At 43.3% G+C, this 144,179-nt stretch overlaps 2 protein-coding genes across 2 annotated transcripts; both read left to right on the forward strand.

Annotated features, from left to right (window-relative positions):
• Window positions 1–21,887: 21,887 nt before the first annotated feature.
• LOC118583491 (desmoplakin) lies at window positions 21,888–67,555 on the forward strand. Its single transcript, XM_036186860.1, has 24 exons — window positions 21,888–22,129; window positions 35,217–35,319; window positions 37,910–38,058; window positions 39,051–39,225; window positions 43,203–43,331; window positions 43,531–43,581; window positions 44,831–44,992; window positions 46,153–46,257; window positions 46,466–46,561; window positions 47,710–47,835; window positions 48,305–48,457; window positions 50,384–50,538; window positions 51,242–51,368; window positions 52,152–52,353; window positions 52,986–53,212; window positions 54,234–54,400; window positions 54,747–54,885; window positions 55,813–56,006; window positions 56,885–57,047; window positions 57,611–57,694; window positions 58,760–58,867; window positions 59,422–59,520; window positions 60,365–62,659; window positions 63,736–67,555. The coding sequence occupies exons 1-24, from the start codon at window positions 21,930–21,932 to the stop codon at window positions 66,967–66,969; spliced, it is 8,643 nt and encodes a 2,880-aa protein (XP_036042753.1). The 5' UTR covers window positions 21,888–21,929; the 3' UTR covers window positions 66,970–67,555.
• Window positions 67,556–77,492: 9,937 nt separating this feature from the next.
• On the forward strand, window positions 77,493–101,669 carry Snrnp48 (small nuclear ribonucleoprotein U11/U12 subunit 48). The gene is made up of 9 exons (XM_036188173.1): window positions 77,493–77,666; window positions 82,948–83,061; window positions 83,526–83,586; window positions 84,887–84,961; window positions 90,088–90,276; window positions 90,864–90,985; window positions 96,547–96,635; window positions 97,139–97,297; window positions 101,488–101,669. The coding sequence occupies exons 1-9, from the start codon at window positions 77,511–77,513 to the stop codon at window positions 101,534–101,536; spliced, it is 1,014 nt and encodes a 337-aa protein (XP_036044066.1). The 5' UTR covers window positions 77,493–77,510; the 3' UTR covers window positions 101,537–101,669.
• The last annotated feature ends 42,510 nt before the right edge of the window (window positions 101,670–144,179 follow it).

Consider the following 144,179-nt stretch of genomic DNA (forward strand, 5'->3'; position numbering starts at 1 on the left):
AGAGATCTGCCTGTCTCTATCTCTTAGCACTGGGATTACAAGTTCTGCCACTATGCCCTTCTGTTTATTTGTTTTTTGTTTGTTTGTTTATTTTATAACTTGGGTTCTGAGGATGGAACTTGGGTCCTCATCCTTGCTCGGTAAACACTTTACTGATTGAGCCAGTTCCATAACTGTAGAAAGCCTTTCATATATGACATCTTGCAGAAATCCTGATGTTTCGTAGGATTGACTGGAAGTATCTGTGATGGTCAAAGCAGTAGGTAGTGTGCTTTGCGGAAATGCTGATAAACTTGCCTCAAATCCCTTGCCAGGCCATCATGTAACTCTGACATCTTTTTTAGCTTTGACTATGAAAGATAATAAAAGACCTTTTGAGGATTTTCTTTTCATAAGTAGAATCACTGATCCTGTTTCCTATTTCTTAAAGAAAGCTAGATGAAAGGGTAGATAATGACAGCATGTTCCCGGGAACCTGCAGCTCCATAGTCCTGACGTGTGTCAGTGGAGGAGGGGAATCCCTAGGTGAAATGGGAAGGAAGTCAAGTCTGAAATCTGACCAGAGAAGAATGTGGGGCCCCTCCACTGTCTCCATCCACCAGAGATGGACGGGAGGGTCATTTGCTCCTAGGTGAGAATATGGCTGTGACACAGGTACAGCAGATTTGATCACTCCCAATGACCCATCAAGAACTGTCAGTCAGCAGCATTCTGTTGCTGTAACAAAATCCCTGGGCTCAGTGGCCTGTCTGGAGGAAAGGCTGAATTCAGGGGTTTCATTCATGCTCTCTAGTCTTATTTGGAACATTTGGCAGCACAAGTCATGGTGGTGGAGGAGAGCTGATCATCTTAGGGCAGCCAGGAAGCAACGAGGAGGAGGAAGGGACGGGGGTTCCCTTCGAGGACACACCCCAGTGACCTAACTTCCTTCCACCAACTTCCCATAGTGTTGCAGGTGGGAGACCAAGCCCGGAACACGGGCATTTGTAAGACACACCCCAAACGGTAGCAAGTGCCACCTAAGTCCATCAGTGACTGCTGACTGAACAGTCCCTACCAGGTGACCCATGACCTTGGTTAATGACACTAATCTGGATTCATTGTTTACCAGCAGCTTAATAAGGCCTGTAATGACCTCAGTGAAGAAGACAATTTGGAAAGTACAGCTTAGATGACCCGGTGACCTGCCGAGAGGCTGGACTTTTATCTGGCTGATCGCTTTGGGATCTGAAGTAAGTGTCGCCAATATTTCTTTTAATTATATCAGGCTAGTGTCTCATCCCTGTGGGAATTCCAAATGCTTGACTCAGGAGGCTCTTCATGGTTAGTGTGCTATCCATCAGCTGCACTTTTTAAAGAACATAAGCATATGTTTTGAAATTGTTTGTGCTCATGTGGAGATTTCCATATGGGTATTTAAAGTAAGCTCTCATTGAAGTTTGACATACGTTGATTAGTAGGCACAAACAATAAGCACATCATTGGGCAATTTTTCATACTCATGATGTGCCATGTCCCTAAGTCAAGAAATAAAACTGCCACCATTCCAGAAGCCCCTCGTTGTCCCTCTCTGTCACCGTCTACCCAAAGTACCCCAGCTCAAATTCTAACACCATATGCTAATATTCTCTGCCTTTGTGGGTTTCTATTATAACAGCCAGCCACTTTAAGTATATTTCCATAGACAGAGAACACGCTTGCTAATATTTCACCTCAGCAACGATAATAAGCGACTCTTTCCTCTCCCTCTTCTTCAATGTCCCAACATGAACTGGACAAGTTTAATAGAGCATTATAGAGTTCAAAGACTAAGATAGTTCATTTGTTAGCTTTCAGTTACTGTAACAAGTACTCAAGACACTCAGCTTCTAAAGAGGAAAGGTCTATTGAGTGTTAGTCCCTGGTCAGGTGGTCTTGTTGTTTTGAGGCCTATGTTAGGTATACTGTCAAAGTGGGGAATTTGTGGTAGATGCAAGCCACCCACCTTATAGCTGGGGGTGGGATAGAGGTGGAGTGGGGTGGGGTGGGATGGGGTGAAGTGGGGGGGGGGGGGGGTGGGAGTGAAATCTTCAGGGGCATACCTCCAATGATCAGAAGACCTCTCACTCAGCCCCACCTCTTAAAGCATTCACCATCTCCCAACAGCACAGAGCTGAGCCTCTGGATCTGTGATCTAGATCCAAGCTACAGCAGATGGAGCCAACCTTGTTATTTAACCATTTGACCAAGAATCTGAACATGTCTTTAATGACTGATACATTTCAATGATACTTCTGCACCAAATTTAAGCCAAGTATATTTGCAAACGCTAGACACTTGTGGAATGTGCACACACATAGGACTTCCTTTTCTCCACCTTGGTTTTTCTTTTTTCTTTTTTTCCTTTCTATTTTCAGAAGACATTTTTACTTTGAGCTTCTTGTGAATACTTTCCTTAGTAAGCCTTGCTCTCCAGAGTTGATCATGCTCCTGCCTCCACCTCCACCCCCCATCTCCTCCCCAGACTGCCCAGAGTGACTAACTGTTTATTACTCAAAAAGCCATCAGGAGTTCCCTTGTATTACTATTGCCTCCTTCTCCTCTCCTAGACAAAGTCTCATTATGAACCCCAGGTTGACTTGGAACGTGGGGTTCTCTTGCCTCTCCTTCGCTTACTTCTATTAATGCAAAAAGCACAGGAATGTAAGTTGGAAAGAGATAGTGGACAGTAAAAGAGACTGTTAGGAACCAGGAGGGCAAGCTAGTGTATAGGCTAGGGAGCGAGACCCAGTCTTAAAAGACAAAACTACTCAAAAACAACAGAAGGATTGAATGCATGGATTTTCATTATTTGCATGAAGTTCTGTCTTAGGGTTTTTCTCCTCCTCCTCCTCTCTTTATCCCTCTGTCCTTCCCTCTCTCCTTTTTTGGTGGCTGGGATCATACCCAGGGCCCTGAACATGCTGAGCACATGCTTTACCACTGAGCTTCATCCCTAGCCCTCAGCCTGAGTTTTTATTGCATGGGGTGAGTATCTGGGTCTCTACATGTGTTTGTGAAGTAGCAGGCATCCTGTATGTTCAGCAAATCATCCCAAGACCACCATGTGCTAGTCATTGTGTTAGAGACTGAGTTCCCAATGAGGAGGTCTATTCAGACCTCGGGGGAACCTGGAAGCCCACACTGGAATATTTTACAGATGTATAAGTTGCATTTAATACCTTCTGTGTGTAGTCCTTGGGACCTGGAAGTGTTCTTCTAGCAAGCTATGCCCTCAGCCCCCTAACTCCTCAAATTAGGGACTGAGTGGAGAGATGACTCAGCAGTCAAGAGCACTTGATCTTGCAGAGGACCTGGGTTCTAGTCTCAGCACCCACATCTGTCTGTAACTCCAGTTCCAGGGGATCTGACACCCTCTTTTGGGCTCTACAGGCACTGCATTGGACATGGTGCATATACGTACAGGCATGCAGGTAAGGTATTTAAACACATAAAATAAAATAAATAAATCAAAAAACTTTTAATGGATGAGATAATAATAGTACTATGCATGTTCTTCTGGGACAAATGGACAAACTCTGAGATGTTTAGAGGGAATTCAGAGAATTACTTCCTATATTAAATCTAACCCTGCACACATGGCCCTGGGTTTGATTCTCATCACACACAGACACACAAACACATACACATACTCACTCATGCATGCACGCACACACCCACAAATAAATAAATATAATTTTAAAAATGAAAGAAAAACAGAAAACAAAAAAAAAATCAAACATATGAAGAAAATGGTAAGTGGGGTTGGGCATTTAGCTCAGTGGTAGAGCGCTTGCCTAGCAAGTGCAAGGCCCTGGGTTCAATCCTCAGCTCTGGAAAAAAGAAAGAAAGAAAGAAAGAAAGAAAGAAAGAAAGAAAGAAAGAAAGAAAATAGTAAGCACCTGGTTATACAGGTCAGTTGTGGATTCTTACAGTGACTCCTTCTAGACTCACTCAGAAGCATTCTTTAGTATTTCATTTTTAAAAATTGACATGTATGGGTGTGGTATTTTTACCTGTATGTGTGTCTGTGTACTACATGTGTGCTTATTGCTCATGGAGGCCAGAAGAGGGCATGGGATCGCCTGGGACTGGAGTAACATCTGGTTGTGAACTGCAATGTGGGTGCTAGGAATCAAACCCAGTTCCTCTAGAAAAGCAGCCAGTGCTCTTGACCACTAGGCCATCTCTCCAGCCCCTATCCACTGAGTCTTGATATATACATAGTTGATGTGTAAGAAGACAGCTTTTCTGTTTCATATTCTTTTTTTTCTCATTTATGTATTATTTATTTAGTGTGCATGTGTGTGTGTGTGTGTGTGTGTGTGTGTGTGTTTATGTTGTGTATGTGTTCTTGTGGGTTGCATGTGCATGCCTGTGAGCAAGAAGCCAGAGGAGGATATCTGGTGTCTTGCTCTATCACTTTATGCCTTATTGCTTTGACACAGAGTCTCCCACTGAACTCAGAGCTTGCTGTTTTTCAGCTAGGCTACCTGCTCAGCAAGCCCTGCTGATTTTCATGTCTTTGCCTCTACCTCCCCCCACCCCCGCCCCAGTACTGAAGTTACAGCTGCACCTGGCTATGCCTGGCTTGTTAAAAGTGGGTACTGGTGGGGAGGTTCCCAGATCAGATTTTCACACTTAATCAGCAAATGTTCCTATCCTCTGAACCAACTCCACACTCCTCTCCTTTGTGTTTTCTTATTGCAAATATTCAAGCATCAAAGTGTTGTCTTATATTGGAAGCCCTTCCCAAAAAAGAATCCTGGATGCATTAGTGAGGTGAGTCTGCTCTGCAAGGTACCATTACCCTATCTGCTTGGGGATGTGGATGAGCAAACTGCTAGATGTGTGGCTCTTCACCCACATGATGTGATTGCCTCAGGGTGGAGTTGTTTTGTATTGAGGCTTATGGGCACTGTCCATAGATAGACTGCATAAAGTTTTATACCCACAATTATCATTTTTAAAAGCATGGAGATGTTCAATTATGGTTAATAAAATATAGCATTTTGAAGGGGCCATACTTGAGATTGAATTCAGGGTACATAGTAAGCACATATAGTCTACTATTTAGCTACACCCTCAGTTCTTAAAATATGAATTTGTATAAAGATGTATTTAAACTCATGGAAAAATTTAAAGATATTATACTGTCAGTGAGTAGAGTCTCCCTCACCAAGTTCTGTCTTTCTAAAAGAAAGAATTCATCCAAGAGACAGAGGTCACCTCAGCAGAAATATATTTAGTATTGTAAAGCAAAGCACATAATCCGAACAGAGACTGAAGTGGCCTGGTCCACAGTGGGAGCTGGGTAGTAAACCACCTGTGCCTTGTGTGTCCCCTGCCCGTGTGTGTGTGTGTGTGTGTGTGTGTGTGTGTGTGTGTGTGTGTGTATGTGTGTAGCTCAGTCAGCAGAGCATGAGACTCTTAACCTCAGGGTTGTGGGTTCATGTCCCACATTGGGTGCCAGATGTAGGGGGAAGTTTCTCAGTCCTGCCTAGCCCACCCAAGCTCTCACAGCCACTTCTAAAATAATCACTAGAGGCTTATATTAATTACAAACTGTATGGCCTATGGCTCAGGCTTCTTGCTAGCTAGCTCTATCATCTTAACCCATTTCTATTAATTTATATGTTGCCATGTGGCCATGGTGTTACCAATCTGCTGGCATCTTGTTGCTCCTTGGGTGGTAGTCTGGTGTCTCTCCTCACTCCACCCTTCTTCCTCTCTGTCTTTAGTTTGAATGTACTGCCTAACCTTATTCTGCCTCGTCATTGGTCAAACAGCTTCATTTATCAACCAATGAGAGCAACATATATTCACAACATACAGAAAGACATCCCATAGCACTTCCCCTGTTTTGTCTAATTAAAAAGGAAGGTTTTAACTTTAACATAGTAAAAGTTGGGGCATCCATCTTCAGCCTACAGGCTTAGAGCCCTGGCAGACTTTTTTGTGAAGCAGGAAATTTCCCAACATGGTGGAGGTATGTTTACCACCAGCTCTGGAAGCCATGCTCACCAACTCAGGGAAGCAATGGCTCTATGCTTTCATCAAGCAGCACGTAGCCCATGAAACCCTTTTTTCTTTTTTTTTTTTTTGTCTGTACTAGTAAAAGCTAAATGTACCACGAGGCTTGGAGATGCCTCTGTGCACAGTGGCGGAAATCTGCTGTGCTGTGCTCAAGCTCAAATGCCGCAGCGTCTCTGTGCCATGGCCGCAGGAGAGATACAAACTAGGAAGCTGCTCTTGACTCTGTTTTAGAACCCCTTTTTAAAGCTTTCTCAGGTTTTAGGTGGGAATTCTTGCCCCACATTGGAATGCCATGGTTGTATAGGTGGAGGACAAAGGAGAATTTGAGGAGACTGTTTTCTCCTGCTACCTCCTGCTCTGTGGGTCTCAGGGATCGAACTCAGGTCATCAGGCTTGGTGACAATGTGCCCACTGAGCCATGTCATTGGCACACATTGTGAATTTTGAGGGAATTCTCATGAATATTTATTTGGCTGGAGGATGAAGGTGATCATTTTCCCCCTTCCAAAGCTTGAAGAACGGGATCTCCATTTCAGAACATCTTCGCCAGATGATCCTTTTTAAAAACACACAAGAGGGAAGTTGGAGTCACCAGAAGATGCACACCCTTTTGCTAGTGCCCATATGTGGCACCTGAGAAGGTCCCATGGCACCTTTCTGGTAAGCAGAAAGATCCCAACTGCAGCTTCCACGATTTTAACCACAAACGGGCATTCTGAGCACCAGGAAATACAGCTGCCAGGATGCAGCTTCCGTTTCCTTGGCTCTCCAGTACCTGCTTGCCTCCCCATTCTCAACACTAACACATAATTACTGTTTCCTTCATTGTTTGCTCTCAGAAGTATAATTTTGCTTGGGTGCAAGATACACAATTTTCAATAATAAAATGCTTCTGTATAATTTACAAGTTCAGGGGTTTATTGAGAGTGTTAGTGATCTGTTTAACTCACGTTGGAGCTCCTCTTAGCTCTGAAAATGAGGTGTTGACTTTACAAGGCTGTTAGAGTGTCTGGAGCCAATCTGTGATTCCCACTCTGTACATGCTGTGATAGTTCTTGATTGTCTCACGGTGTTTACAGATCTACTTGGGGAAACAGGAAGTGAGCACACAGAGAACTAAATGACAAGTTAAGAAAACACAACACTGTGAGGTCCACCAAAAGGCTGTGGCCACAGAAGAAAGGGGAAGGAGAAAAAGGATGAGAGAGAGAGAAACAGGAGAAGAAGGGAGGGAGAAAGAGAACCTGAGAATGCCGGCCTTGCTAATTAGTGCTCGGTGACCATGGAGTGATAACCTGGTCCATGAACTTATTTTATCTCAATAAAATCAAGATTACATAATGCCACTTGAGGTGTTATTCTGGAGATAATAGTGTTGCCCCTGGAATGTAGTGCACAGTGTTGGTTTCTTTCCTGTGGCTGAGGCAATACCCAAGAAAACAAAGAGGAGAGTTTTGTTTTGTTTTTGTTTTGTCCTGGTTTCAGAGATTTCACGCCATGGTGCTGGCTGTACTACTCTGGGGTTGAAGCAAATTGAGACGTCATGGTGATGGCAGTGTGTGCTGAAGATTGCTCTCACCGCTCAGGGAGCAGAGAGAGGGCAGCATGAGGAAAAGATCAACATGGTATACACCTTCAAAGGCATGAGCCTACGGGATAAATCCACTGAGTCTAGTTAGTGATCAAAGGAATTTATTTGGGGGTAAACTCACAACCATGGGAGAGTTATCGTACGGTCCAGGAAAGCTGAACTGTATCCCTCGCTGAACAACTTGATCCAAAATCTCAGCATCCAGAACCATGAAGTAGCCAAGGGGGGCCAGAGTAGGTGCATCCCAGGTTGTAAGGGTCCCTGATGGCCAGGCTCACAGAGGCCGGTACCTTAAGGTCATAGGCAGGTGCAGTGGCTACAGCTGCCTCACTAAGGGTGGTGCTTCAGGGCACGGCTCACACCGCTACCCACTACATGAGCCCACCTTCCCCATTCCTCAAATCAGGCCCCTCTTTCCACCACCTCTCCATAGTTCATTTAATTATGAAGTCATCAATGGTTTGATCTACTGAGTAGGTCTAAGTTGTCATGATCCAATCACCTCAATGATGGGATCCACTACCTAGAGACCAAGCCTTCATATATGAACTCTTGGGAGTGCATCAGGGGAAACACAGCTTATCTAAACTGTAACATATTTACAAACTAAGTGGTAACAATTGTAGACCAATTGCTAAACAGTCTTATTAAATAAAAACCATGGAGCCAGATATAGTGGTGAAAACCTGAGAGATGAGGGAAACAGGAAAAGCCACAAGCTGACCTCACCTCACTGACACCTGTCTCCAAAGAGAGAGACTTTCTTCCTGTCTACCCACACGCATATGCCTTTCTGTTCTGCTCCCTCATTGCTCTCTCAGCCTAGATACATCACTTCCTCTTCCTGCCCAGCTCTGTCACTTCCTGTCTGTTTGTACAGACCTCCAGACCTCTTTGGTTAGTGCTGGGATTAAAGGTGTGTGTCACCAAGCCTGGCTCTGTTCCCTAGTGTGGCCTTGAACTCACAGAGATCCAGACAGATCCCTGCCTCTTAAGTGATAAGATTAAAGGCGTATGCTACCATTGTCTGACAACTATATTTACTATAGTGGCTGGCTTTTCCCTCTAATCTTAGATAAATTTTATTGGGGGACACAGTATGTTGGGAGACACAGTACATCACCACAAACAACTTCCTGTTTTATTAGGCTGTGAATCCTCCAGGATGGGAAATATGACTTGCTTATTTTTGCTCTCCAGGAATCTAGCACAGTGTCTGGTTCATAATAGGGACTTCAAAAAAGTTGTTGAGTAAATGGATGGAAGGATGGTATGGTGAGTGTTTTGTTTTGAATGAATCATGGACTTGAGGAACCTGGGAGAGTCTTTGGATGTGAAGACTCAAAGTCTTGTGTGGAACAAGTCAGAAGCATTGTAACAGGAGAGAAGCAAGGACCAAAGAAAAGAGGCAGGGGAGGACCAGGTCTGTGCAGGGGAGGACCAGGTCTGTGCAGGGGAGGACCAGGTCTGTGCAGGGGAGGATCAGGTCTGTGCAGGGGAGGACCAGGTCTGTGCAGGGGAGGACCAGGTCTGTGCAGGGGAGGACCAGGTCTGTGCAGGGGAGGACCAGGTCTGTGCAGGGGAGGACCAGGTCTGTGCAGGGGAGGATCAGGTCTGTGCAGGGGAGGATCAGGTCTGTGCAGGGGAGGACCAGGTCTGTGCAGAGTAGGTTAGGATTTAGTTGTGGGATTTCCTGCCTTGGGCTTCACAGGCCAAGCTGGCAGGATGTATCTCATCTGCTGATAGAGAGGGCTGACAAAGAACTTTTAGGATGATATGAGAGAGAACTTGAAGGCTAGCCTGGTGGTGATGTACAGCATGGAGAGTGGCTAGGGAGGGTTAACCTGTTCTACTCAGAAGGTGGTCAAGTCTCTGACCAGGGTGGCAGCTGTCAGTGTGAAGAAGGACAAAAGGCTAAAGAGAGGACAGCCAACTCTTCTCTATGAATTCCCAGAGTGGCCATTGAAGCCATGGAACCACGCACACAGACTCCTGAAAGTGTGATGGTATGAAACTCTCTGGGTGAGTTCTGAGTTGGAGATGAGACATGTTTAAGTTGGAGGATGGACTGAGGAGTGTGGAGCACGTGACATGAGCTGATGAAGGCATTTCCTTATCCAAGTTCCTTCTTCTCAGATGATTCTAGCTTGTGTCAAGTTGACAAAAATGCTGACCAGCACAAAAGTCAACTTTCATGATTGTGGTGACTTACTACTAAAAGGTGATGTGTGTTGTTTGTGAGTTCCCTGGCAATCAGACCAGAACTCATCCCGAGTACATGAACTGGCTTTTTCAGAGTCCATTCCCTATGGTGCCATGCCTTACTCAGCCCTGATGCAGGGGGGCGGGGCTTGGGCCTGCCCCAACTTGGTGTGCCAACCTATGTTGAATACCCAAGGGAGGTCTTACCTCCTATGAGGAGTGGGTGGGGGTGGGATGAGGGTGGTGGAGGGGGAGTGGGAGAAGGAGAGAGGGGGGGAACAGTGGGCGATATATAAAATAAAATAAAACCCCTTTTAAATAAACAAGTAAACCTTAAAAAAAAAAGGTGATACGTGGTCTAGGGTAGAAAAGCACACACAGATGCTGTGGATTATACTCATTGTTAATAATAAAGCTCATTGGCCAATGGCTGGGCAGAAAGAGATTGAGCATGAGAGACAGACTAGGAGAATTCTGGGTAGAGGAAAGGCGGAGTCAGGGCAGAAGCTAGCCAGCTGCCAAGGAAGCAAGACATATAGAAAATGAGGTAACAAGCCACGAACCACGCAGCAAAGCATAGATAAGAAATACGGGTTAATTTAAATGTAACAAACAAAATATCATATAACACATAGATGTCAGAAGCAGTTCAAAGGCTGAGGATTTATTTCAGCTCATGGCTCAGGGTGGGAAAGGCATGGCCACATGGCCTATCCCTGTCCCTGGTGGTGGGAATATAAGGTGGTTGGTCACATTGTGTGGGAAGTCAGGAAGCAGGGAGCACATAGGAACCAGAGTTGGTTATCACCAACCTCCAGGGACCTAGCCCAGGTTCCACCTCCCAAAACAGTATCACCAACTAGAGACTAAGTGTTCAAACATACAAGCCTGGAGTGAGGGCGGGGATGGGGGGCATTTCACATTCATCCTATAGCCTGGACCAGCAGTGAGTATATGTCATGAGCAAAGAAGCCTATTTCATCCAACTCTGAATATATGGGTGGGGTGTGGCCCAACATGTTCTAGGGCTTGCAGGATGCTGCCAAGTTGTTAGGTTTTCAGATGGAAAAGTAGGCTAAGTAGACAGAAGAATGGAGAGCTATATCATTAGAATTTCTCATCCAGGGCCTGGCAAGGTGAACAATGTTAAGGACAAGTCTCCTGCTCCTGGGAGTTTTCAGCCTGTCCCAAACGAACCAAACAAGAACCAATACACTGAATCTGATTTATATGGCTGTGAAGTCCATTATTTCTATTTTATTTTTTCTTATTATAAAGTTATTATCACTCAAGTGTTTTCATTACATTTTTTTCAGTAATAAATAAAACAATTTGAAAAACAACAAAACAAAAAATGCATACAGAAGACCATCCACTTGCTAAGAGATAATCGTCCCGAGAGTTTGGAGCATTTGCCAACTAGGGTTTGGCGAGAGCCCTGGGGTGCCCACAAGTTGCATGCTCTCTGACCAAAACAATTCAGCAGTTCCGTTCAGAGCACAGCACTTTAGGATTAAGAGAACTGGATCTGAATCTCAGCCTTGGTTTGTTGGCAAGCCAATCACGTCCGTACCTCAGCTGCATCTCATAATACCTGGGTTGGTCTCAAGGATTAACTCAGACAAAAGGTGGAACAATTAGCAATAAATTATGTCTGGAGTCATTCAGAGTTTGCTTTTCTATTGATGTCAGATAAAATATTCTGACTCAAAGCAACTCGGGGAAGAGTTTCTGTGCTTTATACTTCCAGTGTCACGATCACTGAGGGAAATCAGGCCAGGATTGAGGCTAACACTCAAGCAGAGACCAGAGGAGAATGCCACTTCCTGGCTTGTTCTCCAAGGTTTGCTCAGTTTGCTGTCTTATACTACCCACTACCACCTGCCCAGGAGTGGCTCTGCCCACAGTGAGCAGGGCACTCCCACATCAATCATAAATCAAGGAAATGCCCCTCAGACTTGCCTACAGGGTGTTCTCTCAATGGAGGTTCCCACTTCTCAGATGATCTTAGCTCTTGTGTCAAATTAACAAAAAAACCTAAGCTGTGCAAGAACTAACCTTCCTTGTAATTGTGACTTATTCCTGAAAGGCGGTGTGTGATCTGGGGCAGAGAGGTGTGCACTTAGGTGACAGACCCGGAAGTTGGAAGGACACTCAAAGACCAACAGTGGGGACTCTACCAGTATGAGCACTGTAGAAAGTTCTATGGAGATCTTTGATGACAACCTGGAGGGGACTTCCAGTTGTGAGAACGGAGGTCTTGAGGACTTACTCAGGGACCCAGGGAAGTGAGAGCATGTCTGCCTTACAGCATACTAGGAGACGTATCCTTCTCTAGCAACAAAAAGATAGCTCTAGCATGAGACAAGGATAGAGGAGTGGTCTCAGTGATGAGGGCAGAGGAGGCATCAGGACATCCTGAGGCTTTATCTTGGCCAGTGACCCTCTGAGGACAGTAACAATATTTCTCCTGCACTGGGCATCCAGCCAGAAGAGCTTGTAGTTTAAGATCTAAAAATGATGGGGTCTGGGAGTGTGTCTCAGTATATAACACTTGCCTAGCATCATGAGTCCCTGGGTTCCATCTCCAGGACCACAAGGAAAATAAAACACAAAACAAAAAAGGGACATCCTGATGTCTGAAAGTTTTATAAAACACACAGAGAAACAGGGTAGGTTTGTGCCTCTCAATGACACTCTGAAAGCCATAAAGATAAGAGTAATTCTCTCGACCACATGAGAGAAAGCTGTTCCCAAGCTGGAATTCCATATCTGGCCAAATGATCAATTAAAGTGAATGCTGGAATGAGGACACTTTCAGACAAACAAGTCCTTGAAAAATGGACCTTGCATGTACTCATAGTCAGTCAAGTTTCTGGAAGATATGTCTCCAAAATGAGGGCGTAAGTGAAGTAAAGGAAAGCCACTGGCCCCAGAAGAGAGGATACAGCTCACACATGGCAGAGGTCAGATAAAGGGGGACCTCGCAGAAGCTAAGGGGCACACTTGAATACAAACCCGAAGATTTCAGCTGATTCCTTTAGGCAGTGAAATCAATAAAATAACTCATGTGAGAGTCTGTATTGAGAAGATAATTACTCATCAAGAGAAGAGTTTGGGGTTGTGTTGATGATAATAACAGCAACTAAGCAAAAAGGGAAAAGTTACAGCTCTGAGGGATGGGGAAGTTGTAATAGGAAAGGATTATGATAAATTTATTGCATAAAATCATCTACCAGTGTTGTTTACAATAGCCAATGAGTGGAAGCAATCCAGACGTCCGTCAACAGATGAGTGGACAAACAGAATGTGGTGTGCCCATACAATGGAATATTATTCAACCTTAAGAAGGAAGGAAATTCTGAAACATGCTGTAGCTTGGATAAACCTTGAAGGATTATGATCAGTGAAATATGCCAGAAATGAGGAATGACTGTGTAATTCTACTTATATCCCATCTCTAGGGCCATCAGATTCTTAGAATCAGAATAATGGTGTCATGGGTAGTAAGGTGGGAGGAATGAGGAGTTAGTATTTAATGGAGTTTCAGTTTGAAATGGTGTCAAAGTTCAGGAGGTGGATGATGATGATTGTTGTTCTTAGTATCACCAACAGCACTTGTAGAGCAAGTGTGAGGACCTAAATTGGAATTCCCAGACCTGAGCATAACACCAGACTCCCTGGAAGTTCTCAGGCCAGCATCTGTGAGCAGGAGACCTGCCTCTAACAAGGTGAGAAGTGACCTCTATATATGTGTGTGGCATATGAGCATCTGCATTCACACACATGAACATGCACACACATCATACAAGTGCATACACATTGATTTGAAAACTTTTCATTTTGTTTTCTTTCATGTCTGTACTTACCTAAATGTACTAATTTCTTAATATTTATTTGTAATAATAAATGAAAAAATGTTTTATATTAAATTTAAGTCCTTTAAAGCCACATTCATCATAATTAAAAAGAAAACTTTCAAATACCTGCTTTTATATATCACATTCTCTAGGGAAGTAAACACTAGCATTTTTTTTTTTTTTTTTAAAGAAGACAGGAGTCTCCTTTTAAAGCCATGAAATTATTTTTTCCCTATTTAGTAAAGCACAGTCCAAGATGTGGGGCTAATGACAAATGACATTTCTTCTGGGTGCCATGATGGGAAAGGACGCTTTGTTCCAGTCCACTTGAAGCCAAACTGCTAAGTAGTTAAAACTCAGGAGCGGTCAGTCTGGTTTAGCCAGAATGATGTGTCCCTCTCAACACCCACCTTTGTAAGACAAAACTGATTCACTGGTTTGTGGAGCCTGCATGGAACGTGCTTAGCGTTTGTTCCCTATAGTTGAAGTGTGTCGGTCTCCTGACAGTCTAGCTTAGATATTTCAGAGTGAAACCCTGCAAAAGCGTGTGGACAACACACAAAGTAGAATGCAGGGCCACAGAAACAACACCTTGAACTCCTCGAATGACGTGCATAACTTTTCCTTGCTGAAGGAAGGGATCAGTTCACTTAAGCTGTGGTGCGGCAGTTCAAGAAGCCGGAAGTAGCTCACTTGTCTCGTGAAGGTAATTCCATCTCTGGCATCTGCAGCCCTATGCTGATCGCTCAGGACTGTTGGAAACCCTACAAGGAAATGCCCGCATTCCTCAGGGTACGATTGTTTCCTTAAACACCGTCTGACGTGGTTGTAACTGTTCTACATTAAGTCATTGCTCACTGCCCTCCCTCTCCTTGGTTTCTATCAAGAGTGAATCCTACTTACCGTGGATATGAAAAATTCTAGAACAAAGGTGAATCATCACTTCCATGTGAGGCTCTGGGATGTGTGCTTGACCATTTCCAAAGAGCCTTAAATAACAAAATGAGACAAAACAAAAAACAAACAAACAAACAAAAACAAAAACAAAAACAAAAAACCCCAGCAACCACTAAAACACATGCATACCCTTTAAAAGCAATACTAACAATATGTTTTAAAAGAAGTGAAAAGTTGCTTATGATAGACAAGGTTCAAGTAAGAAGCTAAACTCAAAATTGTATATATAACATCAGTTAGGAAAAATGTCTATTGTGGGGGAGGAAACTTGGAAGAAAACGAAAGATATTTAGCATGATTGCTTTGGCATAGTTATAGATGAGTTTCTTAGCCTCCTCTCCATTTCCACTGCCTTTGTGAGTGTTTTACAGCTAACACACATGCTTGTATGGCGGTGGGGGTGTGGCAACGGTATATCACGGTGCATACTTCAGATAATGGTGTGGGAACTGGGAACTTGTCTTTTGGGTTACTTGTGAATCTCTAGGACTTTGAAAGAGTCACTTCAGAAACTAGATTATGGCTTCAAATCTGAATCTATGTTGTTCAGTATATGAACCTCTGATTTCACTTTTTCCGTACATTGAAAACTATGTTCAAAACCAAACCAAAGGCCAAAAAGCCAGATGGCTCAGTTAGAAAAAGCACTTGAAACCCATGCAAAAGCTGGATGAAGTCGTGTGTGTCTGTAATTACAGCATTTCTACAGTGAGATGGGAGCAGAGACAAGATGAGGCTCCTGGAAACTCACTGTCCAGGGCCCTAGAGTACACAGTCTAGTGGCAAATGGAAAGAATGACCCTTCTGTAGCCAATGTAGAAAGCAAGGACTGACACCTGAGGTTATCTTCTTCTTTTTCATTTGTTTGTTGTTTTTTCAAGACAGAGTTTCTCTGTGTAACATGTAGTTATCTTCTGACATCCATAAGCATGACATCTACCGCATGAGCACGCGCCCGCATGCACACACACACACACACACACACACACACACACACACACATACAGTCTTTATAATGATCAGGAATTAATGCAAGGGTTCTCCTCAGATAGCAAAAGGCATGAATGATCAAGTCCCTTGCATATTTTAAAATCTCTCTTTGTGTATAATTTCCAGTATAATGAAACTGTAGTTTTTACACTGTATAAAGAAATAATGTACATGTTCAGTGTAGAGGCTTGTTTTTCAATCTGTATTTACTGGCAGTGGGAGGAGAAGGATTTCACAGAACTCTGGCTGTCCATGCTTTGTGACTTGAGATCATCAATAAAAACAGGAGTAAGACCAAATATAACAATACCTATGCTTTTGTGACCCCAAGAAGCAGGCACATCACTTCATTATTTTCAAGTATCCGGACACCCCATTCACTTAGTTTAGGAAAATAACAATTAATAGAACACTTTCTTGGTTTCAGATAGATATAAAATCTTGCTCAGAAATGTGTTCTTTCATGCCTGACTGGACAAGAATTTTGGCAAAGTGACACAAGATTAGAAACAAACAGAATTCTGATATTTGCAATATCAAGTAACTCAAGGAAGGGTCGAATGTCCTGGGTCTCACTGTTTTCTCCTATTAACATGCGGTCTTGGATTACATGCCACTTACAATGTGGAAAAGCTTTTGGGTCAGAGCCTCAGAGGAGGTCCAGACATGATGGGTAAGACCAATTCTACCCAGGCTATAGCCCGACTGGCCCAGCTCTGATGTTTCTTCTGTTGACTGTCTTCACAGGGCTTCTTGTGCGGAGAGTCTCCAAGTTTTGGAACCACAGGGCCTGTGGATGCAATACAGTGACAGAGTTGTATGTGCAAGGCCCTGGGTTCTAACCCCAGTACCCAAAAGGAAACTACAAAGTCAAGCATCTAACAAAAAACGATCCTTAATCAGCTTTCATTTCTGAAGTTCTCCGAGGGTATGAGTTTGGAATTCTTTCAGTCAAGTCTGGGGAGCGTCTCATTCCGGGTTTCCATTCAGTCCTTGATATATGAACATGGTGTCCACTGACAACTGAGCTACATCTTAACTGAATATAGTGTGAATAATGAAGTTTGAGAAAATGTTCCCACTCTGGCATGCATTTTAGATTGATGGTTCCTTACTATCACAATGAACTTAGGAAACTACTTAGAGAGAATATTAAAGAGGGGGACTTGGGGTGTGTGTGTGTGATGAGTCTGTGCAGTGGATCCTTGCCTGGAGGAGAGAAGGCCAGAGATGCCTGATGCCTCCACCCAGAGTGGTCAGCAGGCAAAGCGGAGAGCAAGGCATTCCATCAGAGGCCCTCCCTTGCTATCCGAGCTCAAAAGGACTAGGTTCTCTTGCCCTGCTCTACAAAAGCACACAGGGTGGGGTGAGGCTGGGGAGATGCTCACTGGTTAAGAGTGATGGCTGCTCTTCCAGAGGATCTGGGTCCCATTCCCAGTACCTACATGACAGTTCACAATCATCCATAACAGCAGCAGCAGGGGATCCGATGCCTTCTTCTGCTTTCCATGGGTACCAACTATTGTAGGATAATCTTTTTGTACACTGTGAAGATGTGTCTCTACCAAGACACCTTCTGATTGGTTTAATAAAGAGATGAATGGCCAATAGCTAGGCAGGAGAGGATAGGTGGGACTTCTGGACAGAGGTAGGAACTCAGGAAGAATCAGTGAGGTGGAGATTTGCCAACAAAACATGGAGTTGGTTATATAGTATGGAGGAGAGGTAATGAGCCATGCGGCAGAACGTAGATTATTATAAGCAGTTTGACTGAAGTTATAAGAACTAGTTGGGAGCAAGCCAAAGCTAAGGCCAAGCTTCTATACTTAATAAGAAGTCTCCATGTCATTATTTAGGAGCTGGCAGTCCAAAGGCAGTCTGACCACAACCAAGTATGTATATGGCAGATAATACATGCAGGCAAAACACCTATACACATAAAATAAAACAAAATTTAAAAATTAAAAAAGACACACTGTGATGGGGTGGTGGTGGCGCACACCTTTAACCTCAGCACTTGGGAGGCAGAGGCAGGTGGATCTCTCTGAGTTGAAGGGCAGCCTGTTCTATAGAGTGAATTACAGGATGGCCAGGAATACACAGTGAAACCCTGTCTTGAAAAACAAAACAAAACAAAAAACCCACAAAGGTTCAGCTAAGCATGGTGGTACATGCCTGTTATCCCAGAACTCAGGAGGCAGTTAGGAAATACTGGAATTTTGGAATACCAAACCACGTAAACAAACTACATGAAAATCAGTACAATTTATTGGCTATTACCAGAGTGAAAACCAGGAGAGGGTGAGGAGTGTGTGGGAATTTCATCACTGCAGTGGAGAATGTATTTGAAATACTGGTCTCAGATCTTTAACTTTTACAAACTATGCCACCTTCCTTGGCAATAAACAAAAACAAAACAAAAACCAAAATCAACAGACAAAACTCATCGCAAACAGAAAAATTCTCCTGTTTATCAGAAAGTTAAATCAAGAAAAAGATAGTTTTGGCCTGAAAAACATACTTTAACATTTCCCTGTTTCTGAAGTAGACGTTATTTGCTTTATCAAAATTCTCTCCTCAATGAAATCTCTGAAAAGAAAGGTCATATATACTTAAGTGTTTTACACACACACACACACACACACACACACACACACACACACACACACATTTGCAGTGCTGTGGAACAAGCACAGGATCAAAACTGTCTGACAAACACTTTCCCTCAGAACCACACTTCTAGCCACTACACGTCCTGTAGCTAAAAAGTTATCTGTCATTTTAACAGACCTTTTCCTTTATCACACATACTTTAGTCCAAGTTATTGTGTGTTCTGGTTTATTAAAATACTCCTCATCCAGCAGGCAAAACAGCTATTTTGAACTCAGGGGCTGTCAATGGTTTTGGAACAAAGATGTATCACTTACTAAAACGAGATAATGAGGGATCCCATGGGATTCAGAGCCAGCAAACGGTATCTCTTAATCTCATTGAAATCAAGGTGTTCTGTTCAGTGTTTTAAATCTGCTCAGGATACGACTGAGGGCTCTTTCCTAACTGCAAGGTCATTTCTAGGGTCAGCCAGAGACAAGGTTGCCTGTCAGGAAACTGTCTTTGTCACCACAAGGAAAGCTATCTACAAGTGGCAGGGAAAAAATAGCTGACCTCAGTCAGTCAGCTCGTGAAGACTTCCAGACTTCCAGTCCTGCACTTTGAAAACCCAGTTGTAGGAAAGAGGCTTTACAACCCCTTTACTGTGTGCTCCCAGTTCCACGAACACAACAGCATATGCAATGCCCTGTTGTGATCACTTCCCTCAAGCAGATTTTGATATTCTATGGGACAAGGGCTGCATCTTCTTCGTGTGTCCAGCATCAAACCTGTGGGCTGGCCTGTGCTAGATACTCAAGATGGCTCACCATAGGAATGTATGCTAACCAGGAGATTTCCCATCAGAGATAAAGATGGAAACACTGAAGCCTCACACCTAGCAAAAAGGTTTTGGTTCAGTGGGTGGTGCCTTAAGCTTTATGTACAATTTCCATTTTTTCTTTTTATTCATCTATTTTACATCCTGGCCACAGCCTGCAATTTCCATTTTTTAAGAATGATTCCATGTGGTACCTCATCTCTGGTCCTTACTACAGGCAAGGCAGATGCTGCGTTTTCCATTTTCTGAGATGCATTCTTGTCTGAGTAAATTATAGCACAAAGCTCAGAGTGATGGCCTTCTGATGTTCAACTTTTATCACGACATGAGCCAGCATAGACAGCTAATGTTGTGTGTATGTCTGGAGTCCATCTTCCTACTGTGCCAACCTACTTATTTCATCCTTTTATCCTCCTGACTCGCCTTAGAGAAAGATAAACGAAATCACTGTCTTCACAGGCAGGCATGCTTGGTTAGTTTTAGAGTCACCAATATTCTTGGGAGGACCAGAAGAAGAGCAGGATGCAGTGAGGTAGGTCAGGAAGCAATGATGGCCACAAGTCCACATGTGGTGGGCTGCGGTTTTAATTTCTTCTCCTGCTTTGTAACTAGATTGACCAACTGTGAGTCTGGGTGGTGTGGGCAGCCTGGCTCCTGCGTAGCCAATGCGATCGCTCAGACCTTCTTTGGCTGAGAAGAGCTTTTCTTGCTGCAGGGTGTTTTGTAGATAAATGACTTGTGTTTAAGGTGAATTTACAGGTCCTTTTCAGTACTGGAGAAAGGGGCTCTCTGAATTGTTTAAATTGAAGTTCTCCTATAGCTTTTATGAGAACAGGGGTGATGTGCTCTTTATTGTCTTTTGTGCAGTCTGATATCGGCCCTTCCGTGTGGTATGTGATAGTTATTTGCTGGACAAACAAGCTGTGTCAGAGGGAAAACATCCCCAACCAAATTTTGTGCATTGGGTTACTGACACCTCAAATGCCTTTGGATAGTATGGGTTGTTTGTGTGGAGGCTGACATCCAGATACCGATGCTATTTCTGAAAAAGCAGTTTTGTCTACTCTCTTTTGGTCAGGTGAGTTTATTAGAAATAGGAAATAGAGAGGGTAGTAGAAATCAGTGGGAGTGCTAACACGGTAAACTGTGACCTCATTGTGTGTTTATCAGCTTGGATTTAAACTGGTCTGCTCAGGCCAATCCTGAAGCAAAAGCAAGCAAGATCTGTTGCCAAAAACTGTGTCCAAGTGTCAACAGAGAAGTAGTTATGACACACATTTTATGACGCCCCTCTCCCGTGCCGGTGTAGTGTGATCTTTCCTTTCTGTTTTGTTTTTGTTTTGGTTTTTTTGGAGACAGGGTTTCTCTCTGTAACAGCTCTGACTGTCCTGGAACTCACTGTGTAGACCAGGCTGGCCTCGAACTCACAGAGATCCACATGCTTCTGTTTCCCAACTGTTGGAATTAAAGGCATGTGCCACCACAGTCCGGCTGATATTTACTTTTTGAGTTGCTTTAACCAGCTCATAAACATTTGAGAATACATTGTACAACCAGGAAAGCTAACTGGCATTATTTAGGAAGATGAGAAATGTTTATTGCAAAGTTCTTTAAGTGTTGTTTACTAGAGAACATTTAATACTGTCTCAAGTTATCCGAACAGCTTTAAATGTCTAGTGTACTGAGTGTATCTACAGCCACTTCATGGAGACTATGGTGCAGTTAACACACGACTTCTAACCGGGAGTGGCCTTGGAACAAATCAGTGGAATGTTCTGACTGGGTGTTACTCATCTGGGATGGTATCTGTCCAGGGTTCTTGGGCGCAGAAAGGGTCCCAGGTTGGGGCTCAGGAGCTTATCACAAGCGGGCTCATGATTCTTTCATCGAAATGGAAAGCCGTGCGTGTCTTGTTTTTGTTTGAGGTAAAGTCCTTGTATGTAGCCCAGACTAGCCTTGAACTCAGTCCTGCTTTGGAGTGCCAGCATACAGGACTACATCAGGTTGAAAACTTAGGTCCCGAGTTTTAAATCTTCACAGCTACTTGTTGAAAAAACGAGAGTCAAAGGGAAAATAAGAAACTCACACTGTCCTGTCATCCGACGGAAAACAGCGGAAAGTGTTTTATCCTCATGACAACTTATATCTGGAGAAGCCCTTTTTGGGATTCTCTGTAAAAACAGTCTTTACACAACAGAAATCGAACTCTTGGGGCAATTTAAATAGTGGCTTCCATGTGATAAACAAAAAAATCAATGTTTCACTAGAGTCGTCCAATCGAGCGTCCCTTCCAGTCCGCTTTCTTTCCGCCCCTGGCACGTAGGGGGACCCCAAAAACCTGGGTCACTGTGGCCGAGCTGGGCACCTAGTGCCCGCGGAGCAAGTCCCACGGAGTCGCGGCGCCCAGAGGAGGTCGGGTCGCCAGGTCCCCGCCCCTCTCCGCTGCTCGCTCAGGCTTAGGTGGCGCAGGGCGGAGCCGCAGGTTAGGGAGGGCGGCCCCAGGCGTCGGTGACACGCGGGGGGCGGGGGAGGCGAGGCGGCCGCACCCGGCCCTGGGAAGAAGCCGGCCAGGTGTGGCCTGGGCGCCTGGTGCCAGCGGGGAGGAGACTCGCGCCGCCTCGACCAACACCAACACCCAGCCGCGACCCAGCTCCTCTGAGCCCGCGCCGCCCTGCGAGCCACAGCTCCGCTCCGGCTCCCGCGCCCAGCCACTCGCCGTCCCCCGTCTGCGCCAGCCTCCCGCGCCCCGCGCCCCGCGCTCCGCTCCCGGGAGCCCCTCGTGTGCTCCGAGGCTGAGCCTCGCGTATGCCGCGGTGCTGAGCCGCTCTCTGAGTGACCGGCGACATGAGCTGCAACGGCGGCTCCCACCCGCGGATCAACACCCTGGGCCGCATGACCCGCGCGGAGTCCGGCCCTGACCTGCGCTATGAGATGACCTGCGGCGGCATCGGTGGCGGCGGGGGCGGCGGCGGGGGCGGTGGCACCAGCAGGATGTACTACTCCCGGCGCTGCACGGTCAACGACCAGAACTCCGACGGCTACTGGTGGGTACCCGCCGGCCGCCGCCGAGCTCAGTCCAGGACCTTGGGCCTGGGAGGGGCCCGCCTCCTGGCCGACCAGGAAACCCAGGTCTAGGCCGAGGAAAGTGCTATGCACGAGGTCAAGGAAGCGCAGGGCCGGGTGTCCAGACGCCCAGCGCTCTCCGCTGAGACCAGGGGGCGTGGGTGTGCCGGAAACCCGGCAATCGCCTTACGGTGAGCCTGGGCCAGGTCCCACGGTCCTCACCTCGCTTCTGCCCTAGAGGGTGGCGCCACTTTTCCACCTCCACTATGAAGGCGAGCCATAGACGGCAGGGACACAGGTCGCTCGCTCCGTTGTGTCCATGGTCCGTCTGCCCTCTGCCTGGTGGACTTGGCTGCAATCGCCTTTGTTCCAGCCGCCAAGTGGGAGGTCAGGCAATGCGGGGCAGCGGCCTCAAAATCCAGCTTGCAAACTAATGAAAAGTAAAACTGTGAAGGGGTGGGGTACCCTATGCTATCCCGTGGCCTCGGAGGCGGCTCGGGGCTCACAACTGGCCACCCTAGGGCGACGGCAGCGGCGGAGCTTAGGTTACTCGGCTGCTTGAGGGTATTTGCATGAAGTTGCGTCCTCCGCCCGACCTGAGACTACCCTAACACGCAAATGGGGCTCCCCGTGCAAGCTTGGCCTGGACAGACCTGTTTCGCTCCCACTTCCCCACTCTGGCCACTCGGTAACCCCGATCGCACCCGAGGCTCCGCGCCTCTTTAAAAAAAAAAAAAATCGGATAAGTCTGGGTGATTTTGTAATAAGTATTAGTCATCTCTTTGATCTGTATAGAGTGGGCTCAAGTTCTGGATGAGAGGGTGACCCTGGAGAAAGCACTGTGGCCCCCTCGCCCAGGAGCCGCAGAGGAACCCACGGCGCAAAGCGCTGAGCCCTCCTCGCGGGACCGTCGGGTAAATAGAGCGAGGGAGTCACGGGTGGGTGGGAGGAGGTAATGAGCATCCTTTCACACAGTCCCCAGAGCTGCTCTCGGTAAGCCCACGTGAGCCGTGTGATTTTTGCGACCCGCCCCTTCCCAGCCCTGCCCTGGGAAAGAGGCGGCTCTCCCACTACCTGAACACTTCCGCTGCGCTGTGCCCGCCGGCGGGGGAGGAGAAACCTGGAGGCTCCCGCGGCGGCGGCGGCGGAGTTTTGGTTTGCAGCAGTTTTAGAGACCCGGCCGGCCATCTTTCCAGTAGCAACCTGATTTCTGTTTAAATTTGTTTCTCGAGCGTCAGGGTTCTTTCCTCTAGAGATCCTTGTTTTCTGAACAAAATGTGCTCGGGGATTTCCATGAACGATTGTGTCTGGGAACACCAGATTTGAAAACTTGGTTTTTAAAATTTATTTTAAACTTTGGCCAGCCAACTAAATCTCAAATTTCCTTTCTGTCTTAGCCTTTCTGGAATTAAGGCGCTTCCCCGGTCCCGCCCCCTTTTTTTCTTCAATGTGTGGATTACGCAATTTTAGTCTGGGACAGAATGTGTAGGAATTCTTTAGTAGTTCTTTTCAACACCTTATGAACCAAGTTTTTATTATTATTAGTCTTATTATTTAGTCTGCTTCTACTAGCCTAGGTTTCTTCTCTTGTTATTTTTGCTGTCTTGAGAATCAAACCCAAGGCCTCGAACACCGTAGGCAAGTGTTATACTCCTGATCTGTTACACCCCATCCCTCTTAAAATGACAACCAGTCATTACTTCCTTGGTTGGTTTCTTAAAGTTTTATAAAGAAGTAATATCTTTAATTTATTTATCGATATGTGAACTGTGATATATGTTTTATTGGGATTCTTTTCTAAAACATTTAATTTGGTGGAGGAAGGATGTTTTTTCGTTGGACAGCATTTTTGTGTCTTCGCCCCCGCCCCCGCCCCCGACACACACAAAGGAAAGCCTGTTTATAAACCTGTCAAACGATGTATCTTCTGGAAGGGAAAAGAGACCAAAGTGGAAAATGACCTCACTTTGAGAAAGGATTTTTTCCCCTTAAGGATTGCTGTTTGTCAGCGGCCACTCTGTGTCAGGGGATGGACCTTGAGTCAGAGGCTGTCACTCTCCTCTTGAGCCCCAGGAGATAGAGCCCCTCCCCCAAGCCTGCCGGACCTGTCCTAGTGCAGCTGAGTAGAAAATGGCCCGCCCGCAAATGCTGACTTCTGCATTTTCAATTAATGGAGACTGAGTGGGGAGTCAGACCATGCACCCAGACCTGTTTTTCTGGTAGCATTTTAGTTCTGTGTGGAGGGAGCTGTTTGTTCACAGCTTAGGCTCTGCAGAAACAGGAGACCCTGTCAGCCTGACAGAGCTGGGGGCTTCTGCTAAATGAATTTAATAAGTTTTTTTTTTTTTTTCTAAATAAAATCTATGTATTTTTTCCCTTCCTCTCTCTACAAAACTCAGTTTAGAAACTACAAGTTGAATTGAAACTTACTTGTCTCTGGGTTAAATTAGATTGGTGATTTTTGAAATAAGTGTACGTAGCTCTTCCGTATGTCAACCAGTCACTGTCTGTAGAGAACCCAGATCTCATTTTTGCCAACGAAATCACCTTACAGTGTCTCTCCTCTGTCTCTTTTTCATTACTAACTCTTAGATCACATTTACACCACAGGGCAGTTCCTGCTCCTTCCCCCAATACCCCCCTGTCCTGTGTTTATTTTAGGTTAGATGGAATCTGTATCTACTTCAACTTCTCCTGTTCCACTTAACGAATGGTTAGTAAGTTGTACACACTTGCTAATATAAAAGGCATGAATTTTGAAAATAAAAATTTTGGATTTTTTTTTTCTTGCGTAAGACATCATACTAATGCTCTTTTCAATTAAAGCAGAATTCCTGGAATCTTATTCTTGTAGCTAAAATACAATACTGATCACCAAAATATATATTTGTCACTGAAGTAACCAAATCTTACACTCAGCTCTTCAACCAATCCAAGTGTAGATTTTTGTGGATGGATTAAAGGCGGTAGGCATTAAGCTTCAGAAATATGTGGTTGTAATGCTAAGGTTTATTCTTATCCAGATCTCATTATTTCAAAGCCAAAATGGGGGCTGAGAATGTGGCTGAGGAGAAGAGTTCTTACCATACTACTTCCTCAGCACAGCAAAACATAGTAATAATAATAGCAATAAAATAAATCAAAACTAACAAGAAGCAAGCCTCTAAACTTCAGAGTGAAATGGACCATTAAGGATTACCTAGTCTCACCTTGGTCTTCCCACATCAACCTTTAGACTGAAAGGCTGTTGTTACATGTTAACATATGTAAAATTCATTTTCCCCCATTGACTTAGTAAGTATTTTCTGAGCATTTGCTGCATGCATGTGTGAAGTTTCTGGAGAGTTAAAGTGCACAAACAGAACACATGAGAGGAGTGTATACCCTGAGACTGTGCAACTGCAAGGATATGAAAGGGTAGAGCTGAGGGTATAGCCCGGCACCTTAGTGCTTGCCTAGGATTCTCAAGGCCTTGGCTTCCATCCTTTGCAACCCCCCCCCCCCCCCCACACACACATACACACAAGTTGGAGGTGTGTAAGAAGCTTTCACAAGTAGAGATAACAACTGTCATGGGGCATTGGTGAGACTTTATTTAAAAAGTGGTGTTTACTTAATGTAGTAATTCAGCAGGTATAGATGGGTAAAGCCTGGGCAAAGTTCAAGACATATGTAGAGTGGGCTCCTGGTTGAACATTCACTGAAAAGTGAAAACAGCTAGGGGAAAGGAGGAGGGGTTTTGGGAAAACCTGGCGGAGGGATTTGGCTGGAGGTGTGATCCATGCCAGGTTTTCATTGCTGCCAGACTTGCCTGCATTCTTGGGTAGAGGGAGATGTGGTGGTCACTGAGCCTGAGGAGGGCTGCCTCGCTGACAGCTCTGTGGAGGGTAGTGCCATGTGTACAACCTACCAGAAGTCTGGGTGAGATCGTGATTGCCCCACTGTAGAAGGATGAAAGGAAAGTCTGGGCGTGGGGGGTGGTTCGGTATGGGAAAGTTGACACTGCTCAGGTGCGGTCACAATGTCACCTGATGTGAGATGTTAAGAGAGTCTGAGGACACACAAAGCTCAGAGCCTAGGTAACTCAGAGGATGCATATTCTAATTTTTTTTAAGTGATGGTAAAGTAAGATTCAGGTAAATTCAATATACAACAGATAGCATTAGTAGTGTTATTAATCCTAGGTAAATTGTCTGTAAAACATTAGATCTATGGTTAGTAATAGTTCCCATCACCTGCTTAAACATCTGCGATAAGCCAGATATTATGCAAGCCTCATGTAATCGCAAACCTCACAACCAACATCTCAATTTACACATGGGAAACTGAGGTTGAAGTAGTTAAAACGCTTTGCCCAAGGTCTTACCACTAATAGTGGTTTAATTTATGATCCAGATTAGCACACCATCTGAGAAAAGATCAAACCTCTGTCGTTAGAATTCATCTTTTTCTACTTGCAAATGTTTTCTAGCCGACACAACGTTTGACTTCATTTTAATTCTGTTGCATCCTCATTCTGCATTTGGTAAGGTACTTATGCCCAATGCATTGCTTTATTTTTATTTATTTTTACTTTTATTTTTTTTGGTTTTTTGAGACAGGGTTTCTCTGTGTAGCTTTGTGCCTTTCTTGGAACTCACTCTGTAGCCCAGGCTGGCCTTGAACTCACAGAGATTCACCTGGCTCTGCCTCCTGAGTGCTGGGATTAAAGGCGTGCACCACCACCGCCAGGCTGCATTGCCTTATTTTTGTTAATACTCTTACGAGGCATTTCATACGCTTAGAAAAACCCCACCCAACGTGATTCTGTATTACACAAATTGTTGATTTGTATATGATGCTGTCTGATTGTTATTTAATGGGACAAAACAGCTTTGGACAGTAGTTTATTTTTTTTCTCTAAACATGGGCATGGTTTCATTGTAGTTCAGGAGACTGAAATGTCTTGGGAAGTGATCTGCTGATGGTTTGATGTCTCAGTGCTGACTTCTTAAGGTGGAGCAAAGAGAAGCTGGGTGTGATTCTGTGAGTCTACCTTGACTCGGGGAACCAGTCTTTCCAGATGAGGAACTTCTAGAAGATTTTAGAAGTGTTTCAGTCTGGATGAGTCGCTGGGAGTTCTGCTCTCTGCTCAGCTCTCCTTCTCCATCCTACTGGGTCTCAGTGGCCCTGACTCTTAACAACTGAAAATGGTCAGATGTGGTTCTGGGGGTGAAGCCACAGCCCCAAAGATCCCAAGACCAAGATATCAAGACAACGAGCCATCATTGGAAGCAACATCAGAGAAAATGCTATTCAGACCTACATTTACACCTCACCATAGACACCTTGGATTGGAGGGGTTCATTTACTTTACAACCATGGATGAGAACTCTACATTTCATCAAATAAGGATCCCTTAGTGAAAAGTAATAGCAAACAGTCGAAGGTTTTGCTTGGAAATAAGATTTTTGACATACAAACATCATACCTCTGGCTTTATCTGCCATCTGGGGAATGAAAAGGAGCAGACATCTTCAGGAATGACAGGACAATATACAATATATAATTTTTTTTTTTTAGGTTTAGTAGTTTAGTAAAAACAAATGTTGTTGCATAGGAAAGTATTTCAAAACAGAAATTTCTATTTTGGCATTGAATTTGTAAAAACCGAATATTTTGGTGTCATTTCCACTGAACAATTAAAAAAAATAAGGAAGACATCTTTCTCTGAATTTTCTTACTCCTTCAAGAATTCTTTTATACTACTAAAATACATCATTCTCACTTAACTGCCTGAAATAGTTGTTTTTGAGTCTTACAGGACTTCTGAATGCCACATACTTGATACCCAATTTGTTCATTCTTTTTCTTCTTTCCTCTTTTAAATATAAATTTATTTTAATGGCTACACTACAACATAAAAATTGTATGTATTCACAGAGTACGCTTCGGAATTTCAGTGTATGAATCACAGTCGTTTCTCCTGTAGGACCATGTCTACTTTTTCTGCACACTTCCTTAGAAGAATAGCTTGGGGCAAAGACAGAAACACAAAAAGGAAATTTCAGAACAACGTCTTAAAGGCAGGAGCAGCCACCACAGGCAGAGCCGCTGGAGTTCACTTCCATGTACTCTGTAGACCTAACTACACACCTAAGGCTCACCCACCCCTGGACTGTACATCTGGGAGTGGTGAAGCTGGGAGTGAGCTCCACCGGTGCCAACTTTGGGTCTCTGTGAAGGTTGTGGCAGGTGTGGCCAATCTGTCCCTTCATCTGGAGTGGCCACCTGACATACAGTAATGATGGAGAACCACCCCAAAAGAAGTGGGACATTTTATTGGAACGCTGTCCCCTTGGGTTTTGTTTGTTTTGTTTTTATTTATTATTTTATTTTATTTTATTTTTATTTTTATTGAGACAGGGTTTCTTTGTGTAGCCCTGGCTGTCCTGGAACTAGCTCTGTAGACTAAGACTGTTTCTGACTCCAGAAGCCTGGGATTAAATGTGTGTGCCACTGCCAGCACCACCTCTCAGCCACAGTTCTTATACTGGCACAAAATTAAGGTCAGAGGAGACCTGGTCATCTAAACGTATATGGAAGGAGGCTTTAGCCCTCATTTGTGCATGTGAGCAGCAACTGGGATAGATGCACTCCCCGGCTGAACTTCTAAATCAGGGCGATCAGTTTAATGCTGTCAAATCGTCTCGTATTTGCCTTTGTTTTTCTTCTGCTCTGCTGAGCTGAACAGGCAGGCATTGAGCACCTGCGGTGTGCAAAGCCTTATGTTGTTAGGTGTGTGTAGGAGGGGAAGGCGATGAAGGCGTGGGGTAGCCGCACCTGTGTGTAAATAAGTTGTGCAGAAGTGTGGGCAGAGGAGTGTGGGTAAGCCCTGGGGAGGAGGCGCCATGGGAACTGTCACTTCTGAGGAGTGGCCATCCAACAACTCAGTGATGGCTAGGGTGCTAAGTGTGTTAAGTGTTAATAGGCTAAAATTACAAGTTTTTTTGTGTTTTACTTAAGAATCTTGAAAGACACTAACAATGTAGGATACACGAAAGACACTTTCAAAATTACAAAGAGATAATTGATTAGGCCTGAAGATTAATGCATTGTGTAGTTGCAATTGCCAACAGACATTTACTGAGCTTTTTCAGGGCTTTATTGGATGAATCTGAATATGGAGAGTCATATAACTTCATTTCAGGAATACATACAAGACCCTAATGACACACGGAAAGAAGGGAGAGAAAGAAGAAAAGAGAGAGAAAGGAAAGATGTAACATATGGAAGATTGTGTATACACAGGAAGAAATATAGTAAGGTGGAATGGATGTCTAATGAGCCATAAAAGTTATTATGAAGTTATTTTGTAAATAACGTATTTTTTACCTTGTAATGTTTCATGTCTGTCATCAAATTTTTTTCTGTTATATCCTGGAAGCAGATGTTCAACAAATGCTTCAAGATAGCTAATTTTGGAATCTTTTTCCTGTTTAAGAAATGAGCTCAAACCTAGCTGGTTGCTGTCCACACACACAATTGTGTGGTCTGTTTTTTGATTTAACTCCAGAACACATTTTTCTTCTAGCCACTGATGAAGGCATTCTTTTACAAAAGCTTAGAGCCATTCTTGTTTAAACAGGTTTTAGAATGAATTTTTAAAAGTGTTTGCGCAGGCAGGTTCTGTGCGGGATGAGTCATTGGTCTTTCTGAGTTTGAAGATAAAACAGTGTCGGAAGAGTTCCTCTTCTAAGGATGACTCTTTAATTGCCCAAGAACATCTATCAGTTTTAGCTTAGAAGTCGATGGTCATATCATTTAAGCCACATGAGCTGTCTTTTTCTTCCCCTCTTCTGGTATCTTTTTACCTTTGATGTCTATAAAACAAAACACCTTGTTAAGTGGAACATAGATGTGGAATGAATGCTTGCTAGTTCAGTTCTGAATGTGGGTTAAAGGTTGCCTCTTTGGGCTGGGAATGAAGCTCGCTTGGCAGAGTGGTTGCCTAGCAGGCACAGAGCCCTGGTACATCCCCGGCACCATATAAACGGAGTGTGGAAGAAGCCTGTTGATCCTAGCACTCAGAGGTGGAGTAAGAGGATTTTAAAGTCCACACTGGATTACAAAGTAAGCTTAAACCCAAACTGGTGATGTATGCCAGTACTCGAACACTTGCCTAAACTTGCTTGAAGACCAGGGTTTGATTCCTAATACCAAAAAGGAAGGAAGAAAGAAAGAAAAGGCAGTGTGTTCCCTAAAGTTGCTCCCCAACTCTCATGGCGAGGGATCTGCACTCACTGCATGCTGGGAAGGTGAATATCTAACCCAGTAGGTCAAAATCCTCTCTGCTTGCCCTTCTCCCTCATTAAGCACAGCCAGGTCTATATATGAACCATCCTCTGGGGCTGAAATGTCAGGGTGGATGCCTCCTTCCCAAGTTGCTAACCACGGCTGGTCAGAATCTCTTTTGACATGGACGGAGCCAATATGCACCCAGTTCTTTATTACCCCACTCCATTTCCAAAGCTCGTTTTGAATGCACCTCAGTTAGAAGTGGGATTTTTTTTTTTTTTTAAACAAATGGAGACTGGATAAGGAGGCTTTCTTTAAGGATGAGATAATAGACCCCTCTCTGCTACCCGTGGTTTCTCTTTCTGCTCTTTGAATTGCCTGTGGTCAACCACTGTCCAAAAATACCAAATGGACATTAGGCAGGAGTGGTGGCTCACGCTTGTAATCTCAGCACTGGGGAGATAGTGGCAGGATCGGAAATTCAAGGTTACCTTTAGCCAAGGAGCTGGTTTGAGGCCAACATGGGAACATGAGATCTTGTCTCAAAAATAAATAAATAAGTGGGGTGAGGGGAGTGGCTCACTCCTGTAATCTCAACACAAAAAGACTGAAGAAGGAGGTTTCCCCTGAGAGTAGGAGGCCAGCCTTGGTTACACATTAAGATCCTGTCTCAAAACCAATGTACAAAAAACAAAACGAATGAAAGGCTGGATAAATCTAGAAATAAACATTCTGAAGTTTGAAATGCCCTTTACTACAATGTATTGTTATATTTAAATGTAATAGTTCTGTTATATTATTATTCTCTTATTGTACCTAATTTATAGATTAGGCATCACTGTATATATGTACGAATAGGGAAAAAATAGCTTTTCAGTACTGTGGAATAGATTTGTAAGACAGTAGGAAAACAGGATTCGCATCCAGCTTGGTGACTAGAATTCCAGCACTCAGGAGGCCAAGGTAGGATTACCAAGAGTTTGAAGTCAGCCTGGTTACATTCTGACTTCTGGACTAGCCTGTGCTATAGAGTGAGCCACTGTTTCAACAACACACAGATGTTAGTGCTCGTCAAGATTTCGGGCATCCTGCAGAGTCTTAGCACTCAGCCACGTGGATACAGTGAATTAGACCACTAACAATGCAGAGCTTCTTACCTCCACTATTCATACAATCCAGTCTTTCTTTTGTTTGTTTCGGTTTGAAAGAACCTTGATTCCTGTGTACCCCTGTTCATCTACTAAGATGCAAGCAAAACACAGGGTTAGTGTATCCAGGGCATTTGGTGAACGCATGCAAGGCCTTTAGTAAAGGGTGAAGAGTTTTAAAATTATTAACAGCACACAGAGTCCACTTTTTAAAAAGACTATTCAGATACATGTGGGTACAGGAAGAGGATAAGGCGTCTTGTCTTAGGTAGGATCCAATAGATCTCCAATAACAGAACTGTATTCCACACTATGAGGGTATAACGAAGCGGAGCAACCCCAATGCTTTGACCCCATGTGTAATTCCCCAGCTCCCTCGCCCTGGAGGCAGTTCATGTGTGAGTGTTGTGATCATACAGAATAGTGGGGTTTCAGAAGCTCCAGAATGTTTCGTTGTCCAAAGAATTTCATCTTGTAAATTGACTTAAAATGTGTATGGAACTCTGGATATGTTTATTGTTTATTCATAATTGAATTTGAACTTCCTGTATCTGTATATATTTAGAGAGAGAGAGAGAGAGAGAGAGAGAGAGAGAGAGAGAGAGAGAGGTGCTGGGGATTGAACCCATGGCTTTGCTCATGTTGAGCACATCCTCTACCAGCCAACCCCTCTAGTTAATACATTTTTATTCTGAAGTAGATTTTGATTTACAAGAAAGTTGTCAAGATGGTACAAAGTTCTTATGTATGCCATACCAGTTGCCCTTAATTGTCTGTCTTACGGCTCACTTTATGGTCGCTTTTACTGTGGCATACCTTGTTAAATCGGTTAAGAAAGTCTGACTTTTATTGTGTGGAGAGATAACTCTTTCATTCATGCGCTTAGAACTGGCATTCTTTGTGGACATCACCTTCTGCACCACCTTGCTGAACAGAACTTTCCAAATGTTTCAGAAGAAAGGTACTCGCCTTTCAGTGAAGAAAAAAAGACACTGTCTGTAAATCCTAGTACTCAGTAAGCTGAGGCAGGAGGATTGCTATGAGAGTGAAGCCTGTCTGGGCTACATAGAGAGGTTCAGGCCTGTCTAGGCTATGGGGTGAGACCCTGTCTCAAATAACTAAAAGAGTAGAAGGAGAAAAAAAAAAGAAGGAAAAAAAAGGAAACAATTGTTATTATATAGAACTTTCCTAATCCTTCCTATTCCCCCTCCCCCTCCCTCCCTCCCTCCCTCCCTCCCTCCCTCCCTCCCTCCCTTCGTCCCTCCATTTCTTCCTTCCTTTTTCATTTTATGTGGAATCTCCCTGCTGCCCAGCTTGGTTTTGAACTCCTGAACTCAAGTTGTCTTCTTCCCCTAGCCTCCCCTAAGACCTTCGTGATTTCTTATTTATCCTAGAATTCTCAACAAGCTTCCTGTGTTTCTCTGTTTTTCCCTTTGTTTCTTACGTTTCCTCCTGCTTTCTGGCAGGTACATTGGGAAAGTGTTCTAAGGCAGCTGGAATTCTGTACAAGTTAGGACAACAGATGTAGTCTTGTCTCTGTCCCAGCGGTGTGGGAATCCTGCCAGATTTCCTATGTAATGCTGAGAGGAAGCGAGACTGGTTGTCCTCACCGGGGCAGGAGTGGGGGCAGGCTGTCCAGGTTTTGACAGGTGGATGCTCTGGCAGTGTGCTGCCTGGGCCTGCCTCAAGGAGCCAGTGTCGTCATTTGGGAGTGGTTCCCAGGGAAAGCTGGGATCCTCACCCACATCCAGCTAGTGCTGGCTTGTTGGGGAGCCTTGCTTGCAGGGAGGAACCCCAAATAGGTGGCAGAAAAAAGAAAGAAAATGCTTTCCTGTGGTGTGGTCAGACACTGTGGGAGAGGTTCCCACATTCATGTGGGCCTCCCCATCTGGGTACGTTACAGCTATTGTCTTCTCAAATGTTTTTTCCATTACTAAGCTTGTAACCCAGGGCACATGCCAGGCAAATGCTGCGCCATTGAACTGAACCCCTAGCTCAGCACCCCATTTCTTTTCACAGTGGAATTCTTTTTTTAAAACCTCCAGGGAGGGCTGGAGAGATGGCTCAGCTGTTAAGAGCATTAACTGGTCTTGCAGAAGACGTCTGACTAGTACCAATGACGGGCAGCTCACAACCACCTGTAACACCAGCTCCAGTGGCTCAAATGTCCTCCTGCCTCTGCAGGCACCTGCACTTGAGTGCACAGATTGGCACACACTAAGATACACAATTAAAAACCAAACAAACCTTTACAACAAGACAATGAGGGACACATGCAGATTTCGTTCTAATAGAAAGGCATCAAACTGATAAAAACTGGGACACGTTGGAGCTAACTAATGGACCGGGTGCCTCTGAAGCCCTATAGGGAAGTTCGCCCATATTTTAAATTGAAATTTGTTTGAAGTATGTGTATGTGTGTGCATACGTAGGTGTTTCTGGGGGCCAGAAGAGGGTGTCTGAGCCCCTGGAGTTGGAGTTACAGGGACTTCACATATGAGCTACCCAGAGTGGGTGTTGGGAATTGAATGCAGGTCCTCTGCAACAGTGGTGAATGTTCTTAACCACTAAGCTAGCTCTCTACCCCCAAAGTTCAGCAGCTTGTAGCATATTCATCCAGCCATTGTATTAAACACAATTCAATGTGCTTTAAATCTCTTTTAAACCAAGCTGCGGTAGACAGGGCTGCAGCTTGATTTATATCACGAAATTAAGAATGTAGCCTGAGCCTCATTGTGGGAGAAACTTCTATTCAAGGGCTGTCTAAAGCTACTGCATATGGTTAAGATATCCATCTTCTCCCTCATACTGTGATTTCTTTGCTCTTCCTGCCTCTTGGTGTGAACGTGGAAAATACTTTTGTGGAATTAGCTTTGCTGTTGTCCCTTTTGTTTTCTTATGGCTGGACTTGCTAGTGACCTCCTGTCCCTGTGCTCGACCTGCTGACATCTTGGCTGTTGGGAGGGAGATGAGATCACTGGCTGCCATTGCTGGTCACGTGTTGTCACGTGTCAGAAAGCTGTTCTGGCTTAGATCTTTAACCTGAGGAGAAATTGGTTTGAAGGACATTTTTGGGTTAATCTATGAAATTTTGGTGGCACACAGCCCTAGTCCCAGCACTTGTGGAGGCAGAGACAAAACTCTGAATTCGAGGCCAGCCTGGTCTACATAGCGAGTTCCAGGCCAGCCAGACATGCACAGTGAGACCTTGTCTCAAAAAACAAAAAACAAACACAAAACCTCCTACAAAGTTCTATTGATTAAAAAAAAAAAAAAAGTATGATATCCATTTTAGTTTCCCTGACTTGGACAATTGCACTGTGGTTATATAACTATTTGTCTGTCTTCATTAATAGGAAATATCTATTGAAATATTTTGGTACGAAAGGGCACTGTCATTGTCAAATGAGTCAGGAAAAGGTGACGAATACACACACACACACACACACACACACACACACACACACACACACACACACATGCATTTATGGGGGGACAGCAACCTGTGATCAGCTGTGGAGTGAGGAGTCTCACAGGACCACTTTTGTGCTATTTTTTTTTTTTTTTTTTGCAACTTTTGTGAAAGTTTGGTATTATTTTTAAATTGATAAAAGTCATCTATCTGGTTTCTTTGTCTCCACAGTCAAACTGGCACCATGTCCAGGCACCAGAACCAGAACACTATCCAGGAACTGCTGCAGAACTGTGCGGACTGTCTGATGCGGGCGGAGCTGATCGCGCAGCCAGTAAGTAACTGTCTCTTCTTGCTTCTGAGTCTGGTCCGGGCCCACGCTGGTGTCTGAGGAGCGCACGCCCTCTCCACAGCCTGTGCATGCCTGCTGTCGGGCTTCTCACATTATTAGTGTCTGGGGATGGTCCTTTCAGATGAGACGAGACAGGAATATTATCTCAATCTATTTTCTGTTGCTAGTAACAACGCCACAGACTGGGCGAACTACAAAAGAAAAGAAGTTGGCTTTGGCTTGTGGTTCTGGCCCAAGCTGAGGGCAGCATCTGGCGATGACCGTCTTCTTGGCAGAGTCCCCAGGTGGCAGAAGGCATCACATGGCAACAGGCAACAGAGCACACAATACTCCTGCCAAATTGGCTTTTCTAACAGACCCACTCTGAAGACAACCTATTCATCCACTAATCACATGAATTGATTAGTCACCTCTTAGTTTTAAAAAAGTGATTAGTTCTCACTTTAAAAAAAATTTTTTTTTTTAAACTTTTCTGGGTCTGGGTGTTTTGTCTGCAAGTATGGTATGTCTGTGCTCCACATGCCAGGTGCCTACCAGAGCCGGAAGGGGATGTCAGGTCCTCTGGAACTGGAGTTACAGGTGGTTGTGAGCAGCCATGTGGGTGCTGGGAATCAAACCTCCCCTTCCAGAGGAGTCTGTTTTCTTAACCATTGAGCCACCTCTCCAGCTCTAAGTCTTTTTAAAACACTGTAGCACTCACAATGGTTCTGGATTTTCTAAAAGCTGGCCAGAGAATGATGGGTGGTAGTCATCTTTCCTATCTTCTTCGTGAGTGATATGTGTTTTCAGCAAAGGAACTGAGATTAGTCTCTCCTGAGTTGACATTCATGCTTGGATTACATCCAGAACCTGCCACACTGCAAACATTTCATTCCAGAAAATTAATGTGTGTGTGTTTTTTTTTTTCTGTTTGAAGACTATCTTAATGTTCTAATTTCTTAATTTAGTTACTGTGTAGATTCTCACAGTGCCCAGTTCAAAGAATATGTCCATTCATGTGTGCTGACACATGCTGGTGATAACAGCCAGCACTTGAGAAGCAGAGACAGGAGGATTCTAAGTTTAAGACCAGCCTTAGCTGCATAGTGAAACTCTACCAATGAACAAGAAGGGATTGAGTGTGTAGAGAAGGAGAGCGGGAGGGAAGGAGAGGAGGAAAATACGTATTTTCAGTTCATGGTAAAAGGATTTGGGGGTCAGTGCACTAGTTCAGTTTAACATATACTACTCTAACTCCTCCCATACCTGGCTGACTCCTTCATCCAAGGCAGGTAGTGGGTTATTAGTACTCAATTTAGAGCATGCATGAAGCCCTGCATGTAGTTTGTAGTGACTGGGTACATATACCCACAGTGTAATGGCATAATGTTGCCAGTTTATTTCTCTTGACATGCGTGCAAATACTAAAATGAATGCTTGGGAAGTAGTATCACTTCTGACATCGCTGTGTGGAGAGGTAAGTTCATTTGGCTGCAGCTGAAGAGAGCAGCAAGTGGAAACTGGAGACCAAACTGCTCATTGGCACCAAAGCAGCAGAGGAGGCTTTCTGTTTAAAAATGACTTCAGCGTGAAGTAGAGACCCACAAGAAGCTACTACAAAATGGGTCTCATGCACCTGTCACCCAGCCCCCTTCATTGGTGACATCTGACACAACTATAGTGTGTCATTTTTTTTCTCTTAAAGAGCCAAACAAGTTCTGGTCCTCTGTAATACAGGAAAGGCTTGGCGGTGTTTAAAGCCCCCACCATGTAAATGGTCCAGCCATCTTAGCTCCGTCAAATTCACAGTAAATAGGAATTGGGTGTAAAATGAAAGATGGAAATTGAAGGAAGAGGAAGATGAACATTTTGCAGATTTACTTTTAAAATCCAACTGAAGCCTGGCAAGTTGGCTCAGTGGGTAAAGGCTCTTGCTGTGCAAGCCTGGTGACTTTAGCTTGATTCCTGGAACCCACATAAATGTGGAAGGAAAGAAATGACTCCATATAAATGCACACACATACACATACATATGTATATACATACATACATACACATGTAATACTTTGAATTGGTTTTATTGCATTTATGTGTGTGTGTGTGTGTGTGTGTGTGTGTGTGTGTGTGTGTGCACCTGCTTGTGTATGTGAGTGAGTAAATGAGTGAGTAAGTGAGTGAGTGAGTGCCAGAGAATGAGTGTGGAGGGCAAAGGACAACTTCCTGGAGTTGGTTCTCTCCTTCCACCGTGAGGATGCTGGCATCAAACTCAGATTGCCAGGCTTGGTGGCAGGCACTTTTACCCACTGAGCCATTTCACTGGCCCTGTTTTTTGTTTTTGTTTTTGTTTTGTTTTGTTTTTAAGGCAGAGTCACTCTGTATAGTACAGGCCAGCCTCAAACTATTGATCCTCCTGCCTCTGCCTCCAAAGGTGTGGGATTTGGGGTGTGTACCATGCATGCTCAGCTCAGTTAGAAACAAGCAGTTTGACCAGGGGGCTTAGACTATCTGTTACGTTATGAGGTTTGCTTTCATTGGCGCACATGAAACTTTTCCTTATAATCTTACACATTTTCATGGCAATTCTTTCTGCTAGGAACTGAAGTATGGAGATGGAATACAGCTGTCTCGGAGTAGAGAGCTGGACGAGTGTTTTGCACAGGCCAATGATCAGATGGAAATCACAGACAGCCTGATCCGGGAGATGCGGCAGATGGGCCAACCCTGTGATGCTTACCAGAAAAGGTATTGCCTGCAGAGTGTGTTTGGGGGAACCTCCAGCAGGTGACCTCAGGCTTTTTCCAGAAGAAGCACACACATGCCTCAAGAACACCTCCCTTACTTGGGGCTTTGCAGCATTATCCATTTCAAATATAAAACTGCAACCTTCATCTTTGGTGGACCCCAGAGATACTACAAGAAGAAAATAGACCTGCAGGAAAATAACCACTCAAAAACTCTAGCTTGGGGGTGGGGATTTATCTCAGTGGTAGAGCACTTGCCTAGCAAGTGCAAGGCCCTGGGCTCGATCCTCAGCTCAAAAAAACAAACAACAAAAACCAAAAACTCTAGCTCTTCCTGGAATGGTGCAGTGCCCCGTGATCCTAGGTACTCAGGAGGCCGAGGCAGGGTATCAAAATTCAAGGCCTGCCTGGACAATTTAGTGAGACCTTATCTCAAAAGTAATTAATTGACTAAATAGTTTTTGTTTTTAAAAGAAGGACACAGGATGTGGTGGAGTATTTTCCTTGAGTTCTGCCCCCAGTGCTGTAATAATTCCATGAAAGTTGGAACGACCAAATGGGTCACGAGCCTTCCCTCCATTTAGACAGCCACAGAGGTCTGGTACAGCATCTGACCTTTCCAGAGGCTAAGAAAGAGCTTTATTTCATCAAGTGTGACTCTTGGAGTTGGAAGTGACCGCCCCACAGCAGGGATGTGTAGTCTAAATTTGCTCAGGGTACTAGAAAGATAAATTCCAAGGATGAAACTCAAAAGAACTGGAGGCACAGCCAGGTTAGGCCCAGGCGGTGAGACTTTTCATGATGTTCAGGTTGTGAGAGACTTCCTAGCATTTATACTTCCATGTAATCAAGTTGGAGGTCATAAGGTAAAGAAAAAATAAATCTTCCAATGCAACATCCTTGGCCTGCAGATTGACCCAAAGGAAACCCAGAAAAAGGGTTTTCATGGGCTATTTTCTTGTGACGACATCGTTGTTTCCCCTTTCCTTTTAGACTGCTTCAGCTCCAGGAGCAGATGCGAGCCCTTTACAAGGCCATCAGTGTCCCTCGAGTCCGAAGGGCCAGCTCCAAGGGAGGTGGAGGATACACCTGCCAGAGTGGCTCTGGATGGGATGAGTTCACCAAACGCCTCACAGGAGAGTGTCTGGGCTGGATGAGGCAGCAGAGGGTAAGTGGTGCCCAGATAAACCTATGTGCTGGTTCTTAGACCCCTGAACCCAGGTAGTTCAGATGAAGAGGGTGGTACAGTCAGCCCCAGACCTCCAGCGGCAGCAACCTGCTAAGTCACGGGGTCGCTCTGTCTGAGTTGCAACCGACCTCATCTGTATCACACATAGACTGAAATGAGAGAAAGAATTCTTCGATGACTCATTTGAAAAAGTAACAGGAGAGTGAGAAAATTAAAATAAAATATAAGTTATAAAATCTGATCACGTGGGAAGAGCTGGACACATGATACTGGATATTTGGGTTTGGGTTCCTTGGTGGTTTTGATGTTCAGTTGTCTGGCTTTCAAGTCTCACTTGTGTGGGTGAGAAGTCAAATAATGGCACCAGAAGTATGTGCTGATCTTTTCCCTGCGACTGGAATTTCTACAAAGTATTTTTCAATGCTAATTACTGTTTTGTTTTATGTAGTAATTAAGCCCGATAATGAACAGGTGGCCAGAGAAACATGCCATAATCATGTAGATGGGAAATTTATAATGAAAACCTTCTAATGAGCTGTCCTTCTTTGAGAGGTGGATGTGTTAGAATGACACATTGTGGAGAGATTGTTATGCAATGCTGTAAGAACTCAACTAATTATTGGACCAATTTCTAAGTGGTTCTAAACTTAGCTATTTTAACATCCCCCCCCCCCTTTCTTTGAGTCTGTGTTGAATCATGTTGCCTAGGCTAGTTTTGAACATGCAGACTCAAGCCATTCTCCCAGGTCAACCTTAAGAATATTTAGGATCACAGGCAAGTGCCACTTACACCCAACTCAGCCTTGAAAAAGTTTTGGGTGTATTGTGTGGTGATTTTTTTACTACTAATCATTCACTCACTCATTCAGTTTTTTTTTTTTTTCATTTTATTCACTCACTTATTCAGTTATTTATTCCATTTACTTTTTATTTTATTTTATTTGTGTGTGTGTGTGTGTGTGTGTGTGTGTGTGTGTGTGTGTGTGTGTATGGTGTTTTGTCTGCACATATGTGTACCATGTGCATGCAGTGCCCACAGAGGCCAGAAGAGGGCACTGAATCCTCTGGAACTGGAGTTATAGAGTATTGTGAGTCATCACATGGGTGCTGGGAATCAAACCCAGGTCCTCTAAAAGAACAGTCAGGGCACTTAACCAATGAGCCATCTCTCCAGCCCCTATTTGCTTTTGTTTTTGAGACAGGGTTTTGCTTTGTAGCTTAGGCATGCCTTGAACTTGTGACCTACTGTCTCATCCTCCAAGATACTGGGATTATAGTGTGTTCTACCATGCCTACCCCCACACCCTTATTTATTATTAAGACCATAAATTATTGTGGAATGTGGAGCAGATAGTGGGGAAATGTCAGCAATTATCTCAGCAACTTAACTATAAACTTGTTTGCATGTCTTCAGATTCCCTGAAAGCCTTTGAAAACCTCTTTATTTTTTGAGACAGGGTCTCATAGAGCCTTGAACTAGCTATGGATCTTAGGATGACTTTGAGCTCCCCAGGCCCTGGCATCTGTCTCTGAATACACATCCCTTGAGGGTTTATATATGTTGGCACAATGGTAGAAACTGAGGGCTCAAAAATTATGACCCATAGTTATAAAGATGAATATTATGAACATTATTGAAGACAGCAAGATATACCTCAAATGCCAAATAATTGCCTTGTGAGAGCTGAGGAGTGGGGAGAGAGAGGCATTCCTGTCCTGAGGAAGACTTGAGTTAATGGGGCTTGAACTGTACCTTCAAGGATCCTTGATGGGAGGCAAGACAGACTTTGAACCAAAGTAATTATGAGATGTCATATCCCCTGATGTCTTCTGAGACAGTATGACAGTTACATTAAGTGACAGCTCAGAGTTAATCATTTTCTGTATTACTGTGGGTGTAGCATTGTAAGAATGCTTTGTAGAGCTGGGTGTGGTGGTGCTTGCGTATAATCTCAGCAGGGGCTAGGTAGGGAAACTCTGTCTCCAACACCAACACATGGACAAACAACAGCCACAGGAAACAAAATTAAAACAAAGACTATTTGGTAGAAAAAAAAAAAAAAACTATATCTTTAAACTTCAGGAAATGGCAGTCTCACACAAACATATGATTCCATCGATGAGCAATGCTTCTGATAGTGTGGGATGGATCTTAGGGCTCTCAGCAAACTAAAAGCTGTCTGATTCCTACTAGAGGTTTGCAGGGATTCTGTGTGGCCTTTTCCTTATCATCCCACCTCCCCCAACACATAGTCTGCATTCTTCACTCACTCCCAGGAGACCCAGCAGAGGCCTCAGCTTGCTGATAATGAGCCCTTTCCCCAGCAGTGGGTTCAGGAGGCTGATCTCCCTGCCAGGTTTCTGCTTTGTTTCCCTGATCTGTGCTTCTGCTGATGGGCGAGCCAGATACTATATACACTTGGCAGGTAATGAGCTGTGTGAGCTGGTCCTGGGTCATCTCTACCTTCCCAAGGTAGCACCTGTGGTTTCCAGTTTAAAGCACGGGCAGTTGCAGGAGACAAGGGTAAAGTCCTTGCTAACCTTCAGTTCTCTGACTCTGAAAGGGCTCCTCTCTGAAGCCTTGCCAAGGGCACTAGAACACGGGCGTGGCTTAGGACAATTGGGTTCTTTCTGTTCTTGATGCCATTCCAGCTTGGGATGTCTGCCCTTGGCAGGTCCGAGAGATGACACAGGTGATTTGGAAATTTACATGTGCTCATGCAAAAGGAGGAAGAGACGCTGGACTGGACCAGATTGAAACTTGCCAGATAATGAAACAATGTATTTGATTCATTCTTACATTTCAGACTTAAGTGATAAATCTAGTCTGACTTCACATTTAGAAAAGCAAATGTAAACCTATAATCCTAGTATTGTTACCAACATTAATCAGAATGAAGAATCTTGAGTTTGCATAGTAACTTCCCTTTGAAATGGACCTCAGAGAGTTTTTACAGTTTGAAAGGTAATTTTAAAGTGCTGTATTTCTGAGCCAACAGTTAACTATACCATTCATCAACATAACTAAGGACTGGATATGCAGCCTAAAGGTAAGGCACTTGCCTAGCCTTTGTGAGGCCATAGGTTCAATTCCCCATATAGCAATAAGAAACAAAAGATGATTTAAGGAAATAAACAATGACAACTTCTTTAGGTTAGTGATGGAGGCAGTGTGTGATTGTGTCATTAATGATTTCTGACATGCATTTAAAATGATTGAATAAAGAGATGTCTATTAGTACTTATAATGTATCATATGCATACTAACCAGTATCTACTCATGCAAATTTATGTTCTCCTTTTTATCCTTTTTTTAAAAAAAGATGTAATCATTATTATTGTGTGTGAGTGCAGGATACAGATGCCAAGGTACAGGGGTCAGAGGACATTTTTTGAACATCAGTTCTCTCCTGCTGTGAGGTCTGGGAATCAGAATCCAGTAGCAATCCTTTCACCCACTGAGGCATTTGCCAGCCCCACCCCTACACCTGCATTCTCATATGTAGGTTCTCTTTCTTCAGAAGAATGATCTAGTAAAGGAACCACTTACTGAATTTCCTCCTCTGTTCATCTTGGGCTGGAGCCAAACTAATGGATTTGGTGATTCTTATTAGTTATTTGGTAATCTCGAAACAAAAAATACTGGCTTCAGACAAACTTCGTATAGTTTCTTCTCTTTTCTTCTCTCTCTCTCTCTCTCTCTCTCTCTCTCTCTCTCTCTCTCTCTCTCTCTCTTTCTTTCTGTCCTTTCTTCCTTCTGATGGGGCCTTGCTGTGTACTTAGGCTAGTTCTGAACACCTGTGCTCAAGCAATCCTCCTGCCTTAGCCTTCTGGGTGGTTGTCCGTTTTGAGTTTTGTCTGAGGCAGAGCTGTGTATCTTGCTCCCCGATGCTATAGAGAAATGAGTCTGTTTCAGAGAAGGAACACTAACGGGCGTGCCCCCTCTCTGTCTGCAGGCGGAGATGGACCTGATGGCCTGGGGTGTGGACTCGGGCGCAGTGGAACAGCACATCAACAGTCACAGGAGCATCCACAATGCCATCGGGGACTACCGCTGGCAGCTGGACAAAATCAAGGCAGATCTGGTACTGCTCACACCCATCACGGGGTCTCTGGAAGGGTGTACCACTTAACGGAGTCTACTAAAAGGCAGATTTGCTTGAAACACAAGACTATTACTGAGGGACCCTAGGCCAGCATCTTACAAGGAGGCGTAGAAGGGCTATACTTTTACAGACCTCCATGAGGGGACTAAATCATTCCCTGCATTTTCTTATTTCCCAGCGTGAGAAGTCTGCAATCTACCAGTTGGAGGAGGAATATGAAAACCTGCTGGTAAGCTTATTTATCCTTTCCTGTCAATTCAGTTCCTCAGGTGGTAAGCTTCTCCGGTGGACCATACCCTGGCCTAGTGTTCACCGAAGAGCCTGGACACACACACTGTGTTCATAGATGATAATCTTGTTGCTGTTGCTGATTTTCTTTCGGAACTGACGTTCCAAAAGTTTTGGTTTGGTTTAGTTTCTGAAGGCAGTGCTTAGCACTGTTCTGTTTTCAGGTTAAATTCCACAAAAATGACTCTTGTTAGATGCATGTAAAGTGATAAAGAATTGCAGCCTTTTTGAACAAATACGAACAGAGACAAAGTGTGTTTTCCTCACATATTTTACAAGCCTGTCATCATCTCATGACAGACAGTATCAGTTGCTTGATTCCTAAGCAGAGATCTCCACCCTTCTGTTTGTGTTATCTTAGCCTCACCTTTCCCATCTTGCCCTGCTGGTTACAATGCTTTTAAAACAGTGTGGCCACTGGTAACACACTGCTTTTCCTGTTGGGATGGGCATAAAACTGATGGCACCTTAAATTCATGTGGGCAAAGCCTGACTTACCTAAGAGACAAAACTTGACTTATCTAAGAGTCTAGTTCCCCCTTAATTATTTAAAATTATTAAACCCAAACATCATTATCTTTTAATTTTTTGTGTATTATACTTGGTTTGTGTATGTGCATGCGTGCGTGCGTGCGTGCATGCGTGTGTGTGTGTGTGTGTGTGTGTGTGTGTGTGTGTGTGTGTGTATGTATATAGGTATGCATATGCTATAATACGTATGGAGGTCAGAGAACAACTTTGTAGAGTCAGTACTTTGCATGGGTTCTGGGGATTGAACTCAGGTCATCAGGCATATCTAGAAAATGCTTTATCTGCTGAGCCATTTGCCTGGCCTCAAATATCCTTGCCTGAATCAAGACTAACTAGAGACTGGAGTCATAGCTCAAAAGTAGAGTGCTTCTCTAGCCCGAGGGAGACCCTGAGTTTCCCCAGAACCAGGAAAAAATAGATGGGAAAGACCCTTTGGAATTCGGATGTTTGACTCTGAGATTGCCATGGCCTCACAAGCATCACAAATTTGGACAGGGACAGGGCCTCTCTCCTGTGAGGTGAATGGTTAAGAGGTTTCACCTGGTCCCAGGTGGTCAGGATAAAGAACGACACAGGCTTGAATGCGCGGTCTGCAGCGAATGCTGTCCACCGTCTACCTGCTCCTTGTTACCTAACGCTGCTCTCTGACTTGTCTGCAGAAAGCGTCCTTCGAGAGGATGGATCACCTGCGCCAGCTGCAGAACATCATCCAGGCCACCTCTCGTGAGATCATGTGGATCAATGACTGTGAGGAGGAGGAGCTGCTTTATGACTGGAGCGACAAGAACACAAACATCGCTCAGAAGCAGGAGGCTTTCTCTGTAAGCGCCCCGCCTTGCCTTTAGCCTGTTGCTGGGGGGTGGTGGCGCAGATGAGAGGCCTTTTAAATAAATTGACCAGCCACTTGTAATTTAACCTTGGGAACACTGTTCAGTGATGTAAGATTTATTTAGTTTTATTTTATGTTTGTCTGAGTGTTTGTGGGTGTACCGTGTGCATGCAGTGCCCACAAGTGCCTGAAGAGGGCATCAGATCCCTAAGAACTGGAGTTACCGGGACCTGTTAGCTGCTGTGTGGGGGCTGGGGATGGAAACTAGGTCCTCTGGAAGAGTAGTCAGTGCCCTTAACCATTGAGCATCTCTCAGTCTCTCCCCGTGTCTTCTTAAAGATAGGCTTTCCCTCTGTTAGAAAGGCCACTACATTTTGGAACTCAAACAGTCCTCTTGCCTTATCCTACCAAGTAGAGAGGACTATGGGGATGGGCCATTGCTGGCCGAACAACCCCCACCCCCAGGGTCACTGCATAATATCCCTGAAGACAGTGATTCGTAGGTAGTGTGGCAATTAGTCCATCTAGAAACCCTAGAGTGGACGGCACTGTAGGACAGTGGATCAAAACCTGGAGTCAGAAATCAGAGTGTGTTGAGCACCTGAAAATCTGAAGTCCACAATGCTCTCTCTGAAATTTTCTCAGTGCCACCATAATATCATAAGTAGAATTATTCCACACCTGACTTCAGGTGGCAGGTGGCAATCAAAATCCGGGGACTCCCAAAATATTGTATATAATTACCTTCAGGCTATGTGGGTAGGAAACACAAATGAATTTTATCTTTAGACTTGGGTCCTGTCTCCAAAATATTTCTCTGTATATGCAAATATTCTACAATAGCAAATCCAAATCTGAAACACTGTGGTCCCAAGCATCTGGAGTTAGGGTGTTCAATCTGTATTAGTGGCAATGCTGTCAATCACCTGAGTGGTCTTAGTCAGGTCATGCCACGGGCCTTGCCTCAGTCCCTTTCTAACCTTGGTTCCCAGCATTGAAAAGCTGTATTTCTGAGGAGGACAGTGAAATCTGAGTCCTTAGCATCCATCATTTCCCGAAATGCAATTTTGTACGTAGCACCTCTAAACTAGTTTGATGTAACAGAACCCTAGCTGTGACTATAAAGGATTTGGATTTTCTTTTCCTTCACAGATACGCATGAGTCAACTGGAAGTCAAGGAAAAGGAACTAAATAAACTTAAACAAGAAAGTGACCAACTTGTCCTCAATCAGCATCCAGCCTCCGACAAAATTGAGGTAGGCTTCATGGGATTTACATTTTCACTAGGAAAAACATTTTTTGCATAGAAGACATCTTTGTGGGTGAATGGTGCTTCTCCATTATGAAGCTATGCCAACTTATCTTCTGCTTTGGGATCAGCACCCTAGGCTGGGGATTGGCATATTCCCCCTCCCCTCCTGTCCTCAGTGGACAGCTGATATACCTTGATGCTTCTTGTTTTAGGCATATATGGACACACTTCAGACACAGTGGAGTTGGATTCTGCAAATCACCAAGTGCATTGATGTCCATCTCAAAGAAAATGCTGCCTACTTTCAGGTTCTTAGATACACCTTTAAAAAAAAAAAATCTACATTTGTGTGTGTGTGTGTGTGGGGGGGGTGGCTGCATTCCACAATGGGCCTGTGGAGGTCAGAGGACAACCTGCTTGAGTTGGCTCTCTTGTTCCACCTCGTGGGTTCTGGAGATAGGGCTCAGCTCATCAGGTCTGGTGACAGGCATCTTTACCCACTGAGCCATCTTGCTGGCCCTGGCTGATATTTCAGAGTGGCCATGGAGCCGTGAGAAGAAGGGTTGATGATGATGATGAAGTCTGGTTCTAGCCCTTCTACCATGTAATTGTGTAACTTTAGAACAAGTCAAAACTCCAGGCTTCCGTGTCTCATGTACCAAATAGGGAGATCAGACCCATGGTGATCTCCAGGAAGGGAGCTTTCCCTAGTCTAAAATAATATGGCACATGCATGCATTGTATGGATGAGGTGTTAATAAGCACATATGCTACACAGATGTGGAAATAATGGGGTCATATGCATTGTAGCGTCATCACTACCTTATCTTTTGTGTATGTTTTTGAAGCAAGGAAGTACTCTCGAAGATATTGCATAGACCCTACTTACTGTCCTCGGTTTAGGGGAACACAGATTTGTAATGTGGTCAGCAGTCACTCAGCCCTGCTACCAAGTCTGTGAATGTTTCTGCTCTAATCTTTTCCGTTAGCCACTTAGCAGAGGCTTAGGGTAATGGTACGTCTTGAAACAGAACTATTAAATGATTGTGATGGTTAGCTTTCCCTAATTTTAGCAAACATCCAGGATAATTAAATTACACAGAGAAAATGTTTATTTGGCCAACAGTTTCAGATGGTCCAGTCTGTGGCCCATCGGACCCCATTTTTCTAGTCAGTGGAGAGGTAACACATCATAGTGGGGAATGCAGGACAGAACAGAACTGCCAGAGAGGAAGGGGAGGAAGAAGAGGAGGCTAGGGTCCTATGATTCTCTCTGGGGGTTCACCCCAATGATCCAGAGACCACCCCTGATGCACTTTCTTCTGAAGATTTCACCCCATTAAGTGCCACTCTGGGAACCCGGCCTTTAACACCAAAGCCTCTGGGTGACATTCAAGACCTGAACCCTGACATTAAGTGCCTTTTCATTGACTGGAGTTGCTGTCATCCCTAACAGTTTTTTGAAGAGGCGCAGTCAACTGAAGCCTATCTGAAGGGCCTGCAGGACTCCATCAGGAAGAAGTACCCCTGTGACAAGAACATGCCCCTGCAGCACCTGCTGGAGCAGATCAAAGAGCTGGAGGTACTGTGCCACACCCAGACCCTCAGCAGCTGCACCCAGGGCATTGATGCACCCCAGACACAGGGCAGGCTGTGACGGAGTGCAGCGCACACCCAGTGCCTATGCCTCAATTTCTTCATCTTTCAGTGGCATCTCTGTGTGCCCAGCTGTGGTAGGGAAGGGCCTTTACTTCAGTATCTCAGTAATTTACCGAAAATAGAGTGGAGAGAACGCTGTGACTTGCCAAGACCCTTGGGAAAGCACACTTCTTTTTATCCACCCTACCCCTTTCACAGAGATGGTCTTTCCTGCCCCGTTAACTCAACAGGCTTACTACGGAAGTTGATCTTCCTTCATGAGGAATTTGTGCTTTATTATGACTAATGGAACTACAGCGATACTTAACTTCAATGTTGTGGCAGCTTCCCCAAGAGGTCACTGAAACTCACGGGGCAGCTGTGTTTAAGGCAGACTGTATTTGCAATTGCAGAAAGAACGAGAGAAAATCCTTGAATACAAGCGCCAGGTGCAGAACTTGGTCAACAAGTCTAAGAAGATTGTGCAGCTGAAGCCTCGGAACCCAGACTATAGGAGCAACAAGCCCATTATCCTCAGAGCTCTGTGCGACTACAAACAAGACCAGGTGTGTACTCCGCGTTTGGAAGCATAGCAGAGCCTTCCCTTTCTTTACAGAAGCTTTTGTTCATCAGGAGAGCGAAACCAGTCTTGGCTTCCATAAGCACGATAGCCATGACTTTTCTGAATAAAGCCATCTCCTGTCAAACCAATGCAGCAACTCTGAGCTGAATCACTGGGAACTCTCAGGAATCAGGACAATTCTGCTTTCTCTGGGTGCTGGGGAAGGAAGGCAAGGCTTCGTGCTATGCTGAGCATGTACTATACCTCTGAGCTCTACCCCTCACCTCGACACTGGCTGTCTTGAAGGTTTAAAATCTTTCTAAAGTTGACCGCTTCCTTCGTGTGGCTCCTAAAGCTTACTTATTTGTGACCACCCCATCTTTAAGTTCCAGACAAGATAAATGGAAATGGGAAATGGCACTATCACAGGTCCTGCAGAGTTCTGGCAGTCTGGATCACACCAATCCTGTAGGCTCTGTGAGAAGCACAGGTTACAGAGAAATGGTCTAGTTTCTGTTCTTATCTCTAGAACTCCCACAGTTCTCACAATAAAATGTTGAAGGATCTAAGATACAGAATTTCATCACCTGGTTAGAAGAGCTTTATAAAGCAGGGGTCTGTTCTTCCCTGTGGCCTGAACACGGTGGAGACACATACCTGTAATCCCGGTATTCGGAAAGCTGAAACATATTCCCTCAGATTGAAAGCCAGCCCAGGGTACAGAGTGAGACCTTGTTTCAAGCAACAACCAAAAAAAATGGGGGAAAAAAATCAGATTAAATATGAGGTGAAAAAAAAAAATTCCTATGTTTCGCCAGTTCAGATAGTTGCCTTAATATGTAGAGTCTGGGCTAAGCAAGCACTTTGTCATGGAGCTGCAACTCTAGCCCTTATCTTAAGAAGCTACATAGTGGGGGTGCTGGGAAAATGGTTCAGAGGTTAAGAACACTGGGTACTCTTCCAGAGGTCTTGAGTTCAATTCCCAGCAACCACATGGTGGCTCATGGCCATCTATGAGGTCTGGTGCCCTCTTCTGGCGTGAAGGCATAATGCAGGAAGAACACTGTATACATAATAAATCAATCTGTTAAAAAAAAAAAAGCTACATACAGCCAGGTATGGTGGTGCATGCCTTTAACCCCAGCACTTGGGAGACAAAAACAGGAGGATCTCTGTGAGTTCAAGGTCATCCTGGTCTATTCAGTGAGTTTCAGGCCAGCCAAGGCTACACAGTGAGAGTCTGCGCTAAAAAAAATAAAAATAAAAAAAGCTGGAATTAATACAATTTATTTATATTTTTATTGTGCAGGCTACTGAGCCTAGGGCTTCACAGGTAGGAGGCAGTCACATATGTTCAGGCCTTCTTGTACTTGCTATTTTGAGACATGCTCTTGCTAAATTGGCCAGGCTGTCCTTAATCTTGCTCATATCACAGACAGTCTTTGAATTTGTAACCCTCTTGCCTCTGCCTCATGAATAGATGGGACTGCAGGCCTAAGCCACCAGGCCTGGCAGAAGTTCATTTAGAAGCTTGTTTTTGTTTGTTTTTTTGTTTTTTAACAGACTAATGCCAGGATGTTTTTATTTGTAAAATTTAAGAGCAAATGAGGGAGACAAGTGACATACCCCCACCCCTCCCCTGCATATTAAAGTCTACTATATAAAGCGTGAACTCAAAACAGGAAGAAGATAGGATGAGGGTTTGCCTTGTGGAAGAGATTTGCTCACATTTCTGGGCAATCTTTGAAGAGTTTCTTTCTTTAACTCCCTTAGGTTGTAGCTAACTTTTTAGGTACCCTTAGATGTACTATTTACACATAGATACTGCTTGCGAGTGTCATAACCATCTTCACTGGATGGGGGAAGCAAGCGTAAGTGTGTCAACAGTTCATATGTCTTCATCTTCACCCCCTGCTTCTTTGCCTGATAGAAAATCGTGCACAAAGGTGACGAATGCATCCTGAAGGACAACAATGAACGCAGCAAGTGGTACGTGACGGGTCCTGGAGGCGTCGACATGCTTGTGCCTTCTGTGGGCCTGATCATCCCTCCTCCAAACCCCCTGGCCGTGGACCTTTCCTGCAAGTAAGTTCTCAAGTTCCTCGCAGCTGGGACACTGAACAGTGTTTGCTTACTGTAATCATCCCCCAGAAAAGGGACTTAAGGAAGCTACTTTGCTGTGCCTTAAAGATTTTATTATGGCTAAAAGAGACTATCTGAGCAGACAGGAGCGCCAGAGGCAAGCATCACTGACACTTGCCACACCCTTTGAAGTTCCTGTTTTGAAGCTCTTCCCTTTCCCAGCACATAAGTTATTTCAAATGTAGTCATGTCCCCTCACGGCAGCGTTTGTTCCCAGCAGACAGAAGACACATTTTATACGCTGTCCGTGGCAGATTCTTTCAAATGTTTTAGTTCGGAAATCTTGAGCCTCACACAGAGTGGGGAGTGCTGGGTAATGCCATCCTTCCCTCTCCTGTCCAGACTTTGGGGGTGGTCAGCATTTGAGTGACTTGCCAATCAAAACACTACTAACAGTCAATATAACAAAAAATTAGATAGGCCTGTCTCAACCACAGTGATTTAAATGTTCTGTATGATTGTAGATAACGTTGAGAATTTACTTCTGGGAAGTAGGTTAGTCTGAATCTATTGAAGTGTTGACTGTTGACAGTTTAAAAATTACACAATCACTTCATAAGGTGTTTGGTTTAGATTTCTGGGCAGTTGTGCACACCTGTCCGGGTTTTCTGTTTGGGCTAGAGTGTTTTCCTTTTCTACCTTCCAGGATTGAGCAGTACTATGAAGCCATCTTGGCTCTGTGGAACCAGCTCTACATCAACATGAAGAGCTTGGTGTCTTGGCACTACTGCATGATTGACATTGAGAAGATCAGGGCCATGACTATCGCCAAGGTATGTCCTCAGGGCTGCCTAGAGGGTCACTTACTGCTTGACCTGGTCACTGGACACATGAGGATTTTGTGTCTCACCACATGAGGCCTCTTAGCTTTCCACAGGACTGGTCTGTCCAGTACTGTACAGAATGGGGTGGGGCTTGGGCAGAAAGCTTGCTTAGCGTGAAGCCTTAGGTGCCTCTGCTAGCACCACAAAACAAGGAGGAATTGGCACATGGCTGGTTATGAGATGAACAGAAACACTCACTGAAGTGACCCAAAAAGCTAGAAATAGCTATGGAAAAGATAGCGTGGTCCCCCAGCTCCTTCAAGATAATGGGAATGAGGTCATACATAGCCACTGAACCATGGCAGAGGGGAAGTCAGGCTGACTCTTGGAAGAGCTCCGAAAGCATTCCTCTAAGTCAGAGGTCCTAAGGTTGGCAGAGCCTTGGGTCAAGGAGTCCTTTAATGGAATGATAAGAGAGATGGGAACAGGCTGGGAAGTTTTAGGGCTCTCGCGCCCCTTTATCTTCGTGGAATGGCTGTGTTTCATTGTGCTTTATTTACATGTGAGTTTCTGCACAACATTTTGTTGGGAGAAAACTACCCTGTGAAGGAAAAAGCCAGTGGCATGCTACTTCTATGCCCCTTAGCAACAGGGATGATGCCCCAAGACCTTTCTTTTAATCTTGGTTGGCCTTTGCTGAGGGTTGTCCTGCCCCCGTGCCTTGCAGTCTTCCTGCATGGGGATGTGAGACATTCACGTCTTCTCAACTCACCGTGCCTGGTTTACTTCTAGCTGAAAACAATGAGGCAGGAGGATTACATGAAGACCATTGAAGACCTTGAGCTCCACTACCAAGATTTCATCAAAAACAGCCAAGGCTCGGAGATGTTCGGCGATGATGACAAGCGGCGAATGCAGTCTCAGTTCACTGATGCCCAGAAGCATTACCAGACCCTGGTCATCCAGCTCCCTGGCCACCCCCAGCACCAGACAGGTCAGCCTGGACCACTCTTTCTCTTTGTATCAGTCACATATGTGGTTTTGTGGAAAGCTGTTCCTTTGAATGATACTTAGTATGCTCTGTGTTGATATAACAAAATTCCTGAAGTTGGATAATTTGTAAAGAAAAGAAGTGTGTTTAGTTCCTTACTCTGATGGCTGGAAAACAGTATAGAGTCTGGCAAGCGACCTATGGCTCTGTCATAATTCATCAGAGAAGTAGAAAGGGGAACAGTAACATGCAAAAAGGACTGAATGCCTGGAGTGACTTTAGAATCAACGACTCTGTTGGGGACTGGTCAGTGCCAGAGCTTAACAACACCCAGGAGACGGGTATTCATCTTTGCTGAGGGTGGTACCCTCATCATCTGACCACCTTCTGCTAGGTCCACATCCTAAAAGCCCCACTACATCGGTACTCTTTCATTAGGGACCAGTCTTTCAGCATGTGAATACACGGGGAACAATAAGCCTTATCTACGACATAGCAGATATATAAAATACTTTGTATGCCAGAGTTCTAGAATTAAGTCATGGGGAATAGGCTTATTTTTATACAGTTGAAGTGCCTAGCACCTTGCTAACTGGGCAGTCTGTCGTACTTATGGTTCTAACTTATTTTTACAGTCACCAAAACTGAAATCACTCATGTGGGCTCCTGCCAAGATGTCAACCACAATAAAGTAATTGAAACCAACAGAGAAAATGACAAACAGGAGACATGGCTTCTGATGGAGCTGCAGAAGATTCGCAGGCAGATGGAGCACTGTGAGGGCAGGATGACGCTTAAAAACCTCCTGCTCACAGACCAAGGCTCTACACACCACATCACAGTGAAAATCAATGAGCTCAAGGTAGGCGCTGTTAACAGTAATCTCCTGATTCCACAGGCCCTTATGTTCATCTATGAATGAGGAAAACCCCATGGCTTACATGTTTATAGGCAAGTGTATTTGTTTTCCATTGCCATGCTAAAGACTAATTAAAAGCTAATCTTAAGAATCCACACAGCTACAGTGTAGAAAATACATGTGTGTGTGTGTGTGTGTGTGTGTGTGTGTGTGTGTGTGTAGTGTGTGTGTGTAGTGTGTGTGTGTGTGTGTGTGTGTGTGTGTGTGTGTGTGTAGGTTGCTAAACTTGTGGTATATGTATACTATGGAATATGTACTTATTTTAAATTATGGCAAGGTCAGGGGAGGTATGGGCACATGAGTACAGGTATACATAGAGGCCAGAAAAGGGTGTCAGATCCTAGAGCTGAAGTTATTGGCAATTGTGAGCAGCCCCAGGTGGGCTGGGACCCCCAACTCAGGTCTTCTGCAAGAGCAGTACAGGCTCCTAACCTCCAAGCCATTTCTCCAGCCCAGTTTTACAAAAGAAAGAAAAATTGAGACTTGTGTGAACCCGGGGGATGTTATGCTGAGTGAAATGGGCCAAGTGCACAAAGACAAACAGTATGTAATCTCATTGGCACGTGGAATTAAAAAGGAGTCAAACATATAGAAACAGAAGTGTAGTGATGACCCAGGATGGGGCCATGGAGGAAGTGAGATGTAGTTCTGAGGGTACACACTTGCAGTAAGGTAAGTCTGAGACCTGGCTTGCAGCAGAGGACTTCGGGAAATAATGTATTTATTGAAATGTTGCTAAGGGGTTAGACTTTAGGTGCTCTTAACTGCCGGGTGCCTGCTATGTTACTTATATATATGCAAATTACCATGAATATATACGATACACACATGCATACCTATGCATATATGGTGACTTTCTTATGCATAGCAGAACAGCACCCTGCTGGACCTTAAGGTGCACAATAAAAATAAGTTTAAAGCAATTGCACAGCTAGTGAGATGTGTTTCCCTTCTTTTTTGACAGAGTGTACAGAATGACTCACAAGCCATCGCTGATGTTCTCAATCAGCTTAAAGACATGCTTGCCAACTTCCGAGGCTCTGAAAAATACTGCTATTTACAGAATGAGATATTTGGACTATTTCAGAAGCTGGAAAATATCAACGGTGTTACAGATGGCTACTTAAACAGGTGAGCACAGATAATAGCCCTCAAGAGTAGTTTTTGTTTTCAGATTTTCTTTTGTTTTCCCTTTTGGTGCAGGGGTGGGAGGATGGGGGGTAGGGGGGATGGGGGAGATAGAATCCATTGTGACTACTTTCTCACTGAACCACATCCCCAATCCTGTCAAGTTTCATTCTTGCCTGACTGCATGTGTTACATGTGCTTGGCTTTTTGGAGCTTTTGCCTTATAGACACCCACTCTCCCTTTCCCACTGCTGTACCATCCTCCTGTTTCCTGAATAGTGACGAGAGCCAATAGTCACCATCTGATTATGTCACTGGAAACCTTACCCACCTCTCTTGCTCCTTCCAGCCTGTGCTCCGTGAGAACTCTTCTCCAGGCCATTCTGCAAACGGAAGACATGCTGAAGGTCTATGAAGCGAGGCTGACGGAGGAAGAAACTGTCTGTCTGGACCTAGATAAAGTGGAAGCTTACCGCTGTGGACTGAAGGTAACGCAAAGGATCGTGACTGTAGCCTGGTCTCCAGGAAGTGATAGGGAACTTGGCCCTCTGCTGCAAAGCCTCACTAAGTTTCCATGAGTGTTTTCCTTTATTTCACTTGTTGAAAGTCAGTTTTATTTGTAGAATAATTATAGGTTTACAGGAAAACTGACAGGATAGAGCCCATATACCCTGTATCTAGTTTCTTCTGGTGTCAGCATCATACATTTGTGTGATCTATCTGATAGAATTGATGAGTCAGTAATGACATATGACTACAGGCTGAAGTCCATGCCTTTTGTTTTTTTTTTAAAGAGAGGGTCTCATGTATGTCACACTGGTCTCAAAAGCACTATGTGGCTAAGGCTGACCTAGAACTCCTGATCCTCTTGCCTCTCCCTTCTGGCACTGGGATTACAAGTGTGCACTACCCCACCTACAACCCATGCTTTATTCATAGGTTTCATGGGGTTCGAGACTTTCTTGCTTTCTTGGCCACACGTGGCTGATGTCAGTCACTGTTAGTGGGAACAGTATGTTCTCCAGTGGTTTGTAGTGGGAATTGGTGGTAGAGTGCTGGATTGGAATAATTTCTTCACTTTGGCACCTCTCAGCTAAGTGTGGTAGTTCAAGCCTGTAATCCCAATACTTGAGAGGCAGAGGCAGAGGGATTGCCATCTTTGAGATACTGAGGATCAAGCTCAAAGCCTTGTGACTGCTCAGCTCCTGCTCCAATGCAGGGCGATACCCCTGGGCCTTTCTCTTTCAAGGTTAATGGTATGAGCCAGTATGTAGCTTAGTGGTAAGTGGTAGAATGTGACGTGCCTCAGCACCAGAAATAGATAAGTCAGTAAACAAAATAAACCATGACTTGGGGGTGGCATACAGTGGCGGAAGAGATTAATTTGTATGTACTTCTCCCCCTTTAATCTATAGAAAATAAAAAATGACTTGAACTTGAAGAAGTCCCTGTTGGCCACCATGAAGACAGAGCTGCAGAAGGCTCAGCAGATCCACTCTCAGTCCTCACAGCAGTACCCTCTCTATGACCTGGACCTGGGCAAATTCAATGAGAAAGTGATGCAGCTGACTGATCGCTGGCAAAAGATAGATAAACAGATAGACTTCAGGTGTGTCCGCCTCCTTGCCCGTGGTCTTCCTGTTTGGTGGCTCAAATGCCACCAGAAGCCATTGTTGTCAAAAAGCAGTGCCTTTGCTTGGGCAGCCTACTTTCTGTCACCTGTTTTGACTTTGCTGGATATTTCATACAAGTGTACTCATGTAGTGTGTAGACTTTTGTGATTGGCTTCCACACCATATGTAGAGTCCATGCTTCACGTCTATTGTGGCATGTTTTGTGCACTGTTTCTTTAATCTTATTTTTGTGGGGGTGGGGATTGAACCCATGGCCTTCCCCATTCTAGGCAAGTACACTATCTCTGATCTACTCCCCAAACCCTGGGTGTTTTGAAGTAGGGCCATGCTGTATAGCTTAGGCTAGTTTGGAACTCAAGACCCTCCTACCTCAACCTTCTAAGTACTAGGATTTACCTGAGTATTTTTTTTTTTCTCATCGATCTTTAAAAATAATTAACTTTCCACCAGTTGAATTTTGTCTATTTTTTATGTTTTATGGGGGAGGTGGTAAGACAGGATCTCATGTACCGCTGGCTAGCTTCCAGTGCCCTCTGCAGCCAAGATTGGCTTTAAACTCTTGATCTTCCTGCCTCTACCTCCCAAGTGCTACCACACCCAGTTTTTCATCTCTTTTTGTGGCTGGATGCTATTCCTTTGTTTGGAATTGTTCCACAGTTGATGGACATTTTCGGTTTTGGTTTGGGGATATGGTGGAAGAAATGCTATGATAAATATTCACATTTCAGTTTTTGTGTTTGCGTGTTTTCAGTTCTCTTAGGTGGACACCAAGGAGAACTGCTGGGTGGCATAATGTGTTGCATATTTTAGGAACTAATAAGAGTGTCTTGGTAATTGTATACGTTTTCCCTAGATTGTGGGACCTGGAGAAACAAATCAAACAGCTGAGGAATTATCGCGATAACTACCAGAGCTTCTGCAAGTGGCTATACGATGCTAAACGCCGGCAGGACTCTTTGGAGTCCATGAAGTTCGGAGACACCAACACAGTCATGCGGTTTTTGAATGAGCAAAAGGTATAAACACGCTTGTCATTCCAAAGCTCTCTGTTGAGATGAACTGGCTTTAAGCCTGTTTGCTTCTGGTTTTAAGTGATGAATATTTCATATTATGAATCTACCTCGTGAATGTTTAAAGTGTGCACAGAGGAGAAACCCCTAGGATGTTTAAGATGAAATACAATTTAAAAATAGTAGTAGTGGAGGTTGTTTTCCCTTCATAGTAAAGAATTATTATGAGTTGATGTAGTGCATGCCTGTAATCCCAAGGCTTGGGAGTTGAGATAGGAAGGCCTTGAGTTCAAGGCCACCCTTCATCCCTATCTCAAAAAGGAAAAGAAAAAGTAAAAGAAAGGAGTGATAGGCATGTGAAGTAGTGCTGGTTGAAAGTATCCCCCTGTAAGTAGTAAGTCACAGGGCTAGCTTCTTTCTGAATGGAGAAAAGTTCTTCTTCTCTCAAGCCATTATTGAATGTGAGTCTACATAGTGATAAGCTGAAGGAAAAAGTAACCACCGTAAAAGTGAAATCACACTTGTCTTTGTATGCTTTAACATTTGTAAATATGTTGTTCTCTGTATAGAACCTGCACAGTGAAATATCGGGCAAACGAGATAAATCAGAAGAAGTACATAAAATTGCTGAACTCTGTGCTAACTCAATTAAGGTATGTTGGTTTCATTAAGAATGTTGGCACAGTGGGGGAGGGTGTAGAATCGAAATTCACTGTATTCATGGATGAAAATACCAAAGAACTAAAAGAAAGAATGGTTGGTGTTGGCTGGCAGGATGGCTCACTTAGATAAAGGTGCTTGTCACCAAGTCTGACGGCCTGAATCTGATCCCCAGAACTCACATGTTAGGAGAAACCTGACTTTGCAAGCTGTCCTCTGACCTCCACTTGCATACCCTCAAAGTAAATACCTTTAAAAATTGAAAGTCTGTTGTTATTTCATCAAGAATATTATTAATTGCATTATTTGTTGTTTTGTTTTAAAGATTATAAACTTCTTAAAGGTGGCTATCATATATATTCTGGCCTGAAGAACCTGTGAAAGGTTGTTACTCATTTACTTGAATTCAGGCTGGAGAAATAGCTCAACCGTTTAAGGCCCACACTTCTAAATGGCAAAGTTTGGGTCCTGTTTATTTGAATTCATTGCACTTTGGAAATATCCCTGTGAAATGGGCTAGTCTTTTTTTTTTTTTTTTTCCAGAGCTGAGGACCGAACCCAGGGCCTTGCGCTTGCTAGGCAAGCGCTCTACCATTGAGCTAAATCCCCAACCCATGGGCTAGTCTTTATTCATTTGCTCTAAGCAAAAATGAACATTCCATTTACTAACAATATTAACTGATTATTGCTAATGGCCTTTGTAGGTAATTTTTAGAAATAATTTGTGATATAGATCTGTGGAATTATAATCTCTTAGTGACTCCTTTTAAGTCAATTAGGACTGTTTTTTAGCTAGATGTGATGGATTCCGTATGAAATCCTTTCACTCAGAAGGCTGAGGTAGGAGAATTGCCATGAATTCAAGCCAGCCTGAACAAGACAGTGAGTTCCAGGCCATTCTGAACAGAGGGAGACTTGATCTCAAAAAATGAAAACAAAGACAGGTTTTCTAAGTGCTGGGGTATAGCTTGGTGGTAGTATTTGCCTGGCAGGCAAGATCCTGGATTTGCGTACCCACCAAAGCAAAGATGCCTTTCTAAAACTTTGCTATTCCTCAGGATTATGAACTCCAGCTGGCATCATACACCTCTGGGCTAGAAACTCTACTGAACATACCTATCAAGAGGACTATGGTTCAGTCCCCATCTGGGGTGATTCTTCAAGAGGTATATAAGTCATTACATTTCTCTTAATGTCTGTTGTCCTTTCTGCCTCTCTTTTCCCCATTTCCTGCCCAGCCTCCCCATCATGCTTGAATACATCCTGGGTACTCACTGAAATTCAGGGCTCATTGGCAGTTTTAGGCTCCCTTCTGTGTGTCATCTACACATGACACAGTTTAGGAAATGATCCTGGAAGTCCAAGTGTGTCATTCATATATTGGACTTGACTTGCTTTTGGACTTATATTTTCTATAAGGTAGACTCCTAAGAAGTGGAAGTTATATATTCTAAATGGCTGCTGTTCCCCAAAGATGTCAGAGAAAGTCGACAGTGGGCTGGGAGAAAGCCGGGAAGGATGAGGCTGGAACACAGATGGCCCTGGCCTTTTGTGTTGCTATATTTCTAGATTCTGGATCCAGCACAACTGACAGAAGGGAATTTACTCTTATGTTATAGTGCCACTGTTCTATTTTTTTAAGAAAACAAAATTAGTCAACTTGCACAGAGCTTTTAAGAAATGCAGTATACATTTTTTTTTTCTTTCTCATTTCCTCAAGGCTGCCGACATCCATGCGCGGTACATAGAACTACTGACAAGGTCTGGAGACTACTATAGGTTCTTAAGTGAGATGCTAAAGAGTTTGGAAGATCTGAAGGTAATTCGTTTCCTTGGAGGTTTGTTGTCTGTTTGTTTTTAAGGATAGAAAGAAAGAAACAGCCTAGAACCTTATTATCTCTGCTTCATTATAACACGGCTTGGTCAGACTGCCTTTCCTCCAAACTGTTGGTATGACACAGTTTGAGTCTGGGCTCAGTGCTGTGCTCTTATGTGGCTACTCCAAATGAACTTGGAAAGTATTTGCCAAATCCTGATTATATTACTTTGTCCAAACCCTTTGGTTTCATTTGCTTTCTTTACGAAAGTTTCAGAGAAGCTCACCCTGGACTGGCTGGATTTTAATCTTTAACATCAAGTAACTATTCAATTTTTTCTCCCTTTTTGAGAGAAGAATTGAGTTCATATGGATATTTGCTTTATTATCTTTGAATATAAGGCACATGATTTATCAAATCATAAGTTTTTGGGGTTTGTTTTTGAGACAAAAAGACAAAAGTAAGCCGGCCTCAAATTCACAATCCTCCTACCTCAGCCTCTAAAGTGTAGGATTATAGGACGGGCCACTATATGCAGTTAATCATAAGCTTTTGAGCATGGGGGAAATGACTTCATTTTAAAAACTGAGGAGACTGGGGTTCAAAGTTAATAGATTGTATGAGCAGCTGATGGGAGCATTATGATAAGCATGAAGGGTCTTTGAATTTTTTCTAGTGATTTTTGTATGATATCATTGTGGGTGTGCACGCGCTTGCATGCATGTGTATGTACGTGTGTATGTGTGTAAAGAAAATACACACAGGTCTGAAGAGGAAAGGTGCTGTTTCTTCCTTGTGGTACAAAGTGCTTTCTTCTCAACATGATTTCTAATTTCATATCCACAGCTGAAAAATACCAAGATTGAAGTTTTGGAAGAGGAGCTAAGACTGGCCCGAGACGCCAACTCTGAAAACTGCAATAAGAATAAGTTCCTGGATCAGAACCTGCAGAAATATCAGGCAGAATGTTCCCAGTTCAAAGCAAAGCTCGTGAGTCTGGAGGAGCTGAAGAGACAAGCTGAGCTGGATGGAAAATCAGCCAAGCAAAACCTGGACAAGTGCTATGGCCAAATCAAGGAACTCAATGAGAAGATCACCCGGCTGACGTATGAGATCGAAGACGAGAAGCGCAGGCGGAAGACTGTGGAGGACAGATTCGACCAACAGAAGAACGATTATGATCAGTTGCAGAAGGCAAGGCAGTGTGAGAAGGAGAACCTTGGCTGGCAGAAGCTGGAGTCTGAGAAAGCCATCAAGGAGAAGGAGTACGAGATAGAGAGGTTGAGGGTTCTGCTGCAGGAGGAGGGCGCCCGGAAGAGAGAATATGAAAATGAGCTGGCAAAGGTAAGAAACCACTATAATGAGGAGATGAGTAATTTAAGGAACAAGTATGAAACAGAGATTAACATTACGAAGACCACCATCAAGGAGATCTCCATGCAGAAGGAAGACAATTCCAAGAATCTCAGAAACCAGCTTGACAGACTCTCCCGGGAGAACCAAGATCTCAAGGATGAGATAGTCAGGCTCAATGACAGCATCTTGCAGGCCACAGAGCAGCGAAGGCGGGCTGAGGAAAATGCCCTTCAGCAGAAAGCCTGTGGCTCAGAAATCATGCAAAAGAAGCAACATCTAGAGATCGAACTGAAGCAGGTCATTCAGCAGCGCTCAGAGGACAATGCAAGGCACAAGCAGTCCCTGGAGGAGGCTGCCAAGACAATTCAGGACAAAAACAAAGAGATTGAAAGACTCAAAGCTGAGTTTCAGGATGAGGCCAAGCGCCGCTGGGAATATGAAAATGAACTGAGTAAGGTAAGAAACAGTTACGATGAGGAGATCATTAGCTTAAAAAACCAGTTTGAGACTGAGATCAACATCACCAAGACCACCATCCACCAGCTGACCATGCAAAAGGAGGAGGACACAAGTGGCTACCGAGCTCAGATAGACAATCTCACCAGAGAGAACAGGAGCTTGTCTGAGGAGGTGAAGAGGCTGAAGAGCACGCTAGCCCAGACCACCGAGAATCTCAGGAGGGTCGAAGAAAATGTCCAGCAGCAAAAGGCCACTGGCTCGGAGATATCTCAGAGGAAACAGCAGTTGGAGATCGAGCTGAGACAGGTCACACAGATGCGAACGGAAGAGAGTATGAGATACAAGCAGTCCTTGGATGACGCTGCCAAGACCATCCAAGATAAAAACAAGGAGATTGAAAGGCTCAAACAATTGGTAGAAAAAGAAACCAATGAGAGGAAATGCCTGGAGGATGAAAATTCCAAGTTACAGAGAGTCCAGTATGACCTGCAGAAAGCCAACAATAGTGCCACCGAGACCATAAGCAAACTGAAGGTGCAGGAACAGGAATTAACACGCCTGAGAGTTGACTATGAGAGGGTTTCCCAGGAGAGGACAGTGAAGGATCAGGACATCACAAGGTTCCAGAGCTCCCTGAAGGATCTGCAGCTGCAGAAGCAGAAAGTGGAAGAGGAGCTGAACAGGCTGAAAAGGACAGCCTCGGATGACTCCACCAAGAGGAAGATGCTGGAGGAGGAGCTGGAAGGCATGAGGAGGTCTTTGAAAGAGCAAGCCATTAAAATCACCAACCTGACCCAGCAGCTGGAGCAGGCATCCATTGTTAAGAAGAGGAGTGAGGATGATCTCAGGCAGCAGAGGGATGTGCTGGATGGCCACCTGAGGGAGAAGCAGAGGACCCAGGAGGAGCTGAGGAGGCTCTCCTTGGATGTGGAGGCCCTTAGGCGGCAGTTGGTGCAGGAACAAGAAAATGTCAAGCAGGCTCATTTGAGGAATGAGCATTTCCAGAAGGCCATAGAAGACAAAAGCAGAAGCCTCAATGAAAGCAAAATAGAGATTGAGAGGTTACAGTCTCTCACTGAGAACTTGACCAAGGAGCACTTGATGTTGGAGGAAGAACTTCGTAACCTGAGGCTGGAATATGATGACCTGCGAAGGGGCCGCAGTGAAGCAGATAGTGATAAAAACGCAACCATCTCGGAGCTAAGGAGCCAGCTGCAGATCAGCAACAACCGAACCCTGGAACTGCAGGGGCTGATTAATGATTTACAGAGAGAGAGGGAAAATTTGAGACAGGAAATTGAGAAATTCCAAAAGCAGGCTTTAGAGGTATTCACAAATATTTGATCAAAGCTTCACTGTTTCTCAGATAACTGACACCATATCTTCTCTCGCTGCTTCCAGAGCATCTAACTTTCCCTTTTTACTGCTCATGTGCTTACCACCTGTCAGATCTATACTGTGGCTTGAAAAGAATTCTAATGCCATTTGTCCTTCCATCCTGTCACTGCGTTGAATGCTAGCCTGTTGGAAACCTGTGCTTGGCCCTACTTTAAAAACTTTAGCATGAGAAAAGCATCTAAGATATTTCCCATGAATGTTTCACTCTCCTTTCTAGAAAGTAGCTCTTGGCTGGGGTTTTCACTGAGTGGTGGGTCATGTACTTTGCTGCACAAGGTCCTGGGTTCAATTCCCAACATCAAAATTTTAACATACTAAAATAGAAGGTGGTTCTTATTTTGTGGTCTGAATGTACATCTTTAATTCAATTTTTTCTCAGTGAAATGTATTAATTCTTACACAATTTTAAGTTTCCACCTTGCTTAGATGACTTTTCTGCATGCATTATCCTGTTGTCTTTTGATTGTGATCCTAATATTTCTTTCTATTTGACTTTTCTTCTAACAAGCTCTAATTTTAAACTAACTTCTAATATATTTGACTTCTATAGACAATATTTGTGTGGGGTGGGGTGGGGTGGGGTGTGAGTATTTGTAAGTTTGTATTACTTTATTAAATGTGTTAGTATAATATGCCAGGTGAGATGTAGGTTCAGCAGGGATGCTAACTTGGAAGAAAATTACCCTTTTACTTTTCCAAACTATAATTACTGTTAAAAGTAAGGCAGGTCTACAGCTTCTAGTTCTGTCTATGGAAAACGAACACAGAACAGTAAGTATGAAGCCATTTACCAAAGTGGCAATCTACAGTTTCATAATTCTTTCCAGGGATGTGTAAGGTACCAAATTAACAGTATATGCAGGGGAAATACAGACAGGGAAAATGAGACTATGTTTAAGATTTATAGGAAAAGAGGGTAAATTACATTGTTGAATTACCATGATCAGATGTTACTATCTAGATAAACACTATTTTTTTCCCATTTCTTTCTTTTTAAATTCTAGGCATCTAATAGGATCCAGGAGTCCAAGAGTCAGTGTACTCAAGTGGTTCAGGAGAGAGAGAGTCTGCTGGTGAAAATTAAAGTCCTGGAGCAGGACAAGGCGAGGCTGCAGAGGCTGGAGGACGAACTGAACCGAGCCAAAGCAACGCTGGAGGCCGAAAGCCGGCTCAAACAGCGCTTGGAGTGTGAGAAACAGCAGATCCAGAATGACCTGAATCAGTGGAAAACTCAGTACTCCCGCAAGGAGGAGGCCATTAGGAAGATTGAGTCGGAAAGAGAGAAGAGCGAGAGAGAGAAGAACAGCCTTAGGAGTGAGATTGAGAGACTCCAGGCGGAGATCAAGAGGATCGAAGAGAGGTGCAGGCGGAAGCTGGAGGATTCCACCAGGGAGACTCAGTCCCAGCTGGAAAGTGAACGCTGCCGGCTTCAGAGGGAGATCGACAAACTCAAGCAGCGCCCATATGGGTCCCATCGGGAGACCCAGACGGAGTATGAGTGGACTGTTGACTCCTCTAAGCTGGTGTTTGATGGGCTGAGGAAGAAGGTGACGGCCATGCAGCTCTATGAGTGCCAACTGATCGACAAGACGACACTGGACAAGCTGTTGAAGGGGAAGAAGTCAGTGGAGGAGGTGGCTTCTGAGATCCAGCCTTTCCTCCGAGGCGCAGGGGCCATCGCCGGTGCTTCCGCTTCTCCCAAGGAAAAATACTCTTTGGTGGAGGCCAAGAGAAAGAAATTCATCACCCCAGAATCCACGGTCATGCTTCTGGAGGCCCAGGCAGCCACGGGTGGTATCATCGACCCCCATCGGAATGAGAAGCTCACGGTGGACAATGCCATAGCTCGCGATCTCATTGACTTCGATGACCGCCAGCAGATCTACACAGCGGAGAAAGCCATCACTGGCTTTGATGACCCATTTTCAGGCAAGACAGTATCTGTTTCAGAAGCCATCAAAAAGAATTTGGTTGACAGAGAAACTGGAATGCGCCTGCTGGAAGCCCAGCTTGCTTCAGGGGGTGTAGTAGACCCCATCAACAGTGTCTTTTTGCCAAAAGATGTCGCCTTGGCCCGTGGGCTGATTGATAGAGATTTGTATCGTTCCCTGAATGACCCCCGAGATAGTCAGAAAAACTTCGTGGATCCAGTCACCAAGAAGAAGGTCAGCTACATGCAGCTGAGAGAACGGTGCAGAATCGAACCGCACACGGGTCTGCTCCTGCTGTCAGTACAGAAGAGAAGCATGTCCTTCCAAGGAATCAGACAACCTGTGACCGTCACGGAACTGGTTGATTCTGGCATATTGAGACCATCCACTGTAAATGAACTGGAATCAGGTCAGATTTCTTATGATGAGGTTGGTGAGAGAATTAAGGACTTCCTCCAGGGTTCCAGCTGCATAGCAGGCATATATAATGAGACCACGAAGCAGAAGCTTGGCATTTATGAGGCTATGAAGATTGGCTTAGTTCGACCTGGCACCGCTCTGGAGCTGTTGGAAGCCCAGGCAGCTACTGGTTTTATAGTGGATCCTGTCAGCAATTTGAGGTTACCTGTGGAGGAAGCCTACAAGAGAGGTCTGGTGGGCATTGAGTTCAAAGAGAAGCTTCTGTCCGCAGAGCGAGCCGTCACCGGGTATAATGATCCTGAAACCGGAAACATCATCTCTTTGTTCCAAGCAATGAACAAGGAACTCATTGAGAAGGGCCATGGCATTCGCCTACTAGAAGCACAGATTGCAACTGGTGGTATCATCGATCCAAAGGAGAGCCATCGTTTACCAGTTGACATGGCGTATAAGAGGGGATATTTTAATGAGGAGCTTAGCGAGATCCTCTCAGACCCAAGTGATGACACCAAAGGCTTTTTTGATCCAAACACTGAAGAAAATCTTACTTATCTGCAACTGAAGGAAAGATGTATCAAGGATGAGGAAACGGGGCTCTGTCTCCTGCCCCTGAAAGAAAAGAAGAAACAGGTGCAGACATCACAAAAGAATACCCTCAGAAAGCGGCGAGTGGTCATAGTTGACCCAGAAACCGATAAGGAGATGTCTGTTCAGGAGGCCTACAAGAAAGGCCTTATTGATTATGAAACCTTCAAAGAGCTATGTGAGCAGGAGTGTGAGTGGGAAGAAATAACCATCACAGGATCAGATGGCTCTACCAGGGTGGTCCTGGTAGACAGGAAGACCGGCAGTCAGTATGACATTCAAGATGCTATTGACAAAGGCTTGGTTGACAGGAAGTTTTTTGATCAGTACCGATCTGGCAGCCTGAGCCTCACGCAGTTTGCTGATATGATCTCCTTGAAAAATGGAGTTGGCAATAATGGCGGCTTGAGCAGTAGTGTCAACGATGATGTTTTTAGCAGCTCCCGACACGAATCAGTAAGTAAGATTTCCACCATATCCAGCGTTAGAAATTTAACCATCAGAAGTAGCTCTCTGTCTGACCCCCTGGAGGAGTCCAGCCCCATTGCAGCCATCTTTGACACAGAAAACCTGGAGAAAATCTCTATTACAGAAGGTATAGAGAGGGGCATTGTGGATAGCATCACTGGTCAGAGGCTTCTGGAGGCTCAGGCCTGCACTGGTGGCATCATCCACCCTACCACGGGTCAGAAGCTGTCACTTCAAGATGCGGTCTCCCAGGGTCTCATTGACCAAGATATGGCCACCAGGCTGAAGCCTGCCCAGAAGGCCTTCATTGGCTTTGAAGGTGTGAAGGGAAAGAAGAAGATGTCTGCAGCAGAGGCCGTAAAAGAAAAATGGCTCCCCTATGAGGCAGGCCAGCGCTTCCTGGAGTTCCAGTTCCTCACTGGAGGCCTTGTTGACCCGGAAGTGCATGGGAGGATCAGCACAGAAGAAGCCATTCGAAAAGGCTTCATCGATGGCCGTGCAGCTCAGAGGCTGCAGGACATCAGCAGCTATGCCAAAATCCTCACCTGCCCCAAAACCAAATTAAAAATCTCCTACAAGGATGCCATGAATCGCTCCATGGTGGAAGATATCACTGGGCTGCGCCTCCTGGAAGCTGCCTCCGTGTCCTCCAAGGGCTTGCCTAGCCCTTATAACATGTCTGCCCCAGGTTCCCGCTCTGGGTCGAGGTCCGGATCTCGCTCAGGCTCCCGCTCCGGTTCCCGCAGCGGGTCTCGGAGAGGAAGCTTCGATGCCACGGGGAATTCCTCCTACTCCTACTCCTACACATTCAGCAGTAGCTCCATTGGGCACTAGGGGCCAGAAAGGGTCGCCATCCTTTAGAATCATTTGTATGAATTTCTGCTTTATCTCAAATAACCAAGTAAACCTGGTGCTTGCACTATAGCGGTAGACCGTTCTGTGCTTGAAACGTAGCTGTGATAAAATTCCAGTGGTAAAGGCTCCTTGGGTTCCAGCGTTTGGCTCAACGAAGGCAGTACTCTTCCATGTAGCGAGTGTGAAGGGGTAATCACTTGTAAGGATAGCACAAATTGAATTTAGATTTTATTTCTTCTCTGCTGTGTTTGGATCGATTTTCTGTAACTTGCCTTGGCCTATAAGGTCCAATTGCTGCGCTTGGAGTTAGAAGTTAAACTGATAGCTGGTGTTTTAGTCCTCGCTTGCTGTTTCTCCCCTACGTAGTTAAACTTTCTGTAGTAGGAGAAAGCTGCCCTCCCCACGCAAGCATTTTGGCCCGTTTCCTTTAGTTTGAGAACATAGATTGTATCACCCATATACTCTTAAGTGCACCGGTTTGGTTTGGTATTACTTTACCGATGTCCACAATAGCAGCAGACTTTGCTTTTTAAAGTTAGTCAAGGCTTTCTGTTTATTTGGCTTGTCATCTTCTATGTACTTTTAAAAAAGGTGTCTTCATGAAGTTTGCAGTTCTGGCAATAAACTTTTAGACTTTGGAAATTTCTGTGTATTGATTTAATAATGCCTTATACATACAAGGACATTTAATGGCTGGTTTTTATGTATCATAAAATAGGTCTAAACCATTTGTTTACTAACTTAATAAGAAAACCCCTCAAAATACTAGTTTGTATTTTTTTTTCTTTTTTTCTATTTTAGAAGAGATGGTCTTCTGAACTTAGTTCTTCCAATTTAGCTCCTTGGAAAGAAGCTCATGGAAGCAGATCATTCTAGAAACCAAAGCCCCGTTCTGGTTTATTTGGGATAAGTTCAGTAAAAAAAAAAAAAATCATAATACTGGCAAAAAAAAATAAAATAAAATGACTGAGATTCATTTCTGGATAGCCTCAAAATAAGTAATGCTGCATTTTATCCTCCAAAAGGGGGAAATGTTCTTGAATCTATGGGAATGGTCCCTGAAAAGTTCTTGACTCTACACTGGAAAATAATGAAATATGAGCTTACGTGTAAGGAATGAGTTATTCTGCCTCATGGCTTCCATCCATAATCCTTGGCTCCATTGCTTCTGGGAGCATAGTGAGGCAGAGCTTCGTGGCAGGGGGAGTATATGGTAGAGGATACTTCAGGGTGGGCAGGAAGGAGAGGGGAAATGGAAGGAAGAGACATGCCTCCAGTGACCTACTTCCTCTATCTAGGCTCTGCCCCCTAAAATTTCCAATATCTCTAAGTAGCTCTACCATTTGGGGACCAACCCTTCCACAACAGGCCTGTGGACGACATTTCAAACATGTATGATGCCTGGTATTGGGCAAGGTATTGCAAGAACTCAATAGAATTTATTTACAAGTCCCACTGACTGCAAGGCATTTGCAGTTTAGGTGGGGACAGGGGACACATAAATCATTGGGAAAATTTTCATGCACCAACAGGACATACACAAACAAGTTTTGTATAGATGGAATATAGAACAGCAAATAAAATGCTGAACAAGAAAATCATTAAGGTCAGATATGCTGTTGGGGACTTTTGGTACCAAGTGAAAGTTGAAAGTTACTTTATTTTCATTGAACATAGTATTTTTCCTTCATAGTACTCTTCACACACACACACACACACACACACACACACACAGTCCATCTCCTCTTTGCTCCCATCTCCTAATTTGGAGGACTTGAAGTTAATTTCATTCACTGAGTTCTGTATGCCATGCCATGGGTCTTCGGTTAGAAAAACATAGTATGAAAAGAGCCTTTGTTAGTCTAAGAGGAAGAAGAAAACTTTACATTTGTTTAATTAAACCCAATTCATAGTGAAATAAGCAACAAAATGGAGGTGATGCTTAAACAGAGATGAACAGCATTACTGTAGAGTAGTTCCTCTGGTTAAAACTAACCTGAGAAATAGGGTCAGCCAGCAAATTTTCCCTGTGTCCTCTAGGTTTCTGCAAAAGTTGTCATTAAACTCTGAGATAGATGAGACTTTTAGGCTGGCAAGATGACTCAGTGCATAAAAATCCTTGCTGTGCAAGCTTGAAGCCCAGAGTTTGATCCTGGAAGCCATAAAAAGGCATAAAGAGAGAATTAGATCCACAAAGCTGTCCTCTGACCTACACACACATGCTTTGGTACTGACCAAAACCAGCTTGGGGAAGAAAGGGTGTATTCTATCTTATAGGTTACAATCCAAGGCATGAACTTGAGTAGAAACCGTGAAGTGATGCTACTTACTAGCTTGCTTTCCATGACTTGCTCAACTTGCTTGCTGTTATGATCTGGGACTAGCTGCCCAGGAGTGGCCCTGCCCACCTCAGTCATTAATCAAGGAAATGCCTCACAGACATGCCCACAACCCAACCTGATAGAAACAATTTCCCTCTTGTCAGATAACTCAAGTTTCTGTCGAATTGACAAAAACTAACCAGCATGCATTGATAATAAATTTTAAAATATTTTTTAAAAATATGGGACAGTCCCAGAAATAGCACATACTTGACCTGGGTGGAATTTTGACTTTTTTCACACACACTGGGCATCCATAGAAACAGAAATTCAACAGGAGTCATCATGTCATCTTTAAAATTGTTCTTGCGTTTTCCCTATTGGTACCACAAAGAGAAAAGGGAAGGAAGCCACGGGTTTGATGAATAAGGAAACCAAGACCCACTTCTCTTCCTAATGAGCTTTATTGGAGAGAAAAACCTCACAAGCAGTGGGGTCCATGATCAGGCCTTTGGGGGTCACAGCATTAGGAAGAAAAGTTCAAAGTGAAAGAGTAGAAGAGGTCTCACTCATGGACAGGGAGAACTGGAGTGGAGAGACAGACAGACAGACAGAGACAGAGAGAGAGACAGACAGACACACAGAGATGGAGAGAGAGAGAGAGAGAGAGAGAGAGAGAGAGAGAGCAAACCTTCAGAGAAATCCCCCCAAACAAAGGAGACTCTGACTTTTAGTTTGGGGGAGTTGGCATCAAGTTTCACACCATAGTATTTAATCTGACGTAGCCTACATGCCAAGGAGCCAGGTACTGGGTAGAACCCTAAGTTTATCTTGCAGCTATGGGAGTGGGAGTGGGCTGGGTTGGCTTGCTTCCTACCCCACCTCATCTGTGTGCTCTAGCCTCCACAGCAAGGATTTGTCAGCTGCAGCCTGAATTCTGGGAGAGAAGGGGGGACAGAGGGAGGGAGGGGGCACAGCTACTGGGTCTGTGTTCTAACATCTACCACTTGGCTGTGAAAATAAAATAAAAGGCCAAGACACTATGGTGGAGCGTGGATACTAACTCTAGAACTCAACCCTAACTCCCCATCTGCTTGAAGCTGCTGGCCCACTTTGCTTTTACCTGGTGCCATGTTTCCCCATAACACTCATTTCTTATTGTTTCCTGAATGAATTTGCTTCTTTTGTAGTTAAAAAAGTGGGAACTGTGCTATTTGCCTTTGGAAACAATTGGCCACCAAACTTTCCCTCATAGTTCCTCTGCTGGTGGCAAAGGAAGTGGGGTGTGAGCACAGATCTGCTAACCAGGCTTACGAATATAAGAGAGGTTCAGTTCTGGGGATCAAGACAGGACAGGAAGACTAAAGGCTGACTTTTACAAAAAGTATAACACTAACCCATAACACTAACAGAGCTGGGTCAGACATGGAGGAGGAAGGAAGAGGATTCCCACTGGCCCAATTGACAATAATTTGGATATTAACAAGAATTATAATGATAATGAAATAATAATAGGGAACTTTAAAACCTACATTCACACCTCCCCCAGTTCCATGGTGAAATAAATAACAAAATAGAGATGTGGACAGAATTGCTAGGGTGGTTGGTGTTACCTGTCAAGCTGACAAAATCTAGAATCACCTAAGATGAGCCTCTGGGAGTGTATCCCTCTGTGAGGGATAGTATTTTTTCATGTGATTTTTATGATGAAAATGTAGCATGCATCCTTTTTAACAATGGCCTTTCTTTAGATAAACATGCCCCAACTGTCCATAAGGTCTCCACCTGCTGACATACCTGCTATTGAATTGGTTACTTGACGTACTCACATGGTGAGCTCCAGGATGGCTCATAAACTTGCTTCTGATAATTGAATTACAAACAAAAATGTTTACATTTTGTTTTTATGGAATTGAGCTTATATCAAATTCCGTTTTAAAAAATGACTGTGTAACTGCTACTCTAGTCTTAACTTCTACTGCAAGCAGATTTTAAAATTAAAGTGCTGAAATAAATGGATATATCAGGTTGGACTGAAGCACACCCATGGGTATATTAAGAAAATTAAAAACCCAAACCAAAAGCCTAACACAAGCATGTCCTGAGACCAACCATGTAACCATGTCATATTGTAGGTGATGGGAAGTCATATTTTCTTTTAAATCTCAATGACTAATACTTAATCAAATCGCTGATTTTATCTCTGATAAAAAGCTATAACTGGATGATCATGTTCAAGTTACATTATATGGACTACAAAAGAAGCAAGAGGGAGGAGCCCTCCTCTATAGAAATGATTTCTTCGTCACTATGAAAATATTAAATCCCATTAAATAAAATTTCTTGCCACGTTATTAGTGAATAAATTTGCAAAACAAGGACTGGAGAGGAGGCCCAGAGATCAGGAGTATTTGCTGCCCTTCCAGAGAACTAAAGTTCATTTCCCAGTCCCCACTTGGTAGCTCAGAACTATCTGTAACTCCAGGTCCAGTAGATCTGACACCCTCTTCTGGCCTCCAAAGGCACCAGGCATCTATGTGGTACACAGACGTATATACAAGCAAAACACCCATACACATAGAAAATTAAAAATGCATTTTTAAAATTAAAAATATTCAAAGCAGTATGTATGAATATTGTCTGAATCCTGCAGTACTATATGTTACCATCACCATTAGGAATGTACAGGACACTTTAAAACCTGTTAAACTGTCAGCGAACAAACACTTAATGGCAGTGAATAGAGTGTGACCTGTGGCTACCTAGTGACACTGGATACTGAATACAGTCCCTGGAGGCCAGCTCTGGCCTTTCCGGGATGACCACTCCCAGGATGAGAAGCCAAATAGAACTCAGGCAGGAATTTGGTCTCTCATATGCCAACACAGTGGCTGTGTCTTTCCTTAATATGATTGCTCAAGGGATGTGGCACAGATTTCCATCAAGCAATAGTGATATATATAAACACACACAGTTCCCAAGCTGCCAGGGAGCCTGCAGCAGGCCATTGTGTGGAAGGCTCAGGTGCTCACATTTTCCACCAGCTTCATTGAGGTCCATGGAGACAGCCTGACTGTTAGCAGGTCAGAGCTGTTTCCAGTGTGGATGGAATGCAGAACTGCGGGCGTCACTCTGAATTTGTCAAAGGAAGGATCAATCATTTGTAGTTCTGCTAGTGATACTGATTCTTCAGGCTAAGAACTCAAAAAGCTTGTTCACAGATCTAAAACCACCAAACTGTGGAAAACGCCTAACTCTCAGGGTGCAAAGGAAAGCTTGTTAAAGCTGAGATTGACAGCAGATGTCGATGCTTCAGATGTACAAATCCCTTCTGCAGTTTTCCACAGATGATTCTTAGTGATGATGTTTTTCTGACACCAAACACATCACTGGACATGAAGGTTGCTTGTCTATCACAGCAGTCTAGCAGCCCTAGTGTGACAATGGTGTGATCACCAACTCTGGCTTCATTGGCAGTGCCAAGGCAGTCTCAGGTACATAGTCTCGGATCTTTCAGCTTGCTTTGTAGGTGTTTTAGGACTCCTTGGGTCCTTTGCTTACCATTTATCTTTGAATAGTTTGTAAAGGATTACCTTTTAGTGCCAGGAATGTCAAAGGGAGGTTTCCCAGTGGACTGGACAGACTACTAGTGTTGCTGTTGCTTAGGTCAAGCTTCCCCCAAAATGATAGCAGGGCTGTTTCCTCAGGGAGAGTTTAACTTGTCCCTCAGGCCTGGCACAAGGATCACATCCAAGGCCCATGACATCACCCTACTGCAGTGGTTCTTGACCTGTAGGTCATAATCCCTTTGCGCGGGGTGTGTGTGTGTGTGTGTGTGTGTGTGTGTGTGTGTGTGTGTGTGTCACATTTCAAATATCCTGTATATTAGATATTTACATTGTGATTCATAACAGTAGCAATATGACAATTATGAAGTAGTAATGGAAATAATTTTATGGTTGGAGGTTGTCTTAGAGATTTTATTGATGTGAAGACCACAGCAACTCTGTTTTGTTTTGTTTTTTTGAGACATGGTTTCTTCGTGTTGTTTTGGTGCCTGTCCTGGATCTCACTCTGTAGACCAGGCTGGCCTCGAACTCACAGAGATCTGCCTCGCTCTACCTCCCAAGTGCTGGGTTTAAAGGCGTGCACCACTCACCACTGCCCAGCTGACCACAACAACTCTTATAAAGGAAAACATTTAATTGGGGGGCTTACAGTTTCAGAGGTTTAGTCCATTATCATCATGGTGGGACATGATGCCACACAGGTAGACATGGTGCTAGAGAAGGAACTGAGAGTGAAGAAGGAGCTACATCTTGATCCCTCAGGCAACAGGAAGTGAGCTGTCTCACTGGGCAAAGCTTGAGCATATATGGGAACTCAAAGCTCGCCTCCACAGTGACACACTTCCTCCAAAATGACTACATCTACTCCAACAAAGCCACACCTTCTAATAGTGCCACTCCCTTTGGGGACCATTTTCTTTCAAACCATCAAAGGGAGAAGGTCATCACAACATGAGGAACTAAATTAATGCATCACAGTATTAGGGAGATTGAGAACCATGGCCCTGATGTTTCAGTTTATTCTTCATCTATGTGTAATTATTTCAATAGTCTACATGAAGGAAATTCTGGTAGAACTCTCCATTTATTTCTTTGCAAATAAAGTAATTCTAGTGATCCCACACTGGTCAATTCAGGAGGCACAGGCTCTAAGAGATTTGAACTACAACCCAAATGATTTAATCTTTTTATTTTGCTTATTTCTGTGGGCAGATGCTTTAGCTGTCTACTATACAGATGGGATTGCAGCAAAATGGTTAGAGAAATAAAGTAGCGGGCAGAGTTTTCAGATGATTGTTTGAAAGACTTAAATCTTCCAAATTAGAAAGGTTCAAATCCCTCTAGTACACAAATTGGTTTATTTTGCTAGATATATGGCACCTTCAGGTTTCTTATGTTTCTAATTTCTTTAGGGCACATTTTCAGTTTGTTATGGCTGATATTACGTTTCTGAAGGTTTTCTAGCTCTTTTATAGCAGAAGGAAGGAAGGAATGCCAGCTGATCATCATGCACATCAGTAACAGCTAGAGCGGACAAGAAATAGGAGCCATCTGAGAGTGACTGAAGTTGATTGCTTTCGATGACAAGCTTGGGCAGATCTGTCTGCTCCCACTGTCATTCAGGAGATCATTTCCAAGGTTCCTTCTTCCCAGATTGAGCTGGCTGCTATGTTAATGGAGCCTGTACCCTTTCATGGGTTGGGCTCAGGACTGAATGAGAAGGGGAGAGATTGCTGATTGTGGGGTGCTGCTGCGGACTGGAACTCAGCTGGACCACCAGACCGAGGGAGAACGGGGTGAAGGTATTCAGGATAAGTGGGATTTGGCGAGTGACAGACAGACACAGACATGAGAGTATGCTGTGAAGCTGCTGCAATTTTACTCAGACCAAGCAGTGAATTTTATACAGTTACTTGAGGAAACATGGCAATCGGCCAGTAGGGTGACAGACATAGAATCAACAATGTAGTTACACACTTTTCTCAGAATGACTAACAGATCTCATGAGTACAGCCTTTATTTCCCCTTTTGTGGTTTCTCATCCAGACAGAGAACATTATGGCCCTAGCTGTAGCTTTCCTTCTACGTAATTATTAAACATTTGTTCTGTATCAAAATTAAACCTATCCCACCATAGTTCTAACCATGGTCTTATATATGTGAAAATATTTAACCTTTGCCTGTGGGTGAGAAGGCACCAGGGGGGTTGAGACCTAGCTAATCTTTCCCTAAACTTTTGGGACCCTCTTGAACTGTTTGCCTAAGAGCTTAAGTCATAGGTGGGGGTATTGAAGCCACTTTTGAGGAATCACAACTCTCTTTATGGGGCATATCAGGAACATTAAGGGTTAACTTCCTGGAATCAATACACAAGGAAACAGCAATAACCACAGCTGCCAAGAGAAGAAGGCAGAGTGTCAGCAAGCCTCTGCAAGCAGATCTGCGTGTAGCCTGGCACCATGAGCCGGCAGATTGATGAGGGGTCGCTGGGGGCATAGACCCGAGGGCCGCGAGCCCCCCTTTCCCACGTAACTACCTCATCCAAGGCATTTGTCATGCGGGCAACACCGTCGTGGGCGTGGCAGGGTGCATACACTTATGCCACACTCTCTGCTTCTTTACTGTGAATGCTGTGACTAGACTCTTCAAGCTCCCGCCACGGTGATTTCTCCTGGAATGATGTACTGTGACCCTGAACTGTGAACCTAACAAACCCCTTCCCCCATGTATTAGTTACTTTTCTGTTGCTGTGATAAAATAAAATGTGTTCAAACACACAAACCTATTGGGGATGTTTCACAACACCCTCTTAAATAGCTTTTGTCAAAGTATTTTATTAAAGCAATAGACAAGAAACTGAGGCAAATGCCCATTAATAAATGTGAACACATGATTTTTTTTTTTTTTTTTTTTGGTCTTTTTGAGACAGGGGTTCCCTGTGTAGCGTTGCGCCTTTCCTGGAACTCACTTGCTCACTTGGTAGCCCAGGCTGGCCTCCAACTCACAGAAATCCACCTGGCTCTGCCTCCCAAGTGCTGGGATTAAAGGCGTGTGCCGCTGCCGCTGCCCAGCTTTTTTTTTTTTTTTTCTCACATGATTTTTAACTTGTAATAATTGTTGCATAAATCCTAATTTGTCTTAATAAGAACCCAGAGCCAGATCTCAGGGTGAAAGCTGAAAGATCAGAGAAGCAGAGCAAGCCACAGCCACCATCTCTTACCTCACCAACTCCTCAGCCTGAATGAGAGAGAGAATCCCTGTTTCCTCCCACCTTATATTCCTTTCTCCACCCAGCCATATCACTTCCTGTCTCAACCTTCCTAGTGCTGAAATTAAAGGTGTGTGCCACCATTGCCTGGCTCTGTTTCTCTTTTAGACTGGATTAATCTCATGTAGCCCAGAGTGGCCTTCAACTCACAGAAATCCAGACAGATCTCTGCCTCTGCCTCCCGAGTGCTAGGATGTGTACTACCATTGCCTGACCTCTATGGCTAACTCTGTGGCTGACTCTGTCCTCTAATCTTCAGGCAAGCTTTATTTCTTAGCTTACAAACAATATCACTACATACAATAGGTCAGTGGAGGGTTGGTTCTATGGACATGTAGGAGCATATTCTTATGGTCTATATTAACTATGGTCATGGCATTTTGTAAAGCTCCTCCATTTTGGTTAAACAATAACAAGTGCTGAAACTAAAGTAATTTGGTGTCCAGAACTACAGTAACTGGCTTTTTAAATTTTTTTAGATTCTTGCCTTCTCTGTCCTATCCATGGTCAGAAATGATTTATCTGCCGTCTGCCATTCTTTCATCCACCACTCATTTTGTTTTCCTAGCTACCACTAGTAACAGCCCACTTTCCGTCCCCCTTTCTCTTTTCTTCTCTGTAACTACCTCAGACTGGTGGTGCAAGTCTTTAATCTTAACATTCCAAAGGCAGAAGCAGGCAGATCTCAGGTCTGGTTTCTAAAATAAGTTCCAGACCAGACATCTACTGCTACATAGTGACACTCTGTCTCAGAGAGAGGAGGGGGGAACGGGAGAGAGAGGGAGGGAGAGGAGAGGAGGGTGTCTGAAACTAAGAGATTATAACTAATATAGCCAGTTGGTTAAAACATAGTACAATTGCTGTAAGAAGAACTTGCCAGGCAACAATTAAACTGTACGTTAGATGATTTTATGAATTTTCTGTTTGATCATGCACTGTAGTTATGTAGGAAACGTTCTGAGGACGTGCATACTAACATTTGGAAAAAAGAGTCAAGATATAAAGACATTTAGAGTAATTAAAAGTGGCAAAATGCTAATGAGCTGGAGGAAGGCTGCACCGACACTTTTTTTGTTATTCTTTAAGCTTTCCTGTCGATATAAACCATTTTTCCCAAACATGCTGACGAGGCGCGGGGAATGATGTTCTGGGAAGACAGGATCCAAGTACAAATCAGCTATCCGCAAACGAAGTCTGGTCCGGAAGAGCCCGGAAGCCACCTTTCAAAACTACCACTCCCACCCTGCCCGCGGCCCTTTCCTATAGGCTGGCCCCATCCCTCGGTCCCGCCCACAGCTCCCAAAAGCCCGTGCGCGCGCGGCCAGCAGTTCGGCTACTTCCGGCGTGAGGCTAACACCGGTCATGGAGGTTGAGCCTCCTCCTTTGGAGGAACGGCAGCGGCTGCAGGAGGAGTTGAGCGAGTTCGTAGAGAGTTGCTGCCGGACTCTGGAGGAGGTGACGGCGTCCCTGGGATGGAGCCTGGATCAGCTGGACCCTGGGGACGAGGCGGCGGCCGAGGTGAGGGGCGAGGTGGCCCGGCCTTTCCGGGGCTGTGGGCTTCTAGTCGAGGGGAAGGCGCGCGTTGGGTCCAGGTCTCTCCGTGTGCTCCACCCCAGTGCGGAGCAGAGGAGGGCAGGGCTCGTCGGGTGCATGTCCCGGGGGTGCTGCTGGTGGGTTTGACGATTTGCTTTGTCATCTGTCATAAGGATTCCACATTGCGTTAAGAGTCAGTTTCAGGAAAGCTTGGGTGTCGAGTTCTTTTTTCCCTGCCTTAAACTTCGGACGCCTTCCACTTGGACAGTGCCGGTTCTGGGACGATTAAAGGACGACACTAAGGAATAGTAGCTAGGAACTGACTCTTAAGAAGTGTGTTTGAGTGAATTATCTTGACTTTTGTATTGATGGACTCAGGGTGAAGGAATTTGCATTGCGCGTTTGATTTCCTATATCCCCTGCGCTTACTAAACTGAAATAACAAGGTTTAAGTCGTACGCCAATGGAAATATTTAAGATATGTTTGATTTACATATAAGCTACTCACCACTAAAACTGAAGTGGAAATTATAAGGAAAATACTCTCCTTTGTTTCTTCCGAAGTATATTTGGAGTTGTGAAGTAACCTCCTATTACAGCTCATGAATTAAAACCTAGTAACGGAGCTGGGCGATGGTGGCGCACGCCATGAATCCTAGCACTTGGAGGAAGAGACAGGTGGATCTCAGTGAGTTCGAGGCCAGCCTGGGCTACAAAGCCAGTTCCAGGACAGCCAGGACTGTTACACAGAGAAACTCTGTTCCGAAAAACAAAAACAAACAGACAAACAAACAAACAAAAAACCTAGTAACGGTTCTGTAAAGTGGATTTGGGGGAGAGCTGAAGAATTTTGAGCTATGCATTAGATAACTTAGGAAATTTATTTTCAGGCCATCGAGCAGGATCCACCACACCTTTTTGTGTCATTGGTTACTCATTTTCAGGGTATTAACATTCACCTAACACTTTGTATATGGCACTACATTACTTCATTTAAAATTCACCTTAACCCTTGGATGTGAGAATGATTGGCAGCAATCTGCAGATGAGGAAACAAAAACATCAAAGTGGATACACTGATCCTAAATGGCAGCTGGGGTTTGAATGCAGGAAACAAAAACATCAAAGTGGATACACTGATCCTAAATGGCAGCTGGGGTTTGAATGCCAGCCTTCTGGCTTCTGAGAGTTTGTGTGCTTAATTGCTATGTGAAACTCAATGTAAAATCCCCCACGACAGTAAGCTGTGAGGCAAATGATTATCTGATACTCAGAAGAGTAACTGGCTTAAAAAAATCCCGGGAAGTGACATTGATAATTCCTAGGATAGGTGCAGTCCAGATACTTAATGAATCTCCGTGTTTCTGTGACACTGCTTAGTGGAGAGCAGTGACATGGTGGAGAACTTATGGTGGCAGTGAGGGGGTACAGAGACATGACAGCTGGTGTGTTATTGTGTGGCAAAGTCTGTGATGGGTGAAGCTAAATTTTTTTTTTTTTGTAATATTGGTTATTATGGGCTATGGTGGGTCAGTAAAAGCTTCTGGGAAAATATGTTTTTCAAAATCTATGTGGGTGTGTATGGGGTATGGCCTGGGTTATGGGTCATTGACTTACCTTATTCAGGCTCTCTTGGTGTCTTGATATTGCATACACCAGTCTAGCTGGTTCATGAGCTTCTGGGCATTTTCCAGTCCATCTCCTATCTATAGTGGGAGCACAGACATTGCAGATACATATTAACCATGCCTGTCTTTTGCATGGGTTCTGGGGATTTGAACTCAGGCCCTTATGCTTACTGAGTCATCTCCCTAGCCCTAACCCTCCCCCCCAAACAAAAACAAAAACAAAAAAACTCAAAGCTGAAAAATAAATGAGTAGAATTGGTTAGGTGACACACAGAGAAAGCACACTTAGACTTCCAGGCTGAAATGATAAGATTAGAGGGCTTCCAGTGCTTACGGATGGCTAGAACATTAAGAAGATAGCTGATGGCCAGGCATAGTGGCGCACACCTTCAATCCCAGCACCTGAGAGGCAGAGGCAGGTGGAGCTCTGTAAATCTGAGCAAGCCTGGCATACATAGTGAGTTTTAGACCAACCAGGACTCTCTGATATAAAGGGGGAGTGGAGTGATAGTAGGTAGGTTGTTAGAGCCTAAAGGTCCTTGTCAGTCATATTAGAGAATTTTTTTTTTTTTTTTGGTTGTTGTTGTTGTTTTTAAAACAAGGGGCAACAGGGGAGGAAGCATAGATGAATTTTAAGTCAGGGCATATCCAAATCACATTTGTGTTTTAATAAAATACCTACCCAATAAAATACCTAAAAAAAATATTTAGGCCGGGCGGTGGTGGTGCACACCTGTAATCCCAGCACTCAGGAGGCAGAGGCAGATGGATCTCTGTGAGTTCGAGGCCAGCCTGGTCTACCAAGTGAGTTCCAGGAAAGGCGTAAAGCTACACAGAGAAACCCTGTCTCGAAAAACAAACAAACAAACAATTTAGTACTTACTATGTACCAGGCCCTAATCAAATATTTTCTGTGTATAAACTCACATATTTATATTTATTTAATCCTCATGATATCTTTGTGAGATAAGGGTCTATTGCTTCCATTTTATAGATGAAGAAACTAAGTCAAGGAAAGGTTGATTATGTTGCTCAGTATGTTATAGCCAGTAAATAGCAGAACTGGGGGTTTCAAAAATAGCTGCATTGTGGAGAATGGAGTAGAGAGCAGCCATCTTGGAAGCAGAGATAGAGAGCAATTAGATAGCTGTTGTAATCCAGAGAAGTAACATGACCTCTTGAATTGGAAAAGTGGCACTGGGGGTAGAGAGAATGAAGATTGCAGACATTTATGAGTGAAAGTGTCAGGGCTGAGCGATTGCTTGGATGTGGTGATTAGGGGGGGTGCAGTTTCTTGCTTGAGCAGGTGGTGCCTTTCCCTGAAATGGGAAGAAGGCAGGTTTGGTGCTACAAGGCTTAGGTATGTTTGTGTTGCTGTGAGAAAATACCCCACAACAACAAGGTAAGAAAAGAAAGTGTGGCGCTGGAGAGATGGCTCAGCGGTTAAGAGCATTGGCACTCTAATAGAGGACCCTGGTTCAAGTCCCAGCACCTATATGGCAGCTCACAGCTATCTTTAACTACAGTTCTAGGAGATCTGACACCCTCACACAGACATACATGCAGGCAAAACACCAATGCACATAAAATAAAAATAAAGCATTTAAAAAAGAAAGGATGGTATGGTGATTAATTTTGACCCAATGTAGAATCACCTGGGATAGGAGTCTCAATAAGGAATTGTCTAAATTAGGCTGGCTTGTGGGCATCCCAGGGAGGGATTTATTAATTGAATTAATTAAGGTGGAGAAATTCACCCTGAGGGCAGGCAGCACCATATTATGAACTGGGTCCTGTACTAAATTAAAGGGAAATAACCCAAACACTAGCAGGTTACACATTCTTTGTCTCATCCCGTAATTGTCGGAATGAGTAGCTACTTCACATTTGCTCCACTTTGGCTTCCCTGCAGGATGGACTGTAACCTGGAACTGTGAGCCAGATAAACTCCTAAATTGTTTTTGCAGGATGTTTTCTCACAGCAACAAACCCAAACCTAGGAAGGTTTCAGTTTAAGGTAAAGTCTGTGATAATAGGAAAGTCAAAGCTACAGAGCTTGAAGCAGTTGCATCTGCATCCAAGAAGAGCATGAACCTTTGCTCAGCTCATTTTCTTCTTTTATACAGTTTAGGAACTTGGCCAGGGAGTAGTTCCACCCAGTCTTTTCAACCACGATTACCCAGTCAAGGGGCTTCTTTGTAGATAGAGGCTCAGAGACCCTCAGTGATTCTAGGTTTTATCAGTTGGACAATTAAGATCAACCATCACACAAACCATGAATATATTGAATTTATTTTTGTTCATGTTGGACTTTTAGTACAAGGTACTTAATAATTATAAAAAATTAAAGAAAAGTATTGTGTGTCTATGATGTGGGGTGGGTCAGGGAAGTTTTGTGGATTCAGTTTCTCTCTTCCCAACTTTGTGTGAATTCCAGCGATTGAGCTCAAGTCATCAGACTTGGCTTGGTGAATGCCTCACCTCTGAGCCACCTTGCTCCTACTATAAGGTACCTAAGAGAGAAACATGGTCTGATGAGATAGATTTGGGAAACTAAAATATAGTGAGAATTGAAGCCAGACTATTGCTAGGAAGCATGTTATCGAATAACAAGAGGTTAATGATTAGAATTACACGAAATACCAGCATTTAAAAGAAGTGACTGCAGGAAACCAATTAAGAACCAGAGGGTAGAAATAAACATTTATCAGGAGCTAGATGTGGTGTTGAATGGCTGTAATCCCAGCACTCTGTGGCCAAGGTAAGAAGATTGCCATAAGTTCAAAGCCAGCCTGGGCTACATAGCAGGAGCCTGTCTCAAAAAACAAAAACAAAACAAAGGCTCGGGAGGTGGCTTAGTTGATAATGTGCTTGCTAAGGAAGCATGAGAATCCTCAGAACCAGTAACCTCAGTACTGGAGATGTAAGGACTTGCTGGTTAGCCAGTCTTGCCAAATAGGTGAGCTTCAGATTTAGTAAGAGACCTTATCTCAAAAAACAAGGTAGAGAGTAACTGACAGAGACACCTGATGTTGATCTCTGATCTCCACATGCACACTACTTACACATGTGCCTCTATATACATGTGAACATACGACAACACAAGAGAGAGCAAAGTGTACCAGGAGTACCAGAAGCTCAAATACAACAACTGTGACATGTGCCTTGGCTTCGGGAGCAGGAAGATTGCTAGTGGCTGGTGTCAGTGAGGTAGTGATGGCAGAGGTAAGGAATGGCTATTCAAGATGCTGTGGAGATAGTGAATTAATCATTGGAAAAGTTAAGCTCAGCTGGGTGATGGTGGTGCACACCTTTAATCCCAGAACTCAGGAGGCAGAGGCAGGTGAATTTCTTGTGAGTTCAAGGCCAGCCTGGTCTACAGAGTGAGTTCCAGGACAGCCAGGGCTGTTACACACAGAAACCCTGTCTTGAAAAACAAACAAAAAGAAAAAAAAAAGGAAGAAAGTTAAGCTCTGAAGGGCTGGAGAGAGGACTGAGGCTTTAGAATGATGCATTGGGTTTTTTTTGTTTGTTTGTTTTTTTAATACAAACACCCACATTGAAGGGAAATCTGTAGAAAAGGAAGTAGTAGATTGATGTTTAAATACTGTTCTCCTCTTTCTGTTTGATTTTTGCAGGATGAAATCACGATATGCCCTTACGATTCCAATCATCACATGCCTAAATCATCACTAGCAAAGCACATGGAGTCTTGCAGATTGAGGAAGCTGGGCTATGCCAAAGAGGAAGAGGTAACATTTGTTTATTACATCATATCTTGTCATTCATTCATTAGTAAGTCAGGAGAGTGTATTGTGAGCTCTGGTAGAAAAGTACTTTGCCTGACTTCACCAATTGTTAGATATTTAAATAGTGGTATTATTTATATCAAATATTAAAACAGCCAATTGTGCAGTCCTTAAGAATACTAGCTAAACTGGGTGGTGGTGGTGTGTGCCTTTAATCCCAGCACTCTGGAGGCAGAGGCAGGTGAATCTCTGTGAGTTTGAGTCCAGTCTGGTTTACAGAGTTCCAGAACAGCCAGAGAAACTCTGTCTTGTTAAGCCAAAAGGAAAAGAGAGACAGAGAGAGAGACAGAGAGAGAGAGAGAGAGAGAGAGAGAGAGAGAGAGAGAGAGAGAGAGAGAGAGAGACAGAGAGAGAGAATACTAGCTAAAGTTTCTGGTTTTTTTGTTTTTTGTTTTTTTACTATATAGGATGAAATGTACAATCCTGCTTTTTTCTATGAGAATTTGAAGATTCCTTCAGTTACTTTGAGTAAGTATATTAGATTATGATTGAAAAGTAGTTGTGGGAGCCCACAAAGATTTCCTAGTAAGATCTGAGCTTGCTTTACACAGCAGGGCTGCATCAGGGGATGGTTTGACCACGTGTAAAGTCACCGGGTGTCTGGGATGGTCTACATTTGGCTGTGCTGGAGGAGGTCTTGTGCTCCACCCCTTGGCATTCCTTTCAAAAGCCCTTAAGTAGAGACAGAAGAGGCTTGTGGGTTTTGACCCAGGCCCTCCCCAGGCTATCCTGTTTTCTAATGGTCTCTCTCTCTCTCTCTCCATATGTGTGTGTGTGTGTGTGTGTGTGTGTGTGTGTGTGTGTGTGTGTATCTATCTACAAATTCCTCATTTCTCCCTGCTCAAGAGTACCCTGGGGGAATAAGAAGGAGCTGGTGTCTCTCAAGTAGTTTAGTTTTTGTATTAATTTTTCTTTAGCAAAAAGAATATATATTATAAACATGCTTATGATTAATGATAATAGGCATAATTAATACACAGTGAAGATAGTTCATGTAATGTAAAAATAAGACAGGGCTTATGTTAACAGGGAGTGAAAAATTCTGCAAAATCTTGCATAGTAGACCAGATATGATGGTACACACTTCTAATCCCAGCACTCGGGAAGAAGAGGCAGACTGATATCTGTGAGCTTGAGGCCATTCTGGTCTACAGATTGAGTTCCAGGACAGCCAGGACTGTTACACAGAGACATCCTGTCTTGAAAAACCAAAACCAACCAAACAAAAAATTATATAGTAGGGCACATGCCTCTCTTCTTGGTTGTAACAAAAATATGACCATACAACATTGACTGAAGATGTGAGGGAGGGTGGAATCATGATCCACACAATGTGGACTGAAGGTAAAGGGAAGATGGAAATGGGATATGTGTCCAGTTATTTGCAGTATACAGCTAAAGTCCTGATTGACACAGAATGTCCTATCAACTCATATGTATGTAACTTTTGGTGAAATGTTGCCCTGTTTATTGCCTGAGTTTCATTATTTTTGTGATACTGGAGACTGAACCTAGAGTGTCTCATTTGCCAGGGAAGCACACTATCCCCACACCTTAAAGATTATGATAAATCTAATGCATGCACTTCAAATGATGTCTGGCTCAAAAAGATATTAGTTATTAGTTGCTTGAATTTGTACCTGCTAAACATGCCTGATTGTGTTTTCTGAACTCATTGGACTCTGATCACCTCTTGGGCTGTAGCTAGCTAGCTCAGAAAGAATTCTTGCTGAGGTTGCAGGTCATGATTCGTATTTCTCTTTCTCAGATAAGGATTCACAGTTCCAGATCATTAAACAAGCCAGAACTGCAGCTGGGAAAGATGGTGATTGTTACAGTCAAAGTAAGTGTTGTTAAGTTCAGCTAATTGGTGACTCAAGGTATTTTTTCTCATGTAAGCATGGTTCTACTTCTTAAGAAAACCTTTGTGAAATGGCTACATTGGAAAAGGATCAGTGTTACATTTAACAGTGGAATAGCTTACATTGTTTCAACTTGATTATTAGCTATTTCCTATTCAGATACACTGGAGGTGCCCTCAAATACCATCTCAGCCAGGGGTGCTGTTTTGGCATTATCTGATAGGTGTGGTTGCCTTGTGGGTAAGTTTTTAAAAAACAGATTAGTAAGTATACTGGATAAGGGTGTCTTTTTTTGTTCTGTTGGGGTGCAAGTACCTGACCCTGAGAACTTTCTGAGAATATTGAAATATACATAACGCTAAACGTGTAGTTTCCATTGCTGCTCTCAGACTGTTCCCTCCTAAGATTGTATTTGTGACCTCTGAGATGTTGAATGCCCCAGAAAAAGCACAAGCACTATGTGGGTTTGTGGGTTCTCATGCCCAGCTTGGGAGCTGTTTGAATTGTTTCTGCCTTGGAATTTGACAGAAACTAGAATTAAAAAAAAAAAAAAAAAATTAATTACAAGCTAAAGGAATAGCTTTGCCCAAACAGAAGGAGGGAAGTTAATAAAGAATTTAGATTTTTTGTCTGGGTGTGACATTTAGTCAGAGCACAACTGTCTCCTCTTACCAAGGTTGTCTTCCTGTGGGAGGTGGACCACTCCTTCCTTACCTCCCGCCCCCCATCCCCAGTCATCATGCAGGTTTTCTCCCTTGTCAAAATTCAGCCTTTCCCCCAAACTCTTCTAAGAAGCCATTGTGCCGAGATCTGGACTTGATTTCTCCCAAGTTGCACTGTGGCTTAAGAAGGAAGATTGTTTTGTCCTTGGCCTGTGTATCCTATGTTAGTTACTTCCAGTAGCCAGAAACACATTTTTCATTTGTTTAGTGTGTGTGTGTGTGTGTGTGTGTGTGTGTGTGTGTGTGTGTGTGTCGGTGGCAATGACAATTGTGTCATAATAATATGTAGAGGTCCAAGGACAACTTTAGGAAGTCAGTTCTCTCCTTCCACACTTAACTTCTGAGGGTTGACCTCATGTGGTCATGCTTGGTGGCAAGCATCTTTACATGCTGAGCCACCTTGCCAGCCTAAACACATTTCTTGTATTTCCTTTTAAAGATCCTACTTTGGTGTCTGTTGGTTTCAGCTCAGCTTTCATATTTACAGATTACTTATCTGTGACCACTTAAGTCTTTTATGATCTCTGTTGTTTCTGTTTTTTGGCCCTGTTAGTTAATAGAGAGCAGTAGAATTAATTAAAATATTTTTTAAGACTCACTCTTAGCTGGTTTAGATAGATTAATGATGTGTTTTGGAGTTGAAAGAGTACTTGGATCATGTAATCCAGTGTCTGAACTTTACGGACAGGAAACAAACTGGCTGATAGGGCCAGTTTGATTAAGTCCTTGTGTGTTTGTTCTAAAAGCCTTTGGTGTTTTGTTCTGTAGTACGATTCTCCCTTCTACACCTCCTCCCTTTGTTTCTTTGAGACATGGTCTCTGGCTGAGGCCCCTCATTCTGACCATGCTTACTTACTGCAACCTCCCTTCTGAATGCTAGAGTTCCAGGTGTGTGCCACACATCCAACTAATCCTTTTATTTAAAATTCCTTTATCCCAGAGCTTGCATGTTTCATTTCTTTTTCCCACAAAACTTGTGCTATGTTGGAGAAGTGTTTTAGTAGGTGGAAAAACACGAAGGGAAGAAACTCACTTTGGCTGGGTAGTAGCAAGGCTGCCTCCAGAATGGAGTTCTGATTTCTGTCACAGGCTCTCAGCTGAGCGGGGTTAGAATTGATCTGCATGTAGTGAAAGTCGTGGACTGTGGCTCTTTTTGATGTTCATATGTGTTACATCATTGTGAGAACATCAGACTGCACACACATGCGCATGTTAATGCTGCTCATTCATTTAGTGTTTGTTAGTCTAAAGAAGTAACTTGTGAGTTTTCGTCCTTCAGTGTAGTGGAACAGTTGTCTTGAGAATAGACATGGCAAGTGCTACAGTAATTGGTAGGCATACTGTCTAAGAAAAAAACTAACGTGCAGAGAGTGTTAGTGAGGTTTACGTAAGTAAATGATTTAGAGAAGGTCACAGGATATGGATGTATAGAACCAGACAGTAAAATTTAACACTGAACTCAATTCATCACAGAAACAGAATTATTTTGTTTTTTTATTTTGTTTTTTGTGGTACTGGGGATTGAATTTAGGGCTTCTAAGAATTACTTTGAACTTAGAGTAGAGCTACTTATTTGACTTTGAATTCTGTCTTAAGGTTTGATTGCTTTGAATAGCTATGTGATCTGTAATCCTCTTTTAAAAATGTGTTTAAATCCTATGAAGGGTTCTGTATTTTTTTTAATCAGAATTATCTTTGTGGTCCACTTATGTCTTAGATATTTTCACATCTTTGACATGAGGACAAGAATCTCTTTAACCTTCTTACTTTAGCAATATGCATTTCCTCATCTTATCAATACTTTAAGATGCACTAGAATGAAAATCTTTTGGCAGCAAATGTGTGTTTTCATTGTGCCTGCTGTATCAATCAGACCTAACTCTGCTGACCTCCATGTGATGTGAAAAGCCTAGGCCTAGGTGTTTACTTTCTTGTGCACCTATTTTGACTGGTTTTATAACAAAGATTAATTTTGATCATAAATAGTAATTTTATATTTAGTGGTTTATCTTTTTTCTCCAATATTAAGCATTCACGTTGCTCTAAGTTTCATGACACACATTTGAGACATGGCTATGATATGCTGTCAGTGTCTTATAGAAGAACCTTGGAGGGCCATTTGGACAAGTTAGTTTTCTCCCATGGGCCTTATTTTTTTGTTTGTTTGTTTTGTTTTTATCTAATGCTAGGGATTGTCTCTGTGTGGGTGCTCTGTGCAGTGTGAGTGCCACACTGAGACAGTTCCTTTTACGAAAATATATGGGCCGTGGGTAAGTTTTCCCGTGATGGTGAGTGACAGCCAGGAGGACTGTACATTAAGGTAAACTTAAGTCTGGTTTTGAAGTGATGAGAGTTCTGGAGATGAGAAGAGGTGGTGAGTGCGTAGAGTGAAGTCTGGTCCAGTGTTCTGAACTGTGTCAGTCAAACTGATAAGAAGGATGGATTGTGTTTTTCATGTATTTTATCACAATTTAAAAAATTCAAAAAGAGGACATAGACTTACTGAAATTATAGCACATAAACCATATGGAAACTTATAGTTTGAAAATTTACACTCCTATGAATGAAGCTTGCATAAGTGTGTTTATCTTTCTTTTAATCAAAAATATCTGAGATATTTAAAATGAAGTTTGTTGCTTAATCTTTTCTGTACTTTCTCTTTTTCAGTAATTGGGGTGAGTATAAAGAGGAATTAGGAACCTGAATGTACTCCTTATTTAAAGATATGCAGTATCCTTTTTGCAAATGATATCCTTTTAAAAGTATCACTGAACTTCTGACTTTATCTCAACAACTGTCACTCTTAGAAGTCTTGGTTTGGAATTCTGATTGAATTTTAATAAGTTTTAGTTTCTATCATAAAGACATTTAAGATTAATAAAAGAGAACTTTGAGCTTGATTATTATATTGTTTTCTAAATTTTGTATTTTTCCTCTCAGATTTTTATAGCTGATATTCATAGGAATTAGGCTTGCCAAAACCAGTTTTATATTGTATATTATTTAACACCCGGCTACATAAAGTCTTTTGATAGTTTCTCAGCATCAGAGGGAGTCCCCCTTCCCCACTCATTTCCAACCCCTTGTAACAATGTCCAGGTGTGATCCTCTGCATCTGTTAAACCACAGCCTCAGTGCCACTGTGCCCTCCTTAGCTCGTGGAAAAGTGTGAAGTCATTTTTTTGTCTTTCTCTCTTTTTTTATATGCTTAGTTCTTAGTATGCTCTTATTGAACTCTTCTTTTGCCTCTTAGCTGAGATGTTCATGAGGTCTGGGGAGAGCCACTGTTGACTCCTCTAGGATGACGATCTTGCAAACATTAGCATTCCTTTAGTAGTGATGTTCCCTTTGCAGCAGGAAGACTTGTTTTAAACTGCTTGGTTTACAGTTACAATCATTTTATTTCTTTGAGACCATTTGAATCTCAAAACAAAATTTTTCTTCGATGTTTTAATACATCACATCAAGGTATTGTATTCATTTATTGTTCGTTTGTGAGCAGATTTTAGAATGATCATAACTATTAGGTGCTCTGCTGTTACCTTTTCTATTCGATTTAGTTAAGCCAGCATACTTCCTCTTTCGGAAGTTACAACTAGTGTAATATCTTCTCCTGGTCTTAGGAAGTTTAGGATTTCTACTTTAAAAACGTCTCACTGTGTAGCTCAGGTTGACCTCTTGCTGGTTAGTCCTGGCTGTGATCTTCCTATTGCCTGAGAGCTAGGATTACCAGTGTGTGCCGCCATACTTGGCTTAATTTAAACATTTTTTTTTTTTATTCCCTACTCTAGTCTTTGTACAGATGTAATGAACTTGAATATTAAACGTCTGTCTTAATGTTTCATATGAGTTTTTTTATTTTTTTTTACGTATTCATAGCTCCTTAGTTTGTTTTCAGGACTAAAAGTGTACATTGCCTATTAAAAATATTTTCAGCTTTTATGAGAAGAAAGAGCATATAACAGAAGTAACTCATACTTTTGCAATAGATGTTGTACTTAAATTATACAAAGGCTTTTTTGGCCTGTCCTTGTGGCTATGCCTGTAGTCCTAGCTACTTGGGAAGCTGAAATAGGAGAATCCCTTGAAGCTACAGTCTGCACCAGCCTGGCAAACATGGCAAGACTTCATTGTAAAGGGAAAACAGGCTTTCTGATGAGCAAGTTGTTTCCTGTGATTATTACTGCCTGGTTTCATGGACCGCGTCTTAACCTTGTTTGGAGAGAATAGCAGACATCCATGAACATTTCCATTTATCACATACTTCTTTGTTGTAAAAAAGTAGCTTGTGTTAATATTGAATTGTTATTTAAATATTTAAACATATTTAAAGAAAGTCTAGTTCCATATGCTCCATCATTTACTCTTGTCTTCTTTTATCTTAGGGATGTATTCTTCAGTGCCTGTTGAAGTTCCTATGAACCACAAACGATCTGTTTGTGACCTTACCCAAGCAGATCGTCTTGCCCTTTATGATTTTGTCATCGAGGAGACAAAGAAAAGGCGCTCTGGTTCTCAAGTCATTGAAAACGACAGCGATCTGTTTGTAGACCTGGCTGCTAAAGTCAATCAAGGTTTAAGATGAATATCATTCTTTACATTTCTTGTCATTCTATCTCATGAGTGTTAGTAGAGTGATTTCATTTTTGGGCCACGAGCTGGGGTAAGGTGGTTTTGTATCATCTCATATTAACATTATTAATAATATTATTTATGAAAGGAGTTTTATTCTGACTTCTACTTTAAATAGTATGTAATCTGTGGACTTGAACAACTCTATGTTTACCTAATGGGTAAAGAAAAAAAAAAGGAAGTGATTAAAAACTAGACTTTTTGAAACTTTTTGTGTGTTACCTTGAAACATACTGAACAGAATTATTCTTAACTATATTCCTAACTACAACTTCTTAATTTAAAACTGAGTTATGAGCTTGCAATGCTCTTACAAAGAACTAAGATTCAGTTCTCAGTACACACATTGGGTGGCTCACAGCTTCCTGTAATTTCAGCTTCAAGGAATCAAATGCCCTCTTCTGGACTACCTAGACACCCTTACTCACATGGACAAACCCACGAACATACATATAATATAATATATATTGTATATATGTATATGAATTTAAAAGCTTCTAAGGATGTAATAATTTTATTCTTTCATTAGATAATAGCCGAAAAAGTCCAAAATCTTACTTGGAAATCCTGGCAGAAGTGAGAGATTATAAAAGAAGACGCCAATCCTATAGAGCCAAGAATGTTCATATAACCAAAAAGTCATATACTGAGGTAAGTTTCACATAATTTTGTAGTGCTTGTGTGACAATAAAAATTTCCCAGTTTCCTAAGTCTGTTTTATGCCCTTGGAGGTTTTCCTGAAGTGTCCTGAGAATGCCATACATGGTGTGTACATGCCCTGTGTTCTCAGGTCCACCTTTTTGCCAGGCAAAGGTTTTTCTGGGTACTCACATCGTCTGTGGAGGTTGTGTAAACCTTTTAATGACACATTTTGAGAAAGTGGTACTATGCTGTCATGAGAGTATATATACATTTGGGCTTTTACCTGCTCTTGGCTTGAGAGAGGGTGGGAAATGAGTCAAGACTACCTCTTTATATAGTCCTCTCTGTCCTGGAACTTGACACATAGACCAGGCTGGTCTTAAACTCACAGATCCTCCTGCTTCTACTTCCTGAATGCTGGAATTAAGGGCGTGAGCCATCATGGTCCTTTGCTTGAGTTTTGACTCTGCTGTTTGTTGTTGACTTGCATGAGTTATTTGAGCTTTTTTCTTTAAAAAAGTTTATTTTTTATTTTTTTATTTTATGTGTATGCCTGAGTGTGTGTGTGTGTGTGTGTGTATATATGTGTGTGTGTGTGTGATATGTATGTTTAGGTGCCCAAAATATGCCAGAAGAAGGTGTTGAATCTAGAACTGGAGTTACAGATGCTTGTGAGCCACCATATGGGTGCTGGGAATTGATCCTGGGTCCTTTTGAAGAGCAGCCAATGTTCTTAGCACCCTTTCCTGCCTCTGGTGAGCTTTCTTAGGATCTAGGAGAGACCCCTCCCCCTTTTATAATAGTACAACCTTTGCAGGGTTATCATGAGGATTAATCGAGATACTACAAATTCCTCAGCCGGGCAGTGGTGGCTCATCCCTTTAATACCAGTACTAGGGAGGCAGAGGCAGGCAGATCTCTGAGTTCGAGGCCAGCCTGGTCTACAGAGTGAGTTCCAGGCAACCAAGGCTTGCTATACAGAGAAACCCTGTCTCAAAACAAAACAAAACAAACAAAAAACCAGAAGAAATTCCTTAGTAAATATTAGCTGTTACTTTTTGCATAAGTATTTTTTCAAGATTTATTTTTGTTTCATGTGTGAGTATTTTACTTGCATCTGTGTGTGCAGGGGCCAGGAGAGTGTGTTAAATCTCAGAGAGATGGAGTTATAAGTGTCTGTGAGCTGCCATGTGGATGCAGGGAACTGAACACAGGACCTCAGCAAAGCAAATCAGTGCTCTCAGCTGTTGACTTGTTTCAGCCTCTTCTGCAGAAATTTTAACATGCTTTTATGTGCTTTACCAAATATTTAGGCTGAAAACTTTCTTTTAACTTTTACTAATTCATCCTTCATTCACTGAGACGGGCTCTCTCTGTCTGTAACCAGAGCCCAGGCTGTCCTGGGACTCACTGTGGAGCTCAGGGTGAGCTCCTCCTCAGCCGTCTCCCTTCCAGCCCCTGAGTGCTGGGCGTGCACTCATGAAAGCCATGCCTGCTGGGAAATGTCCTGCTGTCTACTGTAACTCAGTCTCTCTGTGATAAATACCTAGACTTAGGTTTAGGTGTCATTAATTTTTGATACATAAATTACTCTACCCAGACCCAGTTCCTATATTAAACTCTGATTGTTCTGTACGATTTCTTCCCTGATTTCAAAGGTTTTACATTCTAGCCTCATTTTGTTGGTATTTTATTTTGCTTCCTTCCAACGTGTCTCTGAAGCTTTCTGGTGACACATATTCTTACCGCCATGCCCTGATGCTGCTTTACATGAAATGCTCTTCTTTTCTGCCATTTTGAGTCTCAAGTGGGTGTAAGGGCCACTCATCCACACCCACAGTATACTGGCTGCTTCTGAGCTGTCGCTGGTTCATTGTAATAACACTTTGCCACACACCCAACCTTGTACTCCATACAGTGCTTTTTATAATTAGGGTGTATTTTAGACTTGCCTATCCAGGAAAAGTCTGGAACTGTATGGTGCTTCTAAGTCCTCAAATAATAAACTTGGTTCTTCATTAGGTCCCCTCTGGTCTCATATCTTTGGAATCGTGTTAATACTGGTATTCTCTATCATTTTATGATTGGCCTTTTCTTTCTCTCTCTCTCTCTCTCTTTTTTTTTTTTTTTTTTTGCTAAATGAATTAAATTATTTAGTTACTTACTAAATTTTTTCATTTATTTTACATACCAATCATAGTTTCCCCTCCTCCATTCAGAAGGAGGCAGACCTCCCATGGGAGTCAACAAAGCATAGCATATCAAAATGAGGCAGGACCAAGCTCCTCCCCCTACATCAAGGCTGGGAGAGGCATCCCAGCATGGGGAATAGGTTCCAGAAAGCCAGCTCATACCGGAGGGACAGGTCCAGATCCCACTGCTGGGGCCCCGCAAACAGACCAAGTTATACAACTGTCACTCACATGCAGAGGCCTAGATTGATCCCATGCAGGCTCTCTAGCTGTGGGTCTAGAGTATGAGCTCCCACTAGCGCAGCATTGACCTTTTCTTATGGAAATACTTAAACATACTCAAGTAAACAGCACAGTATAAGGAGTGTATGTTCTCTTAACTGTCTACCTCCTGCCTCTACACTTGATAATATTCCCCTTCTTCTGTCTTTGTTTGCATTTTAACCTCTCCTAGCTTCCATTTCATGCCTTGTATACTTTTTGTTTGCTGAGGACTTGAACCTGAATTTTGACAAGTTTCAGCAAAAAGTTACATACTATAGTTATGCCTAGCACACTGGTGTAGAGTGTGCAGAGGTGATAGCAACAAGATATCTGAGCTTTTAATGCTTGCTGTAAGTGAAACATGTTATAGATTGTGTGAGTGCTGAAGTAGGAGGGGACAATGGTTCTTCAAAGGGTGGATTGGTGTGAGGTCTTAGAGGCCCTAGTTCTAAAGGAAAAGGGAAGTAAGGAAGCTTAAGGAAACTCCTGGCTTTTTCCTGTGTGGCAAACCTGTGCTAGGTCTGACCTGGGTATGTAAGTTAAGGTTTCTATTGCTATGTAGAAACACCATGACCATGGCTACTCTTATAAAGGAAGACATTTAATTGGGGGTAGCTTACAGTTCAGAGGTTTAGTCCATTATTGCTGTGGCAGGAAGCATGGCAGCATGTAGGCAGACATGGTTCTGGAGAAGCTGCTGAGAGTTCTACATCTGGAGAAGAGAGTGACAGTGTTTTGAGCTTCTGAGACCTCAAAGCCCACCTGCACTTACTATTTTCTCCCACAAGGCCAAACATCTAATAACTGTGTGGGAGCCATTTCCATTCAAACCACCACAGTGGGCTTCGTGAGCTCAAGTAGAGCTTTCAAAAGTCGTCTAATGAGGCCGCTTAAGAGGCACTAGAACTGGCATATGACTGCTGGCGTGTGTGGCTCATATAAAAAAACCAATGGTGAGTGTCTTGGGGATGGCTGGAGCTTAGCGTTCCATGAAAACTGCCTAGTGTGCTCACGAAGGCACTGTGTGCTGTCCTGAAATCATGGAGGACTCCCAAGCTTTACTGAGAGTTGACATTGTTCTATGTTTAGCTTTTGGAACTATTCAAAGTTTCTCTGAGGGAGGGAAAAACTGCAGTCAGGTCTGAACTGTGGTAGCTTTCTCTTTGTTTTTGAGACAGGGTTTCCTGTGTAGTCCTAGCTGTCCTTGAACTCACAGAGATCTACCTGCCTGTCTCCCAAGTGCTGGGATTAAAGACATGTGCTACTGTGCCTGACTCTGTAGTGTCTGTCTTTGGTAATTGCCCCTATTTCCTATACTGTGAAACATTTCCTTAGCAGGCAGGAGAGAAGTGTCAGCTCTGTTTTGTTTTATCTGTCTTCCCTGGGACTAGTACTGTGTTTGATAGTGAGGAAAAGATAGAAAAGAAAGTTTCAAGTGGGGAGAGCATCTGTGAAGTAACTCATATTTCACACTCTGTCTGTCTTTCCTCTTGGTTTAATTATAAGGTTTAAAAATCATGTGCAGATGTTTTCCTCCAGAAGTTAAGGAGCTAGGAACAGCAGTAAGAATTCTGTACAACTTTACATCATGGTGTTATGTCTTGTGTACTCTCCGTTTCCATTCACTCCCTTCCTTTTTGTTCCTTCATCCTTTCATTTTTTAAAGATTGACTTGTCACGTGATGGGTTTCATTCTGATGATGTTTTCATGTACACGTACCATTATTCTTTGTACTTGTTCATAAACTCCTCATTGTCTTCTGCTGTCCCTACCCCCCTCTGCTGTCCCCTCCCTCACCTCAGGTGGTTACTCCTGTCTTCATGCTCCATGTATTCCATTACTCTACCTCTTTTTATCCACTTGCCCTTTCTTGACAATGTTTCACTCCATAGCCCAGGGTATTCTAGAATTCCTTTAGTACTGGGATTATAGGCATAGCCACCCAGCCACCATGTTTCCTTCCTCTGCTTCTTTTACTATTTCATATCTATACATTTTTTTTTCTTTAGTTATTCAAGAGTAAGTTCCATAAATCATGATTCTTTATCCCTAAGTAGAATGTGTGTATTTCCAGAGAATAAGACTTAACATAGTCATAACATAGCTCCAACTTCAAATTTAATATTGAAATAATACTGTCATCTACCATTTGTTCACTAGTGTGACCAATACCTTTTTTATAGTTCCTAAATACATGCATCTCATAGTCCATTATATCATAGCCCTTAGTAAATTTTTGAGTGATGACAAGCAGAGATTTGTTAAAGGTCAATCCACATGAGTCTATTTGATGGGTAATAAGGATTCATTAAGATATAAACTGAGAAAATAAACTCACAAACACAGAACCAAGTAAACAGCTGAAGTTGTCCTCTATTGTGTCTGGGAGCAAATGCACCTGGCTATCCGATCATGCCAGGAAGAAGGAAACACATAACCCCTCTTCATTTTTTTGTTTTTTAAGAGGTCACATACAAAGGCACCACCTCTTTCAGGCTGTATAGCTCAAGGTCATGGACAGAGCAAATACCACTACAGAGATTTTTCTAAAAGATTTTATTTTCAAAAAAAAAAAAAGAGTTGGGGATTTAGCTCAGTGGTAGAGCGCTTGCTAGACAAGCCCAAGGCCCTGGGTTCAATCCCCAGCTCTAAAAAAAAAAAAAAGCTTGGTGGTGGTGGCACACGCCCTTAATCCCAGCACTCGGGAGGCAGAGCCAGGCGGATCTCTGTGAGTTCGAGGCCAGCCTGGGCTACCAAGTGAGTTCCAGGAAAGGCACAAAGCTACACAGAGAAACCCTGTCTTCAAAAACAAAAACAAAAACAAAAACAAACAAAAAAGATTTTATTTTTAATCACATGTATGTGTGGTTATATTCACATGAGTGCCGGTGCCCAAGGAGGCCAGAAGAGGGCATTAGATCCCCAAATCTTTAGTTATAGGTGGTTGTTGTGAGCCACACCACATGGATGCTGGCAACCAAACTTGGTCTTCTGGAAGAGCAACAGATGCTTTTAACCCTGAGCCATCTCTCCAGCCCCTATTTTTCTGGTTTTATGATCTTAAGTTTTAGAACAACTTCCTTATCTGACATTTGGTTTTTTCTTCTTCCAAGGTAATTCGGGATGTGATAAAGGTACACATGGAAGAACTCAGTAACCACTGGCAAGAAGAACAGGAAAGAGCAGAGGATGGTGCTGAAAAGTATGTCATTGTCTTTACTAATGAAGCATTTGCTTATTTGATTTTCTGTTTGTATTGAACCCAGGGCCATGCACTTGCTTCGTAGTGTGCCTGTCATGTGCTATAATTGTGGACATGCAGCACTATGTCTGGCTTAAAGTAGTATCTTTTTAAAGTATCATCTATAGGTACTATTCAACTGTAGCATTTCCAAGACCCTCAGTAACATACTGTGATTCACTGGTGCTTGCTTGTTGTCATTGCTCAGATTTACTGTACTTAGAGCTGTGACATTGCCATGCATAGGGATGAACAACCATATCAGGGAAATAGTTATAAATAAATTATATTGTAGGGGCTGTTTGTTCAGCTTCCTTTGTGGAATATAAGATTATGCTTGTTTATTTACACGCTAGTTGTCATTGGTATGATGCAGAGTACTACACATTAGGTTGATGGTCTCTGTGTGTGCAATGGAGGCTGGTGGTGGAAGGAGCTGGTGGCTGTTCCTCTCTGTCCTGCAGGAATGAAGAAAGGCGATCAGCTTCGGTGGACTCACAACAGTCTGGTGGAAGTTATTTGGATGTGGAAAATTCACGACATAGAAGGGCTCGGAGTAGAAGTCCACACAAACGAAAAAGAAATAAGGATAAAAATTCTGAGTCGAGAAGAAGGAAAGAGAGGTGAGTCTGTCTACCCCTGACAGCATTGTTATTTTTGTCCAGCATTGTTAACTTTGTTGTAAACTACAGGAAAACAAATTGTAGGGATAAGATAAGGTAGGGGAAGAATTAATGGACTTTTTCAGACTCACCATTGCTCAGTTCAGTCTACCCCTATAGAGTCGTAGTTCCTAGTTCTGTGTGCGTGATAAAGCATTGCCTTCCTCCAACCCCTTTTCTTTGTGGTATTGGAAATTGAGCCTAGAGACTGATGAAGAGTAGGCCAAGTGCTCTACTACTGAGCTATAACTTCAGTCCTTTTGTATATTTTTTTAAAGTTTTGAGACAGAATCTCACCATGTTACCCAGGCAGGCCTTGAACTTGTGCTCTTCTTGCCTCTGCCTGCCAAGTAGCCTGGATTATAGACTTGCACCACCAGGTGAACATCTTGGTGCTCCCTCTTTTTTTTTTTTAAATCACTTCTTAACTTGACATAAGAAAGTAATGTCTGGATAAGGCCGTGGTACAATACCTGCTTAGACCTTTCTTCTGTTCGTATTGTCCTCTTGTGTTTTTCGTTCTTCATGCTAATTCTCCAGATGAAATATTTTTAGAATCAGAGACATTCCGATCTATATCAGTCCATTTTACCCTTGGTAGCATAATTTTGATAACTAGAAGATATGAATTAATGTTAAATAATAAATTTAATTATCTAATCTTGTATGCCAGCTGCTTAGTGGGCATCCTCCTGGGTGTCACATTCACCAGGGCTCTAACTAAACTGTCTTAGTCTGTCCTCCTTTCCCAGTGTTCCTGTCCAGGGTGGTGGGATAGCCCTCTCAAATGTACTTAAGCCGGAAATCAGGTGGTCATTAATGCTTACCATCTGGTCAGGTCCAAATTTCTGTCTATTTGGCCATGGGCCTCCTACTGTTTCTGTTGCTGTCTGTCTAGACTAGAGAATAATGGTTGTCTTTTGAGTTGCTGTAGATGTCTCTAAACTTACCCTTTGTGAATCCATTTCTCCTGTGCTGCCCAAGTGAATTCTTTTAAAACTCAGCAGCATCAAAATCCACATTCCTTTGAATGGCTTTCAGCACTTAGGATCAGTTTCTTGTACTTTCCATGACCCTGTGGAGTGCAGAATCTGCCCTGGGTAGCCTGACTTGAGTTCTCATCCCTGTCTATGCCATTCTGCACTGTGTCCTTCTGCCTAGTTTTTGTTTTGAAGGCTTGCTTGGCAAACTTACCTTTTCCCGAGTCCTCTTTGACTCGAGCAAAGAGGACAGTCTTACCTAGCCCATCATCGTTTGCTGCACTTGGTGGTTCTCCTCAACAGAGCCTCCGCCCCCGGAAGGCAGGGTCTGTGGCTTACTTAGTGTTCTTGTTGTTAATATCGTTTGTTTTTGTTTTCCTGAGACAGGGTCTCACTGTGTAGCTTTGGCTGCCCCAGAACTCACTATGTAGACCAAGCTGATCTCAAACTCACAGAGATATGCCTGTCTCTGCCTTCCAGGCGCTGAGATTAAAGTTGTATACGCCATCATGCCTGGCTCTTTAGTTTGATGTGGACAGTACTGTTCAACACTTGGCTTTCACGTGATGTGTCTTTCCGGGGCCACTGGTAAATAAGAATTAGTGAACCTTTTTCTAAAAAGTAATTTGCCAGGCTGTGGTGGCACATGCCTTTAATCCCAGCACTTGGGAGGCAGAGGTAAGTGGATCTCTGAGTTCCACACACAAACTCTGTCTCAAAAAGAAAAATAATTTAAAGAAAAGTTATTTACGTATATGTATGTGTGCCTGCATGAGCTTATGTGCACCCCGTGTGTGCAGATGCCTGTGGAGGCCAGAAGAAGGCACTGGATGCCCTGGAAATGTAGCTATGAGCACTTGTGAGCTGCCTGGATGATGGGAACTGAACCCTGGTCCTCTGCGAGAGCAGTGAACGAACATTCGAGCCATCTTTCTAACCCTAGTAAAGCTTTGTGTGTTGACCTGACAGTTTTGCTGATCTTACTGTAGGTCTGTAGGTCTAAAGCTAGCTGTGTTTAGTTCTTCTCTTAGGAAGATGAAATGCTTGCTTAGTTACCCCTTCTGACCCCCACAAATGAACTCTTGCCCATCTGGTAGAAACTGTGCTTTGGCTCTTTTCATAGTTGACATCTCTTATCAGTCCCTGTAAACTTACATTGCAAGTCTTCAGTGTGAATATGAAGTAGTAGAGGGTAAGCAGTGAATGAGCAGGAAATACTTCTTAGAGTAAGGCTGGTACCAACATTCATTCCTAAGATAGAATGAGTTCTAGAAAGTCAAGACGGCAGCCAGAATAAGGAAGTTAGACAATTTAACATTTTTTTCTGTACCTTTACTGTTTTATTTGAAATGGATTCTCTGGTCATCTAACATTAACATATATTTAGTTATTTTAAAGCACACCTCCAAAGTATAATCCTATTTTGCTTACCATTTTTCCTTTCGAGATATCTTCTCCTCCTACTCCCTCCTCCCTCCAAGCTCCTATATACCCCTCTTTGCTTTTCAAGTTCATGGCCTCTTTTTTCATTAATTGCTGTTACATGCATATGTGTACATGCATATACATTCCTAAATATAGCCTGCTTGGTCTGTGTGTTACTTGTCTGTGTTTTCAGAGCTGACCATTTGGTACTCATTGATAACCAAATGGTGGCTCTTTCAGAAGACTATTTCCCCTGCTCTCAGCATTCCTTGGTTGCCACTAGTTCTCTGTAGACTTGCAGCCTCCTGGGCCTTTCCCAGTCCACTTTGGCATGTCTGTTGTTGTCCTTGTTCTGGTCTTGTTCAGGTACTTACGTTAGTGAGACTTTTGAGTGTAGCTTCTGAAATTACTCGGAGACACAGTCTCTCCCTGATCCTCTGCTTCTTATAATCTGTCAGCCCCTCTGCTGCAGTGTCCCCTGAACCTGAGGTGTGGGAGTATTTTGTAGATGTAGCCATTGGTAGCAGGCTCCACAACTCCACATTTTGATTAGTTGTGGTTTTCTGTAATGGTCTCATGCCTGATGTAAAGAGACATTTCTACAATGAGGGGTGAGGATTACATTTAACTGAGGGTATAAGGACAAATATTTTGAGTATAGTTAGGGATTATGGTGGTTTAGTAAAGTGGTGGTTGAAGAAGGTTCTCTTCCATAATCCATGACTTCACTAGCCCTAGATAGTTGGCTAGGTTTCCAGTATCAGGCATGATTTCCCTCTTGTTGAACTTAATTTTCTTAAGTCCACTTAGAGAGCTGTTGGTTACCAACAAGGTATTTGTGCCACCTGAGGATTATTGTGCCATGCTTGTTGTTGCTATGGTCCATAAACATGTTGGTCACTTCCTTCCTTTGGAAGCTTGCATGGTGCCTTGAAGACCTATGAAAGCTAGTCTTCAAGGAGAAGGATTCATTCAGGTCAGTGCCAGTTCAGGGGTCTCTGGGCCCTGTGGCTGAAGTACATGGTGCCTTCAGTAATAGGTCTTTACCTTCCACCTCTGAGGGGCAACCAAGGACAACAGCAATAACCTCTCATGTTTTGGGAGTTTCTTGGGCAATTCTCACCAACAACTCAAAAGAAGGCTTTCCATGCCTGGTGTTGGGGGTTTTGTTAAGTGAGTGGTCTTGGAGGGAGCATTGTCAGCCAGATGATAACATTTCATAAAAATCATATATTTGTAAATAGACCTAGGTGTATTATGATTTTGTTTTTGTTTAATTAGCTAGATAGTACTATGATTCCTTATAGCTTTTTTCAGACATCATTATTGTTATTTTGCCCTCTTCTTTCTTTCTTTTGTATTATCTCCCTTCCTCTCCCTAATTATAGCCTCCCCATTTTGCTTACCTGTATTTTAATCTTGATCTTAATTTTAGCAATTTGACTTTCCATTTTTACTCTTAAAGTATTGTCAGCTGGGAGTGGTGATGCACGTTTTTAATCTCAGTACTCCGGAGGCAGAGGCAGGTGGATCTCTGAGTTCAAGGCTAGCGAGGTCTGCAGAATGAGTTCTAGGCTAGCTGGGGATATGTAGTGAGACTGTCTCAAAAAAAAAGTATTGTTCAGTTCTAAATGCATGTTTTAACTTATAATTTATGTCTGGTAAAAAATATATTACTGCTGAATTATTACAAAGTTCTAATATTAAAATGTCTCTCATTTATAATTTTATGCCTGTTTATTTCAGGGATGGAGAAAGACACCATAGTCATAAAAGAAGAAAACAAAAAATATAAACAGAATGTGACTGCATTAATTATGCTTATAGAATAAATATGCTGATGTTTTAATTATAATCTTTGCATAGGATAAAATGGCTGTTATGATTGTATAATACTGATTATTTTAATAAATGCTTCAAACCATGAATCAAAATTGTACCTTACATGTTTACATTTTTCTTAATATTTTAATAGATTCTTATTACTATTTGTTTCATTGTGTTGGTAATTTAGCAGTTTTCTTTTTTTTACAAATCAGTACTTGAAATAGGTAAATTATCCATGAGTACATTCTCATTGTAAAAAGCTAAAGGTGAGGCTAGATTGTACCCTAGCAGTAACTGCTGTTTATCACTGCTCTGGAGAGTTATACTAGGGTAAACCAGTCCAGTTGTCTTTCTGATGGCAATTTCTGATGGGAATGGCCTGGCTGAATAAACTGTGGTGTAGTCAGTCATAGGTTAAATGTCTGCATTAGGATTAAAAGGAATAGCCTTGATCTGTGTTCACATGGATAGATTTTTAAAATGTAATGCTAAGGAGGAATTGCAAGTGATAGTAGGTATATTTTAGTTAGCATTAGATCCATGTGCAAAACAATACTATGTATTTCTTATGGGTATATATGTATATGATTATATTTTAAAGGTTTATTAGAAGACATTCCAAATTCCTAATTATATGTGGGAAAGGATGTAGAAAAAATTGGGAGAGATAACAGGATTGACAGGTTGGTCAAAGGAAACTTGGGCTTGTCAATAATATATATTTATGTTTCATTTGATAATTAAAAATTACTATGATTTTGTATCTTGTTTGACTGGAATACTGTGTGCACACACTCAATAACCCCATCAAACATGACTGGTGTATGTCTGCACAAGCACCCTAGGTGTAGAGTGTTCTGCCGCCTCCAGAAGGTTTGTTCCTCCCATGTAGTTTCTCTGCCCCTGACATAGGGCAACCAGAGTTCCGCTCTTTGTTACTATCGGCTGGGTTTCTCTTTCCTACAGCTTTAGCGATGAAATGTCCCAGTGTGAGCTCTCCCTTTGACACAGGGGTGTTTGTGTTTATTTTTGCTTTTGAGCCCAGGTTGGCTCTGAATTTGAATTCAGTTTTCCAGGTGCTGGGGTTATGGGCTGTGCCACGGTGCTTAGTGGCTTACTGATCCTGCTGTGTATGTTGGTAGCGCATTCCTTTTTATTGATGAATACTGTGTTCTGTTTTTGTCTAGATTAAGTATAAGTATCTCTCACTTAAATTAATAGTAGCCTGGACATTTGAAACCTAGGTAAAGATTGCATTTCCAAACAGAAGTTAACAAAGATTGATTGAATTTTGACCAGATTTACTCTTAAGTTTCATGCATGAGAGAGAGATTCAGCTTTTTGTTTTTCTAATGTATGCTTCGCTGTGTGTCCCACGCCGATCTTAAACCCAGTAACAGTCCCTCCATCTGAGCCCACACAGTGCTGGGACTGCAGCTGTGTACCACTGCATGCACTGGTTTTTACCAGTTAGGAATAACTGGTCATGTTCTAATATGAAGTTCCATTGGACCACATTTTTGGAATTCAGGTTTTAAAGCACCCTCTCCCTACTTTATGGTACAGGCTTTGAACCTAGGGCCTTGTGTGTGCTAAGCATGTGTCCTACTGCTGTGGTAGAGCACTTGTCCCTGAAACTCAGAACCTCAAAGCCCAAGGCTGGGGAGATAGCTTAGTCAAGTCCTCGCCAGGTTGAGTTCCATCCCCAGAACCCATGGTTAGTTTATAATCCCAGCTCCAGGAAAGTAGAGATAGGTGGGTCCCTGGAGTTGGCTGGCCTGCCAGCCTAGCTTACATGGTGAGCTCCATGTTTACTGAGACAGAAACAAAACCAGGTGGATGCTGCCTGGAGGTGGGCCTCTGGCCTCCACATGCACGCATGTAGAGAGGTGAAGGTACTCTCGCACACAGAACACACAAAACCCAAGGGCCTAGGAGTTACAGTGCTAACTACAGAGAATTGCTGCTTTTGTAAGTCAAAACCATACAAATTATTAGCAGTTTAACATTGTATGCTCAACTTACAATTTTGCTTTAAATTATGATTTCTACTCCTAGGAGAAACTGAAGAGTAAGACTGGATAGCTTATTTAGATATTTTATAGAACAAACAAATGGAAGGGAGTGGTTGGAGGAAGTGGGGACAGATGGGACAGGATGGAGAAAGGAAAAGAGCTAAGATGTAGGTAAAGTTCCTTACAGATTTGTAAGTGTGTAATCAGCTGATGTGGAGTTAGGTGAATCGAGAATACAGGTAACTTGGGCTGGTTTTATATCATCTGTGGACTGCGGCGTAATGACCTCGAGAGCAAGGCTTCTACGACTGTAGCTCCTGGGCCTGCCACTCAGCAGCTGTTCATTTGTTAGTTATTTTAAATCCGTCAGAAGCATCTTCTAACCCTGCATCTTGCACTTAGTATTGATTTATGAGCTGCTGCTGTTAAGTCATTGCTCTAGCTGCCCCCTCCCCCTTTTGTGTGTGCTGCGATCAAACCCAAGGTCTTATTCACACATATACTAGGCAAGTGTTTGACCACCGGTCGCCATCCCAGCATTTCTGTTTTAAAGACAGTCTGACTGTGGAGTCCAGGCTAGCATCAGATTCATAGTCCTGTCTACCTCCAGCTCAGGTGCCTGTTCAGGCCTGACTCTCCCACCAACATTTCCAACCTCTCATGGTATTTTCTTCCTGAGCTTCGTTAAATGCACTAAGAATAGTTAATGCTTACTGTGTACCTAATGGCCAACTTCTGAGACTTCAAACACCATTTTGATGGCACATGCTTTTAATCCTAGCACATAAGATGCTGCGGCAGAAGGATTGCTTGAATACAGGGAAACCCTGACTCCACAGTCAAGGGTGCTGTACTCTGGGTAACGGTATTGAATTATTTTTTAGGTAAGAATGAGGCAAGGTATGGCTTCCAGTCACAGTAAGAATTTCTCTAATAGAATGATAAAAGCAGCCAAGAATTGCTTTATAGGCAGAAGGTGGCAGGACTATTAACGCAATACTTAGAGGCTGAGGCAAAAGGATTGCTTGAGCCTCAAAGTTTGAAACTGGCCTAGGCAACATAGTGAGATTTAATAAAATTAAGTGTATAGGTTTAAAACACCAAGGGTATAACAAGAATTTAAACTATGTTGTGAAGCAAGGAGTTGGGAGAGGAAAATTGCCTTCATTAATGTGTTGTTTAATGTTTAAAGGTTTGTAAACAGTTTGTACTCACGTTCCATGATTTGCTTGTACATCTACAGAAGGTTGGTAGGGGAAATATGCTTAACTCCCATTTTCAAGGACAGACATTGAGAGACCTGGGAAGAGGTATGCTCATGTATGAAGAAGAACTTGGGGATCAGACACTGAAGTGTCTCCTGCCTTTACTCACGAGTGTCTCCAAGGTGGCTATGTACCTGAAGGGCATTCAGTGAGCGGGGCGGATTCAGTTGAAAGAACTCTGTTATCTCCTCTCACCCTTCCTTCTCTCAGTTCTTAGCAAGGTTTCACTATGTTCAAGCGGGGCTTGAAGTCATGATTCCTGTCTCCACCCTCTTGAGTAGATGGAGGGACTGGCTGCAGGCATGTGCCACCATAAGCATGCACTCACTGGATGAAACAAATATAAGTCTTAAAATTGTTCCCGGGAAGCAAGGAAAAAGCTTTCAGAACATTTCTGACATGTCTAGGGCTTCATTGATTGTTAAGGAGCAGCAGTGTTGAGAGATACAGCTTGCAGTGAATCTGCCATAAGAGCTTAAAAGGCAGCTGTCCTCCTTCAACACAACATAACTTTGCATCCCTTATCTAGGAATTTCACTTTCTCAGCTACTTTGTTAGCCAGCAACTTCAAAAGCCATCTGTGATTTTGCTGGGTCAGTGACAATGGGCCCAGTCTTGTTTCACTTTTTTTTCTATTTCACTCTTGACTAAAGCAGCAGGGCCAAGCAACCGTGGATTGAAAAGCTCTGAACTCATGAACTGAGATGGTTTTGTCCTTGTTTAATTTCCTCAGGTGTTTTGCCACATTAATGGGAAGCTGGCTAGCAAATAACATACAAACAAGTCCTTTGAAAAAAGGAACCATTTGATAATATATATTTTTCTTTCTAAATATTTATTTAGTGGCTGGAGAGATGGCTCAGTGATTAAGAGCACTTATTGCTCTTTCCAGAGGACCCGAGTTCCATTCCCGGCACCTACATGTTGGCTTACAGCCACCCATAACTCCTGTCTCTGGAGATCTGAATTCCTTTTCTGATCACCTCCGGCACCAGGCACTATATAGCTCGGGCTGTCGTGGAACTCAGAGATCCTCCAGTCTGCATCCTGAGTGCTGGAATTACAAGTGTGTACCACTATGCCCTGCAAAACTTAGCTCTCTTCATTTACCTGAGGCATGGTCTCACTCTGCAGCCCCTAACTAGCCTAGAATCCACTATGTAGCCTAGGTTGGCCTTGAACTCATGGTGATCTTTATACCTTGGACCTGAAGTGGAGATTATATGCATGTCCCACCATGCCTGGTTGGGAATCATAATACTAAAAGAAATGGTAATATTAGCATTATGAATGAACAGGTATCATATACCACATATGTTTTCTGCATTATTTCTCTCCATCATGACAGTACTCATGGTAGATTATCTAGTTCTATTGCCCCCTGGATTTTGTGTCGTAAGTTTAACCAGTGCTAACTTGGAAGTGGACCTGTTCACTGGAGCATGGTAGGCTCACCAGTGGCCACACACCTGAAGATGATAACTTCCCCTCCACCAGATAGGATCTCGTGAGTCCCTTACTCATCCATGACAGGGTCAGTCTTGTACAGGAAAGTCATTTAGCCTTGAACAGGCTTTTGCCACATGCAGCTCTTTGGCAGTCTCCCTGATCACATCCCTGCACTTCCTTCTCCCACTCTGGAAATTCACTTTGCTGATTCCTGTGTGTATCATACCCTCGTATCTGTCCCTCGGCAGACACTGTTGGTCTTGCTTCTCAACTCTATCAGACATTTTCTCTGCGCCTCGCTCTCTTACTCTGCCATGCTGTGGATCATCTGTGCATACTCTCTCCCATGCCCACTGTGTGCACAGCTCCAGCTTGATCCCATTTGCTTAGGAACATCTGCCTGTGCTGCCTGTCACAGTGCTCTCTCCACATGCCTCCTCTCTGGTGACAATTTTCTCCTCACATGCCTCCTCCCTGTCACAATGCACTCTCCACATACCTACTCTGTCACAATCGTCTCTCAGATACCTCCTGCAACATACAAAATAAATAAATGTTTAAAATTAAAGAGTTAAATACTGGCTGAATGTTTGACCTGGGAGGATACAGAACATTTTCAACATTGTCCATAGTGAATGATATTTTGATTTTATAATCGTCAATGCTGAGAATGAAGCTTCCCCTAAACATATAGTACAAAATGGCAGAAGTGTTTGGAGCCATCTCAGAAACTGAAAACTCTAAACTCAAAATTTCTAGCTATATTACAAAATAGAGTCACTTCACTTAAAAGTTCTCTACAAGAAAATGTTAAAATAGAATGCTAGCTTAGTTTGTGATGTTTGTGAAGAATAGGAAAAATGTACCAAATACAAAAGATTAAAAAGCTACAACTATAATCTGAGCTAAATAACTCATGATCAGAGTGTATCACAGCTACTACTACTAATAATAACACCAGTGGTTGAGATCTAATGAATGAGGTGAAAATACTAAATCATGAAAATTTCTTCATCAGAGAAGGCTAATGAAGAATGTGTTTCATGAAACATCTATGTTCTTGACTCCTTTGAATAGTAACAGTTTTGGTGAAAAAATAATCTTGCCAGAAATATTGGACTAATAAAAATCTATCAGAAACATCAGCATTGTAAAAAAAGAACTTATGACAAATACAAAAAAATAAATAAGGGGGGAAATTAAGAGTTTTATGTGCGTGTGGAACAGAGGAATGTCAGCTCCAATGACACTCCGCTAGAGGACCTGGGAAGAAAAGCAGCTAAACCAATTTTCCTGATATTGAGGTTCCATCTGGCAGTCTGGGGGTAGTATGAGAATACGGAGACCTCCAGACTGCTGAGGAGTTTGAGATGAAGTTTCAGCAATGTTTTTGGTACACAGGGGAACCTGCTGAAGGCTGCAGGTCTGGAACCCTACTCCAATTTAGACAATCATGGGAAAGTGTTGTGGAGTTGCCAGTTGAGCACTTCAGAAACAGAATATTCCTTAGGAGGTTTTTTCCCTCATCTCTTTTCTTCCTTTTTGGGTTTGCTGTAAACAGAGATAGCTCTTAATAGAGTTTTTATAAAAGATCTGGAATAAGTAAAGTACTGTTTAGCAACAACACTCACTAAATCCCAGGGTTGAGGGAGAGCCATTGAAGAATTAGGCTCTTGTTTCCAACTGTCAAGACAACTTTCAGAATATCAAAGCTAACTATAAACTCTAAACTTTACTATAAACTCTGAACTTTAGAAATGATTTGTGTACTTCCTGTCTTGTTAGTAATTTAGCTAAAATATCTCTTCTAGGAGCTAATAAATCTCTTCTAAATGTTAAAAAAATCTCGTTTAGATGCTTGCTAGTGTAAGTTAGTTCTAGATGGCTGTATAGTTCTATAGAGTTTTCTCTTAAATATAAACTTGGTAAATAGTTCTTCTAAGAGATATGTGCTAATAGTTTCCTTATGAATATAAGTTTATAAGATAGTTGTATAGAGTTTGTTCTTTTTCTTTTGTTTTTTTGAGACAGGTTTCTGTGTAGCTTTGTGCCTTTCCTGGAACTCACTCTGTGCTGGCCTCGAACTCACAAAGATCCATCTGCCTCCACCTTCCAAGTGCTGGGATTAAAGGCATGTACCACTACCGTGTGGTGGTATTGTATTTCCCAAAATATTGTGCAGGCTAATAAACTTATCTAGGGTCAGAAAACAGGACAGCCACAAAATTAAACAAGAGGATAGGCAGTGGTAGCACACGCCTTTAATTCTAGCATTCCAGAGACAGAAATACCTCTGGATCTCTGAGTTCAAAGCCACATTAGAAACAGCCAGGCACGGTGACACACGCCTTTAATCCCAGAAATCCAGCCTTTAATCCCAGGGAGTGATGGCAGAAAGTAGAAAGATTATATAAGGCATGAAGACCAGAAAGTAGAAGCATTTGGCTGGCTAAGCTTTTAGGCTTTGGAGCAGCACAGTTCAGCTGAGAGCCATTCGGATGAGGACTTTGGAAGCTTGCAGTCTGAGGAAATAAGACCAGCTGAGGAACTAGTGAGGTGAGGTAGCTGTGGCTTGTTCTATCTCTCTGATCTTCCAGCATTCACCCCAATAACTGGCCTCAGGTTTGTTTTTATTAATAAGACCTTTTAAGATAGATTCCTGCTACACTACTGCCCGGCTAGAGTTTGCTCTTGAATATGTTTGTAAGAAGTAAGCTTGTAAAGAGTTGTAAAAATGTATAGTGATGTAAGTTTGTAAGAAGTGTAAATATATATAGTAAATGGCCATGCTAGTTGTAAATATGTATAGTAAATAGTCATGGTAGTGATAAATACGTAACGCTTATACTAAAATTATGTTGACGTTATAAACCAGAGTTTGGTAAAAGTTAAGGGAATCTTTAAATTTGGTGTAATTTATCTGATATGGTTTGCATCAATAGTTTATTGATCTAAGAAGGGCTTGGCACAGCTAAGGCTGTTACAGACATTTATGACCCATTCCAAAAAGATATGCCATCTCTATCATCTACTACTCCTGTACTAGGAGGTATGGCAGCTATGGAGATAGCTGTGGAGGTTGTAAGCTTAATAGGAACCTGGGCCACAGCTGAGTTAAGCTCAGTACTCCCTCCTACCAGAGGCTGAGAGCCAAGGATGGGCAAATTTCTCTTGCCAGCTTCCCTACCTAAACCAGAGGGCATTTGATGGAAAGTGTACCTCCAAGATGGGTAAGGGTTGTCCGGCTGAAGGGGACAACCTAAAACAGACCTCAGCTTATCTGAGGAGTCTGGGGACTCTTTAAAAAATAAAGAAGAGGGACCTGTGGTAGCCCACAAAGGTTTCCTAGTTAGATCTGAGCTTGCTTTACTCAGTAGGGCTGCATTAGAGAATGGCTTGACCACGTGCATGGTTACCAGGTGTCTTGGATAGTCTGCACTTGGCTGTGCTAGGGGAAGGTCTTTTGCTCCACCCTTTGGCATTCCTTTAAAAGCCCTTTAGTAGAGACAGAAGGGCCTGGTGGATTAAGATCCAGGCCCTCCTGAACTCACCTATGTTTTCTAACTGTCTCTCTCCTCTGTACTTCTGTCTCCATATTTCTCACTTCTCCCTCCTCAGGAGTACTCTGGGGGAAAAAGAGAGAGCTGGTCTACCTCTTATTTAGGGTTTAACAAAAGCAACCAGGCCACTAGAGTGGAGAAAAACATATCTCCTATCCATTCCAAGTCCTTAAAGAGATCTGATGGGTTAGAGTTCTTTCCCATCAGTTCAAGCTTGGCATCTTCGGGAGGATGTGGGAGTAGTCACAGCCAAATCTCAAATATTGGTTTGCATTTCAAAATATTCTGGTATTCTGGACTTATCTTATCCTCTTCCCAGGTTAAAACCAACTGCCTGTGCTGTTTCCCTCCAGAACTAAGTAGTGAAACATTGGCGTGTTGTTCCCTCCTCCGAGCATTTCTGAAGCCATGTCTTTTACTTCAGTGGAATGAAGTCTCTTTCCTGAGAAGTTCTTCAAAGTCCTTAGGTTTCTAGGTTCAGAGATGAAAGAGTCATGTTTATATGAGAGGCTCTGGCTTTGTTGTTTTAAGTTACTGTTCTTGTTAAAAATGCAGGCAGGTGGGTTTTTGTTCTTTTTTTTTTTTTTTTTTTTAAACTCCCTTTGGAACTCACCCTCAAGGGAATGGCTTATAACCTGGGGGAACTGAATCCATTCCCTCAACAATAGTACTGCCTACAGTCAGGGAACACAGACTTTGACAGAGTTAGGATATAATGAAGCATTGCTGTAGGACACTGGGGGGCAAAGTTAACTAAACATCTGGCAGAGTTATCACATGAAGCCTATGAGTGGTAGAACCCCATGGTGGGTGGTAGGCCCCATGGTGGATGGTAAATGCCCATAGTGGGTAGTAGGCCCCTATGGTGGGTGGTAGGTCCCCATGGTGGGTGGTGCCATTGAGAGATACAACAAAAGACTGGAGAAATGGCTCAGCCATTAAGAGCATGTACTACTCTGCCGATGTCCCAAGTTCGGGTCCCAGTACCCATGTTGGGCTGGGCTGTTCACAATCACCTGTAACTCCAGCTTCTGGAAGATGAGATACCTCTAGCCTCTATAAGCACCTTCATTCATATGCGTGTGCGCACACACACACACAATTAAAATTAGTAAATTCTTAGAATCACAACTAAATCAACATATATGAAGCAGTAAGGAAATACATTAAAGCAATTTTCTTTGTCCATTGTCAACATATCTGGTATAGCGATGGTGCTTGGTGATGGTAGGTAGAGGGACTTTTAAACTTAATAGAAAACGATGCAATTGCTACCCAAAACTCACATTTTATGAAGTATCATTGCATAGAACACCAAAAAAAAATGTATGTGAAGAAGCATTAAAAATTGATAATGGCCTGAAAATTGTCCAGACTGACTTTTATGAAGGGTAAGGGACCAAATTGTTGGCAATCCCAGGTATTCCTCAAAAGGAAAGACTTTTTGGAAGTAAGATGGACATGTCAAAGCCAAATGGTTGAAAGATTTTTTTCCTATTTATTTATTTATTTATTTATTTATTTATTTATTTATTTAGAGCCTAGGATTGAACCCAGGGCCTTGTGCTTGCATGGCAAGTGCTCTACCACTTAGCTAAGTCCCCAACCCCTTTTTTCCTTTTTAATTTGATATATGTTATTTATAGGATCAAAACAAAATTTATGCCATAACATCCTGCATTTTTAGTGAATTTAAACACTCACTTGAATGAGTTCAACATGTGTCTTCAAGGTGACCCTGACCTACTGCTACAGTGTTTCAGATCCCTATCACCTCCCAGATGAAGGCTCTGTATGCTCAAGTCAAGGCAGGCAGCTTTATGAGTTTTGACACATGGGCTAAACAGCCCTACCAATATGAAAATATGTGGCTTTGCTTTTTGAGTTTGTATGAAAACTTCAAGTTTTGTTTTTTGTTTTTTTGTCCAAGATAGGGTTTCTCCATGTAGTTTTGGTGCCTTTCTTGGAACTCACTCTGTAGCTCAGGCTGGCCTTGAACTCACAGAGATCCACCTGGCTCTGCTTCCCAAGTACTGATTAAAGACGTGCACCACCACTGCCAGGCACTTGAAAACGTTTTAAGATTTCTGGGAAAGTAATCATTATTTTGATATATTTGTGACCCCAATTTTAGTCAACATAAATGTGGTAACTTCCAATTTCTGATGGCACACACAGAGCTACAATCGAACTTAAAAATTTAATTGTGTCTATTGACTAGAGTTGAGCCCTCTAATTGATTATCCAGTACTGAGTGGTCAGCCCTGAAATCATATGTGTACAGCCCCACCAAACAAATTTAGCTGTATTTATATATTAATATATATGTCTATACAAATGGTTGTGTGTGTATACACACACACACACACACACACACACACACATATATATATAAATTATATATATAAATAATTTTTTGAACAAAAATTTAAAAAGAGGCTATCAATTTAAGAGGGCATAAGGGGAGGGACATGGAAGGGGTTGCAGGGAGGACAAGGAAGGGGGGAATGATGTAATTATATTTAAATTTTTTAAAATTTTTAATAAAAACAATAAAAAGGAAAAAGCCAAAGGTTTCCCCATAGTGAAAAAGTTAAAAAATAAAATTAGATTAATATAAGAAGGGGAATACAAACGTAAGTATTTAAAAATCCAACAAAGTCAAAAATAATATTAGAGTTATACACAAACACAGAGGACAAGAAAGAAAAGAAGAAACTAAAGAAAAGAAATATTGCCCCTAAATGGAAAAAAAAAATGCAACGTAGGCAGGAGAACAATAAAAAGAAAATGAAAATTGTAGTACTGTAAAAACGCAGCTGTGTGTGTGTGTGTGGGAGAATCTCACGGCAAAAGGAAAAAGATTCATCATTTGAACAGGTTCTTCTTGGGGCCTCACAGATTCGAGACTCAGCTATCCTGGGGGTGGGAGTCTGGTGAGCTTGTCGATGAGCCTGTGTGGGACAACTGTCTGATGAAGGAGCATCTTCACAGGGCTTGTTTTCTTTGAGCACTGGGGCCTCTCTGCTGGGCACATTTAACCTTGCAGTTTGTGGGCTCGGCAGATTCCCTAGCCCTCCTGAGACACTCCAGAGCATTTGAGGTGCCTTGTAAATGTGTTGGCAATGTGAGAGGCAGCTCCACCGTGACTGGTACAGCAGAGGACCTGCTTTGTACTTTCAAAGGCTTTTGAGTGGTAGTCACCCTGCTGGAGGGACGACACTGTGAACATCATGCACAAGCCTGGAGCTTCATCGATCAGACCCTACATTAGTGAGAAGCAGATAGATGGCTTCAGGATTGGATCCATTGGCTGGCCTCGGGCTCAGAGCCATCAGACTTCAGGGTAATGCTCTGTTGATGAGATTGGCTCTAGGTTACTAAGAGTGGGGTTATGTCTTCTTCTGTACTTCTAGCCTGAGCCGACCTCCAGCTACCTGTACCCTTTGACTTCTTGACGTCTATTCCTTTTCCTTCCTACAGCTGCCACTCTGGGCCTTCTCTCAGAGGCTCAAGCAGGCCAGATTGAGATCCCTACTTGCAGATATTCCCTGATCTCAGAACCCTAAGGATTACTCAGTCTTCAATAATAGATTCTTTGTCACGATGGTGGCTGGTCTTCCAAATGATAGTGACGAAATGGAGTTCATGTCTACTGTCTCACCAAAACATGCAACTGGGTTTGAGGCTTGGGTTCATCCTGAGGCTAGGGCTGCCCATCTTTAGTGTGGCTTTTGGAAGTGGTTTCTAGGGTTGACTGCCCTGGGGAACTGCCCACCTGAAGCTGTCTTCAGCTTGCTTCTCTGTATCATGTGTAATACTCTCGTGCATGGGGCCTGCGCCGGTCTCGACAGTGTTTCCCTCTGTAACCTTCTCTAGGGTTACTACTGCTGTGATGAAACACCATGACCAAAGGCAACTTGGGGAGGAAGGGATCTGTTCCACTTACAGTTTCATCTAACAGTTCATCACCAAAAGTAGTGAGGGCAGGAAATCAAGCAAGGCAGGAACCTGAAGGCAGGAGCTGATGATGCAGAGGCCATGGAGGGGTGCTACTTACTGGGTTCCTCCCCATGGCTTGCTCAGCTCTCTCTCTCTCTCCTTTCTTCTTTCTTTCTTTTCTTTTCTTTGTGTTTTGTTTTTTTGTTTTTTGTTTTTGAGACAGGGTTTCTCCCTTATAGCCCTGGCTGTCCTGGAACTCAGTCTATAGACCAGGCTGGCCTTGAGGACCACAGAGATCCTCCTACTTCTGCCTCCTGAATGTTGGGATTAAAGGCATATACCACCACCGTCTGGCTCAGCTTACTTTTTTTTTTTTTTTGGTTTTTTGAGACAGAGTTTCTCAATTTTGTTTTGGTGCCTGTCCTGGAACTCACTCTGTAGACCAGGCTGGCCTTGAACTCACAGAGATCCACCTGGCTCTGCCTCCCAAATGCTGGGATTAAAGGCACACACCACCACCGCCCAGCCTCAGCTTGCTTTCTTATAGAACCCAGGACCACCAGCTTTGGGGTGACACTGTATGGGGTGGACCTTCCCCCATCAATCACTAATTAAGAAATGCCTTACACACTTGCCTACAGCCTGATCTTATGGAGGCATTCTCTTTATTGAGGATCCCTCCCCTTAGATGACTTTAGCCTGTGACAAATTGACATAAAACTATCTAGCACAAACCTGTACTACTGTTTTGATCTAGATAAAGTTAGCTTGCTTCTTCTACATTTTGGCATGGGACTTTATTTCAGTTCCGTGGATGAGGACCAAGAGCGTGGGAGCTCCTGATAAGGACCCCAACCACCAGTAGTAACAAATACCCTTAGGCTTGACAGTTTGCTAGAATGGCTTCTGGAACTCACAGAAAGACTTAGCTTACAGTTCTGACTTGTTCCATGGGATATTTTGAAGGATGGAAATAGTTACTCAAAGAGTACAGAGGGTAAGTAAGGTCCAGAAGTCTTGAATTAGAGCAGAAAGAGGAGACCAGACCGAAAGCAGAACTGGGCTTTCTCCAGCAATACTCCATGACCTCTCCAAACAGAGAGCAAGTGTTCAAACACACGAGCCTACAGGGGACATTCCACATTCAAACTGTAGTAGTGTTCAAAGAGGCACCCCACTCCAGAGTAGTGCCCAGAAACAAAAAGACCGTATTTCATAACCCCCAGCATCACGTTTCTCTGCCCTGGATCGGTGCCAAGCATCTCTTGCCTACACTGCTATACCACCTCCTAATCGATCATCCACTCTCCTCATTCTTAGATTAGTCCCACGGAAGATGCCACAGTAACTGCCTGCCCTCCTCTCCTCAGTTCTTCCCCGTTCCCAGTAATACCAGAGATGGTTTCCAGGGGCCTTTTAAGACTTTATTATTTTTACATTCACAGCAAAACTGAAATGAAACTACAGAAATATTCCATCTACTCCCCATTCCCACACGTGGAGAATTGTTCCATTGTCCCCACCCCCACCAGAGGGAAGCATTTGTTACCACGGATGAACTTACTGATGGTACAAAATGGCCTGCTTTAAAGGAAGTGTCGGGGAAAGGCCGATTCTGAGCCAAGTATGGGTGACTATGAGCGAATTGTGGGTGACCATTCACATTACCCTGAATAACATGTCTTATCACACAAGAGGTTTCCTGAACGTTTATAGTCACAAAACAGAAACGTCATGGATGACATCAGCAGGGCACCAGGCAGGAGGCTGTTCCTACCAGTGTTCTCTTGGTAACAGGGTTTGTGAGAGCCAGAGGTTGACTAAACTTCGTGCCACCCCTGAGTAGTTTACCTACTAGCCATGAGAGTACTATGTTATGAACAAAAGCTGAGGGATTGGCCATTAGAGGGCTGGAGACAGCCTGGGATGCCTTTAGCTCTAGACTTGCAACATTCCGTCACAATCACAATTTCTACTCAGCCAAGGTCAAAATGGAGAACTTCAGTTCACATCGCCTTGATGCACCATTGGTGCTCACATTCTGTGTTTATATTCAGTTCTGTCCTGGTGTGGACTAGTCTGTGGGTTTGGACAAACGGCTAGTGACCCACAGTACCCTAGAGTAGTTTCAGAACCCCGTAAATCACCTGTTCTACCTATTGAACCTCCCTTTACCCCAACTCATAGAAACCATCGATACTTTCATTCTCTGCATAGTTTTTATCTTTTCCAGAATGCCATTGTCGCATATGAGTGAACACACTGTGTGTAGCCACTTCAGGCTGGCTTCCTCCTTTTAATAATAAAATTTAAATGTTCGTGCACATTTATGGCTTGATAGCTCATTTATTTTCAGCACAGAATAATCCTCTATGGCTTGCCTGTACTTCAGTTTATCCACTCACTTGCTGAAGGACACTTGCTTGCTTCTACATTTCTGCAATTCTGAATAAAGCTGTTAAAGTGTCTTTGTGCATGTGTTTGTGTAGATACATTTTCAAGTGCTTAGGTAGAATTTTTAGATGTGAAATGGCTAGGCTTTATTGCAGTTGTGTTCAGTTTTCTTTTCCTTTTGAAGATTTTGTTTTAATCATGCATGTGTGTGTGTGTGTGTGTGTGTCTGTGTGTGTGTCTGTATCTGTGTGTGCATATGCGTGTGGGTTTGTGCAATAGAAAAAGATGAGGAGGCAGAAGCATGCACCTTAGACCACATGTTGTGATATGTATTTCAAATCGTCCTCAGCTCTTGCCTGCTTCTCAGAGGTGTTCTTTAGAGACAGTGACTGTCCATGAAGCTGTTTACTGCTACCTCATGGTAAAAGGGTTGAGAAGAGCCTCTCACACATGAAAGTTTGTGGATTTTTTAAGTTTGACCATCTTCTAGTTCATTTTGTCCTGGAAAAAGGATGAACTATTATTCTTTTATTAATGAACTATTATTTTTAAAAATCACTTCTCAAAGAATTTTTTTTTATTGAGACAGGGTTTTTCTGTGTATCTTTGGCTGTCCTGGAACTCACTCAGTAGACCAGGCTGGCTTTGAATTTAGAGATCTGCCTGCTTCTGCCTCCAGAGTGCTAGGATTAAAGGCATGCACCACCACTCCCAGCTAAAGAATTTATTTTATTATTTTAAATTTTGTGACTGTGTGTATGTGAGCACATGGAACATATTCACAGGAATGCAGATGTTCACAGAAGTCCCAGACATGTTCTCCCGGAGCTTGAGTTGTAGGCAGTTGTGAGCCACATGTTGTGGGTGCTGGTCCTCTATAGGAGTGTGTGCTCTTAACCACCGAGCCATCTCCCCAGCCCATTACTTCTTCGTATATACTGTGTGTCATCTTTCCTCATTTACTCACAGTTCATAACGTTTTCCTCTGTTTGTACGAAGCTCCCCCTCTCTAGTCACTCCCCTCAGCACTCAGATCTGCTGATAGAGCATCCTGTACTGGCGGGTGAGAAAGATTTATCTGGCTACAGCATCCATTGTGGAATGAAATGGAATCACCAAGGTACACCTTTATAACCCTGTCCTTTCTTGTCATCACTCCATTTTTTCTCTCCCCATTTATGACAAAACTCTACACAAGTTTCTAAATGTTTTTCTCCCTTTCTCTTTTCCTATCTAGATTCTTTTCTCAGGTGTGTGTGTGTGTGCGCGCGCGCGCGCGCACGCACACACACACACACACACACACGTTATATTGTCTCATTGGCTTGGCCAAGGCCACAAAAAGATATTTGTATTGCTAACTCTGATGCCAAGTCTCTGCTTCATCTTGATCCTGAGGCAGGAGAGGAAGATGCTAATTATGGGGACAGGAAGAGGGGAGGAATCCCTTCCCCAAGAATCCATCTGAAGACAATGCCACAGGAAAAGCAAGAATTCCAGCACTATTAACAAACTTGCAGATTTCTAAGACTCTCATTAGAAACCCTAATTGTAAGGAAAGCCCATGTACTAAATGGCTTGTACAACCCTGGTTTTACTCTAGCCCATTATAATTTCATCCAAGGTATCTTTGGAGCCACTGTATAACCTCACTTATCAAAAGATGGGGGGGGGGACAAGTTTCCCAGCAATCTTCTGAAATGACCTTGAGAGCCATCAAAATGGCATATATGGCCAATGCTGAGACACTTAATTGTGACTCCCTCTGGGAACCTATACCTACACTTGGGTGTGTCTTTATTTCTGAGCACCTCTTTTTCTTCTAACCCTGATGCTTAAAGTCTATATTAAAATAATGTTAATAAAACTACAAATCTGCTTTATACTGGCTAGTCCAGAAATGTCTTTCTGAATTGAAGCCACAAATCCTGTGTCTACTTCATTTGAGTGTCCTTCAGGGAACTCCTCAGGCTGCAGAGGAGTGTATCTGTGTGTGTCCCCTCATCACTCACAACCCAACTGTGGTCAAACGTTGTTGACTTTTGAGACCACTCTTCTGGTTTTCTCTTCTACTCTCCAGGCTGTCTTGGTATCTGAGACCAGCCCCTCCTCTGAGTTTAACTCTGAAATGCTCAAGACTCACTTTTTCATCTCTTATTTACTCCAAACCCTATCTTTGAATAGTACATTGGGGACCAAGTCTTCAACCTATGAGTTGTTTTGGGAAAACTTCATCCCCTAAACCATAAGGAGTTAATTCCCAACATGTGAATTTTAAAGAACAGTCAAATCATAGCACTGCCCTCCTCAGGTAGAGTAAGGCACGCGCTCTCACCAGGATGTTGAAGGCTCACGTGGTCTGTATCCACACTCTTGCCATGCTTCCCACTGTCTCTCTCACCCCTCCTACACTAGCTTCCCCGATTCTCCTCCATCATGTGCCCTCCCACCCTGAGCTGCCGACTCAGTGAGCCTGAAAAGCTCATTTCTGTCCCCGGGGTTTCTACTCTAAAGTTGTTTTAGCAGATTGTCCTTCCCAGACCTTTCTGTCTAAAATAAACTTGTCATCCTCCTGTCTCGGCTTGCTGAATAGTAGGATTATAGTCTTGCCTTATCACATCTGGCCAATGTGTTCCTTTTTGAGCTGCAAATATTGCTAAGAAAAAAACTAGTATGGGCTGTTGTTGCTTATGAAAGAATTTTAGACTTCTGTTGAAGAAGTTATTGTGATAAATGTTTAAGATTGGAAGTACCAGGGGTTGGGGATTTAGCTCAGTGGTAGAGCACTTGCCTAGCAAGCGTAAGGCCCTGGGTTCAGTCCTCAGCTCTGGAAAAAAAAAAAAAAATTGGAAGTACCAATAGCTGGGTCCATCATCATTCTCTAATTGACAGACAACAATCCCAAGGGACTGAAATGAGACATCAATTGTGTTAATGGCTACAAGACAACTGCTCATTAAACCTCAAAGAATATGGCCCCATTATATCAGGCTGGAAATTATACCTGAGACCTCTCCCATCTTCTTCAGTTTGAATTTGTGTGCATGCACAGGAAATAGAGCTCAGAAAAACAGAACGTGTGTGTGTGTGTGTGTGTGTGTGTGTGTGTGTGTGTGTGTGTGTGTGTGATGAATGAATGTACATGTGTATGTAGAAGGAGAGAGAGAAATCAGAGAAGTCAGACCATGCATTTGTATTCTGGCACATCCACAATGGGTGGGGTAGACCAGTAGGCTGGAAAGCTAGGGAAGAGCTTATTTTCCAATGAAACCCAAAGGTCATCTTCTGATAGATTTCCTTCTTGCTCAGTGAAGGTCAGCTTTCTTCATGAGTCTAAACCTTCAGCTGACTGGATGAGACCCATCCACATCAGAGAGGACATTCCACTTTACTCAAAGTCTACTAATTTCAGTATTAATCTCATCTAAAAACACCCTTACAGTAATACCTGGCATATTTTCAAACCAAGTACCTAGGTGTTGTGTCAAGTTGTCACATAAACAAAAACAAAAACAGAAACCTCAAAACAAAACAACAACAGCAATATCAACTTAACCAAGACCTAGCATGGTGGCACACACCTTTAATCCTAGCACTTGGGAGGCAGAGGTAGGTGGATCTTTATAAGTTTGAGGCCAGCCTGGTCTACATAGTGTGTTCTAAGCCAGTCAAGGCTACATAGTGAGATCCTGTCTCAAAACAAACAAACAAACAAATAAAACAAAAAATTTAACTAGCATAGACAGCTGGCTGTGGGACAGAGGCTGACCCCCTTCCCATGAGAGACTCTGTTTATCAGAATGGGGCTCCACAGGAGGCTGCAGATTGAGAGTTCACCGTCCTGCAACTTGGGAGTTTAAAAGGCACAAAGTCATCCTGGGCAAGGGCAGGCACTACCTTAGAGGTGTTCCTTCAGAGTGGGGACAGATTGCATTTCTCTGGGACCTCCTTTAAGAAAAAGAACCCAAGAGGCTGGAAGTGGAAGAGGCCCCTAGTCCATCCCTGGAATGGAGGAGGTGGAGGAGGATGAGAAGCAAGGAGAGAAGGATGGAGGTGGAATAGGGGAAGAAGGAGATGGATAGGAGGAGGAGGAGGAGGAGGAGGAGGAGGAGGAGGAGGAGGAGAAGCAGATGAAATAGAAAGAAGAGAAGACGAGAAGGAAAAGGAGGAAGAGGAGAAGGCAAATCCCAGTACCAAACCTTGGAAAGGCTCCTGAACATAAGCTTCTTGGCCCCAGCCCAGTCGTCTATGAGAAAGAACACAGGCAGGACAGGGAGAGGATGAGCCCCGCCCCCAGCAGCCTTATTGCAGGTAAGGAATATGGATTGATATTTGCATTTTAACAGATGACTAAATGTTGGAGGAAGATTTTGGCCACTGGCCCTGCCTTGCTGTTAACTCATAACACTACCTCCATGGAAGCACAAACATTTGGGCTTGTCTGAGTTCAGATGTCTTTCCTCTAAATCAGGGGTTGGCAACCTCCCTTTTGCAAAAGGCCAAAAGTAAATACTTTAGGCTTTGTGGGCCAGATGGTTCCTGTTGCAACGACTCATCTCTGCTATTGTAGTGCAGACCAGCCCTAGGCAATCCAATAAAACTTTATTTACCAAGATGGGTGATGGGCCAGACTTGGCCAGCCTGAGCTGCAGCTTGCTGACCCCTGCTCTAGACCCCAGGTTTCAATAAAAAATGAAAAACACCACCCAGGATGTTTTCTTCAAGTCATCTCAATAATATTCATTCTGTAAACCCCATAAAGCAGTGGTTCCAATTAGAGTTTGGGCAAGTGGAAAGCAAATGACAACCCTGCCCATGTTGGAGACTCCAAAAGAAGTTCCACAGGGTGCCTTGCTCCTGTACTTCAGTGTGACATCTACTCTCCCATCGGGATGGCCTGCCCCCTTCATGCTGGTGACTAACCCTTAGCTCATTTTGCTATAGCATCCCTTATCACATTGTTGCAGCACCCTTGAGGGCTTGGGCCACAGCCATCCCACCCCCACCCCCTCCCTGCCACTCTAGTGGCCAGTGTGATCTGGGGCACAGGCAGAACTGTTCACACAACACACTTGGAAATCCAGTTAGGCACACACCAGTCTCTGACTCTGGACAGCCAGACAATGGACACATAGGCACCAGGCAAAGAGAGAGAGGGAGGGAGGGAGGGAGGGAGGGAAGGAGAGGGGAGGGGGGACTGAGACTTTCTCCACAGCCCTATCCCTCTCCACCCAATCCCTGTGTCTCAGGTGAGAGAACAAGACCATATGTTCATCTTCTTGCTAACTTCTAAACTCCAAACTCTGACTTATTTTGTCCTGTTTTAGGAAATAAACATTCATGCTTATGAATAGTTATACACCTGCCCCCCCCAAAAATAACCAACCAGCAGGGAGAAGGCTGGTGGAGCTGGTGGAGCTGGTGGAGCTGGTGGAGTTGGCAGTGTACACGCATGTATGGGGGTGGGGCTGTCAGCATCTACTGTTCTTGCCTGGAAACACAGCTATAGGAGGTTGTAGATGTAACGGTCTTATTAAATAAGAAACACAGAGCCAAATGCAGAGTTAAAAGCCCAAGAGGTCAGTGCAGTAGCTAAGAGCAGAGACTAAAACCCTTTCTTACCCCTCGCTGCCGCTGCCGTCCTTCCCCTCCAAAAGAGACCTACTTCCTGTGTATCTGTCTTTTTATTGACTTTCTGTTCTGCCTTCTCATTGGTTGTAAACCCAACCATATGACCTCCTCATCACCGCCTGCCTATAGAGACGTCTAGGTCTCTATGGTTGGTATTGAGATTAAAGGCACGTGTCTCCATGCAGGTGGTGTCCTTGAGCACACAGAGATCTGCCTGTCATGTGATTGGGATTAGGGGCGTGTGCTACCACTGCCAGACTTCTGCTTTGGCTTGCTATTAGCTCTGACCCCCAGGTAACTTTATTTATTGAGGCAAGGTTTTTTGTTTTTGTTTTTGTTTTTTAAAGATTTATTTATTGTGTATACAGTGTTCTGCCTGCATGTATATCTGTACACCCAGAAGAGGGCACCAGATCTCATTATAGATGGTTGTGACCCACCATGTGGTTGCTGGGAATTGAACTCAGGACCTCTGGAAGAGCAGACAGTACTCTTAACCTCTGAGCCATCTCTCCAGCCCAACTTTATTTATTAACATACAAATAAAGTATCACCACAGATGGTCCTTCACTTGGGCATTGGATCATGCTTGGCCCATACCCTTGATATAGGGTGAATGAGGTAAAATGGTGGTTTGGAGGGATTCTTCTTGTTCCCACACTTATAATCTGAGATCCTGACGTTATAGAGTTAGCTGCACAAAAGATTAAAAACCACACACATAGTGAAAGTATTTATTTACTAAGAGCCGGATGTGGTGATGCAGACCTTCACCATGCCTTTAATCTCAGCAGGTGGATCTCTGGGAGTTTGCGGTCAGCCTAGTCTACATAGTGAGTTCCAGGACAGCCAGGGCTATGTACAGAGACCCTGACTTAAAAAATAAGATAAAATATTAATTAAAACCCAACTGTGCATAGACTCTGCCTCCACTTAAACGTCTGTCCCGGACATCTGTTGTTGTAAACACTGTGAGATGCCACACCAGAGTAAATGGACTTCTCAGGAAGCTGGTAAAAAGGTCAGGAGGTCAGTGGTCAGCCAAGAAAGTTCTGGAAGCCAGCACCAGGGAAGGAATGAGGAAGAGAAAGTTCACTGAACATCAAGAGAGTTTCTTCAAAAGGGAGGGATTACGATAGCAAAGGAGTAAGTCAGACATGTGGGCGAACTGGCGAAGCAAGTTTGTGTCTAAAAATGGAGGTGTCCTCGCACGTTAAATAAGTGTGTCGGAAGTAACACCCCCACAAAAGCCTGCTTTCTGTGTGCTCATCTTGAAAATTAATGGATTTTTGAAGTAGTAACAAAACTTCTGTTCGATAGTACATCAAGAGCACATTTAAGCTGATTTTTCCAGATACATTTTCAGCTCAAGCTTTTTAATTGATTTGTTATGAAAGCACATTCTCCCTTTTAATCTTCCACCTTTAACCCATCTTCCCTTGGTATTATTTGGACTCAAATAATGAAGACTGCTTTCCATAACGTTGGAGTGGAAAAAACTTTTCTTGTGATCAAGATGTCAATAGAAAAGGCTGTCAGGATGTTCTACCAAGATTTTGATACTTTTCTGCATAACAAATTAAAGATAATGAGGCAACTCAGTGAGTGAAAATATGTGTTGGTGTGAGCAGTCATGTATGGCCAATTATCATGACACAAATGTAGTGGGTATTTCTTCTACCTATGGCCTTGGGGTACCAGCCCCTAGGGCGTGACCTCTTGGCTAGCTTAAGACCTGGGGAGCGCGTATGCAGGTCCCTTTTCATTCACATGCTCTTGGAGGGTGGAGACTGAATCAGGCCATGTGAAGTGTGGGGCCGGTTCTCAGCCTTTCAGGACTGTGCGACTGAATTTGCCGTATCCTGCATTAGTGAGTTGTTCTTCCCATTATATATATTCCTTTAAGAAATCGTTCCTTCATCACTAATCCAACGTATTTTCTGCATTACACAGAGAAAGCAAAGACAGATGAAGAAAAAGAAAAGTAGTTAGGAGTCCCTGAAACAACACAGGCTGTTGCCATTGCCCCGTCGCCCACCAGAACTAGATGGTAAGACCTATTGCTCGAAATAAAACACACGTTGGTTATGCAAGACAGAGAGAAATCAAGCTGGCGCTGACCTGAATAATCCTCCCCTTGGGTAGTTTTCATAGTGCTCAAATTCAGGCTGCCAGGAAAAAAGGCATTAATGCTGTGTGCTATCACACTGACCTGCAAGGCAAGATGGACCCATGAGTATAATGGTAGTATGACAGTTATGGGAGCAACCAACCATTTCCTGATTGAATCTGAGGTGTGCGCCACAGGAGGGAATTCATGCCTGGTACTCTAAAGTGGGTCAAAAGCCCATAGCTAGAGAGGTCATAAGCCTTAGGGAGAACCTACCACTGTTGTCTTGCTAAATACACATGGCAAACTGCCTTCTAAATCTTTATGCTTACACTCATAGATTAGTAATGCTCCAGAAGCTTCTCTCTGCAGTGGGCAGCAGTTAATGCAGAGACTCACTCATAACTAGTCAAAGTACTAACAATAGATGACTGTTGAGTGCTCATTCCTGAATGGGACATCTGTACCAACCCCTCACCCCCCCACCCCCACCCTGGTTCAGGCAACATCATAGAAGAGGATGGGGAGGAATTCTGTGGTGTGCTGTCTTCTGGACATGACCTGGCCATGGATGAACTCACCACAGCTATGATTCTACGCACAGGACCAAGCCAGCAAGATCAGCTGACATTCCAACAGGCAGTGCTAATTGGACTCAGTGAATTTTTTTTTTAAAGGAGAGGACATGAAGTGGGGATGTGTTGGGTAGTGTATGAGGAGACTGGGAGGAGGAAGTAGGGGTGCATCGATCAATATACACGGTTTACATGTATGAAATTGACAAAGAATGAATAAAATCTATTGTTTAAAAAAAAAGATAAGCAGAAACAGAATTGGCAAAGATCATGGTTAATAGGTTCAGAGAAGGGGGTGGATAGGATGTGCTGAAGACCAATCAATGCCTATTCTTGATGGTCCTCAGAGGCTGCAAAAGGACACATGGAAAGCCATTCAACCATCCGGCATGGGTGTGGGTACAAAGAAACACACACACACTCATACCTGTTTTTTTCTTTGGGAGGCCCAAGTTAGCAGTGCTGAGCAAACAGAAATCGTATCTATCATTTGATTTAGTAATCCCACTGCTAGCAATGGGGATCATCCCTCTGGGATACACACCATGCCCACACAGGATGGTCTATCTGTTGTTTAAGATCTTATGACTGCCAAATGTTGGAAATACTGCTGTCCCTCTTCCTGGGTCAGTGTTTGTCTTTTACACTGACCTTGTCCTGAATGGCAGCCCTGTAAGTAAACACTTTCATTGTCCTCCTGTGTCCTCAGGGGACCCACCTGAGCACCAAGCCATGCAGGTTATTCAAGATCATTCACTAGGGGGAGGTAGAAGTGTAATCTGAGTCCAGCAATCTGACATGAGCCTGATTTGTAACACTTACCACACAACCTGTAGGTTTGATTGTGAAGTCCTTACAAGACAGATTATAAAATGAAACAGATGGGTGGCAGCGTAAATTCATTTTTAAAACATGCAAAATGCTTATATGGTGTGTGTGTGTGTGTGTGTGTGTGTGTGTGTGTGTGTGTGTGTGTGTATTTGCATAAATGAGCAACTAGAAAAAACACAAATTGTTAATAATGGTTGCTTCTATCAGGGTGCCTTTGATGTATGCAAGGATGAGGTAAATTGGTATAGGAAGAAGTTTTGTTTCTGTTGGAGAAGTTGTTGAAGATTTCAGAACATTGTATTACTTGAGGGGATGGCAGGTATTTCTGGCCTGGTCTGTGGGCAGTTTCATAGAGGCATGATGGTTGGCTCTAGGGTTGACCGAGCTGGATGGAAGCAGCCATTGGTGTGATGGCAGCCGCTGAGGAAGGGGCTCAGCCAGGAGAGTGGAGAGCAGTGGCTCTCCTCGGAGGCGCAGGGGTTCTCCTCAGAGGTGCTCCTTGACTGGCTTCAGGCCTGGCCACAGACATGAAAGAAAGCTAGCTATCTGCAGAACCGTATTTTCTCTTGCTGAAGGCCCCAGACAAGAGTCCTTCTGGCTTTTTAGCTTCTGGCGTTGTGGGCAATCCTCACTGTGTTTTGTGGGCTTATTATGCCAGTCTCTGCCTGTAAGGCTGCAGGGCCCTTTTACATGCCTCTTCTCGAGAGGATCGCCGGTCACACTGGACTTCAGGTTAACACTACTTCAGTAGGACCTCCTCCTGCTTTGACTATATCTACAAATCACATATCCAGGTAAAGGTACAGTCATAGATGCTAGGGTTAAGACTTGGACATATGTTAAAGGAGCACAATTCAATTAATAAAACAGACTAAGGACTGAGAATGACAAGGTAGAAGTCTCAGGAAGCCTGTGGTGCTCAACCTTGGGTGGCCTACTTATGACTTATTTTAAATATAATATTAATTATTATATTATTGATTATTATATTACTAATACTAAATATTATTATAGTATTACTAATAGTATATATTAAAGAAATATATATATTTCATTCTTTGACAATGTCATGCATGCACGTAATATATCTCGATCATATACACCTCAGCTTCCCTGTCTCACTCTCCTGGGACACTGCCCGACATGTTCCCCTTCTACCTTTATAACGCACAGTATAATCATGCTGCCTGCTGGAATGTTGACTCATCTTGTTGGTCTGCACTTGTGCAGGTCACCACAATTGCCGTGAGTTCATGACGAGAGTGACATGACCATGGTACTCACACATCACAGCACCGGGGAGACAACATCTCGCCGTGCTCGGCCTCATCCTCTGGCTCTTACAAGAAGGGAAGGAGGGAATAAGGAGGGAGGAAGGTGGAAGGGGAGGACAGAGAAGTCGAGGGGAGAAGAGGGGGATTTATTTGACTCACACAAGATGCCCTGCATTTGTATGGGAATTAAAAATACATAATTTAAAAAGCAATTTGAGCATGGACATCCTGCATGGATGGACAGCTTCCCCCCCAAAAGGCTAAGAGCTATTCAATGAAAATCTCAGTTCCCTCTCCACTTTTTCTTCTACGATTTTCCCTGAGCCTGGGTGGGTGGGGGTGGGGTGGTTGATACAGATGTCCCATTTAGGACTGAGCACTCAACTGTCACCTATTCTCAGCCCTTTGGCCAGCCATGAGTCCCTGCATTAACTGCTGCCCACTGCAGAGAGAAGCTTCTCTGGCCATGGCCAAGGCAGCACTGATCTATAAGAATAAAGACTCAGACAGCAGTTTGACAACATGTCCATTTAGCAAGGCAACAGTAGTAGTTTCTCCCCTGGGGCCTCTGACCTCCCCAGCCATGAGCTTTTGGTCAAGCTTACAGGACCAAGCATGAATTCCCTCCTGTGGAGCATACCTCAAATCCAATCAAAAAGTGGCTGACTATTGGCCTCTAACCTCTGTGCTCCTATTGTACCCATCTTGCCTGGCAGACTAGTATTGTATCTTCAGGCTTACCACTTATTTTCTGCTCCAGTGGTCTACATAGCACTCTCAGGCATTGGGAAAGCTGCGCAGCAGAAGGAAATTTCCAGGTCAGTTCCAGCTTGATTTCTCTGCCCTGCAACTTAAGTGTTTTTCTTTGCAGGACAGAGAAATCTTACCTGTTTCCCATAGGGTCTTACCATTAAGTTCTGGTGGGCAACCAAGAGCAATGGCATTAGCCTGTTTTGCTTTGGTATGTAGCTCAGGTTGGTCTTGAACTCATGTTCCTAGTGCGTCAGTCTCCTGTGTGCTGAGATTATAGGAATGAACCACCACATCAGGCTTAAATTCCTTTTTCTCTCTTTTTAAGATTTTGTTTTTTAAAAATAATTTACTTTTATTTTATGTACATTGGTGTTTTGCTTCCATGTATCTCTGTGTGAGGGTGTAAGATCTTGGAGTCACAGACAGTTGTGAGCAACCATGTAGGTGCTGGGGACTGACCCCGGTTTCCTCTGGAAGAACAGTCAGTGCTCTTAACTGATTGAGCCGTCTCTCCGGCCATTAAATTCCTTTTTCATTTAAGCCATAGTTTAGATCTTTCTTCTGCTTATTGCCAAATGCATCCCTAATTGACATAATCTTAATTACCATATCTATCCATCCAACCAGCCAGCCAGCCAGCCTTCCATTCATCCTGTTGAACAATTTTTAGAACGTGCCTATAGTGTGCTACTCAGGGAACTAGATGGGATATACTTCATGACTGAGGCGAGGAGAGAGCATACTTAGTGGTTATTAAGTAGACGCAGGAATGGAATTCTTTCTGGGAACTTACACAAGCACGTAGACAAGCAAAATGTGTGCTGGAGCTCGTACCTAACTTTAACGTCGGGTGCAGGGTGGTTTCCTGGTGACCGATAAGGGTGATGAAAGTACCAAAGCCAAGGATACTGAGAAAGTGAAATAATTGACTGTGATAGACTCATGGAAGCTAGAGAGGTGTGGATGGAACTGAGGATGGAGAGGTGGTAATTTGGGGGTGAGGGCTAGGGTTGAGGGAAGGGAGAGAAAAAAAACAAGGTTAGTCTGGAGATCTAAACATGGACATATGCAGTCACTCTAAAATGGTAATGATGTCTAAAGTGGGACGACTCTGTCTACTTTCTGGAGTAGGAATTGTGGTACTGGGTGCCTTCCTCCTTCCCTCCCTCCATCTCTCCTTCCCTCCCTTATTTCCTTTCCTTCCTTCTATTTTTGTGTGTTTGAAGCCAGGTCTGGCCTTGAACTTGCAATCTTCCCATGGCAGGCTCCCTCGTGCTGACATTCCCCTGTACAGTCCCATGTGCGGCTAGGAAACCTTTCAGTTTTAGGATACCTGGCTGCTAAGTACAGTGTCCAGCAGAAGGAAAAGGATCCTGCAGGGCAAACCTTTCCTTTTGTATTAGATGCTGGTCTGGTTAATGCTGGATTCTCAAGTCCACGGGTGTGCAACATCTAGGCTTTGTGCTTCGTGGAGCATGTGTTAACACTCATGGGATGTCCAGTAGGTCTTGCATTCACACGTCATCCTTTTGCAGCTGTGTTTTCTGGACAGGGCCTTGGAAAGCTGGATAATACCCAAGCTTACCCCTGACACTCAGATTCTCACTTTATGTCTTGCTTGCCAGGGGAACACACATAGGTAGCTTTCATTTCCATGAGCCTCTTTCCCTGTATTCTAAAATTAACCTAAACACTTCAGAGAAAAAAAACAACCAAAACCCACATGATATATAAAGTGTGTTCTGCTCAGAGTAAGTACTCAAAATTGGCTGGCGTGTGTGTGTGTGTGTGTGTGTGTGTATGTGTGTGTGTGTGTGTGTGTGTGTGTGTTGTGATTTATGTACACCCTTGTGTTTATGTGTGTATGGTATGTACACCCTTGTGTGTATGTGTGTGTACATGCATCCCCTTACCACAGCATGTGCACGGAGGTCAGAAAGCAAGCTTGGGCGTTGGCCCTTGCTTTCTCCTCTGTTTGACATCAGGGTCTCTTTTATCTTGTTTGTGGCTGCATACACTAGCTGGCCTGTGGACTTCTGGGGATGCTCCACCTCCTGTCTCCTCATAGCTGTGCTGGGATTACAGATGTATGCTACCATGTCTGACTCTGTGTGGGTTTGGGGATTCCAAGGCAGGCCCTTAATCTTGTACTCACTGAGCTAGCTCTCCAGCTCCTAGGTTGAGCTTTGTGTGCACCTTGTGGTGAGTTAGTTCTGCTCTTGCTCACAGATAGGAACACTTAGGATTGTGGCTTTCATAGACAATGTGGCTTGGAGATGTTCATGGAGGTGCTCTAGACTTGGCAGGTCTATAAAGCTGAGTGTTTCTCTTGAGGTTCTCTTGTGGGATTTTGGAAGAGCCCCTCAACTTGGATCACTCATATTTTTTCCTTCCTTCCTTCCTTCCTTCCTTCCTTCCTTCCTTCCTTCCTTCCTTCCTTCCTTCCCTCCCTCCCTCCCTTCTCCCTTCCCTCCCTCCTTCCTTTCTTCCTCCTTCCCTCCCTCCCTCCTCTCTCTCCCTCTCTCTCCCTCTCTTTCTCTTTCCCTCTCTGCCTCCCCCTTCTCCACCCCTTCCTTCCTTTTTATGAAATATATTTTCTGGGTTTTTGTACAGAGATTCTTCTCCTTCTAGTTCTATTATTCTAAGCTTGATCTGTTAATGGTGCACCAGATTTCCTGGATGTTTTGTGTTAGGAGTTTTTAGATTTAACATTTTTTTTTGACTGATGAATCTATTTCTCCTATTGTGTCTTCAACACCTGAGCTTCTCTCTTCCATCTCTTGCATTCTGTTGGTGATGCTTGTGTCTATAGTTCCTGTTCGCTTTCTCAGAGTTTTCATTTCCTGAATTCCCTCAGTTCGTGTTTTCTTTATTGCTTCTATTTCCATTTAAATGTTGTGAATAGTTTCCTTCACCTGTTTTTTTGTTTGTTTGTTTTTTCCCCTTGCCTTTCTTTTAGGGATTTGTTGATTTCCTCTAATTTTCTTGGTTGTCTTTTCCTTGATTTCTTTAAGTGAGTTTTTTATTCCCTCTTTAAGGACTCTTATCATCTTCATAAAGTTGTTTTTAAGTTGTTTTCTTGAGCTTTGGCTGCGTTGGAACGTTCAGTTCTTGCTGTTGTAGGACAGCTGGGCTCTGGTGGTGCCATCTTGCCCTGGCTGTTGTTGATTGTATTTTTACACTGGCCTTTAGGCATGTGGGTTTGGGATGATTAGTTCTAGTCTCTGATTTCTGAGTGTGTCTTTGTTGGATAGGTATTTTGTTCCTTAGTTTCTGTTTCCTCTTTGGTTTTCTAATATTTGTGGCCTGGATTTCTGGCCTAGTTGGGAGTCTCTATCCAAGACGGGAGTTGGCCTTCTGATGGATAGCTTGGCCTTTGGTGCAGCAGGGGTCTCTGTTCTTCTGACTAGTGAGGCCCTGCACCTCAGCAGCTGAAGTCTGTTCAAGTTGGTGTGGCTTAAGCCTGAGTGGCTGAAGTCCACTGGGGTTTGGGGCACGGTTCAGCAGTGGGACCTGCAATGATCAGCTGGGCTGCTGGGCTGTGGGAAGGGTCTTGGGATACAGAATCTAGGGAGTGGTGTAGTTCCATCCACAGTTGGGTCACTCACTGGTTCTGGCTGCTGTGGCCTGTGCCTGAGTGGCAGAGGTTCATTGAGGTTGTGAGCTGTGACTGATGGCAGTATGGGCCTGGGAAAGGGTCCCTCTCTTCCTTCCTTCCTTCCTACCTTTTTAAATTTTTTTCATTAAAATTTAAAATTTGTTTTACATACCAACCACAGTTTCCCCTCCCTCCTCTCCTCCCCTGACCTCTTTTCTACACCCCCCAACCCCCTCAGAAAGGGTAAGGCCTCCTATAAGAATCAACAAAGCATGGCATATCAAGTTGAAGCAGGACCAAGATAACCCCCGCTCCCTCCCTCCCGCCCCGTCCCCCTGCATCAAGGCTGAGCAAGGCATCCCACCATTGGGAATAGGTTCCAAAAAGCCAGCTTATGTGCCAGGGATAGATCCTGGTCCCATTGCTAGGAGCCCCACAAACAGACCAAGCTGCAAAACTGTCACCCACATGCAGAGGGCTTAGGTCAGTCCCATGAAGGCTGCCTAGCTGTCAGTCTAGAGTCTGTGAGCTCCCACAAGCTTGGGTTAGCTGTCTTTGTGGGTTTCCTAGTCATGATCTTGACTGCACCCCCCCCCCCCAATATAATCCTTTCTTTCTTCAACTGGGCTCCCAGAGCTCAGCCCAATGCTTAGCTGTGGATTTCTACATCTGCTTCCATCAGTTACTAGATGAAGGTTCTAGTGTAGTCACCAATCTGATTATAAGAGAAAGCCAGTTCAGGCACCCTCTCCACTATTGCTAGGAGTCATAGCAGGGGTCATCCTTATGGATTCCTGAGAGTTTCCCTGGCACCAGGTTTCACCCTAACCCTGTAATGGCCCCCTCTATCAAGATATCTCTTTCACTGCTCTCCCTCTCCATCCCTCCCCCAACTTGGTCATCCTGATCCCTTAAGTTCCCATCCCCCATCTCCTCCCCTTACCCACCAACCCCCTGTCCCCCAGTTACCTAGGATATCTCATCTATTTCCCCTTCCCAATCCATGAGTCCTTCTCAGGGTTCTCCTTGTTGCATAGCTTCTCTGGGGCTGTGGGTTATAGTCTGGTTATCCTTTGCTTTATATCTAGTATCCACTTATGAGTGAGTACATACCATGTTTGTCTTTCTGGGTCTGGGTTACCTCACTCAGGATAATATCTTTCTAGTTCCATCCATTTACCTGCAAATTTCATGATGTCATTGTTTTTTTTATAGCTGGGTAATAATCCATTGTGTAAAATTTCCTTATCCATTCTTCAGTTGAGGGGCATCTAGATTGTTTCCAGGTTCTGGCTATTACAAATAATGTTGCTATGAACATAGTTGTGTCCTTGTGGTATGATTGAGCGTCCTTTGGTTATATGGCCAAGAGTATCTCTGGGTCTTGAGGTAGATTGATTCCCAATTTTCTGAGAAACCACCATACTGATTTCCAAAGTGGCTGTACAAGTTTGTACTCACACCAGCAGTGGAGGAGAGTTTCCCTGGCTCCACATGTTCTCCAACATAAGCTGTCATCATTGTTTTTGATCTTAGCCATTGTAACAGATATAAGATGGTATCTCAGAGTCATTTTGATTTGCATTTCCCTGATGACTAAGGATGTTGAGTAATTCTTAAATGTCTTTCAGCCATTTGAGATTCTTCTATTGAGAATTCTCTGTTTAGATCTGTACCCCAATTTTTATTAGATTATTTGGTATTTTGTTGTCTAGTTTCTTGAGTTCTTTATATATTTTGAAGATCAGCCCTCTGTCAGATGTGGGGTTGGTGAAGTTCCTTTCCCATTCTGTAGGCTGCTGTTTTATCTTATTAACCATGTCCTTTGCCGTACAGAAGCTTATCAGTTTCAGGAGGTCCAATTTATTAGTTGTCTATCTCAGTGTCTGTGCTACTGGTGTTATATTCAGGAAGTGGTCTCTTGTGTCAATGCATTCAAGGCTATTTCCCACTTTCTCTTCTATTGGGTTCAGTATAACTAGATTTACGTTGAGGTCTTTGATCCACTTGGACTTGAGTTTTGTGCATGTCAGTAGATATAGATCTACTTGCATTCTTCCACATGTCAACATCCAGATATACAAGCACCATTTGTTGAAGATGCTTTCCTTTTTCCATTGTACAATTTTGGTTTCTTTGTCAAAGATCAGGTGTTCATAGGTGTGTGGATTTATGTTAGGGTCTTTGATTCAATTCTATTGATCCATATGTCTGTTTTTATGCCAATACCAAGCTGTTTTTTATTACTATAGCTCTATAGGGATGGTGATGCCTCTAGAAGTTCCTTTATTGTACAGGATTGTTTTAGCTATCCTGGTTTTTTTTTTTTTTTCCATATGAAGTTGAGTATTGTTCTTTTGAGGTCTGTGAAGAATTGTGTTGGGATTTTAATGAGGATTTCATTGAATCTGTAGATTGCTATTTTTTACTATGTTAATTCTACCTATCCAAGAGCATGGGATATCTTTATATTTTCTGATATCTTCATTTTCTTTCTTCAAATACTTAAAGTTCTTGTCATACAGGTCTTTCACTTGTTTGGTTAGAGCTACCCCAAGATATTTTGTATTTTTTGTGGCTATGTAAAGGATTTCTTTTGTTTCTCTGATTTCTTTCTCAGCCCATTTATGATTTGCATATAGGAGGGCTATTGGTGAAATTATTAAGGCCACTCCATGTAGTTAAAAGGGAGGTTTATTTTGTGGGGTAACTTACAAATGAAGGGATAGGTTGTAGGGTGTGACAAAGGTATGGCGCAGTCCGGCGATGTTCTCTGGAGAACTCTGCTTGGTCTACCTCCAGCGTCCAGGGTCCCAGAACCAAGAGAGACCTCTCCTTTCGATCCTGAGTCTTCAGCTTCCTCCCTCAGCCCCGCCTTGTGGGCGTGACCATTACTGGAGCCTCAATGGGGGTTGGAACTTCCAGGCCAAGGCTGGCATGGCTACCCACTACATCTCCCCCTTTTGTCTAAATAAGAAGGTTCTAACCTAATACAAGACTATATACAAAGAAATGGTTATCAAGTATTGTCCAGGAGTAATGAGGGATAATGACCTAGATAAGTTGGAATTACAATAAATGCAAACAATATCAAGCAAAAAACACATAGTGAAATCCAGGGAAGTCTAGAGTGTGGGTAGGTGGCATGTTACAAAGATCATTCCAAAAGGTGTCCTATCCTAAAGAACCTGAGTCTAATACTTAATATATTCTATCTACGATATTATATATGTTATATACTAAGTTGTAACTATAACTGGAATACCCAGATTAAAATTCCTACACTCAGAAAAGGAATACAGGCCAATGCTGGGATGGCTACCCACTACATTGGGCTACTGATTTTGTTGAGTTCATCTTGTATTCCACCATATTACTGAAGGTGTTTTTCAGCTGTAGGAGTTCCCTGGTAGAATTTTTGGGGTCACTTATGTAGACTATCATGTCATCTGCAAATAGTGAAAGTTTGGCTTTCTTCCTTTTCATTTTGTATACCCTTGATCTTTGAGTACTATATTGAATCGATATGGGGAGAGTGGACAGCATTGTCTTGTTCCTGATTTTAGTGGAATTGCTTTGAGTTTCTCTCCATTTAATTTGATGTTGGCAATCTGCTTGCTCTATATTGCTTTTATTATGTTTGAGTATGTTCCTGTATCCCTGATCTCTCCAAGACCTTTATCATGAAGGGGTGCTGGATTTTGTCAAGGGCTTTTCAGCATCTAATGAGATGATCATGTGTTTTTTTTCTTTCAGTTTGTTTATATGGTGGATTGCCTTGACAGATTTTCATATGTTGAATCATCCCTGCATCTCTGGGATGAAGCCTACTTAATTATGGTGGATGATTTTTTTTTTTTAATGTGTTCTTGGATTCATTTTGCCAGTATTTTATTGAGTATTTTGCATCAATGTTCATGAAGGAGATTGGTCTATAATTCTCTTTCCTAGTTGCGTCTTTATGTGGTTTGAGTATCAGTGTAATTGTAGCCTCACAAGAGTTTGGTAATGTTCCTTCTGTTTCTATTGTGTGATTCTCTGGATTTTCTCAGTGTCTGTTGCTATATCCCCCTTTTCATTTCTGAGTTTGTTAATTTGGATATTCTCTCTCTGCCTTTTGGTTAGTTTGGATAAAGGTTTATCTATCTTGTTGATTTTCTCAAAGAACCAACTCTATGTTTTATTGATTTTTTTATATTGTTCTTCTTGTTTCTATTTTATTGATTTCAGCCCTCAGTTTGATTATTTTCCGTCATCTACTCCTCCTGGGTGAGTTTGCTTCTTTTTGTTCTAGCTCATTTGTGCTGTTAAGTTGCTAGTGTGAGATTTCTCCAAATTCTTTATATAGGCACTTAGTGCTATGAACTTTCCTCTTAGTACTGCTTTCATAGTGTCCCATAAGGTTGGGTATGTTGTACATTCGTTTTCATTGAATTCTAAGAAGTCTTTAATTTCTTTCTTTATTTCTTCCTTGACCCAGTGGTGATTCAATTGAGCATTGTTCAGTTTTCATGTGTTTGTAGGCTTTCTGCATTTTGTGCTGTTGAATTCTAACTTTAAGGCATGATGTTCCAATAAGACACAGGGTGATTCAGTTGAGTGTTGTTTAGTTTCCATGAGTTTCTAGACTTTCTGTAATTTGTGTTGTTGTTGAATTCTAATTTTAAGCCATGATGATCTGATAAGATACAGGGGGTTATTCGTTTTTGTTTTTTTTTTTTTTTTTTGTATTTGTTGAGATTTGCTTTTGTGACTGAGTCTGTGATCAGTTTTAGAGAAGATTCCATGAGGTGCTGAGAAAAAGGTATATTCTTTGTGTTTGGGCAAAATGTTCTATAGATGTCTGTTAAGTCCATCTGACTCATAACATCTGTTAGTTCCATTATTTCTCTGTTAAGTTTCTGTCTGGCAGACCTGTCCATTGGTGAGATTGGGGTGCTGAAGTCCATTGGTGAGTGTGTGGGGTTTTATGTGTGATTTAAGCTTTAGGAATGTTTCTTTTACAAATGTGGGTGTCCTTGTATTTGGAGCATACGTGTTCAGAATTGAAACTTCATCTTGATGGATTTTTCCTGTGATGAATATGAAACGTCCTTCTCTATCTCTTTTGATTAATTTAGTTTGTTATTTTGTTAGATATTAGGATAGCTACACCAGCTTGCTTCTTAGGTCTATTTGATTGGAAAATCTTTTCCCACCCTTTACTCTAAGGTAATGTTTGTCTTTGAAGTTGAGATGTGTTTCTTGTATGCAGCAAAAGGATGGATCCTGTTTTTGTATCCATTCTGTTAGCCTGTGCCTTTTTATAGGCAAATTGAGTCCATTGGTATTAAGAGATATTAATGGCCAGTGATTGTTAATTCTTGTTATTTTTTGGTTTTGTTGTTGTTAGTAGTGTGTGTGTGTTTCCCTTCTTTGGGATTTGCTGGTGTGAGGTTATTTATTGCCAGTGTTTTTGTGGGTGAAGCTAACTTCCTTGGGTTGGAGTTTTTCTTTTAGTACTTTCTGTAGGACTGGATTTGTTGATACTTATTGTTTAAATCTCATTTTGTCATGGGATATCTTGTTTTTTTACATCTATAGTAATTGAAAGTTTTGCTGGGTATAGTAGTCTGGGCTGGCATCTGTGATCTTTTAGTGTCTGCAAGATGTCTTTCCAGGACTGTCTGGCTTTCAGAGTCCCCATTGAGAAGTCAGTTATAATTCTGATAGGTCTGCCTTTATATGTTACTTGGCCTTTTTCCTTTGCAGCTCTTAATATTCTTTATTTTGTATGTTTAGTGTTTTGCTTATTATGTAGTGAGAGGACTTTTTTTTTCCCACCAGTCTATTTGATGTTATTTAAGCTTCTTATATCTTCATAGGCATGTCCTTCTTTAGGTTGGGAAAATTTTCTTCCATTATTTTGTTGAATATATTTTCCGTACCTTAGAACTGGAATTCTTCTACTTCTTCTATTCCTATTATCCTTAGGTTTGGTCTTTTCATGGTGTCCCAGACTCCTGGATGTTTTGTGTTAATAATTTGTTGAATGTAACATTTTTTGACCAATGAATCTATTTTCTCTATTGTATATCTTCAATGCCTGAGATTCTCTCATCCATTTCTTGTATTCTATTGGTTATGCTTACATCTGTAGTTCCTGTTCAGTTACCCAGATTTTCCATTTCCAGAATTCCCTCAGTTTGTGTTTTCTTTATTACTTCTATTTAAATTTTCAAGTCTTGAACTGTTTCCTTCCCCTGTTTGATTGTTTTTTTTTTTTTCTTGGCTTTCTATAAGGGATTTATTGATTTCTTCCAATTTTTTGTTTGTCTTTTCCTCGATTTATTTAAGGGAATTTTTCATTTCTTTTTTAAAGGCCTCTATTATCTTCATAAAGTTATTTTTAAGGTCATTTTCTTCTGCTTTATCTGTGTTGGATGTTTAGGTATTGCTGTTGTAGAACCATTAGGTTCTGGTGGTATCATATTGTTCTTTATGTTGTTGAATATATTCTTACACTGTCATTTACCCATTTGGGTTTAGGATAATTATAGGTACAGGTGTTGATTCTTGTGATGTCTTTGTTGGGTGAGTCTTCTGTTCCTTTATTGTCTGTTCCCTTTATTGTCTTTTGGCCTTAATGGCCGAGGTTTCTGGTGATTGGCTGGTTGTGAGGTCGAATAGGGTTGTCTCAGCTGAGGTTTAAGGGGGTTTGGGTGCCCAGATCCAGCACATCATCCAGTTCTTCTGACTGATGTGGACTTTACTTGTGCCTATGGGGTCTGTTCTTCCAACTGGCATGGGTGGCACTTGAGCCTATGGGATCTGCTAATGTTGCTGGAGATGGCTGTTCACGGAGTGACTGCTCTTCTCCCAATTGGTGCAGGTGATAGTTGTGCCTCTAGGGGCTCTTCTTCTCATTGGTACAGGTGGTGCTTGTGGCTCTAGGGACTGCTGATGTTGTGGGGGATGGTTGGCCAGGGGGAGGATGATGGGTTTGGTGGGTTTGGGTGGCACAGTGGGTCTTGTAGGTTACAGAGTCCAGTTGGTGACAGCAGTGGTGGAGTGGCCTGCCTGCAAGACTCTTACCTGCTCACCTACTGCTGGGGCTAAGATGGGCAGGGGAGGGGCACGGGATGTGCCCCAGAGCTTAGGGGCTAGAGATTGGGGCAGCTTAGCTTGGAGACCAGATGGGGTTGGTGGGTTTGGGCAGCAGAGTGGGTCTTGTAGTTTAGAGTCCAGTGGGTGACAGTGGTGGTGGAGTAGCCTGCCTAACTTAAAGGTATTTTGATTCAGGCCTTATTATGTAGCCCAGGTTGGCCTCAAACTCCCAGAAATCCTGCTTCTGCCTCCTAAGAGCAATTGCAGGATATTAGTTTTCTTCTAGAAAGCAAACTCATCTCTGTGACAGTTGGTCCCTTGTTTCCTTCTGCAGCCCCTGGGCACATGGCCTTACTCTTCTGTATTCTTCCTGGTGAGGATTCCTTCCTCTCAAGAAAGCCCATTTATGGCAGGGTCGTAGAGCAGGGTTGTAGACAGACTCTCTCTGGCCCTATCTCACTCACGGCCTGTCGTCTGCCCATCACACACCGGTTACCATGACACATTCAGTGTGCTCAGTTCAAACTCAGCACAGCGGACCTTCTCCTTGCCTCTGCTTACATCTCCAGATCCAACTTATGTCCTTTAATAGATGTGAGCTACCAGTCCTCTGGTCCCCCAGCTTGTAGAGGACTTGCTTTGTGCTTCTTGAAACCTGAGCCCACAAGAGCGCTTCTCTCTAGATGTGAGCTGAGAAGCAAGCACTCCCATCCCTCTCCCTGACAGAGGGGTAGGAGGCACCTTGCTAACCCTTCCCCCCATCCCTCCTCTTCAGCACCTACCACCACCCTTCCACTTCTCACGAAGTTGAGGGACCCAAGGCTCATGAGTCAGTTTTGAAAATTTGCTTTACAGTGCAGTACATTGAATGCTCTGTCCTCCTTTTTCCCCCCGAGACAGGGTTTCCCTGTGTAGCTTTGGAACCTGTCCAGGATCTCACTTTGTAGACCAGGCTGGACTCGAACTCACAAAAATTCGCCTGGCTCTGCCTCCCGAGTGCTGGGATTAAAGGCATGCACCACCACTGCCCGGCACTCTGTCCTCTTACAATTCACATATTGAAGGCTTATGGTATTAGGAGGTGGGGCCTTTGGGGCATAGTTAAGTCATGAGGGTGGAACCCACATGAATGGGATTAGTGCCCTAATAAAAAGGGGCCCCAGAGAGTTCTCTTGCTCTTTTTCTTTCCACAGATATGGTTAAACATTATTTCTGGGTGTGTCTGTGAGGGTGTGTTAGGAAGGTTGTGTGTATGTGTGTGTGTGTGTGTGTGTGTGAGGGTGGGGGGCAGGAGGGAGATCCTGACTCACCATCTTTGCCTGGCTGCTTGAACTGGAACATTAAATGGACATCATCACCTGCCATGGTTCTCGGGCCTTCAGTTAGTAGCCCATTCCATCTGTCTGTCTGTGTGTCATCTACTTTGGGTGTGTGTGCACTAGTAGGAAGCATGCTGCACCTATGGAGGTGAGAGGGGAGTTTTCAGGAGTCAGTTCTTCCCTTCTCCCTCCCTAAGGCAGGGTTTCTCACAGGCGAACATCACCACATCTGGCTTTTTAGTGGGCTCCAGGGAGTGAATTTGGGTCACCAGGCATTCGAGATTAGCACTTTTTCTTGTTTGTTTGGCTATGATTTTTTTGTTTTGTTTTGTTTTTTGAGACAGGGTTTCTCTGTGTAGTTTTGTGCCTTTCCTGGAACTCGCTCTGTAGACCAGGCTGGCCTTGAACTCACAGAGATTCACCTGCCTCTGCCTCCCGAGTGTTGGGATTAAAGGCGTGTGCCACCACCGCCCGTCGATGTTTTGATATCTTAGGCAAGGAAGACACTGAGTCTTTGGGATCCTGACAATTCTTAGAGAAAATAAAGGTCCCAGCCAGGAGTGTAACACTGATGTGGAACTGACTAGCCCAGAGCCAACCTCCTCTGCCTGGCCCCTATAACCTTTGAATCCACTTTGCACTAATTACCCCAGGGCCAGGTGCGAGGCAAACAGGCCTGCCACCAGAGCCCAGAGCCCAATGCCCAGCACAGTAATCCCCTCAGTTAGTCCTGAGTACTCATCCTGTCTATCTTGCCTTTCCTGGTTACCCATTGAACACATTAGCCTCACTGCTGTCTCTTTGCCAACCACAACCCTGAGGCGTCTCCATGTGTACACATGGCCCAGGCACCGATTTCCTCTGTCTCTCTGAGCCTCTCCTAGGTCCCCTCTTGTGGATGGGCCTATTTGATTATCCTGTGAGAGATTACAGTGTTCTGGCTCTCCCACTTGTCTGTATATGACCTTCTCTATTTATAGTTTCTGGGTTCTGCATCTGTGCTTTAAATCCTTTAAATGGAAAATAGGCAAATAAAATAACAATTAAATTAATGCAAATAAAATTACAGCAGAACAGCCACAGGACATGGTATAAAGAAATTAGAAATGATTTCAAGTGTGTGGGAAGATGAATGTAGGTTCCGTGTAAACATCACATAGCCTGATAAAGAGTCTTGAGCATCCAAAGATTTTGGATTTGGGTGTCATCAAGAGATCTCACACTCTTCAGGGGTCTAAGCCTCTGCAGCTGTCAAAGGGTGGCTGTGTAGATGTCCCGCTCGTTCTGTCTCTCTGTGAACCCTGACTAGCAACAACATGGCTGCTGTGAGGACCTGATGAGATCCTCAACTAAAGACTGAACCTTGTCTGTCTCGGAGCTGCACAGCCAACCATCTTCCTTGACACTTGACTCCTTGATCCTGTAGGAGTGCAGTGAAGCCAGTGTCCAGCACTTGTGGCATAGTTTTTTCTAGTGTCAGCTTTCAGAAGGGCAAAGGATGATTCAATTACAAAGACCTGATATATCCCCTGGATCCTGAACCCATGCCATAGCCCAATGCGTGCAATGTGGGGGAAGGGACTCCTGTTACTTCTTCCAGATGAACTAGAGTCAGAGGCACTGAGGACAGGTGCCCTGGGGAACCAAGCTCCCTGGAACCATGGAGATTGGTGGCATGGTGAATGAGTCACTAGTCAGAAAATCCCTCCCTCTTGGGACCCCTTTGTGTTACCTATTGTGGATCTGTTGGAGGAGATTGGGGCTGTCTCCTCCAGGCAAGGGAAGGCTACTCAGGCGTGCCCTCAATAAGGCTGAGAAGGTGGCTCGGTCTGGCTTTAGACAAGGGGTTCCTCTCCCACAGACTTGTAAAACTATCTCAAAAATAGGTAGAAAATTTACCTGCTGAGGGGATAAAAGTTGAGGAGGAGCTAGAGAATGGCTATTCCTATTTTTAAAAAGGTTTTCTTAAAAACAGTAATTTCCCTTTATTTGTCTAAAATGTGTTTAAGATACCCAGTTGATGCTATCTATCTATCTATCTATCTATCTATCTATCTATCTATCTATCTATCTGTCTATCTCTCCATCCATCCATCCATCCATCCATCCATCCATCCATCCATCCATCCAGTCTTTCCTATGCATATATGCCTATGTAAAGTTTAATTTTTAGTCACTGTAGGAGATTGATGACATCTTATACTGAAGCAAAGCCTTGATAATAATAGGCCAAAGTAGAAGTTACGTGGCTGTGGTCCCTTTTTCAGAACATCTAATGAGGCCATCTTCACCGTTGTACTTAAGAGTGCCTCCATGATGGGATGAAGGGAGGTGAGTGTTGTGAGCATCGTGATGTCATGTGAGGCTGTTATTGACATTTTCCACTGATTCCTGGGAAGCTGCTGAGGAGCATGATGAAATCTGGCGCTGTCTTACTCTGTCCCACCCAGGATGTGAGTCACCCTTTTGCCTTAGAATATATGCCCTGTACCAGACACCTGCCATTAGTCACGCAGTAGCTGGCTTGGTTATCAGCTCTGCCATCGGGGTTTCACTGTGCTTATGTTCAGGTAATAATGTGTAAGTTGAAACTTACAAATTCTCTACTTCTGAATTTTCTATGGTTTTTTTTTTTTTTTGAGCTGAGGATCGAACCCAGGGCCTTGCACTTGCTAGGCAAGCGCTCTACCACTAAGCTAAATCCCCAACCCCTACTTCTGAATTTTCAATTTAACATTTTCTCACTCTGTGTCTTAGTTAGGGTCACTGTTGCTGTGATGAAACACCATGACCAAAGGAAACCCCGGGGAGGAAAGGGTTAATTTCACTTAGTGTTCCATATATAACAGCTCATCATCAAAAGCAGTGAGGGCAGGAACTCACACAGGCCAGGAACCTGGAGGCAGGAGCTGATGCAGAGGCCATGGAGGTGTGCTCCTTACGGGCTTGCTCCCCATGGCTTGCTCAGCCAGCTTTCTTATAGAACTCAGGACCGCCAGCATCCACAATGGAGTGGACCCTTCCCCGTCAATCACTAATTAAGAAAATGCTCTATAGGCTGGCCCACAGCATGATCTTATGGAGGCATTTCCTTAATTGAGGTTCCCTCTTTTCACATGATGTTAGCTCATTTCAAGTTGATGTAGATCTATCCAGTATACCCTGGTTGGCTTCAGGTAACTAAAATTGTGGGTAACAAGATCCTGGGAAGGGGCCAAGGGACCTCTGATGGGCTAGAGCTAGAGGCCGGGAGGCAGTGTGAGGTAGCATTGTTCTCCTCCAGATTTCTTGATGGTTGTAAACCTGGCTCCATCTGTCACTAAGAGGATTCAGATACACAGGCAGTGACCCTACACCCAAGCTCAGGCCACAGCATCCTGCAGAGAGTGGCCCCTTGACCCCATCGCAGGTCTAGGCTATATGCACTAGAAATGCAGTCACTGTCTTGAGGAGTGACCCCAGATAAGAGGGGGTGCAGGCACTAGAAGGCATGGGGTTATGTGAGTGGGGATTCTAAGATGCTGAGTACCTGCACCATGGAAGAGAGAGCATGTCCATGGTTCTCTGGGATCTTTCTGCTATGAGATAGAACCTATATAGGAAGTGAGAAAGGGCCCTGAAAACACTGGACATTGACTTGAGTCTGGTGGTTATTCTTGATTAAGAGTAGTTCCTTAAATACCATATTTAAAGGAAAAAAAAAATCTTAGATGCTGTTAAAAATAACAAGCGAGCAAAAAAAAAAAAAAAAACCAACAACAACAACAACAACAACAGGGAGAGCCTCAGGCCAATGAATCCAGACTGGGTGACCAAGGTATCATTATTGTGGGTAAGGAATTGTCTGTGTGTGGTTATCCTCAGCAGCTGGCTCCTTGTCCACCAGCCCTCTCCTATGTTTGAATTCTGTGCTTGTGCAAGGAAGAACATCATACCCAATCAAGGAACTCAACTAGCCAGGGATAGAGTGTACAGTCTGGAAAAGCTAGTCTTGAGGCTGGGGAAGTGTTTTTAAAAGATTTTTTTTTTAAAATTATTTGTGTGAGAGAGTGTGTGTGTGGGATGGGGTGGGGAGGTGTATGTGCCTGAAAAGGCTAGAAGAGGAAGTCAGACCCCCTGGAGCTGGCACTACAATCATTGTGAGTCACCTGATGTGGGTGATGGGAACTGAACTCTTGTCCTCTGCACAAACAGCAAGTCATTTTTAACCCCTGAGCCATCTCTCCAGCCCCAGCTAAGGAAATGTTTTCTATAGGCCAAATGAGGAGATCCCCAGAGACTGGAGGAATGAAAGGCTTGTGGCATTAGAAGGTGAAGGGTCTCTCAGACTGGTGGGAGTCAGAGCAGGGGAGACAATTGGAGGGCAGGTAGAGCAAACTAACCAACTGACCTGAACAGAGAGTCTGCAGAGCTGTGGGTAGCAGTCTTGACTGTGGAGACACGCTTTGGGGCTGTTAGAAAACCTGTTAACAGCCCTGCCCAGCTAATTCACCCCTTGCAGAAATGAGTGGGCGGTGGGGCCAGTTCACCTGCCTTCAGGCCCTCAGGGTTGGCTTTCCCACACCTACACCATCAGGGCCAGTTCCACCAACATCTACCCCATCTGTGATCTGTTGGAGCATATGAAGGAATGGGTCCACCAGACCCAAAGCTGCAGGATCTCCACAACCCAGGGCAACAACAGGGTATCCAAGAAGAGTCTCACTGGGGGCCCAGCATTGATAGTGTAGCAGAAACCAGAGGCCTTGAACCAGACCAGTGACTCTTTGCACGAACACTGGCAAGTAAAGACAAATGGACAAAGGGGTG

This window comes from Onychomys torridus, chromosome 5 (genome assembly GCF_903995425.1).
Source record: "Onychomys torridus chromosome 5, mOncTor1.1, whole genome shotgun sequence".
Taxonomy (NCBI): domain Eukaryota; kingdom Metazoa; phylum Chordata; class Mammalia; order Rodentia; family Cricetidae; genus Onychomys; species Onychomys torridus.

What these genes read in the sequence shown, in the direction of transcription:
- LOC118583491 (XM_036186860.1), top strand. Translation starts at nt 21,930, where the DNA reads ATGAGCTGCAACGGCGGCTCCCACCCGCGGATCAACACCCTGGGCCGC. An exon ending in GCGACTACAAACAAGACCAG is followed by an intron (nt 48,458 to 50,383) that starts GTGTGTACTCCG and finishes TTTGCCTGATAG; the next exon opens with AAAATCGTGCACAAAGGTGA. An exon ending in CTTACCGCTGTGGACTGAAG is followed by an intron (nt 54,886 to 55,812) that starts GTAACGCAAAGG and finishes TTTAATCTATAG; the next exon opens with AAAATAAAAAATGACTTGAA.
- Snrnp48 (XM_036188173.1), top strand. Translation starts at nt 77,511, where the DNA reads ATGGAGGTTGAGCCTCCTCCTTTGGAGGAACGGCAGCGGCTGCAGGAG. An exon ending in GGCTGCTAAAGTCAATCAAG is followed by an intron (nt 90,277 to 90,863) that starts GTTTAAGATGAA and finishes TTCTTTCATTAG; the next exon opens with ATAATAGCCGAAAAAGTCCA. An exon ending in TCGAGAAGAAGGAAAGAGAG is followed by an intron (nt 97,298 to 101,487) that starts GTGAGTCTGTCT and finishes TGTTTATTTCAG; the next exon opens with GGATGGAGAAAGACACCATA.